Here is a 144,179-nt window from a genome sequence, read left to right as displayed (position 1 = left end):
TCATCAGTAACAAGAATTTATTAACTGCTTACTAAGCATCAGGAATTGTGTTAAGCACTGGGGATACGTGGGGGAGAGTACTAATGGAGGAGACAGAATGGGCAAGATTATTAACAAAGAAGATAGATACTAGAAAAGATTTATTGGAGAACTGGGATTTTAGCTGAGACCTGAAAGAAACCAGAGAATCCAGGAGGCAGAGATGAGGAGGTAGAGGGCTCCAGGAATGAGGTCAGTCAGTAAAAATCCATGAAGTAAAGAAAAGGATCAAGGAACAGTCATGCAAGGAATAGGAAGGAGTTCATTGTCACTAGATCACAGACTATATAGAAAGAAGTAAGATGTGAGAAGATTAGAAAATATATTACGCTGTATCATATTGCATTTAAGGCAAGCCAGATTCCTACCTACCTGGTAAGATAATATCAAAGGTCTTAATTTGTAGGCACTATTAAGATCACAAATCTAAGTTACTATGGAAACAAAATACCATCCTTTCAGGGTCCCCAGGGCACCAGCTGTCAGTTACCAGGTCATCTTTGAGCTGCTTTGTATCATACTATTAGAAGACTGAAGGAAAGATAGAGCCATATTTATTAGCACTCAGTGTATCAACAATGAGCGGAGCTACCTTGTATTTCATCCCTGTATTTCTCCCCTGTCCCATTTAGACAAGAGCTGTTCTCCCTGGTGCCTTTACTGTCTTCTTAGAATATTCAAGTAGCTCTTCTGTTTCCGGAGCCACTTTTCAATTCCAACCATCTATCACTAACTTCCTCTCCTCTCCCCACCCTACCCCCAACATTTACATTGTTATGTGATATTCAGAGACTCAAGAAATTCAGGGTTCATAAGAGGGCAGATTTCAAGAAAAGATCATGTTATATGAGGCACAGAATTAATTAAATGAAATGGGCATATTTACCCTAGAAAAAAGAAGACTTAGAGGAGATATGTTAAATATATTTATGTAGAATGTAAGCTCCTCGAGAACAGGGGGAGATTTTTTTTCTATTTTTATTTCCATTTCCTAGCATCGTCTGGCATATAGAAGGCATTTAAAATTGCTTACTATTTGATTTTCTACTGAAGTATTTGAAAGGCTTTCATGATAATGAAGGAATAGGTGTGCCCTGCTTAGTCTCAGAAGGAAACACTGAGTTCAATGCACAGAAGTTGTGAAGTATGAAAATTAGATTTGATGTTAGGGGGGAAAGAAAAGAACACAACAAATAAAGAAAATCGAATGGGTTGCCTCTGGTACACAATGTATTCACCTTTATTAGAAGTATTGAAACAAAGGATGAATAACCATTTGTCAGGCATGTTTCAGAAATATTTGTTCAGTTGTGGTTTGGACAAAATGGCTTCTATGATGATTTTAATTCAATAAACATGGAAAGAATGCCTGATATATTTATTTATTGAAGGCTCTGTGTTGAGCGTTAGATAAACTAAGATAGATGTCTTAGTATACCAAGATGGGACACCTGTTATCAAAGACATTACCTTTTTGAAGGACAAGAGAAAGGAACTATTTTCACTTAAATGATGTTTAAGGATATGGCTATCTACAGTAACATGTAGAGTTCTAAATTTCCTGGATGTCCCCTTCACACACTGAATGAACTAGTCCTAAGGGTGGGGAACCTGTGGCTTAGAGGCTGCATGTGGCCCTCTAGGTCCTAAAGTGCAGCCCTTTGACTGAATCCAAACTTCACATAACAAATCCCCTTCAAAAAAGGATTTGTTCTGAAAAAATTGGACTCATCCAAAAGGTCACATTCAGTGACCTAGAAAACCACATATAGCCTCAAGGCTGCAGGTTCCCCACCCCTGAACTAGACCAAAATTGTCTTCTTGCTCTTCTTTATACCTGAGATCCTAACTCCTATATCTGTACCTATACAAAGGCTATTCCTCTACCTCTAACTCTCAGAATTTATATTTTCTATCAAAGTTCACTTTTAAACCACTCCATATATGTGAGCTCACCTGGTCCTCCCAGTTGCTAATTCCTCCCTCCACAAACTTACCTTGCATTCATTTTATATAGAATAATATATGTGTATGGTTTTTAGTTCAATAGATGGTAATATCCTTCAGGGCAGGGATGAATTAAGTTTTTGTTTTTGTATGCCCACAGGACACAGTGCTTGCTACATATTAGGCAATTACTAGATTCTCATTGCTAGGTTGATAAATTCCTCTCTGGAGGAACAGACACTCTTCTTGGTGAAAATAAATGATGAGATTGAGGGCCAAAGTGGGGATCTCAAAAGTCAGCTACCAAATCCAATGCTTTACAATTCCTCCAAGCCCAATCGAAGTTGTTCATTAGCTGACCTTGCCAATCCCCCGTGACAAACTTGTAGCCTATCCCTAAGATAAGGTCATGAAGATCTGGAGGTTGCTGCAAAGGACAGGGTATTAAAGTCACATAGTACTATTACCACCATCTTGATTTCCATCATGTTGGAAGTGTCATTGTTGATAATCACAATTCTCTCATTAACCATCCACATGGGAGTAGAGTCAAGTTGGTGGTGAGAAGCCAGGAAGTTGCCTAAGCTCTCCCCAGTTTCCCTCGGAAATAATGATAAATCAAGCCTCTAAATGGATTCTGGAGTGAAAGAACCTATAAAAAGAGTGAGTGAAACAATTTTGCAGCTTAAGGTAACTTCAAAGAACTTCAAGAAAGTTCAGTCTCACTTTGGTAAAAGGGGAGCACAACACAGCTTAGTCAGTGTCTAGGCAAGCTAGCAGGAGGCTCTTAGCCATAGAACAGATCAGGAACCGAGGCATCTTTGGTCCTGGCTTAGCAGACCAGGTGTGAGACCTCTAGCCCCATTACAGAAGGCAAATTATATAGTATAGTATAAAGTGGCAATCATCAAAACTGTTTGGTGCTGGGTAAGAAATAGAGTGGTGGATCAGTGGAACAGGTTAGGTACACAGTAGTCAATGGTATAGTAATCTATTTTTTGATAAATCCAAAGATTCCAGCTTCTGGGATATGAACTCACTATTTGCTAAAAAAAAAAAATGTTGGGAAAATTGGAACAGTGTGTCAGAAACTAGGCAAAGACCAATATCTCACACCCTATACCAAGATAAGGTGGAAATAGGTACATGTTTTAGATATAAAGGGTGATATTATAAGCAAATTAAGAGAGCAAGAAATAGCTTAACTGTCAGATCTAAAGAGAAGGGAAGAATTTATGACCAAACAAGAGATAGGAAAAATTATGAAATCAAAATGAATAATTTTGATTACATTACATTTTTTTTGCACAAACAAAATCAATGCAACTAAAATTAGAAGGAAAGCAGAAAACTGGGAACCATTTCTATATCCAGTGGTTTGAGCAAGGCCTCATTTCTAAATACATACAGAGAACTGATTTATGATTTCAAATTTATAAGAATACAAGGTATTCTTCAATTGACAAATGGACAAAGGATATGAATGGGCATTTTTCAAATGAAGAAATTAAAGTTAGCTATAGTGATATAAAAATGCTCTAAATCATTATTGATTAGAGAAATATAAATTAAAACAACTTGGAAGTACCATTGCACTTCTAGCAGACTGGTTACTATGACAAAACAGGAAAATGATAAATGTTGGAGAAGATGTTGGAAAAGTGGATCACTAATGCATTTTTGGTGGAGTTGTGAATTGATCCAACCATTCTGGAGACCAATTTAGACATATGCCCAAAGGGCTATAAAAATGTCCATACTCTTTGATCCAGCAATACCACTGCTAGTTGTCTATCTCAAAGAGATCATAAAAAGGGAAAAAAGACCCATGCATACAAAACTATTCATAGCAGCTCTTTCTGTGGTGGCATGGAATTAGAAATTGAGGGGATGCCCATCAATTGGGGTATGGCTGAATAAGCCATTGTATATGAATGTCATGGAGTGTTATTGTTCTATAAGAAATATTGTTCTACAATACTATTGTACTATACTATATTGTTCTATGATACTATTGTTCTATAAGAAATGATGAGCAGGCAGATTTCAGAAACACCTGGAAAAAGTTGAATGAACTGATGTTGAGTGAAATGAATAGAACTAGCAGAACATTTTTATACAGTAACAGTAACATTGTATCATGATCAACTATGATAGACTTAGCTCTTCTCAGCAATACAATTATCCAAAATAATTCCAAAACACCCATGATGGACAATGCTAATCACATCCAGCAAAAGAATTATGGAGTCTGAATGTAGATTGAAGCATACTGGTTTGTTTGTTTGTTTTCTTTATAGTGGTTTTTCCCTTTTGTTTTGATTCTTCTTTCACAACATGACTAATGTGGAAGTATATTTAACATGATTGTACATATATCAGATTTCTTGATGTTTTGAGAAGGAGGGATGGAAGGGAGAGACAGAGGGAGAAAAATTTGGAACTCAAATCTTACAAAAATGAATTTTGAAAACTATCTTTATATGCATTTGAAAAAAGATACAATTCTATTAAATGGGAAAAATAAAAAAGAAATTGTAAAGAAAAAAACTATTGAAAAAAGAAACCATCCACATAATATTTTTCCAGCATTCTAGGGGCTTTATTCTAGATCTTTAGATATTTCATGAATACCAATGGAAGAGCCAATTTGTCCATCAATTATTCTTCACTCTTACCACATGACTGACCTTCCTTTGGGGATCGCACATTGGATTGATAAGATCCTTTACAGTATTTCTCACCGTATTCTTGTTTGGCAATATGTTATAACCTATTGCCAAGTACCATGTGCCTCTCTATTGCCTCTGCAGTGACTTTTAACTTTAATTATTCAGAGACTGTTGCATTTTAGGATTCAGAGAAGAATCTTCTCTAGAAGAATATTACTTTTAAAACATTGGCTTTGTTTGATGAAGTGGATTGGAGACATTAAAGATAGGCCCAAAGCCAAACCCACCAGACTTCTTTCTTGTGGGGCAATTTTAGGCAGAGTTTACTGTCACTGTGTCTGTCCATGTTGTTTGTACTTCAGGACCAAATACATGGTCCTGCCCCTAATCCATGCATCTATCTAATCACATATGACGGTCTGAATGATAGGCTTTATTTAGTCAGGTATTTTTTAATATTATTTATATATGGCTAATTAGAATGAACTCTTGTGAACAAGTATATATTTCATTTATGAGGGTCTGCATGCAGTATGTTAGTACTTGATATAATCTGTACCTGGTCATCTGAAAACAAGATTATTTGTAGAACTACGGTAACTCTAGATTTTCTTTCTTTCATTTGATTTTATGCTTTCTTAGTCAAGATCAAAAGACAGATATGGATCTCTCTCTGTCTATCTATCTGTCTATACATACACACACACACACACACACACACATACACACACACACAAATATATTCAGTTAGTAGAGTGCTCTGCCTGGAGTCAGTAAGACTTATCTTTCTGAGTTCAAATCTGGCCTCAGACTAGTTGTGTGACCCTGGGTAAGTCATTCAATGCTGCTTACCTCAGCTTCCTGATCTATAAAATGAACTAGAGAAGGAAATGGCAAGCCACTACATTATCTCTGCCAAGAATACACCAAATAGGGTAACAAAGATTTAAATACAATGATCTATCTATCTATCTGTCTATCTGCCTGTCTATCCACACATACACATACGTGTATATATAGATATGCACATATAACATATATATATACATATTTTATAGTATATAGCATATAATATAATATATATGTATTTATTTTTTCATAGAGCCCTTATAATCTCATCTGTCTCCTCCACCATAAGATTGTTACGCATGGTTAGGGAATTATAATATGGCAACACAATTATGCTTAATCCAATCAATTAGTTTAGCACTGAATTTGGAGTGAGAGGACCCAGTAGATCTCATCTTCCTCATTTGTTAAATAGGGGCAAAGATTAGACTGGGTCTCATCCAACATTCATTCCAGCTCTAGTACTGATTCTCAGCGCAATGACTCATGAATGTATTTATAGAGTTAGATTAAAAAGGATTGTATCTATCAGGATACCACAATGTAGAGCATTTAAAATTCTTTGAAACCTAGTCTGTTTCTATTTTTCTACTGTTTTTTTTACAAATTAAAGCCTTGCCTGTACACAGCAGCCCTATAATGCTGGCTTACCTGTTGGTCTCCACTGTGATAACTGCTATTTTAAAAATATTTTGTTTGGTATTGTAATAAAAGTGATAGGATTCATATATGCAGTCAGCCTCATTGGTCCTAAAACCCTAAGAATGTGAACAGTAATAGACACAATATAATTTTCTGCTCATGTTGACTAATTTTGACCCTATATAAAACATGTAAATGATTGTGGTTCCTAGACAAAACACCTAGCCCACTGAAGCAGCTGCAAGTAAACACACATTTCTGGGATCCGAGATTATGTATTTGGATTTGAACCTAGACCCAACTTCTGGTCCCAAGATTTTTATCTATCAAATTCTAGCATTAGAATTAGGAATGCCTCTTCCCATATATGACATTGATTACATCTTGTCAATCAAGGCCATCTTTAAGGTATACAATTTCCCTTTTCAGACTTCACTCTGAGTATATACTCCTAACAAGATTTTTGCCACTGTGCATGTTTACCCAACTTGGGCCCTGTGAGACCAAATCTCTATTTTTCTGTGTTTCCCTGTGATTGCTTTTGGTTTTACCAGCTAGCTGTTCCACTTAGTAATAAAGCTGATGCTTACACCGGCTTACCAAGCACAAATTTTCTGTGAAGCAAAGAACCAAAGGTTTTTCTGTAACCCAAGTTGTGAGGCCAAATAGAGGACTCACATAAATGATGTATCTCCTATCTATATAACTTTGCACAGACTTTCCCCTTGGCCTGGAATGCTCTCCTTCCCTCATTCCCCCCTCTTGGAATCCCTACTTTCTAAAATAGCCTCTAAAATGCCACATTCTGCAAAAGACTTTCACCAATCTGCCAGTTATTGTATCCTCCCTTTTAAGTTTACCTTGTATCTATTCTCTTTGCAATTTTATTACGCCTTCCTTCTTACCGCATATTGTTTCCAATTAGAATATAAGATCATTAAGGACAAGGATTATCTTCACTTTTTCTTTCTTTCCCCATTACTTAGCATAAGACCTGAAACAGTGCAAGCCCTTAACAAATATGTTTTGATTTGTTGATTTATTTTTCCCCACAGATGACCCATGGATTAATTTTAACTGGCATAAAGGTCAGTAACCACAACTGCATGCTGCAAATTCTGCCTATCTTTTGCAAAAAGTCATGGTTCATTATAGGAATGGACAGAAATAGCTCATATTCCCTGACTCCACCACCACTTATGAGCAGGAGGCCAGCTCACAATTTACACATTTACTCTCCCTTCAATTTTTTTGTTTTTATTTGCTTTTTTAGGCAATTGGGGTTAAGTGACTTGCCCAGGGTCACACAGCTAGTAAATGTCAAATATTTGGTCTGAGACCAGATTTGAACTCAGGTCCTCCTGACTTCAGGGCCAGTGCTTTATCCACTGTGCCACCTAGCTGTCCCCTTCCTTCAAATTTTAGGGTCAGATTAGCTGTTGAACATCAAGTGTCTTCCCCCACCCTTACCAAGACTGATATACCAAATTCATTATCTTTCCACATTTCTTTTTTTTCTTTACATCTTTTTTCTTTTTAAAAAAATTTATTATTTTATTTTGATTTATCAACAATCACTTCCCTATGCTTTTGAGCTTAAAATTTTTTCTCCCCCTTCCTCCCCACCACTCTCCCCAAGATGGAGCACAATCTGATATAAGCTATATATTTACATTCCTATTAAACATATTATCACATTAGTGATGTTGTAAATAAAAATTAAAACCAATAGGAGGAACCATCAGAAAGAGGAAACAAAACTCAACAGAAGAAAAAAATAAAAGGTAGCAATTCAACTTCTGTAGGTCTTTCTTTGGATGTGGATAGCACTTTGCATCACAAGGTTTCTGGAGACATCTTAGATCCTTGTATTGCTGAGAAGTGTTAAGTTTATCAATATTATTCATCGCACAACATGGCTGTTATTGTGTACAATTTTCTCTTGGTTCTGCTCACTTCACTCAGCATCAGACCATACAAGTCTTTCCAGGTTTTTCTGAAGTCAGCCTGTTCATCATTTCTTATAGCACAATAGTGTTCCATTACATTCATATATCACAACTTGTTTGGCCATTCCCCAATTGATGGGCATCCTCTCAATTTCCAATTCTTTGCCACCACAAAGAGAGATGCTATAAATATTTTTGTACATGAGGGTCCTATTCTCATTTGTATAATCTCTTTGGGATATAGCCCTAGAAGTGCTACTGCTGGGACAAAGGGTATGTGTATTTTTATAGCCCTTTGGCACAGGTCCAAATTGTTCTCCAGAATGGTTCACAAACCCACCAACAATGCATTAGTGTTCCAATGTTCCCACATCTTCTCCAGCATTTATCATTTTCCTTTTTTGTCATGTTGGACATCTGATAGGTATGATGTGGTACTTCAGAGTTATTTTGATTTGCATTTCTCTAATCAATAATAATTTAGAGCATTTTTTTCATATGACTATAGATGGCCTTAATTTCTTCATCTGAGAACTCCCTGTTCATAACCTTTGACCATTTATCAATTGGGGAATGGCTTATATTCTTACAAATTTGTCTTAATTCTCTATATATTTTAGAAATAAGGCCTTTATCAGAGACACTGGCTGTAAAAATTCTTTCCCAGTTTTCTACCTTCCTTCTAATCTTACTTGCATTGGCTTTGTTTGTGCAAAAACTTTTCAATTTAATGTAATCAAAGATATCCATTTTGCTTTTTGTAGCATTCTCTATCTCCTGTTTGGTCATGAATTCTTCTGTTCTCCATAGATGTGATAGGTAAACTATTCCTTGCTCTTCCAGTTTGCTTATAGTATCAGCCCTTATATCTAAACAATGAACCTATTTTGACTTTACTTTGGTGTATGGTGTGAGATTTTAGTCTATGCCTAGTTTCTGCCATACTCTTTTCCAGTTTTCCCAGCAGTATTTTTTTTCAGAGTGGGTTCTTATCTCAGAAGTTGGGGTCTTTGGGTTTATCAAATAATAGATTACTATAGTCATTGACTACTGTATCTTGCATATTTAACCTATTCCACTGATCCGCCTCTCTACTTCTTGGCCAGTACCAAGCAGTTTTGATGATTGCTGCTTTACAACACAATTTAAGATCTGGAATTGCTAGGCCACTTTCCCCTGCATTTCTTTTCATTAGTTCCCTTGATATACTGGACCTTTTGTTCTTCCAAATAAATCTTGTTATTATTTTTTCCAACTCTGTAAAATAATTTTTTGGTAGTTTGATTGGTATGGCATTGAAAAAGTAAATTAGCTTAGGTAGAACTATCATTTTTATTATATTAGCTTGGCCTACCCATGAGCAACTGATGTTTTTACAATTATTGAGATCTGATTTTATTTGTATGAATAGTGTTTTGTAATTGTGTTCATAGAGTTCCTGGGTTTGTTTTGGTAGGTAAACTCCTAAATATTTTATGATGTCTACAGTAAGTTTAAATGGAATTTCTCTTTCTATCTCTTGCTGTTGGGCTTTGTTGGTAATATATAGAAATGTCAATGATTTATGTGGGTTTATTTTATAGCCTGCAACTTTGCTAAAGTTGTTTATTATTTCAAGTAGCTTTTTACTTGATTCTCTAAGATTCTCTAAGTATATCATCATGTTATCTGCAAAGAGTGATAGCTTTGTTTCTTCTTTGCCTATTCTAATTATAGTTCCACATTTCAATTCAAATCCATTAGGTAAACACATGCCTTTTATATAGTAAGCTGATGATTCCTAAATGTTTAGTGTTTGTTTACCATTTCCTTCTCTTTTTTATTCTTTGAGGCTAAAATATAGACAATGAGCAAAGCAAATGGAATACTGAGGATAAATAATGTGCATGTAATAAATAATGCAAATGATATGAATAAGGGCACATATGCTTGGAAAGGAGGTACACAGGTCATGATTCAACCATAAAAGACATTCCTGTGCTGAAATGATACCCTGAAAATATTTTTAAAAAGAACCAGAGGAAGGAGTCCATCCCCTTGGTGACTCCTTTATGAAGTGTTTACAGAATAGCATAAGATTGAACAGGATAGGGAGGGTTAATGAGGTTGACGTTGTATTAGTGGGAAAAGTATCTACAATGACAATGTCATTGACTTATGGATTTGGCTCTGGACACTTCCACAAGCAACTCAAACCCAATGCGTTAATTTTACAGAGAAGGAAATGCAGGTCCAGGGAAGTGAAATGACTTAACTAAGGCCACACAGGTAGAAAGGTCCTCTGTTCCCTAGCCCTAGCTAGTAGTCTTTCCATTTTACTAAGTTACTTCATGAAACCACCAGCACCACCGCCACCACCATCATCGTCTGCAGCAGCAGCATATTTATATAGTGCTTCCATAATCCAGGCAATAATTATGTCATTTGATTCTCAGATCAACCCTAGTCGGTAGCTTCTCTTATTATCTCCATTTTACAGTTGAGAAATATGAAGAAGAGTGGAATTAAGTGACTTGCCCAGGGTCACGTGGCTAGGAAGTCTCTAAGGCTGATTGAACTCAGGTCTTCCTGATTCCAGGCCTAGCACTCTATACACTGCACCACTTAACTGCCCAATACGCAGACAACCAAAAGGAACAAGGAGAAGGATGTGACATATTAAGGAGAAAGAAACATAGCAAATTTGGAAAGATCTCACTATATTAATACTATTACTGTAGGAAACACATTTTGAATTGAAACGTGAAAATTCTAAGTAGTTTTATGGTGTCAGTTTGATGTTTGTTTAATTTTCATTACATCATAGATGTTACAGATTTTCTGGGCTGAATGCTACCTCAATGATACCTTCAAATATTTTCTAATTATAGCCAATGCTCTTTAATCTAATTTGATTTTCAAAACTTTATGAAAACAAATCTAGTACATCTCTTTTGGGAGGTAGAGTATGAGTAGATACACTAGGGTTAAAAGCACACAAGAGAAACTCAATTACTACCTATGAATTTTTTGATTCTTACTAACCTAAAATATCCATCTTCTGATACTGAAGAGATAAACTACTGCTGAGAGTCAATTTGAGTGTAGTGTCTTTATTAAAAGGAAAAAAAATAGGAAAGCATCTCAGATTGCACTTTTATGGTACTTATAATATGATCTTATCCTGACTGCAACATAGCCATTACACAGATCATGCTGAAAGTGGGGCAGCAAGGTCTGCTTCAGAACTGCTTTATCTAAAGTACCAAGAAAAAATTTTCCCCCTCTTTGTAACTTGTAGCAGAAATTGTTGGAGTTATCTTTGATGGCACCACCTATCTAATGTTTTTGTCATTTATCAGCATTTCCTACAGACGCCAAAAAGGTGTTAGATCCAGTTCATCATATCGCAGCACTTTAATGGAACATGAAAGCTTTTAATGATGAGCCTCCTGTTCTCGTCTACATTGATCCATGAAGCTATTAGTATTAGTGATCAAGGAAAAGGATAATAATCACCCTGACACAAAAAAGAGTAAAGAATGGGAGAGGAGTAAGGAAGAGCAGGGAAAAAAATTAAACATCTACAGAACACAAACTGCTTAAGTCATTTAAAAATTCTCAAAGATTGTCTCTTTTAGGATGTCTCAAGCAGGTGTGTCAAATGGTTCCAGAAGACATAGGCTCAAACACAATGAGAAATGACCCCCAGCAGAGCAGAGCTGATGCATAAGCAGCAAACTTCATGAAAGCACCTATGTGTTCCACTGATCAATACTTCATGATTAACGGATAAATTAGAGTTGTATAACATTGTATAACCCAAGCAAAGGCTTGGGTTTGAGTTATGATGACTTGAAACAAAAAACAATTTAGCCTCACAAAATATTTGTAAAGTAGAAAGCAAATTAATCACAAACATTCTTTCTAAGTACATACATCAAATTGTAGATAGATAGGTATTTATCTATATCTATCTATATCTCTATCTAACTATGTCTATCTATCTATCTATCTATCTATCTATCTATCTATCTATCTATCTATCTATGACTGTTTGCTCCCCCAATACTTGAAAATCTTTATTGACTTACTACTATCAATGGGTTAAAGTACAAACTTCTCCAAGAGGCGGTTAAAGCCATTGCATTATGACTCCCACTCATCTTTCCAGTCATTTCATAATACTCTCCTTCAAGCATTCTCTATTACAGTCAAACTACCCTGCTAGCTGTTTCCCATACATTGCATTCTATTTCCTACCTCCTTGCTTTTCATGTGATCTTTCATGACTGTACTGTATTCCCTTCTGACTCCTGCCTTCCTGGAATTCTTAGCTTACTCCAAAGCACCTTCTACCTGATATCCCTGATATTGTGTCTTAGAACACATCTTTCCTGATATCTCCATTTATTAGGACTCTTTTCCTTTTTGAAATTACTTTGCATTACTTTGTAAATTTTCCATATTTATCTATTTGTGAACATTCCATTTCTCCCTACTAGAATGTAAGCTTCTTGAGAGAAAGGACTTTTTTTTTTTACCTTTTTGGTCTTTCTATGTTCAGAAACTGTCACCGTGCATTACAAATGGTAGGCGCCTAATTAAGATATGTTAAATTGAAGAAAGCGTTTGGGACGCATAAGGAATAAGAGAGGTCAAAGACTTGTGACTAGACAAAAGACACATACCTCTATGTCATGAAATCTTTCTTCGGGAAATGATTCAGGAAGCACTGGATGTAGTTACTTCTGAGTAACACCAAAAAATGGAATATGTTACATCTTAACAAATAAGAAATAACTCACTAATGATATGTGAGACATTCTTGAATGAAATGGGTATTTACAGCAAAGCTACCAATTTGTTAATGATAAAAATTTATACAAACAGGAAGAATAAAAAGGAGACATGATAGAACATACAATAAAACACTCACCTTTTAAGAAAAAAATATATATTTATTGACACCCCAAAATTAGACCTAAACATAAGGATTTCAACAATGATTGTAATAATTTCAGTGTAGCTTAGATAATACAAGTCAGTTGTTATGAGGATACCAAAAGAGTTTACAAACTGTTTTAACCAGCAAAGATCTTTCACTTGCCAAACATAAATGTGCTAACTAAAGAATGAACTTTTTTAGGATATATACTTGTTTGGGAAATCATCCAGAGGTTGGTATGAATTATGAAGTTTGAGCCCACAAAAGAGGAAAAAAAAAACAATTGCTGGTAACATCAACTTGAAGAAAATTTAGCAAGTGACTTAACTAAGCAAAATTTGTGTGCTTGTATTTCAGGATGAAGCTAAAAAAACCAAACATGATACATGGAAAAGGTCTGCAAACACTTACATAACACTTTTCAGCATGGAGAAGAGTACATGTCCCACAATATACTCTAACATTCTAGTGCTAGATGTGCTATAAGAAGGTGTAGAAATTGCATTGAAGGGAACAAAGATGGAACAAGCTATTAGATTTACCAAATATATAGAATGAAAGTTCATACTGGAAGCAATATAATTGTGAGGGCATTAAGAAACTGAGTCTCAAGTACACAAGGAAGATGGTGAAGGCATGGAATGAAAAAACAAAAACTTAGACCTTTTCTTATTCTTATTTGAACAAAAAGGCAACTAAAATATTATGAATAACTACTAATCTATATGTCTTCTATCTATATAAAATATTAAATGAAATCTACTAAATAGGTTTCCCCCACAGGAAACCTATTTAGCCTATAGATTCTTCCTCTTTGGAACTCTTTGAAAATTACATGAATACTCCTCAGTCCTTTTTATTTGGATGTGGGTTGAAACAGATACATTTTGAGGTGCTCTCCAACTCTAAGAGTCTATGATTCTGTGCCAGGTGAACATAGAAAAAAAATATTAAGTAGATTTGCCAGAATATGGAATTTTGCTAATTATATTTATTTGTTTAAACTTTACATACAGACCTTACATGGCTTATTAATTTTCAGAATCTCAGAAAACAATTGCATCCAAAAATCTACCTTTTTTTGATGATTCAGTGTCAACTGAAGGAGCATGAGTTCCTTTAGAACTTTCTTATGAACAGCAATTATCATCATTTGCTTAATGTTTGAAAGGAATACTTGATAACTGATTTAATAGTAGAAAGGCAGATAGACCAGGTTTTCCTCTATATTTTTGACACACTGAAGAACTAAAATGTAAAACATAAAAACCACATTTAATTGATTTTTAAAACATGTTGCAAATTTCTAATGACACAGAAAAAAAATCACCTAATTACTGTTAACAAACAACTGTCTAGACCTATAATTCCATTATGTTAGTGAAATCCTGCTGCAGTAATTGCCTCCAGTAATCTGATCAACAACATCTCTCTATTTTATACTCTCAGAGGATGAAATATAATTTCTTCTGTTTAGTTCTTAAAGTCCTTCACAAATTGGACCCAATCTATCTTCCTAGCCTCATTTTATCCACATACTATCATTCTTCGATCTACCCACCCAGAACAATACCTCTTACTTCACTGGTTGAGTGTCCCTGAGGGAGTGTCCCCAGTTCTCACTTTCTTCAGCTATAGGCACATTCAAGTTACATGTGCTCATATCTCCAAAGGGCACCCACACATGAACATGCAATTTTTTTTGAAAATACACAATTATTAATCAAAACAAATTCTCCCTGATACCCTTAGAAAACCCTTTTCCTCTGTGTCACACGCTTACAAAGTAAACATGGAAAATCAATCAACAAATATTTATTAAGTGCTTCCTGTATACCAGGCACTGTGCTAGGTGCTGGGAATATAAGAGTAAGGAACAAAACCAGTCCTAGCAAGGAGCTTATCCACCAAGCTTTAGAGATTCAAAACCTGGATCCACTATACTCAATAGACTCAAAAGAATTGAAAAGCACTCTCCCCCTGGGCAGTAGGATTCCGTGAGGGTAGAAACCAAGTCACTTCACAATGCCTAATAGATATTACAAATAAACACCCATAGTTAGCACAACTTTTTCTGCTTATTCTAAGAATGAAGGATGAGGAGGATTGGGAGGAGAGTTACAGAGAGGCCAATCTGAGCTTTCTACAGTGGAATACATTTTACGAATTAGAGCCATCCTAAAGAAAAATGGGCTGCTTAGCCAGCAACTGTGTTTCCCCCACTGAAGATCTTTAGAAAGAAGCTAGGCATGTCAGAGATGTGGAGGGGATTATTTCTCTAGTCACAGTCTGGACTAGATGACTTCTGAGGACCTTTCTAACTAAGAAATGCTCTGACAATAATCAATGTACTTTTTTGCAGCTAATTTCCAAAAATAATTGCCCTAAATCCCAGGAAATAAACTACATCTGGGGAGATTAAATTGGTTCCTTGGCCTCTCTTTCAAGAATATGACACCATAAAAATAAACCTATGGCACTTCTACCCACACTGGATCTCAAACAGAGAGAACTTCTCATTCTTACCTAATTCATCTGACATCTTCCAGGGATTTGGACAACACATTACAAATACATACTGATACATGTAAATTAATTCATAGGGTACTAAGGTGAGTTAAAGAGGGAGGAATTAAAATCAGAGCAGTAAAAAAAATTAGTCAACTATCAAAGAAGATATATTCTCAATATTCTTTTCTTCTGCTGACTGCATTTAGGCCATCTGTTTATAATATTTTCACCTGATGAACCCAGACATTCATGCTCACTGAGAGTCGGGTTATATTGTTTATTTGCTTGCTGGCTGTAAAAGAAATGTCTATTCTTTTCAACCTTTTAAAATTGTTCAGGGCAATTAAGCCCCTGAAAACCCAGAAACAAGGACAGAATGTGGCGTGCCTCATTTGCATATCTAAATTTCCAATTATGTGCATAGTAATATGCAAATCAGGCTTTTTTTCTCTCGTGACAGAGAGCTTGATGGTGGCAAAACAGCCTCCCCGTCCTTGTAGGAAACACAGCAGCAACAATGACAAGTTCACCCTCTTTAATGATGAGCCTGATTAGGTTTGCATCTTGTTTCTTGGGAGGCATGTGTATTGGAGACCTTAGCTTTTTACATTAAAGGAGAAAACAAGAAAAGAAATGAACTGTTAAAAAGTGGGAATCAATTCAATGTTGTCTGGCCTGAGGGAATAAAAAAAATGGAGAAATAAAAATCAGGGCATCTGTAGGATAACCCAGTAAAAGTGTACTATTGGTTAAAGTGAAAACTTCTCCAGGTACTATCCTTCAATGATCATGGGCTTTGATGAAGCAGCAGGACATGAAGTTCCAGCAGAAAAATGGCTGAGAGGTAAAGATTTTTCTAAAATTCAGGGATAGGGATAGACTTCTGATTTCATCGGTATAGAGAACTCCCATATAAAGAAACTCACTTTACCATTGAGCGTTGGCTGCCTTGTAGGTTGTCTACAATTTACAGGATTGAGGAGTTGTCTAGTGCACTAAGAGATTAAGTGACTTTTCTAGGTCTAACCCAGTCAATATGAGTCAGAGATGGAACTGGAACCCGTTTTCTCCTCTCTTTAAATATAGCTCTGTATCCACTATGCAACGCTGCCTGCTCTCCCAATGATTACAAAAGGGATGCAGAGATTGTTATGACATCATATACCCAAATATAAGTAGGCAGGCTTCAAATTAATAAAACTACATAAGGCTGGTTATCTTAGGTGGTTAGATTATCATACTAATAACATTAGTATTGCAGGTTCAATTCCTATAAAAGTCATTATGTTTCCAATACTTATAGTGCTCAGCATAGAGGAATCTTTTAATGCAATATTTGTAGACTAATCTATATCTATTTTTGGCCTGGATACATGCTTTCATCAATGTTTAGAACCTCTGATAAAGAAATTCAATTCACCAATCAGCTCAGCAACTCATTTTTTAAAAAAAATAATAGCTTATGGAATAAGACAAACATTTGCATAATATAGTACAATAAAAAGTAAGATTTTAAATAAAGCTGCAAATCTACTATGCACAACATACTTGCCTTTCAAATATACAACAAAATTATCATGAATATTTTTCTTTTTCTCGTTTTCTTCCCATCACCCCACCCTACAGATAGCTACCACTAGACACAAATACTTACACACATGCACATGAATAGAAACACACATACTCAGTCATATATATGTAAAATTACTCTGTACATGCATCTAGTTATCAGTTCTTTCTCTGAATACAGATACCATCTTTCTTCATATTGCCTTTATAGTTAGTTTGGGTATTCATAATAGAATCATTTTCCACTTATAATCTGAGTTACCTAGAGCACTGAAATGTTTTTGCTTGTCTGTTGGTTTTAAGTAAATATTTTTTTTCCAATTACACGTAAAGATAGTTTTCAACATTCATTTTTTAAGATTTTGAGCTCCAAAATTTTCTCCCTCCCCCCTCCTTAAGGTAATCTGATATAGGTTAACACATACAATCATGTTAAACATATTTCCACATTTGACATGTAGTAAAAGGTGAAACAGAAAACAAAAAAAGAAAAGCCACAAAAATAAAACAAAAAAAGTGCAAGATGTAAGCCTTGCTCTGCATTCAGACTCTATTGTTCTTTCTCTGGATGGGGATAGCATTTCTGTCCTGGGTCTTTTGGGATTGTCTTGGATCACTGTATAGATGAGAAAAGGTAAGTCAGTTATAGTTGATCATCACACAATGTTACTGTTAATGTGCATAATGTTCTCTTGGTTCTGCTTACTTGACTCAGTATCAGTTCACGTACATCTTTCCAGGTTTTTTCTAAAATCCCCCCTATTCATCATTTCTTATAGCAAAATAGTATTCCATTACATTCATATGCCACAACTTGTTTGGCCCAACTGATCAGCATTCCCCCTTTGCCACCACAAAAAGAGCTGCTATAAATATTTTTGTACATAGAGATCCTTTACCTTTTTTATGACCTCTTTGGAATACACATTTGGGAGTGGTATTGCTGAATCAAAAAGTATGCACAGTTTGACTGCCCTTGAGGTATAGTTCCAAATTGTTCTCTAGAATGGCTGGATCAGTTCGCAACTCCACCAACAGTGCATTAGTGTTTTAATTTTCCCACATCTTCTCCAACATTTACCATTTTCTTTTTCTGTCATATTAGCCAATCTGATAAGTGTGAAGTGGTAGCTCAGAGTTGTTTTAATTTTCATTTAGGAGCAATGAAATGTTAATGGAGTTAGCTATCAGAAGCAAGACTTGAACACTGGTCTTCTTGACTCCAAGGTCAGTCATCTATTTTGTTTTACTGCTTTTCTCTGTTCTCTGTACTTTCTTACCAAATAAATACTATTTGCATATACATTCATCTATCTGTGCATTATTTTTTTCTTTTTACAGCAACAAAACTTAAAATTATTAATCTCATGTCTCATGATTGAGTAGAAAAATCACTTTGATCAGAAGTACTGAGTTATGTTGTAATCGATTTTCTGAATTGTATATTTGTTTGTTTGTGTTTGTGTGGGTGTGTGTATGCCTATCTATCTATCTATCTATCTATCTATCTATCTATCTATCTATCTATCGATCTATCCATCTTTGGTATAGAGCTTTGGTATAGAGCTTTCATTTAATCACCTTAGGGAATTCCTAGTGTTGAAATTTCCCCTAAATAGGATGCTCAACAAACCTTCTTCAGTTTATAATATTAAAGAAATATCTGCCACACTGAGAGGTTAGGTGATTTTCCCATTTGCACACAGCTAGTAGGTGAAAAAACATAAATGGAATTGAGAACATCTTGATTCTCAGGCTGATTGTATTTCCACTACAGTACACTGTCACTCATATAATTTTGTACTCAACTAACACGATATTTAGTATTTCCTTTCTTGAATCAACTGTTTATAGTTATTATCAAAGAAACATCAAGAAACAGAAAAATCACAATTATTAAAAAAGTGTTTTCTGTTGTCATGTGGAGATGTAAAGCAACCACTCAAAACATACACATGTTAATTTGATATACTTTTAGATGTTTGTTACAGAAAATACTTCTTTTCCATTCTCCTGGTTAGTAACACGATTTACCTCAGTTTTCCTTCATAATTCGTAATTGTTTAATCATTTGTGTAGCTCTCTTTGAATCTTTTCCACTCTCTCCTCTCCTCTCTTAAAGTGTAGAGAACAAACCTAGCCCTAGAGAGTCCATTTTTAGCATTCTCCCTATAAAGTGTCCACAAGAACATTTGCTGACTCACAAAATTTATGTTTACCACATGTTCTTCTTTTAAGGGGCTTATTCATCTTCTCATAAATTTCCCATAAATACACTTAACTCTACACACTTGCGTTTTTTTCCCCTGCCTCTACCTTTAGCCCCTTTCCTATACCTACTGGAAAGAACTATTAAAACAAATAAACCAAACAAACATCCACAAATCTATGCACGTTGCATTGGCATGCCTTTTATTTCTTATTTCTTCCTCCTCTCAAAAGAATACTCTTCTTCTTGGTGACTCTCCACCACAGAAGGCTTTCCCAAAAATTGTTTTCTCGATTACAACTGTAACTGTATTTTGTACATTCCTAGACCACCTAAGATGGAGGTATTTATGTGAGATTTCAGGGACCTGATTCTGGGAGAAGATATCCCATACTCTTCTGCCACTTAGGTAGGAAGAGCCTCTCTTGATTAGATGTATGGCCAGATGAGACTTTATTTTTTTAAAGTCATCAGACTGGAACAATCTCACTTTTTTCTTCTCAGCTGTATCCAGGAGTTGAAGGGTTGTTCACGTATATTATGTGCACCATGATCTATGCTAGTGGGAAGACAAAGAAGGCTATGTTTCTCCCTCTCCCTTTTCGGCTCTGTGGCCATAAAAATTGGGCTTGGTTGTTTGTTCTGTTTTGTTTGTCCTTTACAATTCTAGATGTAAAAGGGAGAGTTCTTGGATTCTGAGAGCTCAAGCTATAGTGACCTTGGAGGCAGGATTCCAGAAGGGATAGTGCTGCCTGCCTCACACTGAAGCCCTGAGAAGCTAGGTCATACAAGCTACAAGCCCAAGGAAGCTTTGAACTCATAACTTTGTGAGACTGTGCTATGTAGAAACTGAGGTAAGCTATAAACCTAACCCCTCTCCATTCTCTAGAGGCTAACATATAAGGGGTAGAACTAGGAGAGAGGTGATTATGCCCAATTTGGTTCCAATCTATCTTTCCAGACTAATTTAATATTTTTTTCATTTACACGCACATATACATACGCACATATACATGCCCACATGTACTTTGCTGTACCACACTATACCACACTAGAACCATAATGGCCTCCCTGTTGTTGCTATTCCACAACATTACCTTCCATACCTGGAAAGCTTTTGTTGTAGGATTCCCTAGCTCTTTTCATATAACAGTTCTAATGCTATCTTATACATAGGTCTTTCATAGTTTCATAGCTTTAGGGCTGGAAAATATCTAGTCTAGCATCTTCATTTCACAGATGAGTAAACTGCACAAATACCCAAGATCATATAAGTCATATTAAAGCAGGATTTGAATGTAGGTTTTATTGACTCCAAGTTCAGTCCTTAAACTGCTACACCATGGATAACCTGAAATTGTAGTGCCTCTCAATTAATTTTATATTCTTATGTGATTAATGCAAGTTCTTAGAGGGTAGGGATTATGTCATCTCTGTCTTGTATCCAAAGATCCTACAACACAAATAAGTGCTTAGTAAGTGTATATTGTATCAAACTGAATTGAAATTAAATTTGTAAATCAGTCCTCAACAAAATCCTAGTCAAAGGATAAGAATTTTATCTGTCCACTCATTTTAAAATCTATTTTTATGGGGCAGCTAGGTGGCGCAGTGGATAGAGCACCGGCCCTGAAGTCAGGAGGCCCTGAGTTCAAATCCAGCCTCAGACCAAACACTTGACACTTACTAGCTGTGTGACCCTGGGGAAGTCACTTAACCCCAATTGCCTAAAAAAGCAAATAAAAACAAAAACAAATAAAATCTATTTTTATATATGAGAATTGTATATCTGTTAACTGGATTCAATGATCATTTGCCTTTGATTACAGAGGAACCTAGGTGATTCAGTGGATAGAGTGCTGGGCCTGGAGTTGGAAAAACCTGAGTTCAGATGTCACCCCAAACTGTGTGACTATAGGCAAGTCATTTAATCTCTGTTTGTTTCCTTTTCCTCCACTATAAAATGGGAATGATGAAAGCACCTGCCACACAGAGTTGCTGTGAGGATTAAATGAGACAGAGAATATTGTTAAAAAAAAGTATTTAACATAGTACTGGGTACATGGTATGCTTCATATAAATCTTATTTCCTTCTCCCAGCTCTCTCACCAGATATGAACCCCTCCCTTTCACTTCCCTCCTCCTCAATCAGCAACCTTTTCTCAAGCATTGAATGATAAAAATGAAAAACATGTTCCTTCTCAAGTCTGACAACTATAGAAAGCTCACATTTTGGTCTCTGCCATTAACCCTAACTGTTGTTATTTCTTACTTCACAAACCTGTGATAGCTGCGTTTCGAAAGGCACATGATGTCTTTCAGGTTTAAGCCCAAACCTTGATGAAATATCTCTAGAGTAATTAGAAAGCAGCGGCCCTTTGAAGAAGACTTCAATTCCTCCCTTCTGATTTGAGTCTACCCTCTAACAAAAAGGCAACTTTATTCTAGGGCATGATGAAAGCATTGCTAAGACTTAGTTTCATTAAAGCAGGATGAAAATTCTATGATAAATGATTTTTAAATTAAAAAGGTATATAAATGGTAAGGATGACTACATCTGAGACAGGCACAAGCCCCAAGAACAGTTTCTTTGTCAGATTGATGTGTGTTGTTTTTCTTTTAACATCCATGAAACCTAAAAATATTAATTACGTGAGTCACATGACTGTGAACAAAGAACACTTTTATCAACAAAACCGAAGGCTGTGAAGTTGATTCCCAGCCCTGTATATGTCTAGATTCCCTCAATGAGAAAATAATGCTCTAACAAATAAAAGTCATCAGAGACAATTTGGACTAAATCAAGATTAACCTCCCCAAATTAAATAAAGCCCATCAAATACCATCACAACAGTAGAAAGAGTACTTGACTGACAGGAGATCTCAGTTGAAGAACTGTACAGTCTTAGGAAAGGCAATTTACTCTTGTGCCTGAGTTTCTCTATTTGTCAAGAAAAGGGTTTGACTATCATCTTCATCATGGATGACTTGGATAAAGGTACCATGGCATGTTCATCACATTTGCAGATTACATAAAGCTGGGCTAAGTCTAACAGGATGAAATTCAATAGACATAGATATATAATCTTACGTTTAGGAAAAAATATCAACTTCTCAAATACAAGATCAGGGAGGTTAGATAGCCTTCATTCTTCGAAAAAATGTGGAGGGTTTAGGAGAATATGAGCTTAATATTGCTAATGTAATATCGAGCTACATTAAGAGAGTCATAACCTCCAGGGACAGGGAGCAGTTAATCTGCTTGCATTCTGCCCTTGTCAGACCTCATTGTGAGTATTGTTTTTGCTTTTGAGCTCCATAGTTTAAAAAGAATATTGATAAACTAGAGCAGTGGTTCTCAAACTTTTTGGCCTCAGGACCCCTTCAGATTCTTAAATATCATACAGAACCTCAGAATGTATTTTAATAAATGGGCCATATATCACTATAAATTATTGTAAATTAAAACTGATTATTTTAATATGCATGCTTATTAATTCATTTAAATCTAAATAAACCAATTACATGTTAACATATTTTTATGTAAAATGTTTTCCAAAGCAAAAAATATAGTGAGATGAGTGGCATGTTTTACATTTTTTTTCAAATATCTTTGATGACTGCCTTAATATAACACAGCTGGATTCCCAGACCTCCTATATCCAACCTATTGCAATATGTTGTTGCGCTTAAATGATATGGAGAAAATCTGGTTTCACACAGATACGTAATTGGAAAAAGGGAGTATCGTTTTAATAGGCAAATGACGTCAGCATTATTAGGAAAATAAATTTGTCATTGAAGACCCCCTGAAAGTGACTTGGCATTATGCAGGGTGCCACTGACCACACTTTGAGAATGGGTGAGAGTGCCTAAAGGAGAGCAACTAGAATGCTGAAACGTTCTGCATTGCATAATATTTAAATCTATTTAAAGAACTGGGTATATTAAGCGGGAAAAGAGTAAAATTTGGAGGAATATGGTAGTAGCTGCCTGAAAATATTTGATGAGAAGTAATGTGACAAAATACAAATTTCTTTAGCTTGGCCATAGAAAACAAGGGAGGCAAATTGCAAAGCAGTCAATTAATGCTTAATTTTTTGGAGGGGGGATCTAAAAAATTATCAATCCCGATATTCAACAAGTTTTCTTGGGATGTTACATTTTCCCTCTCTTCAAATACATTGAGATTCTAGATGAACATTTATCAGGTATGTTATAATAAGCATTTCATTCATATATGTGTTGGAGTATAGGCTTCTATGATCCCTTCCAACTCTGAATTTTTTTTGATTGTATGATTATACAGCTCAATAACCTGTAAAGGGCCCCTCCATCTAACAATTTAAAATTCTAGATAATATTCAAATTCTGGAGAAATAATTTTAGACTCTAAGTTCTTTGATTCAACTTTAATTGAATTCTTACTCTTTATTGGATTGTAGTATTTAAAATGGGTGATTTTAATCTCAATGAGTCTATAGTATAAAGAGAGTTACCAGCTCAAGAGGAGCATAGAATTAGCTAGACAAATCAATACTTATTAAGACAAGAGGATTGATGTATCTCTGCAAGCCATGGTCTTCCCTCTCTGGGAGCTAAGATATGCAGTGTTTATCAGCCAAGACTGGAATTCATATATCAACATTCAGCAAACAATATTAAGTACGTCTTTTTGTGCAACGCACTGTAATAAGTCCAGAGAAGAGTAACTCAGATGGTGGAGGGCCTTGAGCGTATGCCACATGGGGCTCAATTAAAGGAGTTGGGAATATTTAGACTAGATAAGACATGACTCAGGAGGGACATTACAGCTGTCTTCAAGTATTTGAAACATTACCATCTGGAAGATAGTTTATACTTGTTCTGTTCAGTGCCTGGGAACAGAATCAAGAACAGTAGCCAGAAGTTACATAAAGGCAAGAACATTTTCCTAACAATTAAAGCTTTGCATAATGTAACAGGCTACCAGGGGAGATAGTGGGTATCCATTGACTGGATTTCCTCCGGTAAATACTGGATGACCCCTCATTGGCCACATTGTGGTAGGGATTCCATTTTATGTATGAGTACAAGTACTCCATGGAGTCTCTTCATACTCTGAGAATCTATGATTGAGTCTTTCTTAAATACTGAATAAAGTAGAGTGGACTAACAATGACAGTAATAATAAGAGCAATAATATAATTATAACCTGTTCTAGCTGGTAGTTGGGTTAAGCTGCGTTTGCTTGAAATAAAATTAATATTTGAATATACCCATAGGTCAATATTTTAGTAGTTAAATAATAATATGAAAGTTGTAGACTGCTCAGGTATTAAGAATAAGACACAAAAGAGCGACAAAATGGTATCATGGCATGGCATGCTTATCCATAAGCTTGGGGGAAGAGGAGGGAGAAGAAGAACAAATAAGGAAAAGGAAAGAGGAGGAGGAGAGTGAAAGAGGGAGAGGGGAAAAGGAGGAAATGAAGGAGGGGGAGCAGGAGAAAGAGAGGAGATTAAGGAGGGGGAAGGGGAGAAGAAGACAAAGGAGAAGATGAGGAAGAAGAAGAAAAACAAGAACAAGAAAGAAAAAGAAAGAAAAGAAAGAAAGAAAGAAAGAAGAAAGAAAGAAAGAAAGAAAGAAAGAAAGAAAGGAAGAAAGAAAGAAAAAAGATTCAATGGTAAGGTAAACAAAGCCTTAGCAATTTATCATGGAAAATAGACAAAAGAGCTATAAGCAAGAATGACAGAGGACTGAGGACTTGGGATCTTTCTTCTACTGATAATAGACTGCAAGGAGACTTTTATAATGATTTTCAGTTTTTTATGTACTCTTTCTTTCACATCCAAGTGACTACTATTTAGCTCAAAGTATAGATAGCTGCCCCTCCCAAAAGAGAAGGTCAAAGACAACAAAGAATGTCTTTCAATTCTTTTGATTGATAGAGTGAGGTTTATTGTCCCATTAAAAAGACAGATCTTCAAGATAAAAAGTAAATAGAAAATTGATGCTGAGAACCTGAAAGTAATTTTGTTTCAATAGCTGAAAAATGAAATAATGACATGGATTAGAAAAGTAAAATAGTGCCAATGAATAAAAAGACCTAAATAATAGATATGAAACTCTCCCCAAAGAGTAGTGAGTTGGACTTTCTGAGGAATAGGAAATATCTATTCCACGTCCTAATGATGTGGCTATATGGGTGTCAGTAGGAGAGACATCATGTATCAAAGTTCAGAGGAAGAAGAAAAGTAGTGACGATTGATAACTCCCTGTTGAAGTGGTGCTAAAATATCTGACAGTCTACTGTTTTCTCAGCATATTTATGGGTTATAATTATTAACCTAATAATAATTTTGAAATCTGATGATTGATTCATGTCATATACTTTTGGAGATTCATGTAGGGGAAAATGATGGTGTCAAATGAAATCAAGAGAGTATTGCTAGGAATTACAAAGCTCTTTGCAAGAAACTGAAAATATTAGAGGAATAAGGAATATTTTCATCTTTGCCATTCATTGAAAGTCAGGACTTAGAGATGACAACGGCAAATATAGAAAGTGTAGAACCGGTTAAGAAGATGGTTTCTGAGAATGATGTTTTGTTTTCTGGACTATGATTTAAAATTTTGAAATCATTAGCAAAGGTAGAGAAAGGGTGAAAAATGTATTTCTATCTAGCTATATTTCTTGGATAGAAACTACATAGGAAGTAACTACAACCTAAGTGTAAGCAATAGATACAAATAGGCATTTATATGATACAAATTCATGAAAAGAGGCAGTACAAAATCTATGGTCTCCAATTCACAAAGCACATGAACCAGACATCTTAATGAAAGAAGTAAAATTTGATTTTAGGTATCACTGAGACTTTTGAGTTGAGTTTTCTGATGAGAAGGCAGCTCTAGATGTATACATAAAAGGAAGACAGAGCAATATAATATATAAAGAGGACACATTCATATGAGGAAGAATGAATTAGACTGTGGGACAATAGATGGAAATTGCAGAAAAGAATGTTTAAGTTTGATAAAAGGGAGATATTCATAATAATTAGAGGTATCCAAAAGCAGAATGGAGATAGATAGATAGATAGATAGATAGATAGATAGATAGATAGACAGACAGACATAGAACATTTGTTAAGTGTTTACTACATAACAGACACTGAAATAAACCCTACAAATATAAATACAACAACAAAGACAGTTACCTGCCCTGAAAAAAAAAGCTTATATTCCAATAGAGGAAAATAGCATATAGAGGGGATTATATTTGTTCCTGTGATATGGTATAGAGATGACTTGGAAGTGATGTAGAAGCCTAGTTCTAGATATGATAAGGTCAGTTCTTAGGAATGAGAACCAGGCAGAGACCACTTTTTGAGAAAGGTTGAGCTTGATGCTGGAGTGCTTTATTAGTAGATAGTAGATTTTCCCGCATTAAATATTATTTATCAAAACCCAAGACTTTTGGTAGCTTCCATTGAATGGTCCCTGTATTCCGGAAGCAGGATGGAATCAGAGCCCTTTATACCTTAGCTTTTTATAATCTAAACAATATTTTTCATCATCCCATTACACCAGGCCCATTTAGCAGCTGGGAATTAAAATCTTCACCTTGCTCAATAGCTCAGAGTTGTAGGATTCTTCAATGCAGGAGGTTTTTTGCACATGTTCCCTCAGAAGACTGATGGTACCACTTGGTTGGTGGCTTCAATTTATCACCACATTTTGGAGACCTCATATATTATACTCCTTTACGGAATAATTAATAAAGTTACATATTCTTTGCTTAACCTCAAGGATGTTAGTCTACATGGACTTACTGTGACTTCTGTTGTAGAACTGTTTTGTGTTATATATCACCCTGGATACCATATCTCATAGCTATTGTGCTTTGGGTAGATCTTACTTTCCTTCCAGTTCTGTGATTCTTTGAGTTTTCCCCTCAACTTTATATTCCTCATAATTTGGCAAATCACCCAGTCTTGTAGCTTTGTAGTCCTCTTTAGTTCTTGCTTCTCCTTCATACAATGCCTACAATCAGCTGCTAAGTCTTTTGTTTGTTTGTTTATGAAGACTCACCTTTCTCCTCATACTGCTATCATTGCTCCATCTTCTTGCCAACCTTGTATACTAGTCTTCTCACTTTTTATCCTATTTTTTAAAATCTTCTGACTATAATATATCTATGTAAGAAAATGTTGCCTAAATAATCTGAAAGGAATGACAATGACAATGTCACTGAGGATAGGTAGATGGAGGAGACAATTAAAAGTAAAACAATTTATAAAACTTATCACATTATGTAAATTTGAGTTATTACATTAACTGTGGGAGGAATCTTCCATTATCCTAGTATGAACCAAGAAATGCAGCGTAAACTACTGATTCTTGTATAAGGATAGAGTTTCTATAAACTCTATAATTAATGTAATCAAAACAGAGTTAGACTACTACATTGAATTAATCAATCCATCAAAAGTGTACCTACTACAAACAATCCCTTAATCAACTGGAAAGGCCTAAAGTGATTTGGGTGGCATAGTGGATAGATTACTGGGCTTGGAATCAGGAATACTCATTTCCATGAATTCAAATCTGGCCTCAGATGCTAGCTGTGTGACTCTGGGGAAGTCATTTAGCTTTCTTTGCCTTTGTTTCCTCATCTGTAAAATGAGCTGAAGAAGGAAATGGCAAACCACTCCAGTATTTTTGACAAGAAAACCGTCCAAAGTGGGTCATGAAGAGTTGGACATGACTGAAACAACTCAATAACAACAAAAGTGATTTGATTAACGGATCAAAAATAATACATCAGAAAGGAATTATTTTTGATTGGCTAAAATAATCAGACACATATTTGGGACTATGAATAATAATATAGGAAAGCAATTCACAAATCTATATTCTCAGAATCATTTAGACTGGTGGTCAAATCCAGAGATTAAGGTTCCTAAAAGAATTGCTTCTCTCATTCTCTCTCTCTCTCTCTCTCTCTCTCTCTCTCTCTCTCTCTCTCTCTCTCTCTCTCCTCCTTCTCCTCTTCTCCTCCTTTTTCTCATTCTCCTTCTTCTCCTTCTTCTTCTTCTCCTCCTCCTCCTCCTCTTTTTTCTCTCTTCTCACTCCTCTCCTTTCCTTTGACTAGGTGATGATCTTATAAACCACCAAAGTAAGAAAGTCAGAAGTTCCCATCAGCTGATGGAGTTCCCATCAGCAACAGCAGCACTGTCAATCAGAGCTTATAACAGTGTCCCCAGAGCTGCAATACTTCATTCCCATGATGGTATTTGGAACTAACACATGCACAGGACAAACTAGATAGCTCCAGTCTTCTGCAAGGGCATTGAATTTCTGAGCCCAACAGAAAGATAGAGTTAAGGGGAATTTCATGGAGATTCCACAAAGGAAGAAACATCTAATATCCAGGAACTGTGAATTTATCCAGTGGTCACATAAGATCTTTTCTTTCAGCCCATTCTCCCCAGGAAATCTGTGTGTCTACGTGTGAAGAAAGATACAACTCCAGTTTGGGGGTGTTTCTCTAATAACTGTAGTTGCTATACTATTTTTTTCTAAAAGTTAATTAAGGCTGATGGATAATAAATGGTTAGCTCATTGGTGGGGGTTCACAGAAACTCAACCCAACACAGTTACCTGTAGAACTCTGAGGAAAGAAGTAGCCAGCTACTGTCTGGGCACTTGGCATGCTATTGTAAATACAATTTGCAGAAGTGGCCCCAGAGGCACTGCTATACTTGAATTCTAGTCTAATGGTAATCTGGCTCCAACCTACCCATTCAGATTTCTCTCCTACTACCTTTATAATCTTTAAAAAAAGCCTAGACTCACTGGCTCCTATTTTTATGTTGCCTTTTCTTGTGTTTTTTGCCCTTGTTTATGCTAATGTAAATGTCTGGAATAAACTGTCGTCCAAACTCTATTCATTAATGTCTCCTTTGTTAAGGTGCAACATATTTTACCTTTTTTCAAGGAACCTTTTCTGATAGAACCTTTCCCCAGATAAAATTGACCTTTTCCCACTAAAACATCTTGATATTTTTCTTGATTGTATTTGAGAGGGGATTTCTCTCTCTCTCTCTCTCTCTCTCTCTCTCTCTCTCTCTCTCTCTCGTCTAATGAAGAATCATTAGACTGCAAGATCAATTGAAAGTAGAACCTATAATCTTTTTATCTATCTTTTAAAATTTTATATCAAGAACTTAATGCATTGCTGTATACATAGTAGGTGTTTAATGGGTCTTTACTGAATTGAGTTTAATTGAGTTTGAAAGGATTTATAAAGGATTTGGAGATCATAAAATTCAGTAATCTGTCTTAGTCTATAACATTCACTTTCCTCATTTACACAGCTAATTCATGTTAACTTTATTAAATCCTATACAAAAATGCAAATTTTTTAGTTAAAGTTTCATATCACATTTGTAGTTTATTGAGTGAAAGGAATATTTCCTAATTGAGTTAAAAATATTTTGTAATCATCTTAAATTATGTGACTAATGAATAATCTACACCTTTCAAATACAGTTTCTTTTCCAATCTATTATTCAATATTAAAAAAAGAATGTCCAGCTTAATTATTATTTATAATTTTTATGGCCTAATGTATGAACTAGAGTCATGTAAATGGCATAATGAATAGAGTACCAGGCCTGAAGTCAGGGGGACCTGAGTTCAAATCTAGCCTCTGACACTAGCTGAGTGACCTTAGGGAAGTCATTTAACCTCCGTTTACTTTAATTCACTAGAGAAGGAAATGGTAAACCACTCCAGCATCTTTGCAAAGAAAACACCATGGTCCACGGTGTCATAAGGTGTCAGACATGACTGAACAAAAACAGCAATTTCTAAACAGAGGGGGGCATATTAAAATACTTTCTCATAAATTCTTATAAACCTACTAAACTAATGTACTTTCATTTCCTTAAAATATTAAAAGATTAGAACAGAAAGATTAAATATTATTTATAATTTTTCCCATCTATATAGTTATAATCTTCATTGAAGTATTGGTTCAATAACCTATCCTGGAATGGAAGTTCGTTGTTGTTCAGTCACTTCTGACTCTTTGTGACCCCATGGTCCATAGCACTTCAATACTATCCATGAAATTATTTTGGTAAAGATACTTGCCCAGGCTCACACAGCTAGTGTCTGAAGCCAGATTTGAACTCAGGTTTTACTGACTCCAGTCCAGTGTTCTCTCCATTAAGCCACCAACTAGCTCTGGAATGGACATTACACAGGATTTTTAATCTTAAGGAAGATCATAAACTATGGAAGATCCTACAAAGCTGAACAGATTTTGTATACAAGGCAAGAGGAGACTGTGTTGATGCTCCTGAACCAGTGTAGGTAAGCTCAGGGAGACAGATGATAAACGTTTTCAATCTCAGTGGCTAATTTGATTCCACAAATGTTTATTGCATATCTATTATGTTCAAAGCACACAGGAAACTCATCTAAGGCATAATAAGAATAATTAACACAGTATTTTTAGAGGATTAAAGATAACAAAGTGATAGTAAACATACCTTAGAAACCTGGGATCACTGAAGTGAATATAAATTCTGAACCGTTTCTGAACATGTCCTATTCCCCTGGTAGCCTATAAGTTCTAGGAGGACTGGGAACATACACACACACACACACACACACACACACACACACACACACACACACACACACACACATATTTATATATATAACTTTTATTTATATATATAACTTAAATTATGTTCTTCCCCTAGTTCTGAGCACAGTAGGCTATTTATATAATGGGAACATAATAAATCTTGAATTTAATCCAAAGTACTTTATTTACACTACCTTTTATTTTCACAACAGCTTCATAAGACGGATAGTACACATATTCACTTTTACAGATAAGGAATATGAGGTCTAGAGAAGCTAATTGATTTTGCCAAGATCATAATTTCATTGAATGTATTCAAAATGGGATCTTTAGACTCTAAGAACAAAAAGTTTCCAAAGTTGCCAAAATTGCCTCTCTAGCTTGTAAGCAAATTTTCATTCAATGTAACTGCTTATAAATTGTTCTTTATACTCAAAGCATGATTAAAAGTTTCAACAATAACACCTGTACTCTTTAAAAAAGATCATTTGCAAGAACCCTGGTTTGGAATTTGCTGGGAACTATGGGCTGACAGTAAATATCTTTGATAGTGTATACCTCATATTTAGAGTTGAGAAGGGAGTTGGGATTAATCCAATTCAACAAAAATTTATTAAGCACCTACTGTGTACCAGGCAATTCACTTAACCTATGCTAAACACATTTATGTTCATTATTGTATGAAAGGGTCACTCTGCTATAGTAGATAGTATCAAGATCTTTATTCAAGTCTCTTCTTTGACACACACTTATTGCCAGACTCTAGGCAATTCAATTAACTTTTCAGTACTCCAGAGAATTTTCTAAGACTACATGTTGCAGAAAAATTGGGAAAGACTTTTGTTTGTCAATGAAATCAAAGATCCAGTAAATATAAACATATGTGTGCATATTCATAGTAATTGTGTTTTAGAATTATCACCTTCATTTTTCCATATAAAGGAATCAAAAGACAGCCAAGATGAGTGGTCAAAAAACTAGGCAAATAATTAGGTTGTTATTCTTTCTCATGCTTTAAGCAAATTTTTAGTAGATTCAAGGTTTTTAGTGAACAAATTCCGACACTTGACTAACATGCTAAAAAACTGGAATGAAAAATTTCAGTTCACTCTGGATTTTGTCAACTAGATAGGAACCAGTCTCTAAATTGTAGGTGGCCAGATCTGAACAAAGTAGGCTAGAGACAGGAGGGTGAGGAATAAAACAGAAGCTTAATTTCAAAGTGAGGAAAATTTTTGTGAGCAGAAGTCCTCCTGAGAAAGACAGCTTATGGAGTATGGCAGGGGTTTGGCTTTTATACACGAAAACCACCAAAAAGGTAGGACCCAATATAGTTATTCTTAGATCTTGATTGAACAGTTTCTGTGGTTGGCATTCCTTGGAACAATATAGGCATTCTTCACTGTAGAATCAGAAGACTGGAGTTCAGACACTGCTTCTGATATGTGTATAATACAGGCAAGCATGGATATGCCCAGTACAAAAAAACATGGAGGCACTATTGAGAATCCCTTGGAGCATGTTTAGATTGCCTAATAGGAAGGGCTCCTGGTCCTCTACCATGCCAATGAGGGTAGCTTCCTTTGATTGGTTGCCTGTGTCTTTAAAACTGGTAAGGCTGATCCATTTAATTCTCTTTTTTGCTGCTCTCTTTTGGCCCACTCTTAACTGTTGAGTCCAGAGAGTGAAGATCCAAGTTCACCCACAGTGTGGATGCCATAAACTGAACTGGGTGAGATGGGAAGGACTTTCTTTCCCCTGCTTCTTCTCTTTTACATTGATTTCTGAGAAACGTTACTATTTCTGTTCTGTATTTTTAGTTTTCCTCTATTTCAGGTGCCAGTGATGTTCTTCACAATAATGGGAGTTCAAGACATGGCTACTTTGCAGCCAGGACTACAGGCAGAATTACACACTCAGCCATGAGAAGCCAGAACTCCAAGGACTTCAGTCTGAATTGTGTTTTGGATTTTGAAGTGGGTTTGTAGTCTATGGGACAGACTAAGCTATGAAATTAATCTTCCCCTCCCCAGAGACTGAGGAAGCAAAAGGGGAAGCTGAAGATTATGCCTCCCACATGTTAGGAGATGTTTGTATATTAGTGCTTATACCTTGTGAACAAAATATTTCTGTATAAAAATTTGTCTCTTAGTGGCTAAATCGAATTGAGGTAAAGGGGGCTAGCCACCTACTATTGAGGAAACACTATCAAATGCGGGCTGAGCTATTTTCAGAGAGTTTAGGTAACTGGTAATCACCATAAGGATACTGCAGAACCTTCAAGGAAGAAGAAATCTTCTTCTATTGACCTGGTTTTCTGGGCAAGGAGGGCCACTTTGGTTTGCATTACACTTGAAATGCTTGTGAGCTTGAACAAGGTCAAATTATAAACCTTCTCTTTCAGATTTCTCATTTTCAAAATGAAGAAATTAGAATAATTAGCCCTTGAGATCTTTTCCAGAACTACAACAATGATCATATAAAGTGTTGGTAAATTACTTTGGAATTAATTATCTATAACATTATACGAATTTGTTAATATTCTGCCAGCTATAAAGAGGGGATATGAACTTGCCAACTAACCACCTTATAGGTATGAAACATCAATTAAGGCATATTTTTGTTAGGCATTAATACAAAGTTGAGAAATATCATAAAAGGAAAAATAATAAACAAGCATATATAGATTAAACAATATTTTGTTATTTATTATTCCATATGACATTCCTATGAAATAATATACATTAAATGTCCCATAGAATTAATAAGATAATATCTGTGAAGCATGTCAAGTCATTTTGAGGTAGGTAAAGGAGCAGGAGAGAAATTATATGGATATCATGTTTTATTTTATAAAAGCATAAAAAAGCTACTAATGAAAGTATATGTAGTCATATGTTGCAAAATTAAAACATAAAAATGAAAGATGTGAAACATTTTTTCCAGGTTAGCAAACAACTCATTTTTTCCTTCCTTCTTTTAAAAAAATTGCTTTGAGCATCCTTAGCTTGGGAACTCCTAAGAACAGTGTTGACTTAATATATTCTTATAAAAAACTATAAAATAATGACTTCACCCACTTACCATGATTGATGTCATTTGATTTTGATTGGACATGTCTTCCTTTCTGATGGTATGAGCATCCTAAATATAATAACAACCAAACTTAAGGCAAATTGGAGATTGAAAAAGTTCAGACAAGGGCAATGAAAAAAGCTAGGAAGAGGTGAAAAATAAAATGGAAGGTCACCATGGACTATCTAGTTCTATGTTGAAGAAGCTATGTTTCTAGGCCAATCCATCAAATTTTAAACACATTTTGACACAGGGAGCTTGCTATATAATTTTAGGAGAAAAATAGTAAACTAAGTGGCCACAAATCAATTTGGATAATTTAGAAGTTTTACTGATTTTGTTAACAATCATATGTTTTCCCAATAATCATCCCCCCCATCCCCTAAATGGTCCATTATAGTAAGGATAAAAGTTAAGCAGTTCTTTTTAAGGAGCCAAGATGGCAGAGTAAGAAGTAAATCATTCTCACCCTCCCTTATTGCCCTCTGAAAGCCCAGAAAATATTAACCCAGGAAAATTCTCAAACAGCAAAAAGACAGGGTGCTGTAGTCTTATAGCTCAGAAAGCTTGGGAGATTAATGGGAGAGGCCCCTCTAACTCTGGGAGAGGGGAAGCAGTACAGAACAAGAAGTATCCTAGCAAGCCAGCAGCAAGCCCCACCTCAACATACCAGGGGGAGAGCCTGAGACCTGGGATGGTGCAGCAGGCAAGTGCAAACATCAGGATCCCCTGAAAGCTTCAATACAGGCAGGGGAACTGGTAGATACCAGATCAGAAAACCACCACAAACAATGGTATTCCCCAGCGGCCAAATCTGTTTCTGCCTCAACACAACTCTTGGAAGCACAACTCCAAAAGGCAAAAATCCAGGCTGACAGACATCCACCAGCAGGGAAATATCCCTGTGCAAGTCTCAGGTGAGCAGGAGACAAATATTCAAGTGCAAGGCCTAGGGAGAAGTTAAGGGAAATACAGGAAGAAATAGATGGCAAAACCACATTAGTGGGGGACCTCAACTTCCCCCTCTCAGAACTAGATATATCTAAACACAAAATAAACAAGAAAGAAGTTAAGGAGATGAATAAAATTTTAGAAAAATTAAATATGGTTGACTTCCGGAGAAAATGAATGGGGACAGAAAGGAATACACTTTTTTTCTTGGTGGTACATGGCTCCTACACAAAAACCGACCATGTATTAGAGCATAAAAACCTCACAGTCTAATGCAGAAAGGCAGAAGTATTAAATTCATCCTTTTCAGATCATGAGGCAATAAAAAATACATGTAATAAAGGGCCATGGAATGATACAATAACAATTTTAATTGGAAACTAAATAATCTAATCTTAAAGAATAAGTGGGTCAAAAGACAAATCATAGAAACAATCAATAACTTCATCCAAGAGAAGGACAATAATGAGACAACATACCAATACTTATGGAATGCAGCAAAAGCAGTCTTTAGGGGAATTTTATATCTCTAAATGCTTACATAAATAAAATAAAGAAAAAAGAGACCAATGAATTGAGCATGAAACTAAAAAAGCTAGAAAAACAGCAAATTAAAAATCCCTAATTAAGTACCAAATTTAGACATTCTGAAAACCAAAGGAGAGATCAATAAAATTGAAATTAAGAAAACTATTGAACCAAATAATAAAATTAGTGCTGATTTTATAAAAAAACAATAAAACAGGTTAAGCTTTGGCTTTTCAAATTTAAATTAGATTAAAGAAGAAAACCAAATTACCAGCATCAAAAATGAAAAGGGCGAATTCACTACCGATGAAGAGGGAATTAAAACAATAATTAGGAGTAATTTTGCCCAACCGTATGCCAATAAATTTTACAATCTTAATGAAATAGGTGAATATTTACAAAAATATAAATGACCCAGATTAAAGGAAGAAGAAATAAAATATTTAAGCAACCCCATTTCAGAAAAAGAAATCTGAACAAATCATCAATGAACTCACTAGGAAAAAAATCTCCAGAGCCAGATGGATTTACAACTGAATTCTTTCAAACATTTAAAAAAATAATAATTTCAGTACTATATAAACAAATTGGGAAAATAGGTAAAGAAGGAGTCCTAGCAAATTATTTTTATGATACAAATATGGTGCTGATAACTAAACCAGGAAGAACGAAAACAGATAGATGTAAAAAAAAAAATATCAACAAAGAGATTAAAACAACTTATTTTGAAGATAATACACTATGACTAGGTAGGATTTACATCAGGAATGCAGGGGTGATTCACTACTAGGAAAACTATGAGCATAATTGACCATATCACCCATAAAATTAACAGAAATCATTTGCTTATCTCAATAGATGTAGGAAAAAATTGACAAAATACAACACCCATTTCTATTAAAAACATTAGAGAGCATAGGAATAAATGCAGACTTCCTTAAAATGATAAATAAATCTATCAAAAACCATCAGAAAGTATTATATGTAATGGGGATAAAGTAGAAGCATTTCCAATAAGATTGGGGGTGAAACAAAGATGTTCACTATCTCCATTGTTATTCAATATTGTGCTAAAAATGTGAGCTATAGCAATCAGAGAAGAAAAAGAAATGGAAGGAATTAGAAACAGGCAAAGAATAAACAAAAGCTATCACTCTTTGTTGATTATATGATGGTATACTCACAGAATCTTAGAAAATAAAAAAAAAACTACTTGAAATAATAATGAAATTTAGCAAAGTTGCAGGATATAAAATAAACCCAAACAAATCACTGTCATTTCTATATATTACTAACAAAGCCAATAGAAAGAGATAGAGAAATTCCATTTAAAATTACTGTAGACATTATAAAATATTTGGGAGTCTACTTGCCAAAACAAAACCAGAAACTATATGAACCCAATTACAAAATACTTTTCACACAAATAAAGTCAGATCTAGATAATTGGAAAAATATCAGTTGCTCATGAGTATGCCAAGCTAATATAATAAAAAGGAAAATTCTACCTAAATTAATTTACTTATTCAGCACAATAACAATAAAACTACCAAAAAATTATTGTATAGAGCTAGAAGAAACAATAACAAAATTCATCTGGCAGAACAAAAGGTCCAGAATATCAAGAGAACTAATGAAAAGAAATGCAAGGAAAGGTGGCCTAGCTGTAGCAGATCTTAAATTTTGTACTGGCTAAGAAATAGAGTCATGGATCAATGGAATAGGTTAGGTATGCAAGACACAGCAGTCAATGACTATACTAATTTACTATTTGATAAATCCAAAGCCTCCAGCTTGCGGGATAAGAAATCACTATTTAAAAAAAAAACTGCTGGGAAAACTAGAAAAAGAGTATGGCAGAAACTGGGCATAGATCAACATCTTATACCCTATAATAAGATAAAGTCAAAATGGGTACATGATTTAGCTATAAAGACTGAGACTATAAGCAAATTAGGAGAGCTAGGAATAGTTTTCCTTTCAGATATATGGAGAAGGAAAGAATTTATGACCAAACAAGAGATAGAGAACATTATGAAATGCAAAATGTATTATTTTGATAACATTAAATTGAAAATTCTTTGCACAAAAACAATTCATCCAAGATCAGTAGAGAAGCAGAAAACTGGGAAAGAGTTTTTACAATCAGTGTTTCTGATAAAGGCCTCATTTCTAAAATATGTAGAGAGACTTACACTGAAGATCAAAGAATGACATCAAAAATATCTAAGAGGCAGAGATAGATCTTTCACGTAGAGAGAATGGTCTAATTCAACGAATGAATGAAGAACACATTAGGTGCTTATTAAGTGCCAAGCATTGTGTTCAGAGGTAGGAATACAGATGAAATGGGAATATAGTCCATGTATATGTTTGCTTAGGCCATGCAGACTCTCCGCTTGGAGGCTTCTAGAAATATGTTTTTGGGAGGTTTTGATGATTTCTAGGGAACTTCCTTGGAGAGATTCTGCAGCATCTGCAGATATTGTATAACTATTTCTGTAGTGTTAATTACTTGTTGAATCAAAGCACCTGGGATAGGCTTTGGAGACCATCATAAAGGACGGTCAGCTTTAGATACTTCTTTTTCCCATCTGATTTTCACTTGGTTTGTCACGTACAGCATTTGATCAGGTAGTAAGTGGGGGAGGGTGTGGCTTACAGGACATTCTTCCTCTCTGAGATCATATAACCTCACATCCAAATCCTTGGCTTTTTAATGTATTCTTTTTTTTTTATTTTCCAGATAAAGGAAGTAGAACTTCATAACCTAGTAACTTTGAAAAAAAAATCATTCTGAGGACATTCTGGCATCTAGCATTCCAGAACCTGGGTTTGAGTCTGTATCTAGGTGTTTCAGTTACCCTAGAACCAGTGAACACAAGAGCAGGGATTGAGTTACAGAAGCAAATTCTGAACTCATGCTTATAAAATCTGAAACAAGGATTCAATTAGAAATGATACCATCTTTGGTCATGAATTTGGTATAGATATTATGTAGGAACTGATTGACATTTTTGTCATTCTATAACTTTAAAGTGAATATCCCTTTGTAAAAACTATTTAATGTTGTTAAGTGGTTGAAGGGAACTGGGTATTCTAGGTACCGAATCCCCTGACAGTGGGGATGGGAGTGGAAAGCTTGAGCTGATGGGCATAGAGGAAAAGAAAAACAAACACCACAATCATTAAGGGAAATCTAGAACCCTGGAGAGATATAGAGATAGGGCAGTCTGGCCACAGAACATGTTACATAAATACGATATTTAAAGATAGTAGGAGAGAGAGAGCATATATGTGTGTGTGTGTGCATATACATACATACATACATATATACATACATACATACATACATACACACACACACACAACATATATACAGGAGTGGTGCCAGGAAGAAATTTTTCTTTGAGAAGCTTGAAGGAGAAGTGGAAGGAGGTGGTACCTGAAAGTAGGCAGATGGTGATATGGTTTGAATATGTAAATAGGTTAATCCCAAAAGCAAATCCTTGGAAGTACACACATGATCAAATAACTCAGAGATAGATGGCCATTGGTTTATTGTGAGTCACATTGGTGAAACGATTATATACACCTACAAAATCACAGAAATACCAGAGTACTGTCATATTAATCAAATCAATGTTAAAATCACAATATTCATAAGGATACTACTTTATACTTTTATATACATTCATGTGTTTGTCCTATTCAATCCTTAGTATACTCTCAGAAATTAGGTTGGGTAAAGAATATACCTTTTGCACGTTGTCCAATGTCACAAAGCTAATTAGTGTCAGTTATGGAATTTTAATTCATCAATAATAAATTAGAAACATTTATTAAACACCTTTTATGTGTCAGGTATTGTGTTAAGTACTGGAGCACTGAATCTGAACCTGAATCTCTTAAATGTCATTTGGTGAAATGAATCTAGAGTCCAGCTCAGTTCATGTTAAGTGAAGTTATCTTCACAGAATGATATTTAGAGGCAATTTAGCAAGCAAAGAAACTCATACCATAATTAAAATGAGTCTTGCTAGAAATTCAAAAGAGCTCTAACTTTGCACATTTCCATAGTTAATAAAAGATAACAAAAGAAGAGGTCACTTGGTGACTTTCTTTAGAAGCTCATTCTTGAAGTGAAAAAATGTATTCAGTTTAATAATACCCATGTGCTTTCCTGCCTACAGCCTAGGTAATTTATGTTAAATCTACAATATGGTGTACAGCTTAATACACAGAGGATTCCAATTCGTGGCTTCTATCAATGGTAGTTTTCTCACATTTCACATATTGAAACTCCAATTTTGTTTTTATATATCATCAAGATCTATAATGTGTTTCCAATTTAGTTAGGTTTCTAAATTGACCACAAAATATCAACTGTATACTCAGTGGAATCAAATTATTACACCTCAGCAGTCTTCTACATCATACATGTTCAGAAAAGCAAAATATTCATCTTCTGAACAGAGAGCACGTTCTGCCAGATTGTTTAGCATCAGAGGAGGGCAGTCATATTCTGATTTGCTAAATAATCAACATTGCTTTGTGTAGGAGGGAAGCAATGGTAGTATAAGAGAGATGTGAATCATTCTCGCTTCCCCACCACATGTGACACACATATACACACAAATGCTGCACAAGGCTGCTGTATATCCTCTCCTCTCTTCCTCCAGACAGGCAACTAACACCAAGCAAGTCTGCCCAGATTCCCTTTGGTATAGAGAATATAATGGATGCTAACTTGCCCTCTAAACCCTAAGGACTATGCCAACTTTTGATAAAGGGTACGGTTTGTGTACCCATGATTATCTTTGAACTAAAGTTTCATGTATTATTAAATAGATACAAGATAACACATTTGGTTGTCAAGTAATAAGGTCTTAGTACTTAGCGCTGAGGACAACTTATCTTAACTTTATTTTTAACCTTCAATGAAATATACTCATTAAGTGTGTATGTGTATTAGTATGTGTGTGTGTGATTGCATGTGTGTCTGTCTATAGAGAGAGGATGTACATTGCTATAAATCCATAAATTTAGAGGTGAAATGGGACTAAAAACTAAGCTAGTATAACTCTCTAATCTTATAGATGAGGAAACTGAGGCTCAGAGTAATTAAGTGACTTGCTCATTGTCACAGCAGAAATAAGTTGAAAGGCTAGTATTTTAATACAGGTTATTTGACTCTAAACCTAGTATTCTTTCTAATGTACCACATATAAAATGTCAATAACTGGCATTTACCATATAATAGTGTTTTTAAATGTATGAAGTTCTTACACAAAGCTCTTCCATCTCATTTCATGCTTATAAGTACATAGTGCAGGAAGTGCGACTAATATGAACCCATTCTTCAGATGAGGAAATTGAACATGAAGAAGATAAGAGAATTATCCACGGTCAACATAGCTATTGTTTGAGGAGTGATTAGAACTCTGGCCATCCTGAGTCCAGAGTAAGCATTCTATATCCTATGCCTACTATTTTTGCCTCAGAAGAGCACAATGTCATCTGTTTGATCCTTTGAGATTCTCCTTGCCATTCACAATCTTGACCTTTGGTACCACCTGTCAAAACCTATAGTTGTTCCAAAGACAAGTGAAGGTTGCATGGTACCACTCAGCTATTTAAATATATAATTGTGGGTGCTTTCTCTAATGAGCTTCTTGGATGTTTGATCCATCACTGAGCCATATTATTTGGTTACCAGCAGTGAGCAAAGAAACCCATTTTTCTACCAGTTATCTGTTTTCAAATTGTAAGACTAAACAAACACACACAAACACACACACACACACACGCATGTGCACACGTGTGTGTGTGTGTGTGTGTGTGCAATGACAAAATTAATTATACTTGGAACTAGTTGCTATTTTTGAAATATGTAAAAGTTAAAGTATCATTGTAAAGTGGGATTATGATTCTTTCCTGTATAAATGCTATATTAGCAAATTAACATGTCCACTGAAATTGATTCATGGGAAAAATGGTGAAGGCCAATATTTAATTATTGTTATTAGTTATTGCTTTATAGACAAATAGTTTCATCTCTATGAGAAAAAAAGAGAAAGAAAGAAAGAAAAAGGAGGGAAGGAAGGAAGGAAGAAAGAAAGAAAGAAAGAAAGAAAGAAAGAAAGAAAGAAAGAAAGAAAGAAAGAAAGAAAGAAAGAAAGAAAGAAAGAAAGAGGAAATGAAGAAAGAAATGAAGAAAGAAACAAAGAAAGAAACAAAGAAAGAAAGGAGGGAGAAAAGTAAATAGTGTCTCAAAAGTCTCAGTGCAATTTTAGGCTTCAAAAAATAAGAATTTGGACTGTATCAAATCTTGATTCTAGGGGAAAATGGGGAAAATGCAGAACATCAAATACTACCTGTCTAGTGAAGATGCATTCCAGTTTGCTAAAGAGAGGACAGAGTTTAGCAGCATGGCAGGAAGATAGCCAGAATGTTTCATAGTGAGATTGGAGCAGCTACAAATGGTGTACTCATACTAATAAGGGCTCAGGACCCAAAAGTCAAGAGATGAATGCCAGATCGGAGGAAAAGAAGTGGAAGAAAGCAGCATGAGAAGAAGATGAATAAGGTAGTTATGATGAACTCTCAACAATCAGGAGTATGGTGTTGGGTGCGAGGGGTAAAATATGCATAAGCTTCTGTAAAACAACTAAGCTGCTGGCTGGGAACAAAAGAGAAAGGAGGCTTAGGTAAGGTGGAGATGTAGAAAGTGGTGGTATTCATAATCATAGAATCTAAAGCTTAAAGGGAACTTCAAGATCATGTAATCCAACAAGGTAATTTTACAAATGAGAAAACTGTGCCAAGATGTGAGTTGACTTGTTTGAGGTTGACTGTTAATCAGAAGATCACAGATTTGATCTCAGCTCTGACTCAAAAGGCAGTGATATTTCTATTACAGAAACCAGAGCATGACAGAAAAGATAACAATGATATTAACATAATTGTCTTTAAAAGATAAGATCACTAAAAGTAGAGGTATGTTTCTTGCGTTTGCTTCTCCAGCACCTAGCTTGGTACCTAGGATGAAGTAGTTCCTTAATAAATATTTATTGGTCAATAAATAATAACTGAAATTGCTTTGTTTTGTATTGCACACATCATTTAATTTGGCCCAAATAAAAACCTGTGAGGTGTGCACTATAGAGATTATTGATTTATAACTGAGGAAACTGAGATTCATAGTGATTAAGTAACATATCTATGATCACATTGCTATTGAATGTCAGAATTTGAACCTGTTATCTCAAATTCAAGTATACCACTCTTTGCAATATAATGGCTTATCACATCCATAATATAGGATATGATGATTTGAATTTTATCACTGGATGTAGGATCCCTTTTCTATCTAGTCCTAACTTGTCTACGAGTATATGAGTTACCATACCTATAAACGGTATTGCATTAGTCAAAATATATTTTCATTCCAAATATCTTGTAAGGTAATTCCACATCATTACTTTTGCTTTTAATTTGTATTATGTTAATTCAACAAAGTGGTCTTGACAGATCACTAGCAGGGAGACAGTATAATAAAATAGAAAGAATACAGGATCTGGGTTCAAATCTCACCTACAAAACTCAATACCTATGTGACATAGAGCAAATTACTTTATCTCCTTTGGCCTTTATTTCTTAATAAATAGAATAAAATAGTTTGACCAGATCTCTTCAGAAGTCTTTTCCAAGTCTAGACCTATGATCCTGTGTTCAGTCAGTCATTTTCAGTTGTGTCTCACTCTTTGTGGCCCAATTTGTTTTCTTTTGTTTTGTTATGTCTTCCCTCTTACATTGATCCTCACATCTTACATTTTTATTTTCAGTGTTGTCCCTCTTCTCACTGAGAGACTATTATTCTTTGATAAATATCCCAATACTTCAATGATCTGTGATCACATCAATCACCCAATGATACAGAACATAGTCTAATGGTAGCCATTTCTAGGGTGGGAGGGGGGAGAGAATAAAAAAAAGCATAAAAAGAAAGTTATATGATAACTATTACATATTTAAAAGAAACGTCAAGTTGTACATAATAGATTTGCAGTTTCATGTGTAATCATCTTTGCAATTCTACTGTGTTATGGAAATGCTTGTTTTATTTCATAAATTAAAAATAAAAAGAACACAGTCTGTCTATGTGCACCATTTCTGTGAGGTACTTATCCAAGTCTTCCCATGAGTGTCCTACTGGAGGTCTACTGGAGATGCACTTAGACCTTATTCATGTTCTCTTGAAAAAAGTGAGACTATCAATGGAAACATGAACTCACCATCAGGTATCCCCATGCCCTATATACATTTCATATTCACAGAGTTCCTTAGAATTTTGAAAATGATTTTCAGGTCTTAGAAGCAGCCACAATATAGTGGAGAAATTTTTGACCTTGGAGCCAGAAAGACTGGAGGTTCATGTTCTACCTTTGAAACACAATAGCTTGTGTGAATTTGGGGAGGTCATCTAACTTTTCAGTGGTCTAGGCAAATCTCTGCAACTGTAAGTTGTAGAGAAGTTGTCAGTGTTTGAAGATAGGTGTTTCCTCATGCTGAAATTCCCTATATCAATCAAGTCATAGATGTGGTACAAATCCTTTCCTGCATTATGTTACCTTATCCCTAAAGCCACTATGAGTTAGGTAGTATGAAAATTATGATATATATTTTACATATCTAGGAGGTGACTTTCACTCTACTATATCTATCTTACTTAACTGGAGCAAAAATTGTAATTTATCAGAAAAGGAAAATAATAAATGTTGGGGGATGTGAGAAAATTGGGACACTAATGCACTGTTGGTGGAGTTGTGAAATGATTGAACAATTCTGGAGAGCAATTTGGAACTATGCCTAAAGGGCATTTTAAAAAATTGTGTATAGGGGGCAGCTAGGTGATGCAGTGGATAGACACCAGCCCTGGAGTCAGGATTTAACTATGAGTTCAAATACAGCCTCAGGCATATAACACTCACTAGCTGTGTGATCCTGGGCAAGTCACTTACCCACAATTGCCTCACCAAAAATAAATAAATAAATAAACTAAAAATAATTATATATGAAAAAAATGCTCAAAATTACTATTGATTAGAGAAATGCAAATTAAAACAACTCAGAAGTACTACCTACTAGATTGGCTAATATGACAGCAAAGGAAAATGATAAATGTTGGAGAAGACATGAGAAAATTAGAAGACTAACGCATTGTTGATGGAGTTGTGAACTGATCTAATCATTCTGGAGAGCAATTTGGAACTACACCCAAAGGGCTATAAAACTGTGCATACCCTTTGATACAGCACTACCACAGCTAGGGCTATATCACAAAGAGGACATAAAAATGGGGAAAAGATCCGCATGAACAAAAGTATTTATAGCAGCTCATTTTGTAGTGGCCAAGAATTGGAAAGTAAGGGGATGCCCATCAACTGGGGAATGGCTGAACAAGTTGTGGTATATGAATGTAATAGAATACTACCGCGCTATAAGAAATGATGAGCAGGAAGACTTCAGAAAAACCTGGAAGGACTTATATGAACTGATACTGAGTGAAGTGAGCAGAACTTGGAGAACAATGTACACAGTAAAAACAACATTGTGTGATGACCAACTTTGTTAGGCTTATGTCTTCTGAGCAATGCAATGATCTAAGACAATTCTGATAGTCTCATAATAGAAAATGCTATTGGCATCCAGAGAAAGAACTATGGAGTCTGAATGTAGATGGAAGCATACTATTTTCTCTTTCTTTTTGTTTTTTTTTCTTTCTCATGGTTTTTCCCTTTTGTTCTGATTCTTCTTTCACAACATGACTAATGTGGAAATGTATCTAATATCACCACACATGTATAGCCTATATAAAATTGTATATTGTCTTGGGGAGGGGACAGTGATAGAGGAAGGGGGGAAAATTAAAAATCTTACACAAGCAAATGTTGAAAACTAAAAATAAAGAAAAAAAAGAAAAAATAATCACCTCAGACAACAAAAATATTTTTAAAATCCCAATTTCTAAAGGAAATCTTTGCAATCCCCCTTAATTCTAGTGCCTTCCCTCTGTTGATTGTTTCCAGTTTATTCAGTATGTAGCTTATTTTACCTAGTTATGTGTTGTCTCCCCCTTCACATTTTGAGCTCCTTAAGAGTATGGATGGCCTATAACTGGTCTTCTTATTCCCAGTGCTTAACATACTGTAGACATTTAATATTTATTGACTGACACTGTTTCATAATATACTGCTGGAATAAATAACAATGCTAACTGGTGAAACAAGGAAAATGGTAGTAATATTATATCTAGCTGTGTTTATTCTACTGTCTAGGATAGTGGAAAAAAGAAATTGTGGATTAATACATTATATATAATGAAGAATAACCCAAGAAACTAAATATAATCTGAAAAGTAATGGTGGAACCATGATGCTGGATATCTTTGTTTCTCCATGAAAATCCTATTTCTCAGCAGGTGATTACCGACAGTGATACAATGTTGATGAGCACACAATTTGTGTGTATATATTATGCACACCTGTGTGTCTTTTTCCCTTGGAATTGTCACCATACAGATTTTAGATAAAAAAATCATTGTGACTTAAGCTGTGTATATACATGTTAAAGAGAAAAAGAATACCAAATTAGTACATCTGTATTTGGAATTCCAGATCAAAACATGTTCAATTCTCAATTATTTGATTATTTTAAGAAATGTTTGCATTTGTTTTATGAAGAGGTATGGAATTATTTGATTAATCCTTCACCCAATTGTTCAATAAGCAAAATGCATTGTCTGCTTCTACCATACATTTAAAGAAAAAGGAAATACTTCCATCAAGCTAGATAATTCATGGGGCAGCTAGGTGGGCCAGTGGATAGAATACTGAGCTTGGAATCAGGAAGACTGATCTTCAAGAGTTCAAATCTAGCCTCAGACACTTACTACAAGTGTGACCCTGTTCAAGATACGTAACCCTTTTTGTCTCCATTGTTCATCTGTGAAACAATCTGGAAAAAGAAATGACAAACCACTCCAGTACCTTTGCCAAGAAAACCCCAAATGGGATTGTAAAGGGTTGGACATGACTGAAATGACTGAATAACAACAAAGCTAATTCATAATGATGATGGTGATGATAAACTATGTATAGTTTATTAGCACTAAGTGTTTTCTGGTACAAAATTTGAGTTTTCAATCAATTATTAGATAAACAACATGATGTTTGGGAGAAAATGGCAAACCACTCCAGTGTGTTTACCAGGAAACCCCCAAATGGATCATAAAGTGTTGGACAGGACTGAAACAACTCAACAACAACAATAGTATGCTGTTGGGGGCTGAGGTCAAATGAATAAGGAATGAAAAAAAGCTCCACTTCCACTTACATTGTATTAGGGAGTGATCTATTACAATCTAACAAATATTTATTAAGCTACTATTAGCAAGGCAATTGTGCTACGCACTAAAAATACAAAGTCCAAATGAAAAGTAATCCTTGCCATGAAGCAGGTTAGATTATTCACAAATAAATATAAATTGTCTTCAAAAGTACATAAAATAGGAAGAACGTGTTATGATTATAGAATTACAGAATTTGCATTGGAAGGGAGCTCAGTGACCAACCAGTTTGACCCCTATGTGAAAGGAATCACTACTGTAACATATTCACCAAGCAATAATACAGGTTCTTCTTAAATACCTCCAAGGAGCAAGACCCTCACCCTCTCTCCATCACCACCACCACCAAGGCAACCCATTCTATTTTGAAACAGTACAATAGTTAGGAAACTGCTGTTTGTTAGTGTTTCTCCCCATGACATTTTCCCTAACTTTACTTCTTTGTAACTTCTACTAATTGTTTTGAAGTTGTTGCTCTGAAGTCAAAAAGAAGTCTAAATGCTCCTCCACATGATAGCTTTTCAAATAATTGAGGACACCTGCAGTGCCCTGCCCCACCCCACCAACTCTTTTCCAAGCTAACATGGCCTGAAGGACCTTCACCATCTTGATTTCCCTTTTCTCTATACTCTCTGGCTTAAGATTGTCTTCTGAAACTATCATATCTAGAGGTGAATGTATTGTACCAGAAAAGAACAGCACACAGTGGCACAGTGGGACTAACCTTTTTATTCCTAAAAACTGTGCCTAGCCTTGCCCCCCCCCTCTCTTGTTTGTTTTTTGGAGAGGCAATAGGGGTTAAGTGACTTGCCCAGGGTCACACAGCTAGTAAATGTCAGTGTCTGATACTGGATTTGAACTCAGGTCTATCCTGACTTCAAGGCTGGAGCTCTATCCACTGCACCACCTAGCTACCCCCTTCTGTCTTTCTTTTTGTCTCTGTCTGCCTGTCTCTCTCTGTTTCTCTGCTTATCTGCCTGACTCTCACTCTCTGTCTCTCTATCTCTCTCTGTCATTTCTTTCCATCTCTCTCTTTTTTCTCTGTGTGTCTCTAACTCTCTGTCTTTGTCAGTCTCTTACTTCCCTTTTCTCTCCCTAGCCCCTCTACTGTCATGTCACACTATTGCATCACATTGAGCTGGCTATTGAGTAAAACTCCAAAACTTTTTCAGATGAAATACTGTCTATCAATTCTTCTACCATATTTTGCTCATGGAGTTGATTTTTTTTTATGTCTAGATACGATAAATTGCATTTGTCCATGTTGAATTTCACCTTAGAGTCAACTCGGTGTTCTAATGTTTAGTTCCTTTTAGATATTGCCTCTTATACAGTGTGTTAGTTATTTCTTTCAGCTTTGCATCATGGAAAATTTGATGAGAATGCAATCTTGTAGTTTTATCCAAGGCATTAGTAAAAATGATAAATAGCACTTGGTAAAACAGATTCCTGGGATACACTGCTAGACACTTTTCATCACACTGACTTTGAACATTTAACAATTACTCTTTTATTTCAATCATCTAATGAGTTCACAGTCTATCTAATTGTATTATTATTTAGACCAGGAGTTTTTAAACCAGTATCTGTGAACTTCATTTTGTTTATCTATCTATCTATCTATCTATCTATCTATCTATCTATCTATCTATTTATCTATCTATCTAATCATCTCTCTATCTCTATTTACCTATCTAAATATTTTTCAAATGTATTTCAATATAAGTAGTTCATTTTGTAATTATTTTAATTTAATTTTATGCATTGAAAAATATATATTATTGTACGAAGAAAGATTAAGCCCCTGGTCTAGACCATGTCTTATTATCTTTTTAATAAGCATAATGAAATACATTATCTTAAGTTCTGACATAAACTAAGTAAAATATATCTATAACACTCTTTTCATTGATCAGTTTATTAATCTTATCAAAAATGGAAATTAGTTTAGTCTGCTATAATCTCTTCTTGATCAAACCATGTTCGCTCTTTATTATTGCTTCCCTTTCTAGATATTTATGAATAATCTCTTTAATTATCTTTTCTACATGAAGGTGCAGCTGGTTAATCAGTATATAGAGTACTTGGCTTTGAATCAGAAATACCTGAGTTTAAATTTGGTTTCAGACTACCTGTGTGAGCCTCAGTCATTTAACTTCTGTTGACCCCAGTTTCCTTAAGTAAAAAATGGGGATAATAAACACATCTAAATTGCAGGATTATTGTGAGAATCAAATGAGACAATATTGGTGGGGGGTACTTAGCACAGTGCCTGGTCCTTCTTAGGTGCTACATAAATGATTATTTCCTTCTCTTCTTGGTTCTAATTTTTTCCCTAAAATTGAAATCAAAATAAGTTGCCATAATTTGTATTCTTTTCCGATTTTTGAAAATAATGACAACATTGACCTAGCTCCAAACCATTTTTAAAAATATGTATCTTTCAATTATTTCTGATAGTGGCTTAATGAATACATCAACTTCCTCATCCTGATGATGCAATTCATCTTGTCCAAGTAACTTGAACTAATTTTAAAAAGTTCTCTTCATATCTCTGTTCTTATCATATATATCTGATCCCATTTACTGTCATTTTAGAGCCCCCTAAAAAGTATGGATATGGCTTGTTATTAAAGTTTTCAGCATGTCAAACTTGGAAAAATCCTTAGTGATCTATTAGCTTATACCCCCAACATTCTACAGAAGTGGAAACTTAATCCTATGGTTACATAGCTAATGGAAAGAGACTAGAAGAGAAGCCTTTTTATTCTGTCTCTCAGTCCAGAGCTTTTTACATTTTTTCTCTCTATACATAATTCCCTCTGCTGTGCCCTATCTGCCATGGATGATACCCTGTTTTGACTGAAGTTCACAGAAAAGTATTGGGATGAGCTGCCTAAGAAGACTGAGAGGGACACTAAGGCTGAGGAAGCCAGAGCCAAGAAGCCTTGTTATCCCACTCTTAATTTTTAATACAATTTAAAATATTATTTCATTTTAATTGAATTAATTAAAGTTAAATGTGTCTAGCCATCACATTTATGTAAATTAAGTCTATTACTTAGTTTTGTAAATACCACCTCTTAATCTGGGAAATATATCTCTAATTTGTAGCATAGGTACATAACCTGAATTTCTTAAAATGTCCACTTTATATTTCTGAGTATTTTAGCAAAGCTTTTCACATAATTTCTCTTTATTGGTTATTTTTGCTTTTAAAGTCTACAAAGATAAAAAGATTATCAAATTTGAGTCTTACAATAACCTTGAAAAGCCCAGTAGGTAGCATGGGTATTGTGATCCTAATTTTAGAGATGCAAAAAAAATGATGTTTAGAGATGTTAACTGATTTGCCCAAGACCACACAGCTATTAAGTAGCAGGGAGTATTTAATCCAACTGGGGTGTGATCTAATCCAATTTTAAAAAAAAAGATATCTGAAACACTAGTGGAAAGACCTGAGTACTACTTGACTAGAAGTCAAGACGTGCAGTCGTTATACCCTACTCCAACTTCTTTATAGAAGTAAAAAATATGTTGACTAGAAACTTACCCATTTTCTTTTGCATTTGCTATTGTTGGGCATATTCAAATAAACCTAAAATTTTTTAAAAAATTGGGCAACAGAATTGCATCTCTACTCTAGATCCTATGAGTCACTTATCTTGTGTTTCTCCACTCAGATAATGTGTGTGTGTGTTTGTATGTGTGTATTTGTGTGTGTGTGTGTGTGTGTGTGTGTGCACGTTGGGGGATGTCCAGAGTATGACTCCATGCCCAATAATTCAAGAAGACATCTGAGATCACAAGGAATATTCAGTACAAGTAAAATATCTGCAAAGTAACTGAGGCTATTTTCTTGTTTATATCTCTTGTAGGTGAAGGAAAGGGAGGGGACTAGTGGAAAGAAAATTCAACAGATAATTGATAAACCTCACTTTTCACCTCACTGCTTTCTGTTTACTACCTCCTCCTTTCGAGTTTTATGGGTTAATTTGTTCTTGCTGACTTGATCTTTCCTCCTTGCCTTTTTATGTTGATTTTAAACAAGTTTTCCTGTAGCTCCTTTGGCTGGGGGGTTCTCCTTTAAGAGACTACTTCCCAGGCATTTTGTTTTTTTTCCTCCAGCCTTGTTCTATTTTAGAGCTTAAAAAAAGTCACAAATTGCAATAAAATTGAAATATGTTAATATAAAAATGAATAAAAGGATTTATCTTAGTATTTTAAGAAGATTAAGCTATGGTTAGATATTCCCAGACCATCTAGGGTTTAACTTGTGCTTGGCAAAGCTGCTTTCTCATCTCTATAAAGAGACAAGATTATAGCTCTTCCCCAAGGTCAGAATACTCTGTCTCTGCAAATGAAAAGCATGAAACAGATTTATTAGACAGCAACATACATACATGCATTGTATCTTGCTGCAGTATAAATACCTAGAAGATACTTGAAACAGTGTTTAAGAGGAATTCTAATGAATTATAAAGGATGATAAAGTCTAACTTCTTTCATTAGTGATGAAGTTAGTCCATTCAACATTTTCTGGAATGAGAGTTGAAAAGTTTTGTTTTTTATCTTTTGCATTGTTGTGTAGAGTTGCCATGTCTAACATAAAAGACACTTATATGTATATAGACATATACATATGTGTGCTAATATTTGATTGGTTATGGAGTTAACATCTGTGATTTTGCATAGACATATATGTATATATGTTTATACTACTACTACTTAAAGTATTTATGACTCAAGGGTAGTTTAATTTTTTTAAACTATCGTATATATGTAAGCACTCAAATCCAAAGATAAAAATAAAATGGATAGTTATATAAGTTATGCAACAGAATACTCATTTGATTTAGTATAGAAAATATTTTAAAAGCATAAAATTAATCCTGTAATAAGCAAATTTCAGTGTATTGGATTATGATTAACACAATTGATTTACTGCCATTTAAACAATTACATCAATTATTGAATAAAGGTAGTACTTGGATTCAATCAAATGAAACTCCTTTTCCACTGATATCAAATCCATATATTCCTGGAAAGTGGATAATGGTAAAATGAACACCTGAGCAAAAATAAAAATTATTAAGAAAAAATAGCAATATTGCCATCTTTCCAATTTTATTCTTGGACATCAAAAAAATAAAGATTTGCTTAATTATGATTTTGACTTTGTTATAGGTAATTTTTCTTCTCTTTGAAAGAAATGTGCCAAGGGATTATTCTTCAAAAATGTCTCAAGCATTGTTTTGCCTTTGAAATATTGTATCCAATATGGAATATTTTTATTGTTATCCTGCAGACAATAATGGAAAGGAATACATTTTTAATATATGAGATATGATTGAATAAAGGAGCTTAGAAATAGTACTTTATTTGTAAAAGGATTCACATCCTACTTGTGCTTCTATCTGTGTTGCCTTTGGGTAAATCACTGTCTCATGTAATTTTCATTTATGATTTCTTGAAATATAGCTCTGAAAACCATGCTTTGATAATACCCATTAGGATTCAAATAGAGCTACTTGAATATAACTTAAATCCAAATCACTCTGGCTCTTATATATTGGCTAGCAACAGGTCCCAGCACAAGCCTCGTTTGCTCATTTGATGGCTCAGAGTGAGTGTAAATAGCAATTGTTTGTTTTTCTTATATCATTACATAAAAATCAACTTATACTTATACCCTCTGTCTATGTATACCTCTTCTAATTGTCCTAATAAAGATATATTTCTCAAAAGTTACAAGTAGCATCTTCCTGTACAGGTACATAAACAGTTTAATTCTTAAGAAAGGGGTATACATAGACAGAGGGTGTAGGTATAAGTTGATTTTTACGTGATGATATAAGAAAAAAATTAAGCGGTGGGGAAAAAAGGCTCATACTGAAAAAAGAGGAAAAGGGAGGCAAAATAGAATAAATTATATCACATGAAGAGGCAGAAAAGACCTATTACAGTAGAGGAAAAGAAGGGGGAGGGATGAACATGGTTTGAACCTTATTCTCATCAGATTTGGTTCAAAGAGGGAATAATATACATACTCAGTTGAATATAAAAATTTATCTTACCCTACAGGGAAGTAGGAAAGAAAGGGGAAAGAAAAGGGAGTGAGTGGATATAAAGGAGGGCAGAAGGGAGAGCAGAAGTAGTGGAGGAAAGAGAAAAGGAAATGAAGGAGGGCTTATATGAAAGAGGGAAGGTTGAGGACAGTGGTGGTCAGAATCAAAACACTGGTGAAGAGGGATAGGGTAAAAAGAGAGAGAAAAGTATAAACAGGAGAGGAAAAAGGATAGAGGGAAATACACAGTTTTTAATTGTAGCCGCAAATTTGAATGGGATGAACTCTCCCACAAAATAGAAGTAGATAGCAGAGTGGATTAAAAAGCATAATCATGCAATATGTTGCTTTAAAGAAACATATTTGAAGCAGAGAGATACACATAGCATAAAGGTAAAAGGTGGGAGCAGAATATATTATGCTTCAGCTGAAGTAAAAAAAAAAAGCAGGGGTAACAATCTTGATCTCACACAAATCAAAAGTAAAAATAGACATCATTAAAAGAGATGAAGAAGGAAACTACATCTTCCTAAAAGTTACCATAAACAATGAAGTAATATCAATACTAAACACATATGAACCGAGTGGCATAACATCAAAATTCTTAAAGGAGAAGTTAAGGGAGTTACAGAAAGAAATAGAAAAGTGTATTAGTTAGCGACTTCAACCTTTCCCTATCAGAACTAGATAAATCTAACTACAAAATAAACAAGAAAGAAGTTAAGGAGGTAAACTGAATTTTAGAAAAGTTAGATATGGTAGACCTAAGGAGAAAATTGAATGGGGATAGAAAGTAATATATCTTTTTCTCAGCAGTGCATGGCAGCAACACAAAAACTGACAATGTACTAGGGCATAAAAACCTCACAATTGATGCAAAAAAGCAGAAATATTAAATGCATCTTTTTCAGATAATGATGCAATAAAAATTATGTGTAATGAGAATAGATTAAAAATTAATTGTGAACTAAATAATCTAGTCCTAAAGAACAAGTGAATCAAACAATAAATCACAGAATCAATAACTTCATCTAAGAGAATGACAATAATGAGACAACATATGCAAATTTATAGGACTCAGTCAAAGCAGTTCTTGGGGAAAATTTTATGTCTCTAAATACTTACCTCAATAAAATAGAGAAAGAGGAGTTCAATGAATTGAGCGTATAACCAAAAAAAAAGGCTGGAAAAGGAACAAAATAAAGATCCCCAACTAAATAACAAATTAGAAATTCTGAAAACCAAAGGAAAGACCAATAAAACTGAAAGTAAGAAAACTATTGAACTAATAAATGAAACTAAGAGCTGGTTTTATGAAAAAGCCAATGAAATAGATAAACCTTTAGCCAATTGAATTAAAAGAAAAAGAAAACCAAATTACCAATATCAAAAATGAAATGGGTAAATTTACCACCGTTGAAGAGAAAATTAAAATAATTATGAGCTATTTTGCCCAATTGCATGCCAATAAATCTGACAACCGAACTGAAATGAATGCTTACAAAAATGTAAATTACCCAGATTAATAGAAGAGGAAATGAAATACTTAACCCCATATTAGAAAAAAGAAATTGAACAAGCCATCAATGAACTCCCTAAGAAAAAATCTCCAGGAACAGATGGATTTATAAGTGAATTCTATAAAACATTAAAGTACAATTAATTCTAATACCATATAAACTATTTGGAAAAATAGGCAAAGAAAGAGTGCTACCAAATTCTTTTTATGGCACAAATATGGTGCTAATTCCTGAACCAGGTAGAGCCAAAACAGAGGGAAAAATATGACCAATTTACCTAATGACTATTGATGCAAAAATGTTAAATAGGCAGTAGTGGTAGTTTCCAGATCTCTCAACCCGCAGAGGCCAAAGACAACTTAGAAGATCAGCAGGTAATGTCTGTCACACCTGGGTGAGGGTGGAGCACAGTCCTGTGCAGGCCATAACCAGCATAGCCCTGGCCATAGCAAACCAGGAGCAAACCTCAGGAGTGATTGAATCAGCTGTGGCAGTGGTAGTGGCTGCTTCCAGAGCTCTCAGCCCACAGACAGTAAGGGGGCTGAACAAATAATCAGAAAGAGACTACAGTGGTCTTTTTGCTAGCACAGAGTCAAGATTTTGTTGCTTTGCTCATAATCAGATAAGGGTAGCAGTCCTGTGTGATAGTGTGAAGGCAAGGAGGAACACTAGCATGGCAGAGCTTGTGGAAGCAGGGGAGGAGGGACCATCCTCACAGTTCCAGGGCAGAAAACAGTGCTTGTGGTCACTCACAGACCAGAGCACAGGCCAGGAGAGTAGTAAACACCTCTCCTTAGATCACAACACCTTGGAAACACTGAAAACTTACAGTTCCCTAGAAGTGTCTCTGAAAACAGCTGCACAAACCAATGAAGCGTGGAACACTGCACCGTCCACACTGGAGGCAGAGCCCTACTTTAACAAAGAGTAAAGAGTGAAATAATAGGCTGGAAAAATGAGGAAACTACAGAGAAAAAAAAAACTCTGACTACAGAAAGTTATATTAATGTTAGGTTCTGTATCTGCCATGGGGGATGCATGCATTGCTGTTTTCAGAGCTCATTCTGGAGGTTTGGAAATTTTCAGTGCTTCCAAAATATCATGATCTGCTGAGAAGTGTATCACTTCTTTCTCGGTCTATACTCTAGTCCTTACCCAGGATAGACCCCTCCTTCCTTGGAACTAGAAGTGCTACTGTTCCTTAGAATCCCTGATCTGTTGTGACCAAGAGTGATTATGCCACCTCAGGGCTTCTCTACTAAACAGTATCTGATCTTATTTATAGTGCTGGCACAAGGGTCCCCTGTGTTCTCTTTATGACCAGTGGTCAGGTCTCCTTCCCTCCTTTGGCTTGAGAGCTCCTGCAGTTACTTTTGCTTCTGTTACTAATAAGTAGTCTTACCACTGGTGTTTCATCCATGTGATCTTTGGCCCAGCCTCCATTGTTGTGTCACAAGTCTCTCTGGCCTCCCAAATTATCTTGGTCTAAAAGAACATCTCAACCTTACATTTGGTTGGCTTTGCCAATCACAAATTATATTTGGTACCTTATTTTAAAGTTATTTGGAGGAGAATGTAGGAGGAGCTCAGCTGAGGGCTTTCTCTACTGTGCCATCTTGGCTCCACTCCTGGAAGTCTATAATGTTTTATTTTTAAAAATGTTTAATCATAGGGAAGACAAATAACTAACATATTTATTTGTTAATTATCTATAAACACTGATTTACACCTATAAACATTGTTGATACTTGACATGAAATTGCTGCCCAAAGACCAATAGATAGATAATCTCCTGGAAGAAGTAAACTATATTAATAATGTTTTTAAAGTTTTATTGAATTTGTATGCCATAGTCATTTCCTAATGACTATCTTTACAACTACTGTACCTCCTATAACAAAGCAATTTATAAGGAAAATCAAATAATACAGTGACATTATGTCACCATATGCAATATTATGCAACCATGATCAACCAACTCTCTGTTTGAGAAAGACAACCAGCAAGGAGGGAATTGCATCTTATTTCACTTATCTACAAACAATAATAAACTATATCAATATTGATATTTGCAAGATAAATGAAAATAGAATCAGCATGAGTTTTATTATACTAAGTCACAGTGATATCTGTGAGCTTAAATTTAAATCCAAATTATTCACCATACTTTCAAATATGGTAACCTTACATGAAATTCCCTTCATAGAAGAATACTTTTTAAATAAAGTGTCTATCTCATCAAAATTTTGCCAATTCAATACCCCCATTGATTTTTAACTGAAATCCTGAGCTATTTGTCAATATACTAATTATCTTGAGTTAAAAAAAAAGTGTATCAGTTGATTTTTGTACTTCTGGACATTCATACCATAATTTATTCTTGTAAAACTCGGTAAGCTACATTGTGAAGAAAAAAAATATATATATATATGTGTGTGTGTGTGTGTGTGTGTGTGTGTGTGTGTGTAGTACTATTTTGCTGGTATCATAAACTGATAGTTATTTCTTCATCCCAGTGTAAATCCTCTTAGGTATAATCAACATTTTGCAAAGGCACAGTTCCAGATTCATTCTAATTAGGTAGTAGTTGTTAGCTTCCTTATTCTATTACTGGAAGGTATAAAAATATGAAAAATATTTATATTGGAATTACAGATCTTTTAAGCTGCTTCTACATGATGCCCAAACAATTGTTGAGCTTAATTAATTCAGCAGAAACAGCCAATATTATCATTGTTTATGTATAACAATACATTAAGTTTTCTTCTTTTTCCCCATTTTTCACATTTATGCTTATGAATTGCATAAATAATGTTAGTATTAACCTTAGAGTTATTAACTTTCCTTAGACAAGTCTGATTAGAATGGAGTGATAGCTACCATTTTTCATCAAAACATTATAATTAGAAGCTTTGTTGTTGTAATTTCATGATGTTTTCCTCTTAGTTCATAAGTTTATCTCTGCCTAGATAGACTATTTTATCCTTATTCTGTCCAACACTTCAATTCTCTGTGTGTGTGTGCCTATAACTTTCTTTCAAGTCTCTTCAAAATGAACAAAGAATTTTAATTTAATTTGAAGTCAACCGACTTCAAAGCAAGATCTACATGAAGAAGTAGTCTGTAAAAAGAGAGAAGCTTTAAGTTCATCATTTTCCAGATTTTGATATTTCAGATAGCTATCCAAATTATCTATTTACCAAGTTTGAACAAACTAAAAAAAAAATAGATTGGACTATTCAAAGGGTAATTATAAACTAATGAGTAATGCAATTTTACCTTCCAGTGCTTAACAACTTAGGGCGTGTGGTTATGTTAAGACTATATAATTCAAGAAAGAATTAATAGTATCACTATATACACCTTGAATTTCATTTAACTATTTCTCACTGCATGATTTGTGTTTCTTTTGAACTGGTATTCTGTTGATTAGCTGATAGAGAATAATACAGCCAGCACCTTCCCTGAAAAGCAAGTTTTATCATTCGTGTTCTCCATCTATCTAGTTTGGGGAAGGCAAACCCGAACCTTATCTCAGAGACCTACAGTAATACATATTTCCTAACCTTTTAACAAGAAAATGTCGCTTTCTAGAAGATATTTGGAAATGGATGAAAAGTCTGGTCCAAATAAAATCACCTTTTAGGGTTGGCATCATTTGTTCACAATAGTGTCTTATTAAACATACTCTGAAAATTCCTGATTCAAGGCTTTTCATTCGTTGCAGATGGCTTAGCAGGATGTCTTCACTTGAGTCAGGAGAACAAAGGTTTTTACTACACATCTGATTGCTGTCATATTTCTTTTACAGTCTAGCTTCTGGGCACAGAAATCTCTAGGGAATGACTCTTAGTGAAGCCCTAAACACATACTAACTGCTTAAAGAGATTTAATATTCTAACCTCTACAAAAAGTGAGTATTTTCTGCTTCCAGATTGCATGACTGACAAGGCTAAAATCAGGGGCTATGCACCTAACCATATGCAGAACAAACCTAACGATTTTCTTTAAATGAAAGAATGATGCTAAAGATGAAGAAAAGCTCAATAGGAGAGTTAATGAAAGATGGTGCTTATACAAACGTTAAACTTACTTTGCAGATTTTCTAAAATAATTTGTAGACATCTTCTTAAATCTTTGATTGCTTTTTCATAAAATGAGCCAAATGTAAAACAAGAGATCATGTAAACATGAGAAGGAGTTATGGTCATAAACATTTTATAATTATATCATGTAAAACAATAGAAGAAAGAGGCTACATTTTGTGTGTGACTTATGGAATTGGTCTACTCACCTTACTCTCTCTTTGCCTGCTTGGCCTCATTCCTCCCATACTTCAGGGCTGTAATTTCATCACTGTAAGGACAATGGGAATAATATTAACACCTATGTCATAGATTTTCTGTAAGTTTCAAATGAAATAACAGATGTAAAAGGCATTGCAAACCTCAAAGTACTATATAAATTTTATTGTTACTATTGTCATCATTACTATTACTCCTACAACTAATAATGCAGGTTTCTTTTTTAACCTAAGACTTTATTAGATATTTTTTCAGAGATTCTGTGGCAATACACATACCCCCACCCACACGCAAAGATAGACAGATAGATAGACAGACAGACAGACACAGACAGACAGACAGACAGACAGATAGATAGATAGATAGATAGATAGATAGATAGATAGATAGATAGATAGACAGATAGAAAGAATCCAGTTTGGGACAATATGAGCATATCTGAACTTAGCTAGCTTGGTTCTAGAATAACAGGCCATATGGTGCAGTGAAAATAAGGCTAAATGTGGAATCAGAGGACCTGGAAATAAATCTCAACTCTTCTATTTACGGCCTGTGTGCTTCTGAGCAAATCACTTAACATTTTTCCATCAATTTCCTAATCCATAAAATGAGAGAAATAATTTTCATATTATCTCATAGGGGCAGGAAGATCAAATGTGATAACAATTATGAAAAAAAAAATATCTAAACGTCATTTGCCACTACTGTATATGTAAATTAATATGACATCCTAGCTATAAAATATCAAAATGCAATTAATATATTATAATTTAACCAGGGACACAGCATCGTATAGTTGACCAAGTGTTCGCTTTACAATCAGAAATACCTGGGTGCAAGTTTATTCTCTGAAATTTATTTGCTGTGTGACCCTGAGAAAATCATTTAAATTTTCAATTCCTCAGACTAGTCTTAATGCTGCAAGTTACAAATTCCCATTATTTTTAAGGGGGAGAAAAGCTTATCAAATCTTTTTTTTTTACAATAGCTAATATGAGTAGTAAATATAAATAATTGATGAAATAGAATGGAAAGGGCTCACTACAGGAATCTATTCTCAACTATTGTTGAGAAACTAAATTAAATATCTTACGTAGTGTTTCAGTAAAAATAAATTCAATGACATAATATTCAGGTACTTTAGAATTAATGTATAAAGCTGAAATCTATTCACAATAGGTAAAAAATTCACACAGATCAGTTTCTTCTCATCATATGTAAGTGTATTTGTATGGATCCGTGATCTTCTTACTATGAGTATTCTCTCTGTCTGTTCAGAATACAACTGATTCATAACTATTCTTCTTATAAGATTGATTTCATGGTTGTTTTTTCTCATAAATTCTCCATAGAAAATTAAACTTGAATACTAGAGTCTTTCCCCTGGACATATATGTGTAGATATAGATATAGATATAGATATAGATATAGATATAGATATAGATATAGATATAGATATAGATATAGATATAGATATAGATATAGATATAGATATAGATATAGATATAGATATAGATATAGATATAGATAGATATAGATATAGATATAGATATAGATATAGATATAGATATAGATATAGATATAGATATATGTGTGTATGTGTGTGTATATATACCTCTGGACTTTTATGCATATATATATATATGTGTATATATGTGTATATGGATATATGGATATTATGGATACCACTCCAACATGTGGGCTATCTATCTCTTCTTTGTTCTCACGACTTTACCAGTATACCTTCTTCTCTAGATATATTTGTCTTTAATGATGCTTTTATGCTATTCTTTTCATGCAAATTATTGTTCACAGAATTACAGAGTTTTGGAAATGGAAGAAAACTCAGAAGACACCTAATATAATTCATACTCAGAAAACAGTCTCCCCTGTTACTTCACTGATATATTTTATAAATGCAAACATGATATTATTTGAAACAGAAAGAAGAAAGTTAGCATGAGGGAAGGATCTGAAAGGAAATACAGTAGTGTACTAATATTTTTGACATTTTGAGATGCTTATGGGAAATTCATTTGGAGATGGCCAATAGGTAATTGATAATGTAGGACTATAATTCAGTAGAAAGACTGGGGTTGGATATACATCTTAAAATCATCATCATATAGTTGAATTCCTGGTGGCTAATGAAATCAATAAGAGGAAATAAAGTGAGAAAGAAGGAAGAAAGGAAGATAGAAAGGAAGAAAGAGAGAGCTGAAAAGATTTAGTACATGCCTACTATATGCCAGGCACTGAGCTACAGGCTTTATGAATATTATCTCATTTGATTCTCACAACAACACTATGTTTTAGGTGCTATTATAATTCTCATTTTACAATTAAGGAAATTGAAGCAGACAGAAGTAAAATGAATTTCTTATGGTAAAATAAGTAGTAAAGGCCAGAGGCCAGATTTATATTTGGGTCCTCCTGACTACAGGCCCAGTATTCTATGAACTGAACCAACTACCTGCCTCAATGTCCTGGGTACATACATGTATACAGGGTGGACAAAATTGATGATATTTAAATGGAGACTTAGGAGTACCTAGACAAACAGAAAGAAAATGTGAAGAGAACTATGACATGTATAAACTCATCGATGCACAAATAGATATACACACAACAGGGAGGATAGACTCTAGGAGGAGGGGTTGGTCAATACCATCAAATGCAACAGAGGATCAGAAAGAATGATAATTTTTAAAAGGCCATAAGATTCTACAATGAATGAGTCATTGGTAGATAGAACAGTTTTCTTTCTCTCTCTTTCTTTCTTTCTTTCTTTCTTTCTTTCTTTCTTTCTTTCTTTCTTTCTTTCTTTCTTTCTTTCTTTCTTCCTTTGAGGCAATCAGGGTTAAGTGACTTGCTCAGGGTCACACTCTCTCACAAAACAGTAGTGGGTACCAGAGTAGATCGAAAAAAAAAAATCCTACAATGTGTTTCTTGCAAAAAACATACTTGAAGTGGAAAGACACACAGAGAGTAAAGTTAAGGGTCTGCAACAGGATCTATTACGCCTCAGCTGAAATAGAGAGAAAGACAGGTTAGCAATCCTGTTCTTAGACAGAGCAAAGGCAAAAAAAAAATAGATCTAATTAAAAGAGATAAGCAATGAAACTTCCTCATGCTAAAAGGCACCATAGACAACAAAGCATTCAAATTAGAAGAGCAAGGAATATGCTAACTGTCAGATCTATGGAGCAGGAAATAATGGCAAAACAAGAGATAGAGAGCATTGCAAAATGTACAAGAGATCATTTTGATCATATTAAATTGAATGGCTTTTGTACAAACACAACAAATGCAACCAAGATTAGAAGGAAAGCAGAAAGCTGGGAAACAATCTTTACAGCATGTGTCTCTGATAAAGGCCAAATTTCTCAAATACGTAGAGAACTTAGTCAAATTTATAAGAAAACAAGTCATTCCCCAATTGATAAATGGTCAAAGGATAAGAAAAGACAATTTTTAAAAATTAAATATGATGGGATTTTTTCCTTTTGTTTAGCACATGGCAAAACAGGCTACCATTTACAACAATGAAAACGTGATATAAAGACAGGCCTTGGCTTCAATGTAGTTTTTTCTTACGTCAAAGAAACTTCACTTCAGAAGCTCACAGGCAGGCAGATTTCCTCGTACTGAGAAAACTTGTCATTTATGACCGTTCAGAATACACATTCCAATGATTCTTCCCCCAAGTCCCAATTTAGCTTCTACAGTGATGGGACAGAATTCTCTCCTGTTCCTTGAGTTCCATGAATTCCCCTCAAAAAGATGATGAAGATGGCACACCAAGTATCAATGAGGATGAGCTATGCACCAAGTTCAAGTATAATTGCCAAATGCTTTCTTTCTCCAACCGAATTTGATTGGATGAAGCCAAGAGAGCATCCAAGTCAGGGCAGACAGACCCTTTCCTCTTCAATGTCCTTTTGCCTGTATGTTTCTGCTCGGGCTTTCCAGCTTAAGATCCAAAAAGGTCCTCAATTGGCTAAGTCTGAGACAAGCCAGCAACGATCCCAAGGCCCGAAGGCTGCCAGTTGTGTGCATTCCAGATGTGTAGAAAAGACCACGGAACGGAAGCAAGCTGGAGAACTGGGCCAGGCTCCCTAGCTTGCCTGTGAGAGAGAATGGAATCCCATTTCAGAGGATGCTACTAAGGAGAGCCAGAACATGAAGCAGTAGCAGCAGCAGTAGACACGGATAACAGAAATCACTCGTTTTCATCTGGATTTTGAGGGTCAATGATCTTGACGTATGTGAAAGGGAAGAGCCCTTTGCGGCCATTGACTTCTCCTTCCCACTGGCCGTTGATGTTCATTCTTGTCACTTTCATGACGTCACCCACCTCCAAGGCCAAGGCAGTCTTGTCATAAGCACATGACACTCTCTTCTGAATTGCTTTTGCAAAGACAGGTCCGTTCTGGGTGGAGGGCAGGGGACTCATCACTGCCCCCGGAGGACTGGAGACCACAGGGAGAGGATTTGCTGTCTGAGGCTGGGCATAGGCATGAGCAGGTTCCAATTTCCGTGCTTGCCATGAGGGGAAGATCTCACCAGCTTTTCTACATGAGGCACAGGAATCATCCCAACCTGCCCATCCTTGTTGCGTGCGCTCCACCACTGCTTCTCGGGTTTCTCAACAATGGCCAAGATCTCACCCTTCTTGAAGGCCAGATCTTCGGGGTCGTTCCCAGAAAATTAATAGAGAGTCCGCACATACTCCACATTTTCTTCTGCAGGAGGCAGGTTGGGTGCTGAGGCAGAGCCCATAGGTGGGCTTGGATACCTGGGCGCGGGCTCGAGCAGCGTGGTCGTGTCCAGGTAGTGGATCTTGTAGAACTCGAGCAGCGCCGGCAGGTGCTCGAACTCCTGGTCGCCGATCTTGAAGCGCCGGCTGGGCAGCGAGTTGATGATGTAGTGGGACACGCGCGAGTTCTCGGACACGGACAGCACGTAGTCGCCGGGGCAGGTGGACGAGTCGCGCACTAGGAAGACGCCGTGCCTCTGGCCTGGCAGCCGGCCCTGTGCCTCCTGCCGCGACAGCGGGCCCAAGTACCAGGCCGAGCCGTGGGCCGAGCTGAAGCGCGCCACCGCCATGGTAGCTGCTGCTCCGGGCCGCCGCGAGGCCGCGCGACACCGGGCGCCGGGGACGCGCGCCGGCTACCGCAGCCAAGAAAAGACAATTTTCAGATGAAGAAGTCAAAGTAATCTATAGGCATATGAAGATGTGCTCTGAATCACTTTTAATTAGAGAAAAGCAAAGTAAAAGAACTCTGAAATACCACTTCAAACCAATCAGATTGAATAATATGACAAAAAAGGAAAATGATCAATGTTGGAGAGGTTGTGGGGAAATTGGGACACTGCTACATTGCTGGCAGAGTTGTGAACTGATCTAACCATTCTGGGAAGCAATTTGGAACTCCCCCAAAGGCCAAACAAACTGCGTACCCTTTGATCCAGCAATACCATTAGGTCTGTATCCCAAATAAATCATAAGAAAATAAAAAATGACGTATATGTACAAAAATATTCATAGCAATCCTTTTAATATTGTGAAAATATTGGAAACTGAGGGTATGACCATGAATTGGGGAATGGCTGAACAAGCAGTGGCACATGGATTAATGGGATACAATTGTGCATTATGTAATGAGGAACAGGCAGATTTACAAAAAACAACAACAACAACAACAAAAATAAACCGGAAAAAATTGTACAAAGTGATGCAAAATGAAATGAGCAGAACCAGAAAAAAATTGTACACAGTATCAGCAACATCATGCGATAATCACCTATGAATGACTCAGCTCTTTTCAGTAACACAATGATCTAAGGCAAGTACAAAGGACTCATGGAGGAAACTGCCATCCATATCCAGATAAAGAACTGATGGACTCAGGATTTAGAACAAAGCATTTTTTTTCTCACTTACTTTATTCTTTCTCATGGTTTTATTTCCTTTTGATCTGTTTCTTCTTCCAGAATTGTGAAAATTGTCTTTTCTTGGCTTCCGTAGCCGGCGCGCGTGCCCGACGCCCGGTGTCGCGCGGCCTCGGGGTGGCCTGGAGCCGCGGTGGCCATGGCGGCGGCGGCCTTGGGTCGGCAGACCGCACGGCCTGGTACTTGGGCCCGCTGTCGAGGCAGGAGGCGCGGGGCCGGCTGCAGGGCCAGAAATATGTTTTACATGATAGCATATGTATAAACTATATTAAACTGCCTACCATTTTCAGAAGAGTGGAGGGGAAGGGGAGAGAGAGAGAAATTTGGAAATGAAAATCTTGTAAAAATGAATGCTAAAAGTTTTTTTCTTGATATGGAATTAGGGAAAAAGTAAAATACTATTTTTAAAAAGTCCAAAAGAATCAGCCCAGATATAGAAAGGATAAAGACCTATAAATGTTCTCAAAAAAAAAAAGGAAAAACAGCCTAGAATCTTTCAAGAAATTATCAAGGAAAACTGTTCTGATATCCTAAAACCAGAGGGAAAAAGAGTTATTTAAACATTCCCTCAATCACCTCCTGAAAGAGATCCCAAAATGAAAATTCCAAGGAATATTGTAGCCAAATGTCAGAATTATCAGGTCAAAGAGAAAATGCTGCAAGCCTCAAGAAAGAAACAATTCAAATATCACTAAGACACAGTCAAGATTACAGAAGACTTAGTAGCATCTAACTTAAAGGATCAGAATATTATATTCTGGAGGGCAAAAGAGCTTGGATTACAACCAAAGATCAACCACCCAGAAAAATTGAGCATTATCTTTTGGGGAGAAAAGAGGAATATTCAATGAAATAGGGAACTTTCAAAATTTCCTGATGAAAAGACCAGAGCTGACAGAAAAATGGATCTTCAAATACAAAGCTCAAGAGAAGCATAGAAAGGTAAATTAGATAGAAAAACAACAACAACAGCAACAACAACAACAACATATTGTTCAATAAAGTTAAACTGTTTATATCCTTATACGGGCAGATGATACTTCTAACTCTCTCCTAATTCCCTAAAAACAAAATCTACAAGGCCAGATGAATGTACAAGTGAATTCTACCAAATATTCAAACAATATTTAATTCAATATTATATAAACTATTTTGAAAAATACATAGAGTCTTACCAAATTATTTTTATGACACAAACATGGTGCTAATACCTAAACCCAGAAAAGCCAAAACAGAGAAAGAAAATTACTGACCAATTTCCCTAATAAATATTGATGCAAAAAAAAAAGTACATTACTAGTAAAATGACTACGGTAATTTATCATGAGGATGAAATTTATATCAAGAATGTAGGGGTGGTTAAATATTAGAAAAACTATCAGCATAGTTGACCATATCAATGACAAAAACTAACAAAAATCCGATAATTATCTCAATAATTGCAGAAAAAGCTTTTGACAAAATATAGCATCCATTCCTATTAAAAACACTGGAGAGCAAAGGAATAAATGGAATTTTCCTTGAAAGGTGAAGTCATATATATCTAAAGCCATCAGCAAGCATTATATGTACTGTGGATAAGCTAGAAGCTTTCCCAGTAAGATCGGGGGTGAAAGAAGTATGCCCATTACCACAACTATTATTCAATGTTGTACTAGAAGTGTTAGCTTTAGCAATAAAAGAAAAAGAAATTTAAGGTATTAGAATAGGTAATAAGGAAACAAGCTATCACTCTACAGATGATATAATGTTATACTTAGAGAATCCTAGAAAATCAAGTTTAAAAAAATTACTTGAAATAATTGACAACTTTGGCAAAATTGTAGGATATAAAATAACCCCACATAAATCATTGGAGTTTGTATGTAATACCAAAAAAGCCCAGCAACAAGAGATAGAAAGAGAAATTATATTTAAAACAACTGTAGAAAATATAAAATGTTGAGAGTCTATCTGCTAAGAGAAACTCAGGAACTGTATGAACACAATTGCAATACACTTTTTACACGAATAAAGCCAGATCTAAACAATTGGAAAAATATCAATTTCTGGTATGTAGGCTGAGTTAATATAATAAAAGATGACAATTCTACCTAAATTAATTTTCTTAATTAATCAAACTACAGAAACGTTATTTTATAGAGCTAAAAAAAATAACAAAAGCCATCTGGAAGAACAGAAGGTCAAGAATATCAAGAGAATTAATGGAAAAAATGCATAATAAGTTAGCCTAGTTGTACCGTATCTAAAACTATTATGAAGTGGTAATCATCAAAACTACTTGGTAGTGGCTAAAAAATAGAGTGGTGGATCAGTGGAATAGGTTAAATGCACAAGACATAGTAGTCAATGATTATAGAATCTACTGTTTGGTAAACCCACAAACTCTAGCTTCTGGGATAAGAACTCGCGATTTGACAAAAACTGCTTGGAAAATTGGAAAATACTGTGGCACAAACTAGACACAGAAGAACATTTCACATGGTATATCAAGATAAGGTCAAAATGGTACATGATTTAGACATAAAGGGTGATACCATAAGCAAATTAAGAGAGCAAGGAATACTTTACTTGGCAGATTTATGGATAAGGGAAGAATTTATGATCAAACAAGAGACAAAGAATATTATGAAATACACAATGGATAATTTTGATGATATTAAATTAAAAAGGTTTTGCACAAACAAAACCAATGCCACCAAGAGTAGAATGAAAGCAAAAATCTTGGAAACAATTTTTATGGCTAGTGTTTCTGATAAAGGACTCATTTCTCAAATATAGAAAAATAGAGAACTGAGTCAAATTTATAGGAATACAGGTTATTACCCAATTTATAGATGGTCAAAGGATATGACCAGGTAGTTTTTAGATGAAGAAATTAAAGCTATCTATAGTCATATAAAAATGTTCTAAATCACTATTGAGTACAGAACTGCAAATTGAAACATCTCTGAGGTTCCACCTCATGTCTATCAGATTGGCTAACATGACAGAAATGGAAAGTGATAAATGTTGGAGAAGGTGTGGGAAACTTGGAACACTAATGCATTGTTAGTGGAGTTCTGAACTGATCCAACCATTCTGGAGAGCAATTTGGATCTATGCCCAAAGGGCTATAAAACTATATATATGTCCTTTGATCCAACTATACAACCACTAGGTCTATATATGAAAGAGATCATAAAAAAATGGAAAAGAACCCACATGTGCAATAACATTTATAACAGCTCTTTTTGTTGTGGTGGCAAAAAATTGGAATTTGAAGGGATGTCCATCAATTGGGGAATGGTTGAATGAGTTGTGCATATTAATTTAAAGGAATACTATTGTGCTATACGAAATAATGAGCAGGCAGATTTCAGAAAAATCTGGAAAGACTTACATAAACTGATGCTGGATGAAGTGAGCAGAATCAGGAGAACACTGTATACAGTAACAGCAACATTGTGGCATGATCAACTATGATAGATTTAGCTCTTCTCAGTAATATTATGATACAAGAGAATTCCAAAAGACTCATGATGAAAAATGCTATCCACATCCAGAGAAAGAACTATGGAATCTGAATGCTGAATGTCATATAATTTGAAGTTCTGTGTTTTGACATTCCTAAAAGCAGAACTTGGGTGTATTTGCATATTATTGCAATGACTAGGCATGTATTTACAATTGCAGTCCATGACCTGGCTGTTTAACATCTATTATTAGAGGTGGTGTTGGGTTTCTTAGTCAAAAATTCACCAACTATTTTCAGAATATTTTTTTTTTCTGTACATACACCTCTAGATTAAAAAAAAAATGCTTTAAGCAGCCGTATGTATCCTCAGATGTATCTGAGGATAATACAAATGTGAATCTGGCATGAGTGTACTAAGATAAATTATTGATTATTATCCTAATCTTAATTTTTGGTTATTTGATCTTGAAAATATAACGGTGTTCTCTCCTATGGTGACTCATAGAATCCTAGGAAAAGTGACATAATAAGAGAAGAGTAGTCCAGTCATCATCATCATCATCATCATCATCATCATCATCATCTGTTAACATATTTCCCTAAGGTATCTCCTAAGTTTATATTACACCATAAATGCAAAGATTCCCTCAAAGTTCTCATAGTAGTAAGGTGGTGGAGTGACTAAAGTAGAGATTTTGGAGTCAGGATGACCTGAGTTCAAATCCTGTCTCAAGCATTTACTAGCTGGCAAAGAGAGATTAAATGAATTGTACAAGCATGCAGCTGCAAAACATCAGATGTGAAATTCAGCACAAGGTCTTCTTGATGCCAAATCCAGCCCTTACATACTATACCAACAAGTTCCCTTTCAAATGAAGACTATGGAGTTTGTTTGTTTGTTTGTTTTTTCTAAAAGTGAGCTGCTTTAATCAAGGTCCAGATTTAAAAAAAAAAAGATGCAGATTAATGAAAAAATCTTGAAATAGAGTTATAAACTTTTCATGGTTTACCTCTCAAATTCTCTCATAAGGAATGCAGGCTTTTCTTTGAAATTAATAGACTATGCAGTAGTTGAATTCAAATTAAATGCAAATGAAATCATTTATATGAGTTCATGATACTTTTCTCAAGGAAGTTTGAAAACACATTGGGTTGTTTTTAAAAACATCAACAAAACCTTATTTTTTGAGTGCACATATTACAACAATGAAAATTTTGTCTCTTAAGATTAGACATGATACCATATTGTTTAGATTTGTGTTGTTTTCTTCCCATGTATTCATTTGGTGAGCCAAAATTCATTCTTCTCAGAGAATTTTTGAAATGACATTCACTAAATTTGGTGAAATTCACTAAATTTGGATAAAGCTAATGTTTTAATTGCTGTTAGGTTTTGAAATTAAGGAATTATATGTGTGTGTATGTGTGTGTGTACGAAATTTGTTAAGCCCTCACTATATGACAGATATGGTGAACATAAGAATACAAATATAAGCAAATAAGACTGTCTCTACCCTCAAGGAGAATACAGTGTAATAAGGGGGAAAAACACATATAGAAGAGGTGGCCTGGGAGTGTTTTAGTTGAGAAAGTCAGAGTGTGGGTTAAATGGACCGTGGTTGCAATTAGGAACATTGGGTTAAATGGATAAAAGTAGCAGTTAGGAGGAGAAAAGCTCACAGATATTCTAGCTAGGTCACAAATACTCTAGCTAGAATGATGTGTGGCTGTCAGCCAACTCCTTATTGGTTGAACACTTATACATCCTGCAACCCTAGTCACATATGCCCCCACATATCAGAAATTTTCAGTACACTCCCTCCTTAGGCAGTTTAAGTAAAACACATAAATGTCTTAAGGACCAAGCCCCTGTAGGACTTACACTCTTTGTTATCTGTTCCAAGGTGCTGTAATTGACATCTCGTGTTAGTAAATGTCTTAATGAAGTTTAGACTGATTACACTAGTTTTCTGTGCCTCCTTCCTCAGAATTCCTGCATCACAAGCAGATGCAATTAGGTGTTTCTATGTCCTATTCTGAAATACAGAGGAATGGTGATTTACAGTCATTTGAAAGCTATTCATTTGACATTTTTCTAAACAATAGATGGAAAATGGATAATCAGAGTTACCCTTCATTTCATATCTAGCCTATTCTTGAAAGAGAAAACATCAGTAATATAGGAAAAGGAAAGCCAAACATTAGAAATATTTGCCATTGCTGCTCTGTACTAGAAGTTATGGTGATTAAATCAAAACAACAAAAGAAAAAAAGGCACTGTTCTTTATTTCAAAAAGTAAATTAGCCCCTGCAGATGTTGATATTAAACACTAGCAACTCCCAATTATGAATCAGATTCAGGAAAAGGTAAGTGGAATTTATGTGGAACAGTAATTACTTTAATGGATTTATAGATCAGTAGCCTCATCTGGCTAAGATTTTGCCCCATTTTCATCTAATAAAGAGCATCAAAGGCAGCTGTCAACTGAAAAATGCTTCCCATCTGAGTTAGCACGAATGTGATGAATGGGAATTAACATTCATGACTCAGGAGTAAGGAAAAGCATTAGCACTGATTCGATTTCTTGGTTCATCCAGTGAGCCAAAGGGTTAATGAGCATGTTGATTTAGATATTGTGAGTGTGTAAGAACAAACAGAATGGAGAAGGGCCTTGAGGCTAGGACACAGTGAAGATCACTTGAAGGAACTGGAGAGGTTTATGTGGAATATGGGATCAGTAGGGACCCCAGAGCTGTCTTTGACTATTTGGAGGACGTCATACGGAGATTGTTGTTTTTGTCATTTCAGTCGTGTCCAACTCTCCATAACTCCATTTAGGGCTTTCTTGGCAAAGATACCTGAGTAGTTTTTCCATTTCCTGCTCCAGCTCATTTTACATAGGAGGAACTGATGCAAATAGTGACTTGCCAAGGATCACATAATTAGTAAATGCCTGAGGCTGGATTTGAACTCAAGTCTGCTATAGTCTAGGGCTAGTGCTCTATCCACTGTACCACCTAGCTATTAGGGGAAAAAAAACCCATTAAATTAGTTCATTTTTTTCCCTTCTTTACCTCCTCATATACCCTTACCTTTCCCCAGCCTCACGAAAATAAGAGACAGTTTAGCCCCTAGAACTCCTATTCCTAGTAATAATGGAAGTTTAATACTCTAGAGATCTTTACTACAAATCCAATTTGGCTTTTGACTCTAGGACTCCTTCTGGAACTCTGTCCTAGGATCCTTCATCACACTGGAAACATTGTCACCTCTACAATTTCTTCCTCTGATGGTGAGTTCCTCCCCAAACATAAATTTGAGGATGTGCTCACTCCATCTGTGCTCTATCTATACAAACCACTTTGTGCAACTCTGCCTCACTCAGATTAAATTCATGTGCAAGCCAAGACATTACTCCATTATGTCATTGGTCCTCCTTGAAAAGGATGAACAACAAATACAAACCCATTTCAGTTTTATATATATATATACACACATATATGTACACACACATATGTATACATATATATGTATATATGTGTATACATATACACACATACGTATATATACATATGCGTATATGTATATATACATACATATGGATATATATATCCATATATGTATAGATACATGTATAGATATATATATGGGGATTAAGCTTCCTAACCTCTCCTCCATTTCCACTCCAATTTTAGCTGCCTTCTATGTATTGTAGTTTTCCTTTTAGAATGTAAGCTCAAGGAGGGCAGGTTCTATCTTGCTTTTTAATTGTATTTGTATTCTCAGCAGTTAGTACAATGCCTAGCACTTAGTAAACTATTAATAGACAGCTTACCATCACAATCTATTATCTCTCTATCTCTCTATTATCCATCTCATTTTATGTCTTATCTCTGAATCTTTGAACTAGTTGCCCTCATACCAGGAACACATTCCCTGTTTGGCTCTATTTCTTTGAATCTCTATTCTCCTTCAAGACTCAGTTCAAGCACTACCTTCTTCGTGAGGCTTTTCTTCATCCCCACAGCTACTAGTACCCACTCCAGATTATCTTGAATTTATATGTATATGTATGTGTTGTCTTCCATGGTTAAATATAGGCTCCTAGAGAGAAGAGAATGTTTCACATTTGCCATTCGGTCCATAGTGCCTGACACATAGTAGTAAGTGAATAAATGGTTAGTGATTGAATGATTGATGAATTGATTTAGATGGAGCAGAGTTATAGGTAGAAGTTGCTAAATGGAAGATTTAAGCTTGATGTCAGGAGAGAAAAAAAATCCCCAAATTAGAGCTGTCTAGAATTGGAAGGGATTCATTTTGAGGAGGTACATTTTGTCAGATCAAAGGTTAAATGACTATCTGTTAGGAATGGACAAAGAATTTTTATTCAAGTAACAGCATAGCCTGGAATAAATGAGTTCCCTTTCAATTCTGAAATTCTGTTCACATTTGCCTTGGAAATATAAGTAAAAAATGTTACTGTTACTTTCTCTACATATTTTATGGGATTTTCTTCCAACTCCCACATTCCACTGTGATATCTGACTAACACCTTCATTTTCTTTTTTTTCTTTTTTTAATATAAATTTATTTATTTGTAGTTTTCAACATTCATTTCCACAAGTTTTAGAGTTCCAATTTTTCACCCCATTTCACCCTTCCCCCCATCCCAAGATGGCATGCATTCTGAATATCCCTTCCCCTAGTCTGTCCTCTTTTCTTTCTCTCCCCCCTTCTCTTATCCCCTTCCTCTTCTATTTTCCTTTAGGGCAGGATAGACTTCTGTACCCCATTTCCTGTATTTCTCATTTCCCGGTAGCATGTGAAAACTTTTTTTTTAAACATATGTTTTTAAAGCTTTAGGTTTCAAATTTTCTCTGTTCCTCCCTCCCCACCCACCCTCACTGAAAAGGCAAGCAACTCAATATAGGTTGTACATGTAACACCTTCATTTTCTAAGTTGCTTTGGAAGAGTCCAATTTATGTCATCTGTCTTCAAAGTGCAGTTTGCATGTGGCTGTTGTCCTTCATTCTCAAAGACCAAAATGGCGTGACTACATTGGAGTTCTTCAAAGAGACCTTGAGAGTGTCCTTGTATTTCTTCTTCTGACCTCCATGCAAACGCTTGCCCTGTATGTGTTTTCGCTAAAGTAGTCTTTTAGGCAAATGTAGGTTTGGCATTCAAATATGGCTACCAATTGGAGTTGCTCTTTCTATGATGGAATTGAATGCTTGGCAGTTTAGTATGAGAAAGGAACTTACTGTCTGGTGGGGCATCATGCCAGATATTCTTCCTAAGATAATCTAAATGGAAGTGATTAAGTTTCCTGGTATGGCATTGGTAAATTGTCAAGATTTCACAGACATACTACAATGAGGTAAGCATAAGTGATCTATAGACTTTTAGTTTGGTAGGCAGTCTAATACCTCTTCTCTCCCACACTTTCCTTCAGAGCCTCCCAAACACTTAGTTAGCTCTGGCAATGCGCGCATCAACCTCATTATCAATGTGTATGTCCCTGGAAAGTATACTGCCAAAGTAAGTGAATTTATGCACAGTATCAAATGATTTGTCTATTTTCTGTAACCAGTGTTTCCACCTATGGATGATGTGGTGCTGAAATGGTAGAGAATCTGTATTTTCTTGGTGATTTAATTGTTAGGCCAAAATTAGTACAAGCAGCCAAGAACTGATCCATCTTTTGTTGTACCTCAGCTTCATAGGTTGCATGAGTGCACAGTCATCTGCAAACAAAAAGAAAAAAAAACATTCACCAATTATCCTTCCAATTTAGTCCTGGATTGTAGCCTTTTCACATTAAATAATTTGCTGTCAGTGTAGTAGTTGACCTTGATGCTATGTTAGTCCTCATTTAAGGCATCTGACAACATGACTGGAAATTTCATGCTAAAAAAGCATGGGAGCAAGGACACAGCCTTCCTTGGCTCCACTGGTGATTGGAAAATGCAAAAGCATTGTTCATTTTCTAGAACCTGAGCAAGCATGCTGTCATGAAACTAATGTCTAATACTGATGAGCATCTCCAGGCAACCAAATTTTGATGTAATTTTTCATAAGCCCTCATGATTGACAGTTTCATAAGGCTTAGTCAGATCAACAAATGTCATATATAGACCTCTGTTCCACTCCTGGTATTTCTCCTGGAGTTGTTGGGCAGAAAATACCATATTGACTGTTCTTTGGTCATTTTGAAGCCACATTGGTTCTCAGGTGGAAGACTATCTTCCAGGTGAAATATCAGCCTATTAATGGACTCTAGCAAGAATCTTGTCAGTAATGCCTAAAAGAGATGCATCCCCTGCCCACTGTGATTGTCACAGGACAATATTTCTTTTACCTTTATAAAGATAGACAGTGGAAGCATCCTTTAATTCTAGGGGGATAACCTCCTCTTGCCATATAAACTGGAAAATTTCAGTCAGCTTTTGTTTGAGCAATGTGTCCCCTGTCTTGTAAATCTCATTTGGAATAGGATCAGTACCAGGTGCTTTGTCACATGAGAAGAGTTGAATGGCATTCTAAATCTCTTCCTCAGTTGGAAATTCAGCTACTGAAGGAGTGGCTTAAAACTGAAGTATATAATCAATGGCTTCAGCATTATTGGTGGTGGTCTGTTGAGAACATTGTGGAAGAATTCAGCCTATCTCTGCAGGATCATGTCCTTATCACTAATCAATGTGGCTCTATCACCACTGATTAATTGAGATGCACCATAAGTCTTTGGTGCATAAATATCCTTTAGGGCATCATACAATACTTTGGATTATTACTATCAGTGTAAAACTGAATTTCATCTGCCTTCATGCTGAGCCAAGAATCTAACATCTGTCTAAGCTTCTCTTGCATTTTACTTTTGATGGAGTTAAACATTACTTTCTTATAGAGAGATGAAATATCATGCTGGTGAACCCTGTGGAGTTCTGATTTTTCATTTAAGCAGCTTCTGAATTTCTCCATCATTTTTGTCAAACCAATCTTGAAGTTTGAAAGTGTTCTGACCCAGATGAATAAATGCAGTGCTGTACACCAAATCTCTGAAAGTTACAAACTCCTTTTTTTGCTCAATTGTTGCCAACCATGTGTTGGCTAAGCTTTCCCTCCAAGTTAGTAATGAACTGTCCCCACTCAGAGAAACACTGATGTGTTAGCATTAATCTTCTGGTAATAATCTTTTCTTGGGGCCAATGCTTTTTCTAAATGTGAATGTTTAGCTTGTAGAGGATAAGTCTATGATCAGTCCAGCAATCTGCACCACACATCATTTTTACTCTCACATTTTGTCTCTTTTCCTTATAATGGCATGGTCTATTAAATGCCAGTGTTTGATGAGAGAGTGCATATATGAAGTTTTATTGCATTTGGGTAAATGAAAGATAATGTTGGTGATGAAAAAGTCATAAACTGCACAAGTCTTCATAGTAAGTGACAATTGCTTTTGATGTTTCCAATTTCATTCCTCCCAAAGACTCCCTGCCATATCTGATAGTCTGTGGCTACTCTTGCTTAAAGTCACCCAGAATTACAAGTTTGTCCTCTTTCAGCACATTGATGTGAGAGTCTCCAGATTTTTATAAAATTCTTCTTTGACCTCTTCAGGGTTCATCATGGTAGGAGCATACACACTGATGATGGTGGCTTTCTGCTTTCTTGCAAGTGGCAAATGCATTGTTATGAGCCTGACATTCAATCCCTTTGGTAGGCATACAAGCTTGTTGACTCAACTAGTTTTGATTGTAAAACTTATGTTACCTTCAAGGTGTTCCCCTTCACTGTAGCCATTCCAGACAAATGTCTATCTAGCTCCAACTTCATTAAGTGGGCCTTTATTTACCAGCCTTATTTCACTCAGGGCTGCCATTTGGATGCAATATCTCCTGAGTTTTCTTGCAACAAGAGCTGTTCATTTTCAGGTTTATTGGATTTCACATTGTCTATAAGTATGCATCCATGCCATGTGCCAATGGTGAGTGGATTAATCTTTGCAGAAGTTCTTATGCATGTGTGTGAGTTTGTCTGTTTCAACCTCAAATTGGGATCCCCAGCAGTCACAGTAAGCAGGCTAGGGTTAGTAAAGAAGCTAATTTTTAGGGCACCTCTTTTAGCCCCTTCCTCATGCTAGGAAGTGAATAGTGCAGTCCTTAAAAGGCTACTTGGAAACCCAGGGAGCTGCTGAATGCCACTGCTGTTTCCAATAACAAGATGACCCTATGGCCTGGGCAGGTGTGCAAGATTTTGACTACAGCTCCAGGTGTATCCACACCTGCTGTTTCATCACTTGCTTGTCACCACAGGACTTTGAGACAGCAAAAATGGTATGTTGATATCTTTTGATTAGCACATACATTTTTTTTTAAGTTGCACTGAGTCATTGGTCTCACCCTCTCTTCCAGAGTCATTGAAGTCCAGTGGCAAGACAAAGTCAAAAAGACTGGTGATTGCTTAGCATTCAGTGGAAGATCCTGATGTCTTCAATATCTAACCAAGCTCTGAGCACTCCATTGCACCTGCTTCAGCAACCTTCATGGCCATTGGAACAAATTGTTCCCATTCACCCATTTTATCAGGGAAAGTTTTCACATGCTTGGGGTAGACACCTCATCCCAACTCACCAAAGCCTTTGGGACCCTCAGTTACCCTCAACCTGGTTTAGCCTGTCTGCTGAAATGGCTTACCAATGAGTGGCTACTCTACATGCTATTGCTTTGTGAAGCCACAAGTGACAGGTGATTGGGTCAGGTGGATATCAAAGGTAGAAAGCAGCCCTCATACCAGAGGTACTAGTCTTTCCTGAACAAACCCTAAACCAGGTGATCTTGTTGATCAGTACTATTGAGCAAAGGAAATATTAGAAGTGGAAGAGTCAGAGAGTAGCTCCTTAACCTGGCGTGATTGTAATATCAGTTTTGGACAGTTTGCCACGTGAGCTTCCCACACAGAAAGAAGTCAGAAAGTTATTTCTTGTGTCCCCCAGGAATCCCTGTTCTCCCTCCTTTGACAGTACTGAAACAGCAAGACACAACTTAGTGTCTTCTGTCCAAGACTAACACCTCACTTGGGGTAGGACTGATGGGGTTGGGATCTGGACCCCAGAAAGGAAAAACCCTGGACTTTCTCACATGACCAAATCTCTGCCATTAGCCTGAGGCTATAATTCTACTGACTTTTACCCTTAATTTAGCCTAGCCCTCCATTGTCTTACCTCCCTATGGGCCCTGGCCATTTTCCCACCCTTAATGCTACCTAGTCTCCTTTCTCCCTCAGACATGTGGTCCAGGTCCCAGGAGTTCTGTTCACCCCAGCTTACTGGCCACTTCCATGAAGATCCTCCTTAGTCACCCCAAACTACTTGGCCACTCTTAGATCCTTCCCACAGTCTTTCTGTATTTAAGGTCCATCCTGTCTCCATTAAAGTGCTTAGATTCTTAAAATCTAGCCACTGCTCAGGTTCTTATAATGTAGTCAATAGCTCACTAATGTTCAGACTCCTTAGGAGTCTGCCCAATATTGCAGATGTTCTAATAAACCTTGTCTTTGTCTGAAAGAAGGCTTGGGTTGAATTCGTTTGGACAGGACCCATGTGTTCTGATTTTGAAGTGCCAGTACTCCTAAACCCCTAAGCCTCAATAGGACCATGGAGATGAAAAGACAGGGTGCAAAGGGATAAGTAGACCCTGCTATCCTAGAAGGCAGTCCTCCTGCAAAGTGGAGGAAAGAAACAAATAGGTTCCACAAATCAGCACAGTGCAGAATCATATCATGCAAAATCCCAAGGGAATTGATAGTCTCTCCATGGGACCAGGAAGTAAAATTCCTCTAAGAAGGGGAAATGCTTCCCAAGGAGGACAATTCTGTCACTACCTTCCTTCTTCTTTCCTTCCATTCTCAAGAGAATAAGGGAGAAGAATCTGGGAAAGTCTATAGTAAAATGTTCAACAGCAGCAGGAGGAGGAATAGTAGCAGCAGGGGGATTTACAGTGAGAGTAAACAAAAACAACAGTTAACCAGAAGCTGAAACAGCTTGAGGGTTAAGTAGTCCACCACCACTCTCCAATCAGCAGTCTTTCTCCAAAGACACCCCAACCCCAAAATCAACAAGAATCCTGGAGGCAAATTAAAAACGCCACCACCAAGAAACTTTAAGATACCTGAGTGTTATTCTTCTATTGAATTTGTCTCCCCATCTAGAACAGTAAGCCTCCGGACCAGGGCTCTGACCATGTTCCTACTTTGCTGACATCAGGTAGGGTGAGAATTTACTACCCCAATTTCCATGAAAACTTTTGCATGATTGGAAGATGAGTGAATAAATAAATAGCATGATTGAAATAGTACAGCTTTCCCACTTGTATTGACTCTGCTTATGAGGTCAGTCAGGAAAGGAAGTAAAGGCCATGAGGTTCAGCCTGATCCCCTAGATTAGAAAAATGGGTAGTCCACTCCCTAAGATGAAGTAGCAATTTTGCCCATGGTATATTGGGAGAAACATTTGTACATTTATTTATTCTTGTTATATCTGTGAATTTAACATTCCTTTGTAAACCAATATTTAGTGAATATCTGGGGAGCTTGATACTAATCCCCTAAAATGAGAGACAAAGCTGGGGGGAGTTTGAGCTAATAACAAAGAACAGAGACACCGGACTCCGGTTCCTGAAAACCCTGAAAGTGGTGGGGGGTGGGGAGGGAGATATAAGAACCCTGAGACTAACAGAGTAGGTTCAAAGCATTCATGTACACATTATTTCATTTCTTCCAAGTGAAGAGGTCTAGGGCTTTTGGGGTGGTGGGACCCCAAGATCACGGTACCGGGCCCTGCTGAATGAATTCAACTCAAATCTTCTTCAGCCAGAGGAAAAGTTTATTAGTGAAAAGTCACAGTGACCAGGTGACACCCGTAAAGACGAGTGGGTATAAGAGGTTCTCAGCTTTGTGGGCCTGAGATTCTCAGCATCTGAATGAGGGCCAAGGTGGATTTTAAATACCAAATAACTTTGGGTGGCCAGAGAAGGGGGTTGGGAAAAGGGTCTAGGTAAGAATTCTAATTGCAGAAGTCTGAGAGATTGAATAGACAATGGGAATAACTAATGGAGGGAACAGGAAGGCAGAAGTTTGAAAGGCATCTGCACAAAATCAAAGGGTGGGGCTAGGACTTTCAAAAGGAGATAAGGGGAGTGGTTTAAGGGTTTTCAGGGTCCTGTAGACAAACAGGAGCCATATTCTTTTCAGGGCAATGGTTGAAGGTGAATCCGAATAAGATCTAAAGGTAAGCTAGGGTTTTCAAAGGGAGATAAGAGCTGGGGTCTGTAGACAAGTGGGAGCCAGATTCCCTTTTGGTCAAAGGCAAAAATCTTGGCTTGGGCCCCTCCCCCATAACAAGGATTTTCAAAGATTTTTCACACTTAATCTGAGATCTCTTGATTGATTGAGACATACTCTTATCTAGTTAAGGTATAAGAATTTGAGAGGAGAAAAATTATTTATCTCCACCCTTAACATATAATTATAGTATTAGGTTTAGAATAGGGAAGATTTGGATTTAAATCCTATTTCTTACACTTACAGTGAGCCCCAGGGCAAGCCATTAGTCTTCTGTTTCTCAAGAAACTCCCAAGGTGATATTTATTAAGTAATAGAAAGGTTTTTGATTGCCTTTGGTACAAGGAGCCCTCACATTTAGAATTCCTTATTCTGATGAAATCATAGGTCTATCACACATTCTTGTAATGTAACAACAATAACAATAACATTAGCTAACATTTTTTTATACTAACAAAGATGTACCAGGCACTGTGCTAAGTGCTTTACAAATATTACCTCAATTAACGTTTACAACCGCCCTGGGAGATAGGTACTATTTATTATCCCCATTTTACAGATAAAAAAACTGAGGCAAACAGAGGTTAAGTGACTTTCCTAAGGTCAACCAACAAGTGTCTGAAGCTGAAGTTGAACTTAGGTCTTCCTGACACTAGGTTGGTGCTCTATCCACTGCCACCTTTCCATGAAAGTTTAATCTTTGCTTACATAATTTTGTATCTTATTTGAAATACATTTTTTCTTTTTTGTTCTCCCCCCCCCCAGAGGCAGTCCAAGAACAGGGATATAGAAGGTATAAATAGAACTTTTCTCAATTTGACCTACTCCCAAGAATTGGAGCACTGAGGTTTTGGTGGACACAACTGTTGATACAACAGAATATGGTTCAAGAATGTATGATTCATTCAGTACATTTTAATAGTTCTTCTGGAATTGTGGAGATTTAGTGTGTAAATATGTACAACCTCAGACAATTTAAGAGGGTATTTTGGTACTGCATGCATAACGATTTTGGTATGCAAAGCAGTAGCTGCATTTGCAGTCGACAGGTTCCAAAGTTAAGTATTCCTGAGGCTCTGGCTATGAAAACAAGGTTTAAAATTCAAGTGTTTACACAACCTTAACAATAACAACATTTCTTCCTTTAAATAGATAAGGGGGGGATGCTGAAACCCTGGGATAAATCAGCAAGAGCATATTATTCAGACTACAGTTTAAACATGCTCACTGGAATAACCCTTACCCAAACACAAAAGAACATTGTGGACTCTTTTTTTTTAAGTTTCCTAAAACTCTTAGGTGGAGAGCTGAAAGGGGGCCTTCAAGGCCTTTAAATGCAAACACTTCTTTTAAAAGTTTATGTGACAAGGTCTGGTAGTAAGTGGCAGATTCACCAGGTGAACCCAGATCATCTGATTCAAGATTGTAGGTAAATTTCTCCACCCAGAGATCCTATTACACACAGAAAGAGTAATTCCTCCCACCTTGGTCTATTTGACGGAGGTCAATAAATTAAGAGGCTAGGCTAGAAAAAAAATTTAATTAGCATCAGGTAATCAGCAGTTACAAGGTGACTATCACCTCCATAACAGAGGGAAATACACACTAATACAGTATTTTACACAGTCTTAAATCAATATTCCGGAAGGCAAAACACCCTAGTGGGTGAGTAGTTACTTCCTTTATTTGGAGTAATTTGAGTAATAAACAGAGGATGTCAGATTATTTGAGGGGACAATGTCTTAACTTTGAAATTGTAATTTGTTAAACTTAGTGTCCCAGAAGTTGTCAAACACCAGTTTTATTCCAGTTCAGATGATTTTCTCTGGTTAATCCCGTCAGAATTTTTGAGGGTTCCAGAATAGTAGTAGACTTCTTACAGATGGGTTCAGTGGATTTATCTATTGTTGAATAAAATACAGACTACCATCATATGCCTATATACAACCCTATAACTTCCTTTCCCTGGCCTTTAAGGTTTATGTATTTATATATACACACACATACACACACACACACACACACACACAATATATATATGTACATACATGCATATGTATATGTATGTATGTGTCTATGTATGTATATATGTATGTGTGTGTGTATTCTTTTTTTTTTCCTGGGGAGAACAGACTCCCTTCAAACTCAGATCACACATTTCCTCCATGAGAACAAGCATTCTTTCTACGTGGTACTCTTCCTACCCACACCAGCTAATAAAAGAAATCCTGGTGGGATCACCTGCTGTCTTGCACCCCCAAGTGTTATGAAAGAGCTTTTAAGTCAAGGGGTCATTCATTTACTTCCATACCTATTCAGAAGGCCATGTAAATGTGAGGCATCATTTTTTATTGAAGCATCTGGTCTTTGCTGTTGGTCATCAGGTCAATTTAACAAATATCCCCTAGGAAACAGAAGACTAATGATTTACCCTGAGTCACACTGTATGTGTGCAAAATAGGATTTAGATCCAAGTCTTCCCTACTCTAAACCCAAAGCTACAATTATATGTTAAGGGTGGGGATAAATGATTTTTCTCTTCTCTCTTTAATTCTCAATCAATCAAGAGATCTTACATTAAGTGTGAAAAGTCTTTGAAAGTCCTTGGATGAAGTGAAATGATGTGTAGATGAATGCTTTGAACCCACTTTGTTAGTACCAGGCCTGTTATAGTTCCTCCTACTCAAGGTTTTCAGGAACCCTGCGTTGAGTGTCTCTGTTGCCATCAGGCTTTTTTAATTGGCACTAAGGGTGAAAACTAAGAAAAATAGTTGGAAATTTCAGAGGCAAATGTAGGCTCAAACTAAGGAAAAACTTTCTAATAATTAAAGCTGTTGAAGGGTAGAAATATCTTCCTTCAGAGACTTTTGATTATCCCTCAGTAAAGATCTTCAAGCAAAGGCAGACTGATCATGTTTCTAGTACTTTTCTACAGGCAATTTATGTTCAAGAATTGATTGGAGCAGATGGACTAGGTTTTTGGCAATAGAGAGATTTTTTGGTCCTGAGAGTCTCTGAGTAACAGAATTAATGGAATGTGTAAACTGAGACAAATGCTCTTTCTTCTAGTGATTTTTATTTTTTTTCGCAATTACATATCAAGACAATTTTTAGCATTTGTTTTTACCAGATTTTGAGTTCCACATTTTTCTTTCTTCATTCTCCTCCCATTCTTCTGAAAATGGTAAGCAATTTGATGTATGTTATACATGTTTTATCATGTAGAACATATTTCCATGTTAGTCATAGTTGTGAAAGAAGAAACAGATCAAAAGGGGGGGGGAAGCATGAAAAAAAATAAAGAGTTACAAGTGTTATATTCCTTCTTCGTATGTAAACAGTTTGCCCTTCTTAATAACACACTGTTGTATTTTTTTTCTTCCCTGTTTACCTCTTTATGCCTCTCTTGACTCTTGTATTTGAAGATCAAATTTTCTGTTGAGCTCTGATCTTTTCATCAGAAAGGTTTGGGAGTTCCCTATTTTGTTGAATGTCCATCTCCTCCACTGAAAAATTATGGCCACTTTCTCTGGGTAGTTGATCCTTGGTTGTAATCCAAGCTCCTTTGCCTTATGGAATATCATATTCCACGCCCTTCAATCTTCTAATGTAGAAGCTACAAGATCCTGTGTAATAATGACTGTGGTTCCAGAATATATATATATATATATATATATATATATATATATTCTTTCTGGCTGCTTGTATTTTCTCTTTGAGCTGGTTATTTTGGAATTTGGCTACAATATTCCTTGGCATTTTCAATTTTGAGATCTCTTTCAGGAGGTGATAGGTGGATTCTTTAGATGACTATTTTACCTTCTGGTTCTAGGAGCTCCAGGCAGTTTTCCTTGATGATTTCTTGAAAAATGCTGTCCAGGCTCTTTTTTTTTTTTCGTGGTGGTTTTCAAGTTGACCAATAATTTTTAAAATATCTCTCCTGGATCTATTTTTCAGGTCAGTTGTTTAACCAATGAGATAGTTCACATTTTCTTCTATTTTTTCATTCTTTTGGTTTTGTTTTACTGATTCTTGATGTCTCATAGTTATTAGCTTCCAGTTATCCAATTCTAATTTTTAATGAATTGTTTCCTTCTATTAATTGTGTACCTCCTTTTCCATTTGGCCCATTTTATTTTTTAAGGAGTTCTTCTCTTCAATGAGTTTTTGTGCCTCTTTTTCCATTTGGCCAATTCTACTTTTTAAGGAATTGATTTCTTCAGTGTACACTTTTTTTTCCAATTTGGTCAACTGTAATTTTTTTAAGGACTTGTTTTCTACAGTCAATTTTTGTCCTTCCTTTTCCAAACTATTGACTGTCTCTTACATACCTCTAATTTCCTTTTCCAATTTTTCTTCTACCTCTCTTATTAGATTTTTAAAATCCTTCTTGAGCTCTTTCAAGAAGCCTTTTTGGGCTTCAGACCTGTTCATATTCCCCTTTGAGGTTTCAGATGTGGGTATACTGACAATGTTGTTCTCTTCTGAATTGGTGTTTTGATCTTCCCTGTCCCCAAAGAAAGAATCTATGGTCAGTGTCCATTTCTACTTTTTGCTCCTGGTGTTTGCCTATTTCCTCTCTTTTAAAGTTGAGCTCTCCTGCTAGAGTACAGGGGGCACTGACTTCACAGGTGGTGCAGGCTGTAGGAGTCTGGCAGCTTACCTGGTGCTGAGCTAGGGTCAGCAGCTCTGGAGCTGTTGGAGTAGTTTGGCGAGTCTGGTCCCTGATGTCTGATCACCCGGGCTTTTTTTAAATCACTCGAATGTTTGGCTGCTGGACGATGTCTGCCAGCCTGGAGTTGTGTTGAAGCACCAGGAGATTGGGCTGATGGAGAACAGTGGTACATATGGTGGTTTTCTGAGCTGGTGTTTACTGGTTCTCCTGCCTGTGCTGAGGTGGGAGGCAGTGGGCAGTCCGGGGTCTTGGTGCTTCTCTGCTCTACCACCCTGGGGCTCAAGATCTCCCTGTGGCTTGCTGAGGTGGGGCTTGCCACTGGCTTGCTGGAAAGCCTCCCCCAGAGTGAGAGGGTCCTTTCCTATTAATCCCCGATGCTTCCTGGGCTACAGAATGCTCCACCCTATTTTTCTGCTGGCTCAACGTGTTCCAGAGTTTTTCCTGGGGTGATATTTTCTGAGCTTTCAGAGGTCAATAAGGGAGGGTGAGAGCAACTTACTTCTTACTCCACCATTTTGGCTCCTGCCATAATAACTTTCCATAGTCAGATTCTTTTTGTTGTTGATGTTGTTTTTTGCTCATCTTTTTTTCCCTTTTCCCTTTCTTTTAAATTTGAACTCTGTTCCCAGGGTGGAAGAGGCACTGTCTCAGGCTTCTCGCGTAGGCCTTATCTGTTTACCTCGTGCTGCACTGATGTTGCCCTGATGCCTGCAGGGGACCCTCATGGTGCTATGCTGAGGGATTGGGGTGGTCAGTGGCCACAGGGGCCGGTCAGCCTCCATGGTGCTGAGCTAGGATCCTAGTGCTGGTGTCTGGTGTGTGCTGAGACCAGTGGGGTGTTTCTGTGTTTTCCTGGGACTACACTGAAGCACATGGCAGGGGCCCAGTGCTGGTTTAGGATTGGCAGCTGTCTGTTTGCCTCTGGCTATACTGAAACACATGGTGGTTCTTGGACCTTCAGTCTGTACATTTCTCTAGCTTCGCTGAGGCACATGGGGTGTCTTGGTGTTGGGGTTTGCCTGCTCCACTGCACTGGGGCTCACTATCTCCCACTGGTTTGCTGAGGTGGGGCTTGCTGCTGGTTTATGGGGATGCTTCCTGTCCTGGACTATGCTACCTTTTTCCCTGTGTGAGACAGACCTTTCCTGATGATCCTCCAAGTTTTTTGGGCTAAAATATTATTTCACCCCCTCTTTTTGCTGGTCTGCTATTCCAAGGTGCTTTTTTTTAATGGTTGTTTGGAGGTGAATACAGGAGAGTTATAACAATTTGCTTCTTTAATACACCATCTTGGCTCCCAGAAAGTTATGAAGCCACACTCTCTTTTAAGGGAATTTAAATCTCTCTTTCTCCAGAGGGGAAAATGACTCAAGAACACAAAGGCCAGTTCTAAAGATTTAAATACCTGTTTTCCCTAAAAGTGAAGAAAACCAGAGGAAGACATTGCCTGTGAAATTAAAGGAAGGTTTTTATTAAATAGGGAAGAATAAACATACACATGGGGTCTGCCAGCCCATGCTAAGAGCCCACCAAGTAATGGATGGAAAAAATTTATATGTCTTTTGAACAAAGAAGGTAAGGAATTTGGGAGAAAGTTGGGTTTAGGAAGGAAGGAGTTACTGGAGGTGGGGAGGGTAAGGAATTAGTTGTGGCCCTTTGATACACAAATCACAAGGCATTCATGGTGATAAGCAGTTCACAGGTGAAGGCTTGATAAGGAGAGGTTTCCAAAAACAGGATAATCAAGAACTCCCTAACCAAAGTTAGGTCTGTGCCTTGCACAGGGCCTGGAATATACATAGTTGCTTAAAAAAAGTTTAGTGATTAAGTAATATCAAATATATATCCATGTAACTAAATCTATAACTATGTGAATAGTTAATAGGAAAATAGTTGCAGCTTAGATTTACTTAGTGTTTTACAGTGTTAATGAGTCTCATTTCTTCCTCATGGATGATCTTTGATGTAGACAGAGCAAGTGTTCCCATTTTATAGGTAAAGAAATTAATTTCCCCTAAAGTTATACAGATAGTAAGTGGAAGCACAAAGAAATCCCTGCATGGACAGAATTCAGGTCAGACATTTTCTGATAGTGGATATAGCAGGGGATATCAGGGAAGGTGGATAATATTCCCTTCCCCTGCCACCTCTATTTTTCTGAAAGTGTTAAACATTAGTTTCTCAATAGATTGATCTGGTTTAGGTTTGGTAATCTCTTAGGATGAACAGAAGGCTACTTGAATCTTTTTAAAGTCCTTTCTATTGCCTCTATACTTTTAAAGTTATTTTTTTTCCTTTTTCTTTTCCCCCCCTATGGGTAGAACTAAGGTCAGACAAAAATAGCCTCTCTAAATTACAGCACATTGAAATGTGAAAAAATCCTCCTCCTTTCTCTGAATTAGTTATCATTTTCTTGTTTACATTTTTGTTTTCCCTTTCTCTTGGAACAAAAAGAACAGAATCCTTAAAGAACCTACTTAAATAAACAAATCATCTCAGCTTAATGAGCATTTACAGTTTGTAAAGGAATTGTTGATGGCTTAGAGAGGGTTTAAATTGAGATAACACCCAGTTGCAGTCCCCTATTCTGTTTTTATTTAATGGGGCTTGTCACTTAACCACCCAGAGCTCCAAGTTCTTCTGTTAAATGAGGGGGTTGTACTTGATGGCCTCTAAGGTCTGTTCCAAATAAGATAAATTAGCCTTAGATGTGAAGACAATTCTGCAGATGTCTGTAATTCACAATATTACATGATATATGGAGTAGTAGAATGAATGAAAGAAAACTGTGGGAAATGCTAGAAACACACATACATACACAGACAGGTAAACACAGAAAGAAAACAAATAAACAAAAAACTAGTCCCAGTGCTAAAGGAACTTTTATTCCATTAGTAGTGGCAGCCTGAGAAGAGAGTTTTGATTTGAAAGTTCATTGTTAAAAAAGTAGATTCCTATGGCAATCAATTGACACACTCTATCCCTGGGAAATAATAGTTACACTGGTCCAGTTCTGTGCTCAGAGCAAGAGAGGGATTTGGGGTGTGACTGGGAGGGGAAGAGTTTGTACACAAAACAGATGGCCTGCTTTTCTGGATGAAAAGCTGAATGGCTGAATTGGATTAAAGTAGGGTCTGAGAATGCTAATTTGCACTAATTTTTCATCAAATAAGAGCACCTGGACTTTGAGCAGAATCTTCAAAGATAAGTGGATTAACTTACTCAGGGTCATGGATTCCGGAGGGCTAAGGTCCAGATGTTTATCCATTAGAGAATTTGAGGTCTGAGTAGAAAGATTATTATTGACTTAGGAGAATTTGCACCTATTTTGCAATTTTTCATTGATTAGTTACCATGCCTGGAATGCTGTCCCATCTCACCTCCATTTTCTGGCTTCCCTGGTTTCTTTCAAGAATCTTAACCTGAAATAATAAGGACTACCAAAGTTAACTATATGGCTCTTTAAGTAGAGCCCAGGGAATTACAATTCGGCAGCAATGGAGTACCTGAGAGAAGCAAAAGGGGCAGATTTAAATATACTCCATCAGTAAGGGTGTCTTATAGAAGGCATAGCCTCTTGAAGTTGTTATATAAGGTTTGTTAGTTTGGTTTTTTGCAAAATAGCCAAAAGTTCATAGAAAAGGCTGGGGAGGCTCAAAGAATAGTGACATCTAGTCAAAACAGTGGACTCCAGGTGCGGAAACAGGCAGTTTCCACAGAAACCACAAGAGTAGTTCCAACTGGATTCAATCTACTCTGACAATGGGTCAGGGTCAGGTAGTCCCCCTGATGCTTGCATTTAACAAGATCAAATCCAATCTTCTACAAGAATCTGTTTACCTCTGAAATTATAAGTCATTTGCACTATGTATATCTTACATTTACATACTTATTTTGTATATTGCCTCTGCCATTAGAATGTGTGGTTCTTGAGGAATATAATGTGTTATAATTATATATAAAATATATATGAAGCATTTATTGTGCTTAGCCCTATGCTTGGAAAATAGTTGTTCTTAATAAATGCTTATTGATTGACTGACAGACCTCAGAGTTTTAGAAAGGTGCATAGGTCCTTAGAGAGTTCAAAAGATTTCCCCAAGGTCACATAGTCAGCAGGTTTCAGAGGAAGAAATTAAGCACACATCTTCCTGACCCTAGGTTTGGCTTTCTATCCATTACTGCCCCTCACTTAATAAATAAAACACAAAAACACTAGCAGGAGAAGCAACAGCAGTAGTAATGGTGGTGCTGGTGATGGTAAGAGTCAATAAATTTCTGCCCAACCCTTCTATGTGTAACTGCTCTAGTACTAAGGTCCGTATACGTCTTAAGAATAAATTAAGGATTGTCGGATACTCACAAATAAGGTAGCTAATTGTACATGGCCACTGGTTTACAGTAAAACTATAGTAGGAGTATGGGAAACCTAGAATCATAAAGTCTTAGAGGAAGAATTTACTTTCTGTATCAATTCTTCAAATTTGCAGATAGGAAAACTGAGGTTCAAAAAAATCACAGGAGGCAATTGCTTCTAAAGCTAGCATCAAAACTTGTGATTCCAGGGGCAGCTAGGTGGTGCAGTGGATAAGTACACTGGCCCTGGAGTCTGGAGTTCAAATTTGGCCTCAGACACATAACACTCACTAGCAGTGTGACTCTGGACAAGTCACTTAACCCCAACTGCCTCCAAAAAAAAAAAGCCAACTTATGATTCCAGAGTCACAGTATTTTCATTATGCAGATGGAAGGAATTTTTATTATGCAGAGGTAGACTGACGTGTCTTTAAGCTAATTCAAAAATCACATATTTCTCTAGGCTTTCATGTAATCCAAGAGGTGAAAATAAGAAATCAGCATCAGTGGGGGAAAAATTCAGTTGTAGGAATCACTAAACCATTTTAAGGTGAAGATATAGATAGATGAAGATACATACACACGCGCACACACACACACACACACACACACACACACACACACATACACACACACACACTCATGATTTAGAAATAGTTCCTCACCCATTCATAAATAAGGGATCTAAGTTTGGAGCAGATTGTATTTTGCTTTAGCAGAAAAAAGTATAAATAGAAACAGGGAAGTATGGGACCAAATAATCATAAACCTAATCCTTTTAGTGTTGAATGAGGGTTTTACTCATAGAGACACAGTCTATTTGAGTGAGTTCAAATCCCAATTGACATGATTAAGCATCTTATTGTTTATTGGTTGTGATTCTCTCGCACAGAAAAGGCATAAATATATGGAATATGCTAAACCAGGATTTATCTAAAACTAATTGAAAAAGATATGACATGACATATCTAGAATACTTTGGTAAAGGAAGCTGGAGGAGTTTGTGTGCATCTCTGATCTTTAGGTCAATATCATAAAGAGATACATCATAAAAAAAAAACACCAATTGGTAGCAAGGACAGAGTATTGAACTAAATGGACTAAACTCTCAAATGTATTTGTGATCCTACAATGTGAATATTCTTTTCAGTGATGTAAATTATCACGGTCCCCAGTCTAAATTACAACAGCTCCCTATGGTATTTGGTTTTGCTCCACATCCTTACCTTAGTTCACCATAAGGAATCTTCACTGTGTGATGCAAGCCATTTTTGCCTTCTCTTGACATCATGAAGAGGAGCATTCAAATTGTTCTTTGATTGTCCCTGACTCTTTTCACATGACTAGTCCATCTTTTTCACTCAAACATTTCTTTGGTGATACTCTTTACTTTCATTTTCATTCATAATTAATTGTGTGCAATTTGTGGCAGCCTACTTTGTAAAGCAAAATACAACCTGCTCCAAATTTAGTTCCATTATTCATTCTCTTCATCAAATTCTCCTTTTGCCCCATTTTCAATTCTTTAGAGATATAGTTTTGCATGTCTCAGAGCCATTCAAAAACATAGGAAAAATACATGGACCATTAGTCTAAATTAACAGGCCCTTTCTCATGATCCTATGCTTAGTATTGCATGGGATATCTTTCATTGAATTTTAGATTTAGATGGAACTGGAAGATCTAATTCTTTCATTTTACTGATGATGAAATTGAGACACAGAGAAGCTAAATGATTTGGCAAATATTAGTCACATAGCTATTTATGTCCTACGCAGCAACTAGAATATCTCTTGTAGCTTCATTCCCAAGATCTTTTCACTCAAATGAGGTTTCTTTCTGAATAACAACTTAAAGATCTCCTTATTGCTTCTCATTTTTTATTCTGGTAATCGCCTTAGTATAAAAGCTTGATTACAAAATGCTTTACTTATTTGTTTTTAAATTTATTCTAAATTGTGAAGTGTGGTTATTGAAAAGTAAGTAACATATAAAAGTCTGCATTCATGGACTGACAGATTTCTTGAATTAGCTTTTGAATATTTTCAGGTTGAAAGTAACAGGTGCCTATTGATTTGGTAGGAGCTAATCAAATTATAGTACATATAAATAATGATATATTAAAGTCCTATAAAAAATGGTGATGATTAGAAGATGCATATGAGCTCATGAAAAGACAAGTAAGGAGAACCAGAAAAACAAGATGCACAATCATTACAACTATGTAAATTTATCAACTATGTAACTTGGAAGACCAACAGGAACAAAGCAATCCAAACTGAATTTTCTGAAATTATAATAAACAAACTTGGATCCAAAGAAGTGATATGAGCAAGTCACTTAACTACTATTTAATTCTGTAAGTTACAGAGAAGGGATTGACATTCACTGGTAGAGTTTCCTGCTCTGGGATGGGAGTTCTCATCGCTAACATAATTACATTTCTAGGCCTTGTACTTGCTGTAAAATTGTGAACAGGGTCAAATCTTCCTAGATAAAGAAAATATTCACAACAAGGAAATCATGGGAAACTAATATATTAGCTATTCCTTAAGCAGTTGAGTCACCTGTAAATTTATATTTTCATTTATATAGCAATCTGTAGCTTCATTCAAGTGATTGATGACAATATTAAATAGCATAGGACCACAGATTAGTCTCTGGGCTACTCCATTAAAGATTTTCATAAAAATACCACAAATGAAATTAAATACTCAGTATTCATACAGTTCCAAATCCACCTAAATCTCCTGTTTTGTAGCTCACATCTTACCTTTTTGTCAACAGTTAGAATGAGAGATTTCATCAAATGCCTTGTTGAAATCTAGGTAAGCTACATAGCATTCTCCCAATCTGCTGCTCCATAAACCCTGCCAAAAAATTAGATTGCTTTGACATGACCTGTTCTTGATAAAGTCTTATTGCCTCATTGTGACTACTCTTTCCCTATCTAAATGCTCTCAAACAACCTCTTATTAATACATTCTAACTCTTTCTCCCGGTAATAGAAGTTAAGTCCCAACAGCCTATGATTTAGAGAATACATCCATTTTCTTTTTAAATAAATAGTAATTTTGATATCCTTTACTCCTCAGTCAGCTTTTTTTCTTTCTTTTTTTTTTTCATTCTCTACAGTCCTTCAAAGGTTACTAACATTATTCTAGCACACTGGTCAGGACTTTTAAAACTATATTTTCTTCACTTATTGAAAAGATTTCTTAACTAATTTTCTTTGTCTGGGATATCCTTCTTCTAATCCAACCCCAATAATATGTTGCTGTTGTTGTTGTTTTTGTTTGCTTGTTTGTTCTATACTCTTTATATCCTAGTCATTTCCAGAAATTTCCATCTGTGGCATCTGTGAACCACACTGACTCCATCTTGTGACTCAACTCTAAAGCTAGCTCAGTTTTCTTCCTATTCAGTTGTGAATCTAGTCCAATTTTTTTCTCTTGAGAAACTTTATTCAATTATGGGAATTGGGAGAAAATTTATTGCATTGTTTCAACGGAGCCCTATGGGACTGGGAAGCTGGGCCACCTCTACCTGTTGCTTAGAGACCCTTAACTAAGGATCTAGGTTATGCTGACTAGAAACCCAGCACATCCAAAGATTGATGCAAGGAGTTTTCTCACTACTATACATCTCACAACTATACAACTATACATTTAGCACTTTTAACAAATATATGTATTGAATGTAACTTTTTATTGCAACTCCTTGAGGTCAGAGATGGTGTTCATTTATTTATTTCATTTAAAATGAAATTTTATTTAAATATTTAAATATAAATATTCATTTATTCATTCATTCTTTAACCCATTCATCTATTCATCTATTCATTCTTCCATTTTCTGTCTGTTCATTCACCCATTTATTTATTTTTTTATTTTTTTAGCAATTTATGTGTCGATTGCATCCTTCACAGTACCCATAACAATTCCTTATAAACAGTAGGTTCTCAACAGTAGTTTTTAAAATTGATCTTGCATGGATTGCATACTATGTAAGCAGATGGGGAAGAGCTATGTTTTTCACTGTTATAATGAACAACCAGTGATAAAATTCTCCCTACAAATATAGGTTAGTGCCTTTGCTACTTATAATAATAATATAGCACTTACATAACATTTTAAGATTTACAAAGCATATACAATCCCTGGCCTGGTAACTGAGTGGTTAAATGACTTGCTCAGAGTCTCACAACCAGTATGTGTTAGAGGCAAGATTTAGATCTTTATTCGAAGTCTGGTATTTTATTTGTTGTACCATACTGCCTCTCATTTATGTGCTACCTGACTCTTATTAACATGTGATGCCCAAGGCTCAATGGATTGAGTGTTGGAATTGGAGTCAGAAAGACCTTGATTTGAATTTTCCCTAAGACACTTACTAGCATTATGCATGACCATAGGCAATTTTCTTAACTTCTCAGAGCCTCAGTTTCTTCATGTGCAAAATGAGAATTGTAATTATCGTAGTACCAACCATACATGGTTATTGTAAGGCATAAGATGATGTATCAAAAGAAACATGTGTAACCATAGTGGTTCGTGTACTTAGAAAATGATTGAATTAATATCCTTAATTGTGTGAAGGTATTTACTTAACCAGAGAGTTATTGTCAAAACAACCCACTAAGCTATAATGGCAGCTAACAGTTGACCATTGTTTTGCGGCCTGGACTATTGAGGTTACTTCTGGTAATCCCACAGAAATAACTGGTCTTGGTTGCAAATCTTAAAGCACAATTAGAATGTCAATTATCTACTTTCCTTCCTTCCTTCTTTCCTTCCTTCTTTCCTTCCTTCCTTCCTTCCCCTCCCATTCCTCTTTCTCTTCTTCTTCATTTCAAAAGCTAAAAGTTATTCTACTAATACATATCTTATAGCTGAGAGGGATGAGACTTTTCACTCCATTGGTATAAGGAACTCTTGGAAGAAGAAACTCCTTTATCAAAGCAAGTCTACGCTTTCTTAGCCATTCAGTCATAGAAATTTGCGTGGGATCACTGAGAAGTTAAATGATTTACCCAGGTTCACACAGCTAGTGTGTATCAGAGGAGGAGCTGGAATCCAGGTTATTTCTAAATTAAATGCCATGGAACAAAATCATCTAACATTCTTTAGGCATCACAAGGGAAAAATCTAAAACTCCAATAAAAGTAATCTAATAAGGGCAAGAGAAAACATTTCCCCTAAACCACCAAAGCATCTTTAAAAGCACCATGCTCCTGTCTGAGCTTTGTTGTTCAGTGGCGCAATCATGTCTGACTTTCATAACCCTGTGGACCATTCTGTCCTTGGGGTTTTCTGGGCAAAGATACCAGAGTGTTTTGCCTTTTCCTTCTCCAGTAGCTTAAGGTAAACAAGAGTTAAGTGACATTCCCAGGGTCACATGGCTAGTAAGGGTCTGAAACCACATTTGAACTCAGGGCTTCCTGATTCAATGCCTAGCACTTTATCCACGAAGCCACCTAGCTGCCTCCTTTCTGTGCTTTCAGACAAATATAAAAAATGACCCTGTTTGAGGGAAGTGAACATTACTAACCAAGGTTGAATTGTTCTTGAGAAAGTACTTACTATTTAGTCATCAAACTAGCTTTTCCCAATAACCTATTTGTTACAATCATTTTCTTTTAAGCCTTGCATTTACACTATACCACAAAGGAGTATACTCTTTGTTTATAATTGAGTTGCATTTTTACAGTCCCTGGAGGCAAGGTGGCAGGTCACTTGTTTTGAACTTCATCTGCTTCCCCCCCCCCCAGTCGTTGTTTATTTCTTCTTTCTTGCTTCTGAAAACGGTAAAAAAAAAAAAAATGAGAAGTCCTTCACAGAGGACAAATAACAGTATTTTTTTTAATGAGCCACTAAGTGTTTTTGCATTCACAATGTGAAAGTGATCTGTGTAGAATGTTTTTAAAATGTCCAAAAAATATATATTGTTTTCTGAAGCAACTGCATTTGCCCTATACCTCAGTGTGTGATTTTGACAATGCCTATCTTACTAGTTAAGTGGGCTATCATCAGGCAATTTTAAGGTTATTAACTCCATTGCTTCCTAAGTTATATAAATGACAATTTTGCTGACTAATGCTATTGTTGACACCTATATAAATTTCTGCAGTGCAAAAAAAATGTAAAAAAAAAACAAGCTGAGGGCAGGGCAGCCAGAGCCAGGCAAAGAGCTTTAGCTCCCATTGTTTGAATAAATGCCTCCACCCTGGAATTCCCTTTTATTGTCATTTTTTGACCTTGTGTGTACTTTTCTTCCAGAATGAGGATAGCTTTTAAGGTTGTGTCTTCAATCAGAAAGAGAATCTTAAAGCACACATTTTCCCTTGAGCATGGTATAACTATAGATGCCCTTTGTATTTGAATTGACAGTGTTGTGGTCCTCATCTAAAATAACAGCCACTCTGAGAACTCATCACAGCCTGTCCTACACTTAAAGGGGATAGCTTATTAGTAGGACCCAGTATTTGATGCTCTCTCTTCTTACCTGGGGAGAGACACGTGGGATGCCAGTTCTCAAGAGAAGTTACACATCATGCTGGGAAAGCTTTCAGGATTTATCATTGTTCTTCAGTCACTCTTGTTGCCCAGACTACTGAGGATGTTTCTGGTAATTCCCAAGAAATGGTGGTGGTTTTTTTTAACCTGAAAACTTTGTAAAAAAAAATCTCCAGAATCATTAAATGCTTAAAATGTTTTCAAGTCAAATTATTTTCCCTTTGAAATGGAGGTGTGAATTACTTTTGTTATAGTTTTCCAGCTTAAATTGTACGGCAAAATTATGTGGGTTTTGTTTTTAACTGAATGTGTTTTTTTTCTTTTGTACAATAACTATTTGTCGGATTATTAAAATCATTTATTTTTTAAAGCATTTTATTTCTGTTATTAAAGTTTTTATTCAGGCAGTTTGGTTATGCTATGTCATCATAGAATGATATATTTTTCTTAAAAAAAGAAATTCACAAACAATAAAATGAAATTCCGTATGATCATATGAAGGAAGCAAATATAAATCATAAAGTTGGCAATTTTTTATTGTTATGAATAATGGAGAATCAACACTTTTGAAGTACTTATAGAAGGATCTGAGAATAATATTATTGACTATAAAACTGAAATGTTTTGCAGAATGGCAATAATGAAAGACAAAAACAATGTTTTAATAACCATAGCCAATTGTTAAGGAAATACATTTCTTTAAATGAAAAATTATTTATTACTTTCTCTTCTGAAGGAATGCCGGGGATACTTTTTTTTTAATAGAATCAAAGAAAAAGAATTGCAGAATTGGAAGGAGTATCAGATTTCATCTAATCTAGTTCTTATCAAAAATATGAAAGTGATTTATAATACTCTGGACAACTGCACATCTAGACTTTCCTTGAAAACTTTCAGAGACATAGCATATACAAGATCCTAGGGAAGCCCATTCCAATTTCATGGACTTCTAATTGTTAAGAAGGTTATTTTTGCCTTATTTCAAATTCACATGTATATGTAACTTCTACTCCTTGGTTTTTCCCTACTTGAACTTCTAGAGTCAAGAAAAAAAATGCCATTTATTTTCCATATAATAACCTTGAAATATATGAAGATATCTATGATATCCCTCCTTTTCTATTAGGATTTCCCAATGGTTAGAGCACAGGGACTGCAGTCAGTAAGACCTGAATTAAAATTCAGGCTCAGACACTTGTTATTTGAGAACCTGGAAGGGTTGTTGCGAGAGAAATTGCTATTAACAGCCAATGATTTGGGGGCATTCAGAGTTTCCCCTTTCTCCATTGCCTCATTTCACAAACTCAGTCTCTGAAGGTTGAATTAATGTTCTTCTCTATACAACCCTGCCCAACCTTACAAGGAATCTCTAACCTAAGGTGAATCAAGCTTGTACAGGTAGATCTTTTGTCTAGATTGACCAAGGCTGGGGGTGGTCTGGGTGTAGGGATAGTCTCTCTGTCCAAGAGTGACATGATATCAATCTCAGCCCCTCATTGGAATAAGCTCTCATCTCTTTGTAAAGTCCACCTCTCTTTAACTGTTAACCAATCAGAGTTGACTGCCATCTGCTGAGACACCTGTTTTCCAAGGGCATATAAACCTCAAGAAGTGGCTGGGCCTCCTCTTTGATTGCTGAAAGGATAACAAGCCCTTTTTGTAAATCATTTGCTGTCCATGATTGATAAGATTGGTTATAATTTACCTCAGAACTTTGTTTCTTGAAATTATTTTTATTTTCCTCAGTTGTGAGGATCAAATGGAATAATTATAAAGAACTTAATCCTATGTGTGGCATATTTACACGTATATATGAAATAGAATATAGTTTATGAGAATCCATACCAAGTATGTCCATTCAACACAGGCCTTTCATTGTATTCAATATTTATTTTTAAACTAAGGCTATTCTATTTGTTCCAAAGACAAGTAGATGAGAGTGAATATAGTCCATCCATATATGACCATAAGTACACCATCAGAACCATAGGTATATATGCACATGTACATACATATGAATGTGTATGTATATAGGTACCATACATGAAAACACATAAGGTAAATGATGGTTATACATAGGCCAACTTATTCTACTTAATAATCAGAATCACTAATTGTAGTCTCAAAAATGTAAAGATAGAAGCTTAAAATTATTTGAGGGCTAGACCTATATGAGACAACCAGATGGTCATTTTGATGACTACAATTTAGCTCCTGTCAAACAGCCATTACATTTAATTTGACTCCAGAGGATTTGAGTACAGACTCAGTTCTTTCACTTACTACACTTAAAATAACTTAATTTCCCTGAGCTTCAATTATCTCCTCTGAAATAAGATGGGATTGAAGTATGTGATTTTTAATTTCCATCATAGCTTTAAATTATATAAGCCAGTGATTCAATGAATTGATTGGCTATTTAATAAACTATTGAAAATAAATGAATTGTTTAAAACTGACATAAATGCAAACTTAGAAGCTTTTCAATTATATATGTCAAACCTCTTAGAAATGCTTGTGTCCAGAATGTATCCATTGTGTTCAATGCACGCAGGTATCTTATTTTATTCAATATTCATTTCTAGATTAAGGTTATTCTACCTGTTCCCAAGACAATTTTCTTTTTCATCTTTAATATATGGCCTTTCCCCACAAAATTGTGTCTCTGCGTAGTCTCATTGGGTCAGTTAAGTATCAAGTTATATTCAAGATAATAATTTTGTTCACTTAATTACCCAAACCATTCATTCAGTCATTCAAAAAATACTACAAATCCCAAAGGAATGCAGTAAAGCAACTAGGCAGTTCAGTGGAATGTTCATTGGCCCTGGAGTTGGGAAGACCTCAGCAGAAATCCAGCCTTAGTCATTTACTAGCTGTGTGACCCTGGTAAGCCACTTATCTATGTTTGCTTTAGTCTACTAGAGAAGGAAATGGCAAACCACTCCAGTATTTTTGCCAAGAAAACCCCACGGATAGCTTTGGCATACTATGATCCATTGGGTAACAAAGAGTCAAACACAACTGAATGACTGAACAGTAAAACAAGGAATATAGTAAGCTCTATGATGAATATGTAAGAAACATGTGATGTTAATGTGACTTCTGTATTAAATTCATAAAAATGTAGACTGTTAGAACTTGATCTTTAGAGGACACTTAAATTAACATGCTTACAGAATTTAAGAGTTGGAATGGATTTCAGAGACTATCATGTCCAACTTATTTCTGGAAAAGAATCCCATCCAATGTCCCCAAGAAACAAGTAGTCAGTGTTCACTTGAAGACCTCCAGTATGGAAGAATCTACTACCACCAAAGATAGCTTATTCTACTTCTAGATACTGAAAGCTTGGAATTCTTGTTAAGTAAACTGTCAGTTTGTATTCTTTGGCCACATCTACATGGGAATGATTTTTCTGGCCTCATCTAGATGAAGCCTCAAGTCTTTTGTTATCACTGTTTCCTTTTCTATGTTTTCACAAACCATCCCTTCAATGTTATATTCCATAATTTTGTCTAGTGTCAGTCCAATTCAATGGTATATGTTTTACAGATTCTACCATCTATCATTCTTATTTTGAAAATTGGGAAAATATCCATCCTTCTCATTTAGAACCTCTTCAATTCTTTACAATATTTCAAAGGTCACTGACAGTTGTATCCCCCTCACAAAAAAGCAAAATAAACAAGCAAACAACAAAAAACAAAACAAATGTGCCAATTCAATACATAAGGAATTTCATGTAAATCAGCTTACTTGATTTAATCCAATCCAATCCAAAAATGACTTATTAACCACTTACCATGTGACAGACACAAGGTATATAATAGCTAAAAAGAAAGATAGTCCCTGCCCTCAAGAAATTTATAATCTAAAGGGGGAGATAATAAACAAAAGGAGGTGGAAAGCATAGAGTAATGTTGTGGAGTGGGCTGGGGGAAACCAGAGGCCATCTTGTTCTGTGGAGTTGAAACCAGGAATAGCAGCAGATGTAAGGTAGCATGAGCTGAGAGTCCAGTTTCTACCCTGTATAAAGAAGGCACTGGGAGGTGTTTGGTGCCATATCCTCCAGCCCTCCAATCAGAGGGGAGAGGAGGCTAAAGAAGATGGCATCAGTCAAGGCTTGAGTTAGCCATCTGCTAGTGATTAGCCGTGATGAGTTTGACATCTTGTTCAGTGGAGTTGAAACTAGGCAGAGTGGCAGAAACAAAGTAGGAATCTTATAAAGCACAGTTAAATCCTCTCTTATTGTCTAGGCATCAATTCCCTATTGGTCCTATTTGTTTTGTTCTTTCCAGTCCAAAGATTATTCTCTTTGGCAGAGAAAAGAGGAGCAAACTATTATTTTAGTAGCCACTCTGTTATTATTCATCATCACCTCAAGTCCTTGGAGTACTGGTTCTAAAACTACACTGATACAACTTATTCCCCATTGTTGATTCATCCAAATTACATCATAATTATGATTTAATCACAGTTTTATTTGCTTTTTGAGAACATTCATAGATTAAGAAGCCCTCTTCCAACAAATGCATTTGACCGGTTATATCTTAGTTTTAATTTTCAGGCATTTAAATTGATTCTGACACAGATTTCAAAAGTGATCCCAAGGTTAGGCTTTACCAATAAACACAATTTTGGATCCAAAAGGTAGATGTTTATTTCCCTGGTTACCTCATCAATACAATCTTAATTCCAATCTAAAACTGACCTTTACACTTTGCCTAGGGGAGAAGCATTTGGGGGAAGAACATAAAACTAATTAAATAATGTGTTGATGGTTTAGGTATTCTGTTCTTCTAGAATTTGATGAAACAGGGTGTACCAGTTGACAGGTGCTGAACTTAAAAGAGAATACATCTTTGATGTCAAGTGTGTCTAAAGGATTCTCAAGTAAGAGTTATATGAAAATGGCCCTACTACCACTCAATCTATTCCCAACAGTTACCTGCCAGTCTGAGGGCCTCTGTACCATTATAGAAATCTGTCAAGCATTCAAAACCAATTACACACAGGATGTCAAGTGCTGTCATGCCAGCTGTCCTTGCACTCCACAGGGGTTTTCACTGCCCATTTACTGTTAAAAATACATTTAACTCCATTGTTAGTTTTTCAGAGCAGAAATTCACTCAATTATGTTAATCAATTTTATTTAATAGAAATTAATAACTGATTTGCATGGATAAACAGAAAACACGCTAGATCACGGAAAGTTATGGCAGATCATGGATTCAATATCTACCACCCCTTTCAATGATAAAACAAAGCTTCTGTGGCTAATTTTTTTTCCATGTAACTAGTTCTGTTATTAAATTTTATCATTTCTCTGGGGACTATTTCAAGTGCACCTTATTCTTTGGGATGAAATGAGGAAATGTTTGGAGACTAGTAACCAAAGATTGTAAAACTACTGAGAGCATTTTTTTTTTGTTGGCATACTTGCTTTAAGAAATTGCTATCCCATACACATTCTTTTAGGTGCCAAATAATTTTGGTTGACATTTTCTTAAAGATTGACCAAATGTATAAGACACACAGTATGATCAATCAAAAGACATGCATTAAGAAATTACTGCACTATCACTATCCCTGGTACTATGAAAGATACAAAAAAGAAATATAAAAATATTGAGGTCTTATGCAATACATTTTTATTAATACACTTTAATCATATACTTTGTTTTTGCAACTTGACATCTCCCAATAAATAAAAGGGGTGAATATTGATTTAATTTTCCAACATGTAAAAAAATCTGACATTATATTTAGTATTCCACATTTATAATTTACTTCTCTGAAAAGAAGTAAGGGGAAAGTATTTTCTCACATCTCTTCTTTGAGATATATTCTTAAGATTCAGTATCTTAGTATTCAGTTTTAATTTTATTTTTATTCTTTAAATAACCATGGTTATCATTGTTCATATTGTTTTCTTGGTTTAGCTTATTTCACTTTGTATTAGTTCCTATAAGTTTTGATGTGTTTCTATGTATCAATCATATTCACAATTTCTTACAATACAATTATATTCCATTACATTCATATAACACAATTTGTTTAGACATTCTCTAATGTATGGGCATCTATTTTGTTTCTAGTTCTTTATTACTATACAAGATATACTATAATTTTTTTGTATATATATATATACATATATACATATATGTATATATATATATATATAATGTCTTTTCTTTTTGTCTGACCTTCTTGGGGTATACTATCTAGGCATATCTCTCAATCAAACGGCATAGACATTTTGATCTATTTCTTTGCATAGTAAGAGAGTTTGTTGTAGTAGATAGATAACCTCAAATTTAGGAACAACAAGGTTCAAGTCTCATAGCTAGCACACACTATCTCTACAACCCTGGAAAAGCTACTGAATCTCCATGGCAACTCCCCAAGACAACAGAATTTAGAGAAGGTGATAACCCTCATGGATAAAGGAAGTTTTCTCATTTTAGAATTTCCTGTTACTAATGAAATCACAGTTCCAGTTCCTATCCATAATACTATACTTCCTAATTGTTTTTCAGACTGGCTCAGTCCACAGTTCTGCCAAGAATATATTGGTGTGTACTTAACACACACTATATCAACCAATAAATATTTGCTGGTTTACTATAGTGAGATAAAGAAGGCAGACCCCTCTGATCATGTAAGGACTCATTCTTCTATTACAGGTATGTTAAATAGCTGTTTATTCTCTGGATTAACTATGCCATCATACTGGCATAAATAAATTCCTAGAGAAGGCTAACTACCATGCAATACTTTATTGCTGCTCAAAGTCCTATAAATAAGTCTTTTAGGAGGGGGAATATACTCTCCCTACTCACTTAATCTCTTAAGCCTACATCAATCTTTTTTTTTTCCTTTTATATAAACCCAGACACTCACAGTAATGACACTTTTGGATGATAAACACAATAATTTACTTAAATAATAAGGCAAAGTAAATAATAAAAGCATCAGTTTTATTCATAGATTGAAGAAGTAAATATAGCAATAATAAATATATCACGTTCCACAAATAAACTTGAGGTCACAATTTTCCACCAATGGGCTCAGCATATGTGAGGAAGAATTCCTGCACAGATACAGAATTCTGGCAGGGAAGCACATGAAGGGGAAAAACAAGCAAGTATATGTGCTCAGCATCAATCTCAACTCTGAAATGTAGGCTTTGATGTCATTGGTCCATTCAGAGAGGTCTGCTACATATGAAGGCACTTCTTTGCTGACTACTTGTCTCTGGTCCTAAACTCCTCTCCAGATAGCAAATTCTCATCTTTATCATTCTCCAACTGATATAACATTTATAAGGTCTTCCTACTTGTAATCACTCTTCAAAGACTCATGGAAAAATGTTACAGTATAGATATAAATCCCTTTTAAGCCAGACAATTGAAAAGCTCCTCAAACTGGTTATCTTAAGGCAGACCAGTTAGCTATTCTCTTTCCAACAATGCTGTGTTGTCCAGTCAAGATGGAAGTAAACACAGCATACAATTAGCTTAGTCTATCCCTGCCCCTCTGCATAAGATGAGCTGGCCTTGCCATCTCTTGTCTCACCAAGACTGTTTGTTCTCCAATTAAGTCTCAAAATCTCTATTCCACCCAGTAAGTGTATAATCTGTCTTTTATTTCATTTTTTTTTCTTCTCATCTTACAGGGAGCCGTTAGAGAAGCAAAAACTCTGAGAGTCTTCAATGCTCTTAAGACCTAACACAAGTCTTTATTTAGCCAGCCAGGAAATAATAAGTGCAGCCCTTTTGCATGCCAATTGCTCCTGCATTTGGTTTTCTCAAGTAGCTTTGATAAAGTTGCTTTTCTGCCCCGCTGAGACTTCTGTCAGTTTTCTTCAGTCTCCTCATCGCACCAACCTCAGTCTTTGCCTTCTATTCCTTTCAATGACTTAAATCATAGTTTCCTGGATTCAGTGAATCACTTTTTATTTATAAGGCAACAACTCACCAAATTTCCTTTATTTGACAGCTCACATTTAATTTTCCTTCAATCTCTAGTTATTTGATTTTTCTTTTAAGTTTTATCCAAATAAGTCTTCAAAAAGTTACATGTAAATGTAATGTAAAGACACAAGAGATCAAAGATATTTTAGAAAAAATTATTTTCCAAGTATTAGCTGTATTATTTGGCCTATGATCCCTTCTAATCATAAGATTTCCAAATCATGGGAAATGTGCTTGGGATATGAAGAGTAAACTAATTTGGGTTTGTTCATCCATTTATTTGTTTGACAAGGTATTACTAAACTATTATTATAATGAGACAAAAATGAAGTGCAAATGGTATTAGTCCATTACATATTCTGCATATATAAACAAGCATATGTATATATGCACATGTATGTATATGCATATGTATATGTATGTATACATACGTATGTATACATATGTGTGTGTGTGCATGTAGAACGATAGATAGACAGATGTAGATGTAGATTATATAGATATAGATTTCCTTCCCACCCCAGGGGAGGTAAGGAGAGAAGATGGTCAGGATATATAGAGATGTTCTTAACACAGGAATATTTTTAACCTGTCTAACCTTAGAAAAGTAAGTCTTTGGATAGGAAATGAATCTGTATTGCCAGAAATATTGTTATTTCCATTTTACTATTTCAATCCCCACTGATTTTTGAGGAGTGTAACTTAATTGAATGCATGATTGAGGTTATCTACATTTACCCTTATAGACACTTTTATCTAAAAGTAAAATTAATATAACTGGAATTATGGACAACTTGAAGAACTTCAAAGATTAAGACAAAGCACTTAATCAAGGAGATAGAGGCTGGGTTAATGAAGACTGACTGGGGAACGAACATTGAGTAGACAATGTGATAGAGTTTATTTATTCATGCACCAGAAAAATTAACTTTCTTGAGCACTTGTTTTCTGAAAAGGACTGTGCTAGAGGGAATGGAAGTTAGAAAAATATCACATAGCGACAAAATCCAAGGAGTTTACAGTCAAGAAAAAGAGAAGATATATGTGGACAAGTAAGGACTCTAATAAAAGTACAATGGGATCAGCAACGTGAAAGACAAGCTTTATGGGAGTTCAGGTGAGGGGAAGAAAATTTCTGACTATGTGCATGAGGAAATGCATCAATGGAAATGGTGAAATGAATTCACTTCTAATAAGTGTCAATATGGGAAGGGAAGCACAGGCAGAAGGGCCAGCATCAATAAGGACAAGAAAGCAGAAAAAATCAAGACATTTTGGGAGATTTTGATTAGTTTGGTTTGCCCTAGTGCAGAGAACACTTAAGGAGTAGCTCTAAGAGTAGGCTGGTGACAGAGAAAGAATGGGAGAGTTTTGAATGTCAGGGTAAAGTGGTAGAGCTTTATTTTATATCATTGTGAATAAAGTTCATGAATACAAAAATAAGGGACAGATCTTTATTGTCAATTCCTATTTAATCATGGGCAAATCTTCTACGATGGAGTGCACCAGTGAATAGTTTGATGTTACTTGGTCAGACCCAAGTTCAAATTTGGGCTTGGACATATACTAGGTCTTTGACCCTGGTAAAGTCATTTAACCTCTGTTTGGCTCAGGCTCCTCATCTATAAATTTGGGCTAATGATGGCTCCTACTTCCCTCGGTTGTTGTGAAGATAAATGGGATAATACTTGCAAAGCATTTTGCAAATCTTAAAGCAGTATATAAATACTAGGTTGTGTTGTTTTTGTTTTTGGTGCTACCATTCCCACCCTCCTCCTTAAAATTAGGCACTTTATTAAAGGTGGGAGGGACACTGATTTATTTTAGTATATGAAGAATGAGGAGGACACCTTGAGCCAAAAGTTTTTTTTTTTCCCAGACGACAGAGGAAATGTATTAGTAATTTTAGCTGAAAGATCATATTTTTTGTCAGTTTTTCAATTTCTATCAGAGTGGCAATAGTCCATTCCTTAATTGTAGTTAGATTAGAGAAGTGTGGGGTAGGAATGCTAAACAATTTGATCTTTATTGTTGTAAATTTTAATAATTTTGTTTGTGCATTGTAAGTTTTTATATGATAAGACATCCCATATTCAAAAGTAAATGCAGATATCTTTGAGAGTCAAAGATAGGTTATGCTGAGATTATTTTCTGCTTTTTATAGATTGCACATTGCTTTCCTTATAGTGGAAGACATTCTAGGGAGAAAGGAAATATTGACTGTAATCAACAATTGACTACATCACCTTTGGCTTAGTCAGTTTTCTAGTTCATAGGATCATAGGATGATAAACTTAGGTCTGAAAGTGACCTTGGAGGGCATGTAGTTCAACCCTTTCATTTTACAGATAAGAAAATTGAGGCATAGAGAAATCAACTGACTTGCCTAGTCACAATTGTGTAAGGTGGGATTTGAACTCAGCTTTTCCTGGCTCCAAGTCTAGTATGTATCCATTATATGACACTATCTTTCCACTTGCAACTAATTTCTTGCTGTGCATGTTGCCAACCTGTAGTGCTATGGGAGGGTATAACCAGTTTCCTGGCCTTTTAAACCCATTGACATGGCCCATAACTCTGGTAACTATGGTACATTTTAGAACTCTTATAAGAGCTATGAATGATTATTCAATCTTTTAGCTAGTGCCCACACTCACCTTCCCTTCACAGCATGTGGTCAAGCAAGATTCAATACCTCATTATGTTTGTACAAATTACTAACATTCACACACTTTAGATTACAGTCAAACTGACCTATTTGCTTCCTTTCGCAATTAATTATTGCATGTGCCTCTTACTCTGGTTCTCCATCCCTGACCCCTGTGCCTGGAGTTCACTCCCTCCTTACTTTTTATATTCAGATCCTCCAGAATGTTTCAAAACTTATCTCAAATGTTCCTACATACATCATCCAAATTCTTATGTCTCTGCAGCAAATTATACTGAAATTGTCTTATATTTATTTGTGTCTTCTTAGATCATTACATATTGCTATTCTCCGTAGAACATTAGTTCCTTCAGAACTGAACGGTTTTTGGTCTTAGTATCCATAGCACCTAGCAGAATGTCTGACAAAATTAGTTCTTAACACTTTCTTGCTAATTGATTAATAAGTAGCATAGGCAAAACTTTTAATAACATCAAAAACGTTACTATGATCTAACTTAGAATGTAAATCTGATTCAATTTTTGGTCTTCTCTCCTTTCTTATTGTCACCTCTATTTTTTCTTCCTCTCTCCTCTCTCTGTCTCTCTTTCTTTGTGTCTCTGTCTTTCTTCTGTTCTTATTTTCTGTCTCTTTCTTCTCTCTGTCACTTTCTTCTCTCTGTCACTTTCTTTCTGACTGAGTCTTGCCTGTCTGCCTCTATCTCTTTTGGTATATTCAACAAACTAAAGACAAACTGTTGACACTGAGGTTTGAGAGTATTATGCAAGCTATTGGTAATTCTTACAGTTGCAGCTGCCTGTGGCAAAAAGGACACTATTGTCCATGAGAACTGGAATTTCATCACCCTTGGAAACAAGTATATTGATGACAATTTCTGAGGAATGTACCACTTGGTACTGCTTCGCTTTCCAAAGTTTATTGTTAGCTGCCTGATAGTACCTCAGTGCATTGGCATTGTGTTCAGATAGATTCAGATTCATAAGAAGGAGAAGGGAGGAGAGTTGTGTGTGTGTGTGTGTGTGTGTGTGTGTGTGTGTGCGTGCACACACTCTTGCACATGTGGGGAATTGTGACCCTAAAGAAAAGAGATAAAACTTTTCCTTTTATTTTCCACTTCTTTGCCCCTACCTAGAGATACACTAACCAAATATTATGTTTGGTTCATGCCTATGCTCTCCCCAGAAGGAATTAACAAAGTCACTTCTAAAAAATACTTATTAAACAAAATGGGCATCAGGTAAAGGGGGAGCATTTATTTCTGTTGCCAAAAAAGACATTCTTAAAGCACAAATATCTCATAATCCTATTTGCAAATACATACACACATAGATAGATAGATAGATAGATAGATAGATAGATAGATAGATAGATATGTATATATTAATGCAACAGCAACTTCTTTCATCTGTTATATAATCTTGAGAGATAGGAAAATAAATCCTGGGAGTCTTTGGGAGAGTGGACAAAACTTCATTGTTTTCTTATTTTAAAGTCAAGATATATTGACCACTCATAACATGACTCATTCACCCAGCATCTCCTCCCAAAATGGTCTAGTGGTAAAGTTGGAAGGTGGGGGTTGGCAGGTTGGAGCAATTTGCAAGAGGACTCAGGAGCTTTCAAATTCACAAAGAAAATACTGAATCTGGAAACATCTACCTCTCGGGATTGCTACTCAGTGACCCATGTTCAGGGAAAGAAACGCAAAGCAGAATACACATTCAGGGCTTAGAGATCTAATCTCTGGCTTTCCTAGAAACTATTTTATTCTTCATTCTTTGTCCATAGCTTCACCATTACTCCTGGGGAGAGAGAAGGAATCTCTACCCCTTGGCTTGAAGTCTAAGGGAGAGCTGTTAGCTGACTGTATTTCAACAAAGGGATCCCCTTGAAATAAAGGAGAAACTTCCTCCCCACCCCTTATCGACCACAAAATGAGCTCTTTTTTCTGGCTCAGGCAACAAATCTCTTTGAAATGGACACTCTCCTCCTCTCTCCCCCCACTCTTCAGCATGAGGACAAAAGGTCCAAGCAAAAATTGTTGGTCATTCTTTTCTCTTAGCAAGGGGTAAATGCACATATCACACATGGCAAGTGCCATGACACAAATCTATCCTCTATGTGCTCCATGGCATGCAGATGGTCCCTGTTATACTATTAATGTAGGATTCAGGCTTAATCGTTCTTTAAACTATGCTAAGAAAATAATATGTTTTTAGTCAAATTCATTCTACGTTGGATGCCAGGTAGAAGTCAATGTTAATATAACCTCTTAACTAATTTTTTTTTTAAGCTCATGTCTGACTTTAGGGTTGTTATGGTTTTTTGTTTGTTTGTTTGTTTGTTTGTTTGTTTGTTTAGTGAGGCAATCGGGGTTAAGTGACTTGCCCAAGGTCACACAGCTAGTATGTGTCAAGTGTTTGGTCTGAGGCCTGATTTGAACTCAGGTCCTCCTGACTTCAGGGCCAGTGTTCTATCCACCGCTGTCCCTTTAGGGTTGTATGTTAAAACATATTCCTTTTCCATTCTATATTGTTGCTATTACCAAATTATATAAAGTCTTTCAAAAATTACAGCTGCACTCAGCTGAACTCTGTTAATCCCTATATCATATTTTCTCAGCCCCCTTTTAATGCTTAAATTACTATTTATTTGCAAAAGCAATATTTGGCTTAGCCACAGTTATGCAAATATAGTCCTCTTCTTGATTTTAATTGGAAAGTAGGGCTAGGAAAAAATAACAATTTTGACATAATAAAAGTCAGCCAAAATTTACCCTTCTAAAACAGGCAGTGCCTCTTCTGAGTAGTTCTGAGTTTTAGAGGTTTGTAGAATAATTTTCATTGTAAAAGCTCAGCATTCACAATACAATATTGACTCATCCTCAAAATCAATCTCATATATATATAAAACAAAAGCTTATAAAATATGAGAGGATGATGAAGGGTAATACCATACCTATTCAGATAAGTTAAATTGCAAAGAAGGAGCTGTCTCAGCTACAGCAGACTTACTGAGTCTCAGTTGCTTTAGGAGCAAAGATAAATCATGAGAGACCAAGGCTATGTAATACTCTGGCTATACTTTGGTCAATGATTAACCTTCCTTAAGTCAAAGGGGCTTTCTTCCCATTATGCCAACTGGGAGAGGGGAACTGGTTCCTCCCCTGGACTCTGGCCCAGAATGTTACTACTTATTCAAACTGTACCACAATGGTATTTCCTCATTTCCATGCCCCACACTTTTGTCTAATATTACTGTAATGACTATCTTCCTAAGCATGTCTTGCCTTCTCCCTATTTTGCTTCCTCTGCAAGATAGCCTATGTAAATACCCCACCTAGTGAGTTTGTCTTCTCCCTTGCTTTTGCTCCAATTCTACTTTACTGTGAAGGTCTTGCCTTTCTCCAGGTGGCCACTTTCTTCCACTAGGTTGCCCCACTCTGCCTGATTTCCACTTATTTCCATCTCCTGTCTTCTATCTCCTTTGGAAGATTTAGATATAAAAAGAAAATGATAGGTCATTTAGTTTCACCTCCTTATGTTTTATCTAAGGATACTGAAGACCAGAATGCTCAGATGACTAGCCTATGTTACATATGTAATAGAGCTACTATTTGAATACAAGCTCTCTGACTCCAAATCTGTGGCTTACCACTTCACACATGAATTGGTGGAAGGTTTCACTTCTGCTTTTTTACCTTCATCCCAACCACAGGGTAGCCTAGGCCACATAGAACGTATCCAACTGGCCAGTTAGCAAGAAGAGTGAATGTCTTCCCCTTTGATATCTCTTGATCTTACTAAAATGATACTCATCTAGTCCTCATCTGGAGGAAAAGTGACATAACTATTCAGTTGAATGGGCTAGAAGCCCTAGATATATAGGAGGGCTAATAGGCTTTGTCACATACCTGTGATTGGGACATCAGCTCTTTAAATCTTACTATCTTCCTTGTTGAAATGCATTCCAGATTCCTGGGCACTATCATCTGACTTGCTGGTACATGTTACTGACCTCTGAACCTTGCCATCTGCTAAGCTCTTATATGTTTAGGAGTTCTGGGCCTTTCCATCTGCCCTGCAGCTGAACTCTTTTGTACATGTGTTTGTTTTTTTTTTCCCAATTAGAAAGTGAAATCCTTTGAGCAGGGCCTGTCTCATTTTTCTCCTCTAGTTGTATTGTTAGTGCTTTGTATAATGTCTGGCACATAGCATTTAAATCCTTATTTATTCATTCATATTTTTTTAATTCATTCATACATTCATAATTCATTCCACCCTAGAGCTGACCCCTCAACGCAACTTCCATTCCTCTCTGCCTCTTCTAGGAAACTGCCTTCACTACGTTAGCCTATTACTACATACAATCTTGCGAATTCCCAATTCATACTAGGAATTACTTACTAAGGCTATACCTGTTCCTTGCAGTTATTGGTGCAACTTCCTTCTAATTCCCTCACCCCACAACAAAACTTTGTGCAGCCACCTAAGTTTTTAGTGACAGCCCTATCTAAAGTTTTCTGAAGTTATGTAGTGTGACTCATTGGCAAAAGGATGAGAGATGGTTTCCAGCAAAGGCAACAAAAAATAAGGTTTGATTATGTCTTCTCCTTTTTATATAGTAGAAACTATTTACAGCTTAGTCGACATTTTTGTTTGCTTTATTTTTGTTTTATTTCATGATTTTAAGTTTTCTGATCTCATTCATTATGATTTCTAGACAGCTTTGGATTTATAACAGACTTATCTAAACTATACTTTCAAAAGTCCATCCACCTTGCCTAGGAAATCCAAAACATTCCCTTTAAAATGTAACTATTTATAAATTAATTACTCTGTGTTCTTTATGGTTCACACTGTCATTAGCTATTTCTGACATAGGAAAAAATAAAGATAGCTTATTTAGAAAGAGCTCTTTGAGTTTATGCAGTGTGAAAATGACATGAGGTTCGTTAGTACTCCATGAGTCTACGATGAAAAGACAGCAAAAACTGATGTTGCTGTCATCAAGGATAGACACTAAATAATAAATCAAAGAGCATCCTAAACAGACACAGGGTGTCCAGTTCTCTTCTCACTAGGAAAGGGGCATTAGACAAGAAAAATCTACAGTTTGGGCTAAAGCATGTGGATTTGAGTCGTCAGTAGATTTTTTAAATCCCCTTTAATTAAGGAAAAAATACACTTTCTTAGATATCAGAAGCATAACAATATCTATCTATATCTATCTATCTATCTTTTATCTATCTGTAAGTACATAGATAGATAGATAGAGCTATAGCTATATGTATATATATACATATATATATATGTATAGTGTATATACATATATCTATAGACAGATTCACTTTGGGCAAAAATAATAAAGTTGGTAGTGGGAGAAAGCTGAATGGAGAAATGGCAGACATTAGTTCAAGTGGCAAGAAAGGGCAATATAACACAAGTCATGGGGTGGCACTCTCAGAAATCAATCTGTTAGTAGGTGCAGTTGCACAAAGAAAGGGGATTCCTCTTCCCTCTTTCATCTTCTGTTGTCCTATAACCTTTATCTTTCGCCCTTTCCTGCGACTCATGTTTGTTTATCTTCCAATCTACTCATAGATATGTGTTCTGGAAGACTAAAAGGTTTGAGTCATAGGAATAGTGTTTTCCTCCCTGGGGACAAAGCCTCTCCCATGTTGCCTGAAGCATTTTGTGGTTGGCATATTATAGTTAGAGCTCTAAGTGCATTGATGCATACCAGTAATCCTTAGGAAATTTTATTGTTGTTTAGTCATTTTCAGTTGTGTCTGATTTCATGACTCCATTTATTTCTTGACAAAGATATTAGAGTGGCTTTTTTCTTTTCCAATTCATTTTGAAAATGAGGAAACTGAGACAAACAAGGTTAAGTGACTTGCCCAGGTCACACAGTCAGTGTCTGAGGCCAGATTTGAACTTAGGAAGATCAGTCTTCCTTACTTCAGGCAATCTATCCACTGTGCCATCTGGCTGCTACATGCCTAGGAATAAAATAGGGGAAAGAGTCATTATCTGGCACTTCTACAGGTAAAGTGGCTAAGAAGACAGTATTTGTACAGTCCTGAAAAACACTGAATGTTTTTCTTACTCTTCTAGGAAAAACAAAACAAAACAAAACAAGGCAATGGAGGATAATATGATAGTTAGATTCTGGCCACTCTGGAGATTTGATCTGGAAGATGCAATTATAATGGTTCAACTTCCCTTTACCTAATTATCAAGGGGAGAAATATATATGTGTGCAACTCACCTGGAGGAGACCAAAAGGACATCCACTATCTCAATTTTTTTGCCTCCCACCTCTATTTTTAAATGACAACTTTAAAAAAAATAATGTTAGGAAAAACTCTGGTGTTCAAAAGATTCTGTGAAAAAAATAGAATCTTTATTTTTTAAAATAATATTCTATTTTTTTTTCTGCCCAGTTGAAAAATGGTAGAAAACAAAGGACAGAATGAGGGCCAATGAGTGGAAGTGCCAAGAAAAAAAAAATGAATCAAGAAAATTTAGCTTTGATACAAGAGAAAACTTCCTAATGGTTAGAGTCATCCCAAAGTTGTGTGAACTTCCTTGGGAGGTATGACTTGCAACTCACTACAGGTCTGCCAGCACAGATCCTAAATTATCTTCCTTAAGATATATATGTTTGGAAATCCTGAAAGTCTAAGACTCCTAATGCTGATCTGAATACTTGAATAGACATGTGATTTCATCTGCTCAGTTCTTTCTTTCTTTCTTTCTTTCTTTCTTTCTTTCTTTCTTTCTTTCTTTCTTTCTTTCTTTCTTTCTTTCTTTGGCTAAGCAATGGGGTTAAGTGACTTGCCCAGGGTCACACAGCTAGTAAGTGTTATGTGTCTCAGGCCGGATTTGAACCCAGGTCCTCCTGAATCCAGGGCCAGAGCTCTATCCACTACACCACCTAGCTGCCCCTGCTCAGTTCTTTCTAATGATGTATATCACAATCCATTTCTATCTGCCCAATTTGTTTGACTCTTGTTAGTTTCTACCCAAGAAGTCCACACAAGTTGCTGAGGCCTTCTTTTTTCTCCAAAATCAAAAGGATAGCAATGGAGCCTTCTGGCATTCTGTCTGTCTTCACTTTCTCTTTCTTCATCACCAGTCAGTCAGTCAGTCAGTCAGTCAATAAACATTTAGTAAGCATCGACTATGTGACAGTCAAAGCACAGCCCCAGCCTTTGAGAAACTAACAATCCAATGGGGGAGACAATAAGCAACAACTATGTACAATGATGCTATGTATACAGTGCAGGCTGTATATTTCAATACATAAAATGGGAATAATTAACAGAAAAAAAAGCACTAAAATGAAGAGAGATTGGGAAAAGCTTCCTGACCAGTCTATCATTTCTGTCACACAATTCCTTGCTCACAGACTTTATTCTTATTTGTTGCCGTTCATCATAGCCACTTCTCTATTGTGCTCTGTAATAATCATCTTCATTCTTTGGAGGCCATAATGTTCCTGGTCCTGTGACCATATAACAACACCAGTGAAATGTTTACGTTGCTTTCATGAGTATCTTGGGGTCAGTTCAAGTTATTTTCAATGCTGTTCTATTTACTTCTATTGTTTTTGTAATCTGGGACTCCTAGCTTTACTATCTTGGATTTTCAATTCTGTTCACTATTATTAGTCTTTCCTATTGCTTATCCATCAATAAAGAGATTGCTTGTTTAATAATGGAACATATTGGTTTCCATATGTAGTCTCTCCTACCAGAAATTCCGAAAAGGGTGGAATGTTCTTGTACTTGAAAGTTATTTAACAGCCATTATATTGCCACAATTTGAGATGTCTTTTGCTTCCATACATATGTATGTGTGAACATGCATGCATATATGTATATGCGTTTGCACATAATCGTCTATTTGTATATGTGCATACTTATATAGTGATTATCCATATTTCCACACATGTACACACATGTATCTCTCTATAGGCAGACAGATGATAGATACATTTATAGATATATACGTACCCATAAATATGTATATGAATATATATATTACATGCATATGTGTATATGTGCATGTTTTCATATATGCCTCTATATGTATAAGTAAATGTGTTCGCTTTTTTGTACACCATGTGCACATGTATACATGACTTAAAAATGATTTCAGAGTGGGATGGTAGTAGTATCTCACAGAGTTCTGGAAAGGCTTTCTGTAGGAAGTGGCATCTGAGATGGGTTTTAAAGGAAAATTAAATTCCATGACGGAGAGGAGATGATGATGTACGTTTGGAGAATGCGTAACAGGCTATTTGAAGTCATAGAGATAGGAGATAGAATATGCCACTTAGGGGACACAGCAAGACCAGTTTGGTGATAATATAGACTCCAAGAACAGAGTTATTCATAATAGTAGTCCATAGACATATTGTGAAAAGCTTTAAATGCAAAAAAAAAATAGGAGTTTGTGTTTTATCTTAGAGGCAAGAGGGAAAAAACCTTAGAGGATATTGAATAGGAAAATGACTTGATACCTCCTGAATACTTCCCCATCCCCTTTCATTGATGATCCAGAGATTTCAGACATTTGATCCACAATCCTAAGCATTTGTGACCAGACTTCTTTTTTTCTTTTTTTGGCAGGGGGAAGAAATGAGGTAAAGCAGGAGGCTAGGGAGGGGGGTCTTTTTTATTCCCTTTTTCATTCTCAGTTTGAGATAGTGCAGGTTTTCTCAATCCAGATTTGCACAGAGAGCATTTATATAGTTAAATTAAACAAAACAAAACAAAACAAAGTGCTTAGTAGACTGCTTTAAAATTAGTATTGGAGTAGTTGCTGGATGGAAAATGAGAAATTTTCTTCAATAGCTGTCTTTGAAAAATAGAGGACGATTTTCCCCCTTATCACTTTCTTTGTAATAGGAACAAGACACTGAAAGAATAGTTGTGATAGAGTAAGAGTAAGATAATGTATGAGAATAGAAAATCATGGTTGAGGTGCCACTTTGAAGGATATTAACAGACACAAAACTTTAGGAGGCCATTGAATACTTCTCTAGGTGGGCAAAGGTGTACATGAACAGAGTAGAAGGCAGAAGGAGAAAGGAGATAGAAGATCTGGAGGAAAACTAGACTAACCTCTCCATTTAATCTGTGGAAAGTCCTTTACTTAAACATCAACATTCCGGTTGGTACCCTTTGGAGGATAATGAAAAGGTATATTAGGTATAAACCTATCTTTTCTTCTTCTCCAGCAAAAGATATCCACACATCTCAGAGATTTACACGTTAATATTTTATTACTACAAGAGGTAGATAACTTCTTGAAGTTCCTAATAGCCCTGTGACTCTTGGACTAAATCATCTTCCCTATGCCTGACTGGAGCATTAGGAATTCTTAGTGCTTTAATTTAACAATTGAAAAGTTTCAAAGAACTAGAAGTAATATTATTTATTTTTTAAAGTTCCTTTTTTGCTTTAGAAATAAAAGTCCAGGACCGCTTTTTTTTTTAATCTTCAAAATTCAATAGCCAAAAAAAAATGATTATAGAAAAAATACTTTTTTTAAGATCTAAAAAATTATGCTCTAATTAGTAGCACATTATTACATTTATAATCAGATCATCTAAAACTTATTTGTAATCCTTTCCTTTGTTTGTTTCATGCCTAATCATATGTTTTGGAGCTCAGTAAATGTTGATGAAATCATCCCAGTAATAATTCATATTCATTTCTGACATTTCTAATATTTTTCTTATTTTCTGCTGAATTCATTAAAGGACAATGGTGTAAATAGCTTTTAAATTCAGTCTCATCCCCTTGAATATAAGTGAGGAATTACTGGTACTGAATACTAGTGAGACTTGCTAGATATTTGGTTCTAAGCCCTGCTGGCACAGATTGTGATACGTACAGAAGTATGTGTATGTTTATGTCATATATCAGCCTGAGAATGAGCCACACATGGTCAAATGCTACTCACTAAGTACAACATGCGGTAATATTATTCACTTGTAGTTGTTTGAATGCCAGCTATAATTTCATGATGACAGCTGCTTCCCCCTTTTCAAATGTTCCACTGGTTTCCTACTTGCTTCTTCTGAATGGTCTTCATTAGAATGATCTGACTTCAATTTGGGTTTAGGGTGAACCAGGAGCTCTAATGAAGACCCTGCTTTGTTGCAGCAAAGTCATCTGCACTCATTTCTGTCTCCACTTTCTCCTCTCTGCTTAAACATTAGGCTCATCCCCTTAAAAAATTATTAAAGTTTTTATTACAAAGATTTATATATTATTGTCTTTCTGGGAGCGATCTCTTGGAATAAAGTATAACAAAGAAAACTGACAATATAGAGACCTCGCCTAAAAATGCATGTAGGATTTAACATTTGTAGTACCCTCTAACTCTCTATTAAAAATTAAAACAATGAAAAGTAATCTATTTTCTCTCTCATCTTAGTGAAATAAATATAAAAGAAAAGCATATCACTTATAATAAATATAATCAATCAAAAAACTTCCCTCACTGGCTATAAACAGACGTGTACAACTTGTCAGTAGGTAGGAGCCAAAATCAAAATAGGCTAAACTTCAGGCCACAGATAGGTTAGATTAGAGATAGACTGACGTTGGTTGGTGGCTGTGGCTCACATGACAGCTGACCAAAATCCTTTAGTGGGCTGCAAGCAGCCAATGGGGCGTATGTTGTGCAGGCCTGCTTTAAACAAACATATAGATAGATATAGATATGCATTTCTATATCTATCTGTCCACAAATATACATACATACATACATATATTTTCATGTGCATATATTTATGTGTGTGTATACACATATATTTGTGTGTATGTTTATTGTATATATGTGTTTTCAACTTTCTGTATCCCAAATCTATCATTTCTCTGTCAGGGAGAGGATAGTATCACCATTGGTCCTCTGCTATCATGAATAAGCATTGCATTTACATTGTATTAAAACTTTCTAATTTGTCTTTACAGTGTTGTTATTATTGTATAAATTGTTCTCTAGGTTCTGCTCATGTCATTACTGTCAGTATATAAAATCTTTGAAGTTGTTCATTTTTCATATTATTGATATTATGATATACTTTATTTTTCTGGTTGTGTTCACTTCACTGTATCAGTTCAAATAGTTCTATGTTTCTTTGAAATCACTCTTTTCTCATTTCTTACAGAGCTATAGCATTCAATCACATTTATATACCATGACTTCTATAACCATTCTTCAATTTATGGATATCCCCTATTGTTTCAGGTTTTATAGCCACTATAAAAACATTTGCTAAAAATGCATTTGTATGTATGACTTTTCAGATCTTTTGAGGTTAAAGGCATAGAAGTGGTATTAAATGGGTCCAAGGACATCCACATTTTAGTAACTTTTTTATATGTATTTTTAAATAGTTTTCCAGAAGGATTGTATAATTTCATTGGTTGACCAGTAGTTCATCAATGTGCCTATTTGTCCTCTTACCAACCTGATAGATTTGAGTTAGAATATCATAATTTTTTAATTTGAATTTTTCTAATGAGTAATGATTAATAACACCTCTCCCCCCCGAATGATTATAGGTTGCCTAGGTCCCTCTTTTTCTTTATTAAGCATTCAAATAGATACTTACTGCTCCTTTGAGAATAACGGTACAGTTTCTGACCCTTTATTCAGGGACAGATGATTCATAAATATGTGTGATTCTAATTTTGATGTAACTTGTCTTTAGAAGATTATGAATACAAGAATAAGAATATTGGGCAAGGATTGTAAGTGAATGAATCAGCTCATGATCATTAGGCTTAGAGATGGAACGCACCTTAGAGATTACTTTGTTCAATACATTTATCTTGCATGCGAGAAAAGTAGGGGCCCATAGCAGTGCTCTGACTCTAAATTGAATGTGCTTTCTGCTATATCATGATCCTTCAAACATTGATTAACTGCATCATTCAAGTGAAAAATATTATTTATTAATAACCTACTAGATTCTTCAAAGCTGAAGACAAAAAAATTAAACCATTCATGTCCCTAAGCTACTTGCTTTGGAATATGAGGAGGAGATGATGCAACATATAAAAACATGAATACACACACACACACACACACACACATATACATATATATGATGTTATATCAAGAAGGGTAATATTCACAACTGAGAAATGCAACCTGATATCTTCAAGAAAGCTATGGTTTACAAGCATGGAGGTGGCAGGATAGAGGATTATAGATATAGATCAGCATCCATAAGAAGACATGAAGGGAAAACATGGAATGTCATATCCAAGGAAAACCTAGAAAATAAATTGAGTGGAAAGGAGCATGTGCGAGATGTATAAGATTTGAAAGAAAAATGGAGACCAAATTGTGCAGTGTCTTCAAGTGATGATAAGGTGATCATTTTTCATTTTATTCTAGAAGCAACAGGGAACGGCTGGAAAGAAAATTCTTAACTTTGGTCAAAGTTGTTTGAGCAGAAAGAGGAGGAATGGCGTTGGGTATATTGTGAAGATACAGTCAACAATACTTACTAATCGATTGGACATGAAGATGACAGGATGCAGAAGCCAATAAGTTAAAGTTAAACCATTACTGGATACTTGGATCATTGGAATTATAGTATTTCCCACAAAAGACATGAAGCTTTTAGGAGTATGGATACATTTGGGGAAAATACAGTAAATATCAGTTGATTGACTCATCCAATGTGATAAATTTGTTTGTTCCAAAACAACTGAATTATGTAGAATCATGTGACTAGACATTTTTAAACTTAAACTCTAAGGAGAAAGATGAAAGACGGTTCTTGATTGGAGGGAATTCAAGGAATTTCCATTTCTGACTGATGAGTTCTTAGACACAAGCTATTATGAAAACCAGCATGACAGAAACTCAAACCTCTGCCAGATGGTGGTGGTTAGAATTCTGGAGATGGAGATAACTACTACATAACTTGATAGTGTGAAGCCTTCACACAGTGATGGGGGTATTCATGCAAGTAGGTACATGCAGAGGTGACATCTAAATATATATATGGAGCCTATCAACTCTTCAATGGACCAAATGAGATAAAGTAGGAAAGACCATTCCGCTTCTGCATATTGTTGAATATGAGTGTCCTCTCATGATTATTCTTGGCTGCCACCTTTATTGAAACTCTATCATGTATCAAACTGACTTCTCAGATATATTCTTGTGCTACTATGCTACCTTCCTCCCTTGAAAGAAACCACAGAGGAACCATACTGGCAGCATCATAATAGTTTCCTTGGCAAATATTCCCTCACTTGTTTCTGAATATAGAAAGGAATTTGATCCACATTTCTCTTCAGTTAGTTTCTCTGCACTTTATTTTTTAATATAATTTGAATTTTAAAAATTTTATTATTTATTTACTTTTAACATTCTTTTATTTTTTTATTTTGAGTTCCAGGTTCTCTTTCTCTTTCCTAGCCCTCTTTAACTCAGAGGATAATAAATAAGATATCAAATATACATGTGAAATTATGCAAAAATTTCACATTAGTGATATCACAAAAAAAAAGTCAAAAAGAAAAAAAAGTGAGAAAATTATCTCTCACATTGCACTCAAAGTGCATTAGCTCTCTCTGGAGGTAGAGCACATTTATTAATCATCAGTTCCTTGGAATTGCCTTGGATCCTTGTGTTGACCAGAGTTAGCCAATTTGTTCACAAATGAACATCACTATAACTGTTGTAACTATGTACAATGGTATCCTGGTTCTCCTCACTTCACTTTGCATTAGTTCATATAGTATTTTCCCTATTTTTCTGAAACTACCCTCCTCATCATTTCTTATAGTACAATAGTCATTCTTCAACTGATGAATGTCCCCTTAATTTGCAAGGTTTTGCTACCAAAAAGAGGGCTGCTATAAATACTTTTTGTACATATAGTCCTTTTCTTTTTTCATTTTCTTTGTTCCTTTTTGGAACACACATAGTAGTGGTATTGTTGGGTCAAAGAGTATGCACAGTTTTACAGCCTTCTGGGCATAGTTCCAAATTGTTCTCCAGAATGAAAAGAAAAAGGAAGGGAGGATGATAGAAGGGAGGGCATATTGGAGGAAGCAATGGTCAGAAGTTAAACCCTGGTGAGGTGGCCAGCATGAAAGGAGAGATAAAAATATAATCAGGGATAAAAATAGGATGGAGGGCAATATATAATTAGTAATCATAACTGTGAATGTGAATGGGATGACCTCTCCCGTAAAATGTAAGCATATAGCAGAGTGGATTGAAGACAAGAATTCTACAATATGTTGTTTCAAAGAAACAAATTTGAAGCAGAGAGATACACACAGAGTAAAGGTAAAAGACTGGAGCAGAATACATTATACTCCAGCAGAAGTAAAAAAAAAATAGGGGTAGCAATCCTAATCTCAGACAAAACAAAAGCAAAAAATAGGTCAAATTAAAAGAGACACGGAAGAAAACTGCATATTGCTAAAAGGTATCACAGACAATCAAGTAATATCAATATTAAACATAAGTTCATCAAGTGGTATAACATCCAGATTCTTAGAGGATAAGTTAAGTGAGTTACAGGAAGAAATACAAAGCAAAACTATGCTAGTGAGGGACCTCAACTTCCCTCTTTCAGAACTAGATAAATCTAATCACGAATAAACAAGAAAGAAATTAAAGAGGTGAAAATTATTTTAGAAAAGTTAGATATGACAGAGCTATGGAAACAATTGAATGAGGATAGAAATGAATATATATGTTTTTCTCAGCGGTACATGGGACCTACACAAAAATTGACCTTGTATTAGGGCCTAAACCTCACAATCAAATGCAAAAAGGCAGAAGTATTAAATGCATCCTTTTAATATCACGATACAATAAAAATCATGTGTAATAAAGGGCCATGGAAAGATAGACTAAAATTAATTGGAAACTAAATAGTCTAATCCTTAAGAATGAGTGTGTCAAACAACAAATAGTAGAAAGAATTGATAATTTCATCAAAGAGAATGACAATAAAGAGACAACATACCAAAACGTATAGGATGCAGCCAAAACAGTTCTTAGGGGAAATTTTATGTCTCTAAATGCTTACATGAATAAAATAGAGAAAGATGAGATCAATGAATTGGCATGCAACTTAAAAAGCTAGAAAAGAACAGATTAAAAATCCCCAATTAAATATCAAACTAGAAATTGTGAAAATTAAAAGAAAGATATGAAGGTAAGAAAACTGTTAAATTAAGAGATAGAACTAAGCTGGTTTTATTAAAAAAATAGATAAAGCTTTGGTTAATTCGATTAAAAAAAGAAAACCAAATTCCCAGAATCAAAAATGAAAAGAATGAATTCCCTACCAACCAAGAGGAAATTAAAGTAATAATTAAGAACTATTTGGTTCAACTATGACAATAAATTTGACACTCTAAGTGAAATGGATGAATATTTCAAATATACATATATATATACATACATAAATATATATATATGTGTACATATACATATGTATATATGTATATGTACACACATATATATGTATGTATACACATTTTCCCAGCTTAACAGAAGAGGAAACAAAGTACTTAAAGAACCCCATTTTAGAAAAAAGAACTTGGACAGACCATCAGTGAACTCTCCAAGGGAAAAAAAACCAAACTCCATGGCAAGAAGGATTTTCAAGTGAATTCTACTAAACATTAAAGAGCAATTAATTTTAATACTATATAAACAATTTTGAAAAATGAGTAAAGAAGGGGCCTTACCAAATTATATTTAAAACATAAATGTGGTGCTGATACCTAAACCAGGAAAAGCCAAAATTGAAAAACAAAATTGTAGACCAATTTCCCTCATGAATATTAATGCAAAAAATTTAAATAATATATTAGCAAAGATATCACAGCAATTTACTCCAAGGATGATACACAATGACTAGTTAGCATTTATACCAGGAATCTAGGGATGGTTCAATATTAGGAAAACCATCAGCATAATTCTGTATATCGGTAACACAACTAACGAATCATATGATTATCTCAATAAATGCAGAAAAAGCCTTTTGAAATAAGAGTGCCCACTCCTTTTTAAAACAGTAGAAAGCATAGGAATAAATGGGGTTTTCCTTAAAATGATAAGTAATGTTTATTTGAAACCATCTGCAATCATTATATGTAATGTGGATAAGTTAGAATATTTCCCAATAATATCTGGGGTAAAACAAGGATGCCCATAATCACTAGTATTATTCAGTATTAAAACAAAAAAGAAATTGAAGGGCTTAGAATAGGGAACAAAACTAGTACTCTTTGCAGATGATATGATAGTGTGCTTAGATAATAAACTAAAATAAAACTACTTGAAATGGTAACTTTAGCAATGTTAAAGGATATAAAATAAAGCCACATAAGTTATCAGTATTTTTATATATTACCAACAAAGTCCAGCAGCATGAGATAAAAAGAGAAATTCCATTTAAAAAATATCTAAATAATATAAAATATTTGGAAGTCAACCTGCCTAGAGATACTCAGTAACTTTGTTAAAACAATTACAAACCACTTCAACCAAATTTCAGATCTAAATAATTGGAAAAAGATCAATTGCTCATAGGTAGGCTGAACTAATATAATAAAAATGACAATTCTACCTAAATTTATTTATTTATTCAGTTCCATACCAATCAATCTACCAAAATTATTTTATAGAGCTAGGGAAAGTAATAATAAAAAATATTTGAAAGAACAAATTGTCAAGAACACTAAGGGAAAGGAAAAAAAAAAGGTAAGGAATGTGGCTTAGCTATTCCAGATCTAAAACTATTTTAAAGCTATTTTAAAGTACCAATCATCAAAACTATTTGTTACTGTCTAAGAAATAGAGTGGTGGATCATTGGAATAGGTTAGATACACAAAACACAGTAGTCAATTATAGTAATTTTTTTTGATAAACCCAAAGATTCTAGCTTCTGGGATAAGAGCTTGCTATTTGACAAAAATTTCTGGGAAAACTGGAAAATAGTATGGCAGAAACTAGGAATAGATCAACATCTCCCATCATATACCAAGATAAGATTGAGAACGGATGCATGATTTAGACGTAAAGGATGATAACATAAACAAATTAAGAGAACAAGGAGTAATTTATCTGTCAGATTTATGGAGAAGGGAAGAATTTATGACCAAGCAAGTGACAGAGAACATTGTGAAATTCAAAATGCATAATTTTGATTACATTAAATTAAAAAGTTTTTATACAAACAAAGCCAATGCAACCAAGATTAGAAGGAAAGCAGAAAGCTGCCAAACAGTTTTTACAGCCTGTGATTCTGATAAAGGCCCCATTTCTCAAATATGTAGATAACTGAATTAAATTCACAGGAATAGAAGTTATTCCCCAATTGATAAATATGAAAGAATATGAAAAAGCAGTTTTCTTTTTCTTTTTGACATTTTAGAAATGAACTGTATTAAAGACAATGTCTCTGAAAAGTAACCAATATCATACTTGGACATAAATGGTCGTATACTATTTTTTAATTGGTTAATATATTTTTACTTTTCAACATTCAATTCCATAAGCTTTTGAGTTTTAAATTATCTCTCCCTTTCCTTCCCACCTCCCTCCACAAGATGACATGCAATGTGATATAGGCTTTACATATACATTCCTATTAAACATATGTTCACATTAGTCAAGTTGTAAGAAAGAATTAGAACCAATAGGAAGGACTACAAGAAGGAAGAAACAAAACAAATGAAAAGAGAGAGAGAGAGCAAATAGTTCTTTGATCTGCATTAAAACTCCATAGTTCTCTCTCTCTCTGGATGTGGATAGCATTTTCGATCATGAGACTTTTAGAAATGTCTTAGATCCTTGCATTGCTGAGAAGAGCTAAGTCTATCAAAGTTAATCATCACACAATGTGGCTGTTACTGTGTACCACATTCTCCTGGTTCTGCTTCCTTCACTCAGCATCAGTTAATACAAGTCTTTCCAGGGTGTTCTGAAGTTTGCTTCCTCATCATTTCTTACAGCACAATAGTATTCCATTACACTCATATACCACAATTTGTTCAGCCATTCCCCAATTGACGTGCATCCCCTCAATTTCCAATCCTTTGCCACCACAGAAAGAGCTGCTACAAATATTTTTTGTACATGTAGGTCCTTTTCCCAATTTTATGATCTCTTTGGGATACAGACTTAGAAGTGCTATTGCTGGGTCAAAGGGTATGTACATTTTTATAGCCCTTTAGGCATAGTTCCAAATTACTCTCCAAAATGGTTAGACCAGTTCACAACTCCAACAATGCATTAGTGTTCCAATTTTCTCATATCTTCTCCACCATTTATCATTGTCCTGTTTTGTCATGTTAGCCAATCTGATAGGCATGATGTGGTACCTCAGAGTTGTTTTGATTTTCATTTCTCTAATCAATAGTGATTTAGAACATTTTCTCATATGACTATAGATACCTTTAATTTCTTCATCTGAAAACTGCCTCTTCATGTCCTTTAACCATTTATCAATTGGGGAATGACTTGGATTCTTATACTTTTGACTTAGTTCTCTATAAATTTTAGAAATGAGGCCCCTATCAGAGACACTGGTTGTAAAAAATCTTTCCTAGTTTTCAGCTTCTCTCCTAATCTTGGTTGCATTGGCTTTGTTTGTGCAAAAACTTTTCAATTTAATGTAATCAAAATTATCCATTTTGCATTTCATAGTGTTTTCTATCTCTTGTTCAGTCATAAATTCTTTTGTTCTTCATAAATCTGAAAGGTAAACTATTCCTTGCTCACCCAGTTTGCTTATAGTATAAGAACATGGAGTTTTCAGTTGAAAAAATTAAAGCTATCTATAGTCATATGAAAAGAAAATTTTCTAAATCACTATTGATTAGAGAACTACAAGTTAAAAGAACTCTGAGGTACCATATCACGCCTATCAGATTGATTAATATGAAAGAAAAGGAAAATGATAAATGTTGGAATACACGTGGGAAAGTTTGAATACTAATGCATTGTTGGTTGAGTTTTGAACTGATTCCATCATTCAGAAAAGCTATTTAGAACTATGCCCAGAGGGCTATAAAATGTATACCTCTTGATCCATCCACACCACTACCAGTTTTCATTCCCAAAGAGATCATAAAAAAGGAAAAGGACCCATATGTACAAAACATGGCTAAATAAGTTGTGGTATAGGAGTGTAATGGTATATTATTGTGCTATATGAAATGATGAACAGGTGGGTTTCCAAAAAACCTGGAAAGACTTATATGAACTGGTGCAAATTGAAGTGAACAGAACCAGGAGATCAATGTACACAGTAACAACAAAAATTGTCATGATCAACTATGATAGACTTAGCTCTTCTCAACAATACCATTATCTAATGCCATTCCAAAAGATCCACGGTGGAAAATGCTATCCATGTTTGGAGAAAGAAATATGGAGTCAGAATGCAGATCAAAGAAATCTATTTTCACTTTTTTTCCCCTTTCTCATGGTTTTTCCTTTTTATTCTGATTCTTCTTTCACAACATGATTACTATGGAAATATGTTTAATATGGGTGCTTGCCATCTTGGAGAGAGGGGAGAAGAGGGAGGGACAAAAAAATGGAACTCAAAATCTTGTATAAAATGAATGTTGAAAACTATTTTCACATGTACCTGGAAAAAAATAAAATACCATTAAGCTGGAGGAAAAAGAAATATACATTTATTACTCTCATTTCTAGTTTTTAAAAAAGTTATATTTTGTCAATGAATGTTTCTGTAATGATTATAATAATATGTTTTGCTTATTATTAATATTAATACGGTTATTAATATGGTTTTTCTAATAATGAATCAGATACACATTCCTGACATAAAGCCAACTTTATGCAAATGTATAATTTTAATTATTTGTTGCTGTAGTTTTTTTGATAAACTTTCACTTGAAATTTTTGCATTGATATTGCTTGTGGACTTTGGTCTATAATTTTCTTTCTCTGTTTTGACTCTTAGTGGTTTAGATATCAAGACCTTATTTGTAACATAAAAATAATTTATATTTACCACTCCAATTTTTTGAAAGAAAAATCTAAGCACTGTGTTTAATTATTCTTTAACAGTTGACATTTTTAAATCCATCTGGTCCCATTTTTTTTCCTTCAGGAATTTATTTATGGCTTATTCAGTTTCCTTTCCAAGATAGTCCTATTTAAGTCCAATGTTTCCTATTCTGTTAATATGGACATTAAAATATTAATCTATTTAATTATCAGTTTTATTGTTATGTTATTCCATGAAATGTTTCCTAGTAATTTCATTAATTTTTGTTTCATTGGTAGTAAAAATAATCTTTTATTTTTCCATTTCTGATGTGGGAATGCCACTTTTTTATTTCTTTAAATCAACAGGACCTGGCAGCTGATTGGATACAAGTAATTTTGGAATAGGAGGACTCAACAATAAGCCCACATTTATGAACAAGAGAGATGGTGAATGGTACCTCAAACACATGCAATTCAATAAAAGAGTCATATTTAGAGGAAAATAAAGTAATCTAGATTCTGGACATGTAAAGTTCAACATGTTAGTCGTATGTGTCCACAGAGATATTCTTCAGGTAGATGGAAATGTGAGTCTGTAGTTCAGAAGAGAAGTCAAGCATGTAAGTCAAGATTTGGGAAATATCTGCAAAGAAATAGTAAGTAAAGTTGTAGAATTGAATATAAGTGCTGAAGCAGAAAAGGAACAAAATAATACTAAAGGAAACACCCATTTTTAGAAAGAAAGAATAGGACAGAGTATACAAAAGGATTGAGAACAAGAAGGTAAAACTGGTTAGAGGACAATCAAGAAATCAGTGTATCTAAGTATGCGTCCAGCTGATGAATATAGTTAGTAGCTTGTTTGTTTGTTGTTGGCTTTGTTTTTTATGTTGTTGAAGAGAAAGCAGATGAAGACTGAGAAAGTGTCTTTGGATTTTGTAATTAGAAAGTGTCCAATGGTTTTAAGGAAAACAGTTCCTATACAGTCATTGTGTAGAAACCAATTAAAGTGTTGAAGAAAAGGGCCAATCAGGAGGAAATAGAAGAAGCAGAAAAAAAATTCCCTAACTGTATCAGTGAATCAATGGGTGATGGTATGTATAAAGCTTTTTTTCAAAATTTGGGATATCTAAGCATGTTAATAGGAAGATAGGTAGGAGCCCACTGAAAGGAAGATTACATATGAATGGAAGAGATGAGAATTTTGCAGCAAGATCCTATGGGAACAAAGAAAGAACAGGAGCAGTAGGTTAAATGAAGAGATTAGCTTTAGTAAAAATAAAAATATTTCTGTGACTCAGAGGAAGGAGAATGTGGTAGGTGATGCTGTTCATTTTTGAGGAATATTGGAAGAAAGATGATGATACTCAAGTCAGATTGACTTAATCTTCTAAGTAAAAGTCTAAGTAATCTCTAGTTAATTGTGGGGAGTACAGGTACATTTGGTACTTAACTGAGAAACAGAAAGTTGTAAAATTGTAAAGATTTAGCCCATTCATAGAATTTCAATGGAAAATCCAAATTCACCCATTTTACAGATGAGAAAACTTCCAAAGAAACTATGTGATTTCATCACTAGCACATATCCATCACAGAGTGTGGATATGATTGCAGCTTAACCATCTTTCTTGTTTCCTCATCTCAGGATCATATTTCCAACTTCTGTGCCTTTGCAAAGGTTAGCATCCTGCTTAGAATACACTTCCTTTTCATTTTAACTCTTCAGAATACTTGTCTTCTTCCTATGTTCAATTCAGCTACCTCTACCCCTCCCCCACTCCTATTGAGAAGTCCTTTATCATTTCTCTTTCTCCTTAAATTATTGTGTATTTACTAGATTAAGCAATTCACCAAGTCTCTCTGAGTGTCAGTTCCCTGAATTATGAAATTAGGAGGCTGGATTAGATATCTAGCTCTAAGAAAGCAGGATGATACAGTGGAAAGGATTCTTTAAGGCACCATTTTATTCTATTAAAATTTATGGGGTGAGGGCAGCTAGATGGCACAGTGTATAGAGTACTGGCACTGAAGTCAGGAGGATATGAGTTCAAATACACTCTCAAATCAAACACTTGACTCTTAGTAGCTGTGTGACCCTGGGCAAGTCACTTAACCCCAATTGCCTAAAAAAAAATGTATGGGGTGAGAGGGCAGCTGAGCCAAGATGGTAGAGAAGAGGCAACTACTCTTAAAAGCACTCCAAAATTTTAGCCTCTTCCTCCAACAACTTTAAAATAATGCCTTAAAACAAATCCTGAAGTGGTAAAATCAATAAAATTATGGGGTGAAAAAAATTCCATCAGAAGACAACCAAGAAGGCTGGCAGGAAAGGTCTGTTGCCCTGGGGTGAAAGTAGGTCACAGTCCAAACACAGGCAATACCTAAGCAAGACAGCAGAATGCAACTCCTCTGTGTGAAAGAAAGAGGCCTTGGGAGCAACTGAATTTGTAGCAGCAGCTTCTGGAGCTCTCAGCCCACAGATGGTCAGGGTGTTAGACATCTGTTCAAAGGGAGATTATAGGGATTCCCTTACTGGCACAGGTGCATGACTCTGTTGCATTGCATACACCCAGATCTGTTTCACACTCCTGGGTCACAGTTTCATGGTGAGGAAAAGCTTTAGTCTACCAGTGCTTGCAGCCACAAGGGAGAAGCAACCTGATAAAAGGTACAGAGCACAAAAGAGTGCTTGTGTTCACACACAGACTGGAGTACAGGATAGAATAGTAAACACATGTCTCCTTAGATCATACCTCCTTAGAAGAACTGAAAAACATACAGACCTCCAGAACTAGCACCAAAAACAGCTGTACAATAAACTGGAAGCTTTAGACAGTGCTCCCTCTACCCCAAGAATGAAGCCTACCTTAATATAAAGTCAAATGTCAAGAAATAGGCTGGAAAAATGACCAAACAGCAACAATAAAAGAAGTTGACCATACAAAATTGCTATGTGACAGTGAATGTCAGAACACAAACTGAGAAGAAGACAACAAAATCAAAACTGATATAAACAAAGCCTCAAAGAAAAAGGTCAATTCACCTCAGACCCAAAAAGAATTCCTGGAAAGATATTTAAAAAATTAAATGAAAGGTAGAGAAAAAATGGGAAAAGAAATGAGAGCAGTGCAAGAAAATCATGAAAAAGAGTCACCCTCTTGATAAAGGAGACACAAAAATTATAGAAGAAAATAACTCCTTAAAAACAGAGTAGGCCAAATGATAAAAGAGGCACAAAAATCAATGGAGAGAATTCTTTAAAAAGCAGAACTGGCCACATTGAAAAAGATATACAAAAGCTTACTGAAGAAAATAATTCCTTAAAAATTAGAATTGGACAAGTGGAAGCTAATGACTCCATAAGACATGAAGAAACAATAAAACAAAAATAAAAAGAATGAAAAAATAGAAGAAAATGTGAAATATCTCATCAGAAGAAAAATGATCTGGAAAATAGATTGAAGAGAGATAATTTAAAAATTATTAAAACAAATCTGAAGTAGCATCTCACACCTATCAGATTAGGTAATGTGACAGAAAATAAAAATGAGAAAATTTGAAGGTGTTACGGGAAAATTGACACACTAATAATTTGTTGATGGAGTAGTGAATTGGTCCTTATCATTCTGGAAAGCATTTTGGAACTATGTCAAAAGGGCTATCAAACTGTGGATACTCTTTGACATAGGAATACCAATACTAGATCTGTTTGCCAAAGGGAAGGAAAAGAAAAAGCAAAAAGAACCTATGTGTGGGAAAAAAAAAAAATTATCGTAGCTCATTTTGTGGTTGCAAATAATTAGAAATTGAGGGGATGACCATCAAATGGGGAATGGCTGAACAAGTTGTGCTATATGATTATGATGGAATACTATTGTGTTATAAAAGATAAGCAGCACAATTTCAGAAAAATCCTTAGAAGACATTGAGTTTAAGATGTTTACTGGACATACGATTTGAATTGTCTAAAAGGAAATTGGTGATGTTAGAATCAAGGTCAGTAGAAAGTTTGAGGGAAGATAGGTAGATTTGAGAATCACCAATATAGAGATGGCAATTAAATTCATGGGAGCTGGTGAGATCACCAAATAAAGTAGTATATAGAGGAAGAAGAGAAGAGAGCTTGGGGAAAGAACCCTGAGGCAACATCTATCATTAGAGGACACAATCTAGAAGATAATTCAGAAAATGTAACTGAGAAGAAGTAATCAGATAGTAAGAAGAGCATAAGGAGTGTGTTCTGAAAACCCAGAAAGAAAAGAGCATCAAGGATGAGAGAGTGATCCACAGTGTTAAAAGTTGCAGGGAAATCAAGAATGATAATTGAGGAAAGATCATTGGATCTAGAAACTTGCAGATCATTAGTATTTTTGGAGAGCAGTTTCAATGGAATGATAAGGTCAGAAGCCACATAGTAAGGATTTAAGAGAAGAGAGAAGAGAAACTATTGCACCCTATTATAGATAGCCTTTTCAATGATCAAAAATAATTCCAAAGGATCCATAGCTTTCGTTTTATGAATGTTCACTTATTCTATTCCCCAAAAGAACACAATTGGCCTGATGTAATGAATGACATGTTTCTACCTCCATGTCTCTGGCATGGTGTTTGCATAGCTGCTTTAAAAATACTAAGGAAAATTTAAATTTAATTGAATGGTTTTATTCTTGTAGTACCATGGACTGTGTGAAAGGGGTGGCAAATGTCCATATTTTTGTAGAGTATTGTCCTCAAATATTCATGCCAACCACATGCCTCACCCATGGGTCATTTTCAAATTTTGTTGTAAATTCTCCTATCCACAGTTCAATTTCTTTTAAATCAGTCTAATTTCTTTTAGACTCTAGACCTGTGAGCCTCTGCTAAGTCTCAGAGTTGTTTTAATTCCAGCTCCAAATTAAGATTTAAGGTATAGTCAATGGTTTAAATCAGACTAGAAATCAACTGGGATACTTCCATCGTTGTCATGACAGCCATGAGATCCTGAGCTAATTTACTTTAGTGGTTAAGCATTAAAATGACTCATTAAATAAACACAAGGAAGTCCAAGATCAAAAAATTGAAAAGAAATCTACTTTAATTGGGATGCATTTGCTGTAGTATTTAACCCTATTCCTTCTTATAACATGGAGCATCCTCAAGGGAAACCAGATTTGGAGTAGTATGTTGAAATGAGTAATAAATGTAGCCAACCAGTATCGCATGTGTTTCCTAAACCTGGAAGGGAAAGACATTTAAGAAGGAAAAGTGGCTAGCTCAACAGATTCTGAGGCAAGGAACTAATTCTTTGCTGAGTCAGAAAAATTGAGGCCAAGAACTCTACAGTAGTGGCATATAACAATTTGAACAGAAAAGATTATTGGAATTATAATCAGAAGTCTATAACTCAAATTTTCACTCTGCCAATAACTGCTGTAACCTTGGGCTGGTCACAGAAACCACTTTAAGACTTAGTTTTCTTATTCTTACAATAGGCATAATCAAATTTAGTTTGGAAGGGTTATATGGCTCAAAGGAGTTAATGTATCTAAAATAATTGAAAGTGATTAGTAAAATATAAACCACAAGAGGAATGGAAGTTAATATCATTAATAATATGTAGATCCAAAACATGAGCTATGAGACAAAGAGGGAGGTGGAGAGAGAAGGAGGGAAAAACAAGGAGATATAGAGAGACAGATACAGAGAAACAGAAAGAGACATAGAGACAGAAACAGATCCATAATTGCCACTTCATCATTTCAGGTTGTCTAATCTTTCTTCTGCTTTAGCCTCATCCCAAATATAGTAGCAATTGATAATTGGGGTAAAGCAGGTTTAATTATTTGAGAATTGTGAAGGTAGAAAGAATATAGGTTTGAGAATAGACAAGCAAAAGAAATGTTATGGCACATCACTGTAACAATGTAACTTGAAAGAACAATAGGAACAACAACACTACACCAACACAAAACCTAATTATTGTTTAATTATAATGGCCAAGCTTGTTTCCAAAGAAGAAATGAGAAAATATTCATACATGGGGAAATATATGTGTGGATGATTGTATATGTATTTTGACTTTATTGGTGTGTTGGTCAATCTTATTTATTGTATATCCTTCATTGTGGAGCTCTGTGGTTTGCACATGATAAGGTCTTACTATGTGCTCATGAAAAAATAAATAGATATTTTAAAAGTGTTGAGAAATATGGATATTAAGGCATTTAACACTGTATCTGAGAACGAGGGAAAAATTGTTAGTATTAGTAGCTGAGGCATTAGCTGTTGAAACATTTATAAGAAAATAGTAATGATAAATAGCAAAAAGTTATTTTTCATCAATGAAAACTTGATTTTAGATTGTAAAGAGAATTAATGATGGTCAGACAGACCAGCATCAACTCTATTTGGATATCTACATTTTTTTCAATGTATTATATATTTAGCCCATTATTCTTTGTGACATCTTAATATTAGGTAGTAATTACACATAAATGAGAAATTCATTACTTATGACATGTCAGAAAAACATTAGCTCTTAACTGATTAAGTTTAACAGGGTAGAATTAGGGACAATTTTCCCTCCCTATGTACAATTTGGTGATTTAGATTTCCCAAGGGAAGAGTTGTAAACTCTTTGAAAAAGACTATAAATGAAAAGGACAAGAGCATTTGTAAATCAGACACATAGTTATAAAGACTTTCTTGTTTGGAAAATAATAACGAAATCAAAATAGTAAGGGTAAAATTGATGTACAATTTTTTTCTTTAGATTTTGAAGGTTACCATTTAAAAAATCATGCTATTTATTACTTGCCTTCTCTACTATCATCATACAATTCAAAAGCTTTATAGTATCATAGTATTTAGAGGTGAAGCTGGCCTTAGGAGTTACCTGTTTTCAACCAATTCATTTAATAGAGGAAATTGAAGCTGAGATATGGGAAATATCCTGTCCAAGGCCATACAAGTGTGGGCCAGCTAAGTTTTTCAGTGCATAAAATGTTGGTATTAGAGTTAGGAAGACCTGAAGTCAAATCTTACACAGATTCTTACTAGCTTTATGATATTGGGCAAATAACCTTTCTCAGTCTCTGTTTAGTCATCTGTAAAATGGGACAATAATAGCACCTACCTCACAGAATAACCTTTGAGGATCACATGAGATGGCATAAATAAAACATTCTGCAAACTTTAGAACACTACTTAAAGGCCATTGATTATCATAAGTATTAGACCTAAGATCTGAACAAAGCATTCTCATCCTAGCCCCCATAGTCTCTCATAATGGAGTACAAAATAGTGACAATCATGAATAATATTATGACTAAGAAAAGAAATTCTCAAGCTTTGCACTCTGTGGCAATTCTTCGATATCTTGTCATTGTTGATTTTAGTGGTAGGTTGTATGTGTGTGTTTGTTATTGTGAAGACCGTCCATGGAAATTAATTCAAGCTATCTTAAACAAAATATTCAGTTAAGGAAAACCTCTGATGATCAACTTTATAATTTCCTATGCTATCTACTGCATCATTCCCATAGTTTCTTTTTTAGCCCAGGAGTCCCAATGAGGCATATGGCCACAATTTCTCTTGAAAGTATATGTTCTTAGCTTGTGTGGCATTAAGTTTCAGGTATTTATCTAGGTTCTATAGCTCTTTATTTGATAAAAATAACCCTGTCTATTCAAGTACAGCTGAACTGAATGTTTCAAAAACTTCTATCCAACCAATTTTCTGTAGCCTATTTATATTCCCATATGATCTGATGAAGGCTTAACAACACTATCCTATTGGTTGTCTAGCATTAAAAGGTCTTGGAGTAAATGAAGCTGTTTTTAAAATTCTATATCATTATGACCTACCCACATTGAATCCACAATATACTTCAGGGACCCAGCAAGTCCCACCAAAGTCCTAAGGCAAAGAAGGCTAGATCTGGGAAGTCTGTGCCATTGACCCCTAATTCGGTGGTACAAAATGGAATCTGGATTTTGACCCATCCATAAGCAGCAGCAGTATCCTCCCCCATTCTCCCAAGAAGAAAAATAAATACAGGCTCATCTGTTGCACACTGTCCTACTGTGATGAAACTCTCTTTGGCTCAATAGAGAAGGGAACCATCTGCGAGGTACCATGGACAAAGAAGGAAGTCACTGCAAAACTTCCACCATTCTTCTAGACCCTATCATCAGTGCCCTGGGGCAGTCACTTTCCCAATCCTAATGAAATGGCCCCTGCCAGTCATTCACCCTGTGACTTCCTCTGAGCTGAAGAGCAGTAATAACTCAGGCATTTGGCAAATGCCCTTGGACAGGTTGAATTTTCCAGTCTCTTTCAGGTAGGGGTGTTCCCAGTCACTCAATCACCTGAATGCCTCACCTGTGGGACACTCCCTTGTCACCAGTCCCCCTACACCAGAGAGGCCAGCAGCAGACTTGGGCACAGAGAGCTGAGATGACCCTCCAGAGCCCATTGGTAACTCCCAGGGCTTGTACCATCAGCTTCCCAGAATCAGCTGCTCCTTGTAAGTATCTGGTCACCCCCAAGCCAAAGCCACCTTGGAAGTGACTTGTGACCCTTGCCTCAATGCCAACACTGAGAACATAGAATGGGGCAGGGGCATGGGCTTCTACCAGGCTTTAATCTTATCGCAGCCTAGACAGCCTCCCTCATGAAAGTGGGAAGTGAAAGGAGCTTCTCCAGACTCCCAAACCTTGAGAACAACCCTGACCCATTCACATACATACACAACATCTCCTCTAGGAGTTTCAATGCACAGACCCCTACTCTGGGAGAGATGGTCCTCTTCCTCATTCTACCTTGTTCCCTTGTCTATAGCTGGAGGAAGTCACCATGCTACCCAGTAAACTCAAATGTTGCCAACTCATGGGGAAAAAAAACCCACCATGCTCATGGGAGTATAAGGCTTAATCACCCCCTTAGAAACCTATGCTTTAACATGCAGATTAAGAAACCAAACCAAACTTGCCAATCAAATGAAGTGATATGATGCACAGTTCGGGGAATACCAATCAATTGATTAAAGGCATTTATTAGGCTTCCTACCATATGCTTGTTTTTTTTTATAACCATATATATACACATATATATATATATATATATATATATATATATATATATATATATATATATATATATATATATAGGCCTATGTATATATATAGGCATATGTATATGTATACATACAGCACCAGGTCTGAAGAGACAGTAAGACCTGAGTTCAATCCTGCCTTTGACATTTACTAGCTGTGTGACCCTAGGCAAATGACTTAATCTCCATTTGCCTCAATTTCCTCATCTTTAAATGAAATTAATAATAATAGCACCTACCTTCTAGGCTTGTTGTGAGAATCAGTGAGATACTAATTGTAAAATACTTAGCACATTGTACTAGCTTATACATAGTAAGCATGAAGCAAATGTTAGCTAACACACACACATTTACTTATATATGTGTATGAGTGTGTTTATATGGATGCATGCATTTGTGTTTATTTATATACACACATATATACTCATTTACAAATTATATATACATGCATTTTTATATATGTGTGTATGTATGTATGTATGTATGTATGTATGAATAGATAGTTGTATAAAGTCATATTTGTTCCTACAAAGGGTAAATATCAAAGCTGCCCACCACTGTCCAAGTGGATCTAGATGAAGATGTACTTAATGCTACAGCCATCAAAAATGAGGTCATTCGCATTGATCAGGTACTCAAATTAATAAGCACTGAACTTTGACAAATTTATCTTCTTGTAGATATGGATTTTCCAGTGGCTTTGGGACTTTAAGTGAGTTCTGCACAAATGATGCCCAAGCTACTTTTAAGTAACCATATCATCATCCAACTATCTCCAGTTCTGACCTTCCAAAGGCCATAGTCAGGAACATACTGGTGAATGTTTAACAACTGTTTCCTTGTAAAAAATATTAAAAAATTACCCCATGCCTCACTTTTAAATTGAATCAACATTATTATCATTTCCTCCATCAATTTCTTATGTCTAGAAATCAATAAACCGATAAACCAAACCCTGATTTGCACTTTCAATGTCCAAGGTGTAAATGCTCATGGAGAAAGTTGAACAATTAACTCTTAATAGCTCATTGGAGGTAGTATTTCCTGTACAACCCTGATTGTCGTCCTCACTCTATGCTTTACACTTCCTTCAAAACATTTGTTTTTAGGGTAGATTTCCAGTTTTTTAAACTAACTTGACGTTTAAATGCTTACATAAAACATATTGATACTTAGGAATATGCAATACTCAAAAGGACATTTACTAAATGTCAATTTGCTTTCTTTAATTGAATTCTTATTGACAAAGAATATTGTGCTTTGCTTTATCACTAATTATATTTGGGCATATTTGAATGTACCTACATTCAAGAACAGATTTTCATTTCAGATCTTGGGGAAAGTTGTAAAAAAGCTATGGAGAACCTTCAAAGCATGGCTTAGGGTGTATACCACAATTACAGGCTTCATTTTCTCAGGGAGCCTTTTTGAAGACAGTAAAAGATTAACTAAATGTTAGTCCTTGACAGACTGCTCCTGGAAACGGAGCATTTTATTTTTAAATTACTAGTCTGTAGGCTCTATAATATTTAATCTTTTAAAGCACTATGGTGATTCAGAGTCGATATAATTGAAATGCATGTTTTTGGAAAGACAGGGGCTTGCAAGCTATTAAGTGAGAAAACCTAGACTGTTAATTTCCGTGACCATCTGTAGTAGGAGGTTTGCAACAGACTTGTGACTGATGCCTTTCCTCAGAGACTATTTGCTGAGTATGTCAGTGTTCAGTAAGATGTAATATCATTCCCCTAATAATAGGTATTTGTTGCTTTGCAACAAGTTCTATTTGTGTATACCATGATTTATCATTAATTTGTATAGTCATTCCCTCCAAAAGTGAATGGTTATGATGTTTTGGGTTGAAACAATGCTACAAATGGAACAAAATAATTGTAAAACTCAAATGCAACTCCATTAATAGCACTGAAAAAAAATGAAATAAGAAAGCATTTGAACTTATATTTTAAGGTAGACTAAATATAAAATAACTCAAAACTCACTGAGTTTAAGAAAGGTATTGTGACAACCAGGTTTCAATTCTTTGGTTGAACAAGAAGAAATAAGAGTAATTGAAAATATTATCTTTTTGAAATTAATGTTTAGAGTTACCATGGCATACGGGAGAGAGGGAATCAAAGTCAGAACTGTGTTCAACTCTGACCTCTGACAGTGTCTTTGAAATCTTTGATAAATTACATAACCTTTCCATGTCCCAGACAACTTTCCAGGAATATGAGTTGTATAGCTGCAATGGTAGATATTATTTCTTCACCTGGAGTTACATATGGCAGTGCAATTATAGGTCCAAGTTGTTTTTTTTTTAACCTGAGTTAAAAAGGTCATCATGAAAATAATTCATTCTAAGTTATTGTTTTAATATTTAAGTTAGAAATAAATCATAGCTTATTCAATATTAGATAAATAGAAGAAGCTGAGGAGATATGATCTGTATTATTGAATGCACGTAAGAAGGAAAAATCCTCAAGATCAAGGATAATTTCCTTTTGTCTTTAATTCCCTGGTACACCTCACAGTCTGCCTTTTGTCTTCAACACTCATGTTGAATTGGATTGAATAATTCTAAGACTTAGTGAGCAGAACCAAGAGAATGTTGTACACAATAACAGCCACGTTATGTGATGACTAATATTGATGAACTTAACCCTTCTCAGCAATACAAGGATCTAAGACATCTCCAGAAGCCTTGTGATGGAAAATGCTATCCACAACCAAAGAAAGAACTATGGAAGTTGAATTGCTATTGTTTTTTCTCTTCTGTTGAGTTTCAATTCTTCTTTCTGATGGTTCCTCCTATTGGTTTTAATTTTTACTCACAACATCACTAATGTGAAAATATGTTTAACAGGAATATACATGTATAGCCTGTATCAGATTGTGTACCAGCTTGGGGAGGGTGGGGGGGGGAATAAGAGGGAGAAAAATTTTAAACTCAAAAGCATATGGAAGTGATTGTTGATAAATCAAAATAAATTAATAAGATAAATTTTTTAAAAAAGAATAATTCCAAGTCTTGAAATAAGCATGAATATGAAGACTTCTAAAATTATCATTCCTTTGTTAGAGATGTTTGTTCTTTTGTCTTCTTTTAGAGGATAGCATCTCAATATGTAATTCTTGCAAAAAAATTCAGTTTGAAATAATGAAGTCATATGTCACTAATGTTTTTTTGTGTGTTAAAATGGGGAAATGTGGACTAAATGATATAGCAGTTGGGTGGGTTTGGAAAAAGTTGAATTATTGGCTTCAAAGAGTAACAGTCAATGGATCAGTGCCAATTATGAGGTAAGTCCACTGTGGAGTGCCCCCAGAATATTCCTCTGGCTCTGTTTTATTAAACACTTTTATCAATTATCTGGATGGAGTCATAAATAGTAGCCTAATCAAAAATTTAGGTGACATTAAACTGAGAGTATTTGTGAATCAGTCTCCAAAATAATCTTGTCAAGAAAGAATGATCAACTTAATAAAGTTTTATGAATTTTAATAACGTTAAATGTAAAATCCTACACTTTATCTTTTTTAAAAAATCATCCATACATTGAGCAGATGTAGTAAGTAAATCATTTCTTAAAAACATAGGGTTTTCAAGGAATGCTAAGCTATGAATGAACAGGACATTGTGGCCACCAAAAAAAAATATTTTTAAGTACTCTATTATGCGAATATAGTATGACAGAGAGAGTTGATACTTCTAATATACTCATAACTGAACAATCTGCATTTTATTCAATAGTCCATATTTTAGAATGAACCATTGTCAAATGGAGCTATTTAAAGAAGAGAGGGAATGTATTGGTGACAAGAATGGAGGCTATGGCACGTGAAAATAGGTTGAAGAAATTATTTTTCTTCAAAAATGGAGGTTTAGTGAAAGAGAAAGGAAGAGATAACAGGTTTCAAATATCTTCAAGCAAAAAAAGAGCTGCCATGTAGAAGAAGAATTATACTTTTTTATTTTAAGATTTTTAAAACTATATTTTTTTATTTCATTAAATGTTTCCCAAACACATATAAGGTTTTTTTTTTTTTGCATTGAGGTTTTTTTTTTTAATTTTGGCATTCAAATTTTCTTGCTCTCTCCTACATTTCCCCCTTCTGGAGAAGGCAAACAATTTAACATTAATTGTACATGTGAAGTCATACAAAACTTATTTCCATATTAGCCATGCTGCAAAAGAAAACACAGTCCAAAACATACACACACACATGAAAAAAAAATTAAAAAGTATGCTTTATTTAGAGTTCATCAGTCTCTCTGCAGATGGATAGCATTTTTCAGCAAGAGTCCTTTGCAATTGTCATAAGTCATTTTCTTCATCACAGTAGCTAAGTATTTCACAATTGATTACCCTTATAATATTGCTGTTACTGAATACAGGAGTGCATGAGGACAAACACCTCTTGTATGAGAGTCTGCTGAGCCCTTTTCAAGGCTGCTTAGCCTCCTTTGGTATCCATCTTTCAGCTAATTTTCACTTGTGGCTCCAAGAAGCTGCAGTATCTGGAGTGGCCACAACCCAGTAAACTGTCTGGTAGATGGGGCAAAGAAAGTTGAGGGTGACTTACAAGCCTTATACTGTTCAGTGAGTTAGAGGGGATGTCTACTCCAAGCACACGGAACTTTCTCTGTCAGAATGGGTAGATGATTCAATGGCCATGAAGGTGGCTGAAGCAGGTAATATGAAACACTTAGAGCTTGGTCAGACACTGAAGAAGCCAAAATCATTTATTACATCCCAAAACATTGCCAGTTTTCTTGACTTGTCCTGCCACTATACTTCAATGACTCAGGAAAAGAGAGTGAGGCTGCTGACTTTGTGCAAATCTGTCTCATTTAAAAATGAGTCATGCAGAAATCCACCATTACGTGACATCATATGCCCTCTTCCAAAATGAAGGACAAACTGCTGTCTATAACATTCCCTGATTCTGCTCACTTCACATTGTATGAGTTCGTGTAAGTCTTCTCAGATTGTCCTGAAATCATCTGTTATTTTTTTATAGCACAATAGTATTCCATCATAATTATAATACCACAACTCATATAGTCATTCACCAATTGAATGGCATACCCTCAGTTTCTAACTCTTTGTCACCACAACAAGAACTATTCTAAATAATTTTGTACAAATAAGTCCTTTGCCTTTTCTTTGATCTCTTTGGGATACAAACCTAGTATTCATATTCTTGGTCAGAATATGCAAAGTTTTAGACACTTTGGGGTATTTTTCAAATTGTTCTCCAGAATCACTGGCCTAGTTCCAATTCCACCAACAGCGCATTAGGGTCCCAGTTTTTCCACATCCCCTCCAGCATTTCTCATTTTTCTTTTCTCTTAGGTTAGATAATCTGGTAGATATGAGGTGGTATATCAGAATTATTTTAATTTGCATTTTTCTAATAAATAGTGATTTAGAGTATTTTTCATGTTATTAATGATTGCCTTAATTTCTTCTGTAAATGGTCTATTCATATCCTTTGACTATTTATGCCCTAGGGAATAGCTCTTACTTTTTTTTTCAATTTGGCTCAGTTCCCTATGTATTTGAGAAATGAGGCCATTATCAGAGAAATTTGTTGTAATTTTTCCCCAATTTCCAGTTTTCCTTCTAATTTTGGCTGCATTAGTTTTGTTTGCACAAAAGATTTTCAATTTTATCCCAAAGAGATCAAAAAAATGGGAAGACGACCCACATGTACAAAATATTCATAGCAGTTCTTTTTGTGGTGGCAAAGTATTGGAAATTGAGAGGATGCCCATCAACTGGGGAATGGCTGAGCAAGTTGTGATATATGAATGTAATGGAATACTATTGTGCTATAAGAAATGATGAACAGGCTGACTTCAGAAAAATCTGGAAAGACTTATGTGGTCTGATATTGAGTGAAGTGAGCAGAACCAAGAGGACTTTGTACAAAAATAGCAGCCACGTTATATGATGACTAATATTGTTAAACTGAATCCTCAGCATTACAAGGATCTAAGACATCTCCAGAGGCCTCAGGATGGAAAATGCTGTCCATATCCAAAGAAAGAACTATGGAAGTTGAATCACTATCACTTATTTTTACATTCTATTGAGTTTTTGTTTCATCTTTCTGATGGTTCCTCCTATTGGCTTTAATTTTTACTTACAACTTCACTAATGTGAAAATATGTATAATAGGAATGTAAATGTAAACCCTATATCAGATTGTGTGCCGTCTTGGGGAGGGTGGGGGGAAGAAGGAGGAGAAAAACTTTTAACTCAGAAACATATGGAAGTGATTGCTGATAAATCAAAATAAATTAATAAAATTGTTTAAAAAAAGCTTTTCAATTTTATATAATCAAAATTATTCATTTTACTTCCCATGATCCTATCTCTTGTTTTGTCATATACTTTTGACTTATCCAGAGATCTAACAGGTACATTTTTTTTCCAATTTGGCCCTAAATTACTTGTGATATTTTCTTTTATGTTTAAATCATTTATGCATTTTGACCATATCTTGGTGAACAGTGTAAGATGTTAGTTTATGCCTACCTGCCAAACTGCTTTCCTGTTTTCCCAGCAATTTTTGTCAGATGTTGAATATTTATACCAAAAGCTTGGATCTTTGGATTTATCAAAGTCTAGATTACTATCATCATTTACTACTGTTTATTGTGCACCTAATCTATTCCACTGATCCATCATTCTATTTTTTAGTTAGCACCAGATTTTTTAAATGATTACCACTTTGTTATATAGTTTGAAATCTGGTACTACTAAGCCACTTTCTTTCACCTTTGTTTGTGTTGATTCCCTTTATATTCTTGAACTTTTGTTCTTCCAGATGAATTTTGTTATTATTTTTTCCTAGCTCAATAAAATAATTATTTGGTAGTTTGATTGATGTGGCACTGAATAAGTAAATTAACTTTGGTAAAATAGTCATTTTTATTATATTGGCTTAGTCTACCCACAAGCAATTAATATTTCCCCAAATGTTTAGGATTTTCTTATTTGTGTGAAAAAAACCTTTTGTAATTGTGTTCATAGAGTACCTGGGTTTTTCTTGGTTGATGAGCTCCCAAGTATTTTGTACTGTATAAAGGTGTTTTAAATAGGATTTTTCTATCTTTTACTACTGGGTTTCATTGGTAGTATGCAGAAATGCCGATGGTTTATGTGCATTTATTTTATATCCTGGAATTTTGGTGAAGTTATTAATTGTTTCCACTAGATTTTTAAGTGATTTTATAGAGTTCTCTAAGTATATCATCATATCAGCTACAAAGAATGATAATTTTGTTTCCTCACTGCTTATTTGTGTACCTTCCATTTCTTTTTCTAATCTTATTGCTATAGCTAGCATTTCAAATACAATATTGAATAACAGTGGTATTAACGAACAACCTTGCTTCATTCCTGATCATATTGGGAAAGCTTTAAAGCTTAACGCCATTATAAATAATACTTGCTTTTGGATTTAGATAGGTACTACGTATCCTTCTAAGGAAGAATACACTGATTTCTATAGTCTCTATAGTGTTTTTAAGAGGAATGGGTGTTATAGTTTTTGAAAGGCTTGTATGCACCTATTTATATAATCACATGATTTTTATGGTTTTTGTTATTAATATAGTCATTTTGCTGATAGTTTTCCTAATATTGAACCAGCCTTGCATTCCTGTTATAAATCTCACCTGGTCATAGTGCATCATCTTTGTGACATGTTGCTGTAATTTCCTTAATAATATTTTGCTTAAAAATTTGCATTGATATTCATTAAGGTAATTGTTCTATAATTTTCTTTCTCATTTTTTGCTCTCTCTAGTTTAGGCATCATTACCATATTTATGTCACAAAAAGAAATTTGGTAGGACACTTTTTTCACAATTTTTTTCAAAAAGCATATTATAATTTATAATTTATATTGTGATTAAGTGTTCCTTAAATGTTTGGTAGAATTCACTTGTAAATCTGTCGGGCTCAGGGAATTTTTTTTTCTCAGGGAGCTCATTGATGGACAGCTTTTTTTTCTAAGTTAGAGTTATTTAAGTGTTCCTTTTATTTTTTTCTTAATCTGAACAGTTCATATTTTTTATAAGTATGCATGGATTTTGTTTAGATTGTTATTTTGCTGTTATATAATTGGGCAAAATAACTCCTGATTGTTTTAATTTCATCTTTATTGGTAGTTCACTCACCTTTTTCATTTTTAACACAAGTAATTTGATTTTTTAAATCAAATTAGCCAATAGTTAAACTATTTTATTATAATGTTTAAAACCAGCCCCTAAGTTTTCTAAAAGTTTAATATTTTTTACTTTCAATTTCATTAATCTTTTTTATTTTTAAGATTTTGTTTTTTGTTTTTAATTGAAGATTTTAATTTGTTATTTTTCTAGTTTATTTTGTTGTATTTAATAACATGCCCAGTTTATTGATTTGGTATTTCTGTCTTATTGATACTGATATAAGAAGCCCTTTAAGGTATAAATATTCCTCTAAGTACTGCTTTGACTACATTCTAATAATTTTTGATTGCTGTCTATTGTCATTCTCTTTAATGAAATTATTGATTATTTCTATGATTTGTTCTTTGACCCAGTCATTTAGGATTACATTATTTAGTTTCCCATTACTTTTAATATATGCTTTCACAGCCCTTTTTTAATGGAAGTTTCATTGCATTGTGGCCTAAAAAAAGGTGAACTTTTGTTTTGCTCTTCTGCATTAGATTTTGAGGTTTTTGATACCCTTAATATATGATTAATTTTTTTGTGAAGGTGCCATGCTACTGTAGTTTTACTACAGTTGAAGTTTCCCACTAGTATAGTTTTACTGTCCATTTCCTTCTGAATTTCATTTTTTTCCCCTTTAATGATTTGGATGCTATGACATTTGGTGCTTATTCTTTAGTATTCATATTGGTAGATTATGCTAGATATGCTAGATTTCAGCAAGATGCTATTTTACGTGTTTATACCTTTTAATTGGGTCAATTTTTGCTTTTTCTTTGACTGAAATCATAATTGCATCATTTCCTCTTTTACTTCAGCTGAAACATAATAGATTCTGCTGCAGTCCTTTACTTTACTCTTCCTGTGTCTGCTTCAAGTTTCTTTCTCACAAACAACATATAATTGGATTCTGGTTTCTAATCCATTCTGTTATCTGCTTCTGTTTTGTGGGTGACTTAATCTTATTCACATTCACAGTTATGATTACTAACTACATTTCTCTACATCTTATTTCTTTTATTTATCCTTCTCTCTATTTA

At 35.3% G+C, this 144,179-nt stretch overlaps 2 pseudogenes; one reads left to right on the top strand and one right to left on the bottom strand.

Annotated features, from left to right (window-relative positions):
- Positions 1–63,038: 63,038 nt before the first annotated feature.
- On the bottom strand, positions 63,039–63,925 carry LOC110216745 (crk-like protein pseudogene; annotated as a pseudogene).
- LOC144457627 (RBPJ-interacting and tubulin-associated protein 1-like) lies at positions 63,924–134,362 on the top strand (annotated as a pseudogene).
- Positions 134,363–144,179: the final 9,817 nt, after the last annotated feature.

Source organism: Phascolarctos cinereus, unplaced genomic scaffold (genome assembly GCF_003287225.1).
Source record: "Phascolarctos cinereus isolate Bilbo 61053 unplaced genomic scaffold, phaCin_HiC Scaffold_5;HRSCAF=322, whole genome shotgun sequence".
Taxonomy (NCBI): domain Eukaryota; kingdom Metazoa; phylum Chordata; class Mammalia; order Diprotodontia; family Phascolarctidae; genus Phascolarctos; species Phascolarctos cinereus.
Note: the sequence above shows the minus strand (reverse complement) of the source record. Positions and strands in the feature narration are given on the sequence as shown.